Source organism: Peromyscus eremicus, chromosome 19 (genome assembly GCF_949786415.1).
Source record: "Peromyscus eremicus chromosome 19, PerEre_H2_v1, whole genome shotgun sequence".
Taxonomy (NCBI): domain Eukaryota; kingdom Metazoa; phylum Chordata; class Mammalia; order Rodentia; family Cricetidae; genus Peromyscus; species Peromyscus eremicus.
In genome coordinates this window covers 26,058,616-26,202,794 of record NC_081435.1, presented here as the reverse complement: position 1 = coordinate 26,202,794, position 144,179 = coordinate 26,058,616, and the positions used below count along the sequence as shown (strand labels likewise).

Here is a 144,179-nt window from a genome sequence, read left to right as displayed (position 1 = left end):
GCACATATGAATGCACACACACACACACACACACACACACACACACACACACACGTACAATTGTTAAGAATTATAAACCCTAAAACTGGAGGGTCAAATTAAAAAAGGCTTTAAAAAGCTGAGGGGGGGGGCGGGGAGATCTGTAACTATACTTGGAGACTTCCAAACCACTTCTCAGTAACTGATAGGTCAAGCAGGTAGAAAAATTTATAAGTTGGCCTAAATAGCTAGATCAATCAACTGGATCTAATTGAAAATTATTGAACATGTAATTCATAAACACCAGAAAACACAGTCTTCTCAAGTGCACAAGGAACTTTCACTAGATGAACCCTATTCTAAGTGGTTAAAAAATACTTTGGGCCGGGAGGTGGTGGCGCATGCCTTTAATCCTAGCACTCAGGAGGCAGAGCCAGGCGGATCTCTGTGAGTTCGAGGCCAGCCTGGGCTACCAAGTGAGTTCCAGGAAAGGCGCAAAGCTACACAGAGAAACCCTGTCTCGAAAAACCAAAAAAAAAAAAAAAATACTTTGGAAATGAAAAAAAAAAACCCAAAAATCACATAAAGCATGTTCTCCAAACAAATGGAATTAAAGTGAAACTCAGTATTGATGTGAAAACTTCCAAATACTTGGAAACTAAAGAACACATTTCAAAATAACATGAGTAAAGGAAATTTATATAAAAGCACATGAACTAAGTGACAATGAAATAGACTATCACAATTGTTATGGAATATTCCTTTATACTGTGTGAAAATGCATCACTGTGATTGGCTTAATAAAAGTTAAATGGTCAATAACTAAGCAGGAGGTATATGTGAGACTTCTAGACAGAGAGAGCTCTGGGAAAAAGTAAGGTGGAGTCATACAGAGACACAGAGGAAGCAGGAAAGCAGGATGAACAGTACATAGATGAGGTAAATGAGGCTGGGACAGCACACAGATAAAGAGTAATTGGTTAATTTAAGTTATAAGATCTAGCTACAAACAAGCCTAAGCTATTGGCTGAGCTTTCATAATTAATAATAAGTCTCTGTTGTGATTTGAGAACTGGCTGGTGGGACAGAGAAAGAATATCTACATATGTCACCAATGCCTGAGCATATATTTCCACACAAGATCTGAGAAAGCTTTAAAATGGTACCAAACACAAAAACAGAGCCAAATGTGGTTTTCTAGTCCCACAGTCTCATGTGAACAGCAGTACAGAGCTGGGTCTCCTGGCCACAGCCTGCAGACTTGAGCCAGTGCACCATGAGCTAAGTTCCTCAGCAGTTTAAGGTTTTGCTCATGTAGACAGAAAAGGTTACAGATACACAATAAAGTGGGTTCAGATAAAAAAATTTCTAAACAGGTAACAGTGTGTTTAACAATGTGCAAAGGCTTAAGAAAAAAGAAAAAGGGTACAGACAGTCATAAAAGTAGTTTAGAAATAATAAAGTCTTTCAAGACAGAAGTAAAGTAATAAAAAAAGAATAAGCCACATAAGGTAGGAAAATATTATAACATGTGGAGTTTGAACCCTACATGGTGTTTTGTTCATTTTGAATTTTTTGAATACTAATAGACAACTGCTGCTGAGAGACACTGGATTGTGGAAGGGAGTGCTGAATTAAACCAACTTTAGGAATGCCTTAACTTTAAGATGTAAATAAAAAATCTTACATTGGGAAAAAAAGTTATTGTTTTGTTTCCATAGGAAATGAAAGGCTGTGGATTCTTTCCAGGTTAATAGGGATCAAATTTGACAGGGGAGACCTCCTAAGTATATTGGCTACAGACATGTGGGAGGAACCAAGAAAGACTACAGGACACGTGATGTGTATGTAATCTGATTCCTCTGGATGAGAACAGCTCAGAGACATGGTGAATCTTGTTGGTTCCTCATGACTTTTTATTACATGCCATGCTTTTATATTACGTGGATAGAGATTTATATTACAATTTGTTTATGTCGTCCAAATAGACTTATGAAGTTGACAAAATGCCTTTTACCTGCTCAAACATAGAACCAAAAATCATCTTCAACTAACTTGGGCACACTGTACATTCGATACTTGTGTTAATGCAGATATGTATGTTAACTTTGAAAGTTTATGTGTTTTCATAGCAAGGGGACAAGACACTAATGAAAGCAGGTGGCTCAGGTGATCCATCCTCTCAGAGTGCCTTTGTGAAGTTTCCTCAGAGTTCTACATCCAGAACAGCTTCAATGCTGCAGGGTGAGATGGTCTAGCCTCATAGACTACTCCAGCCAAGACTACAGATAAGCCTTGCACTTTCCCATTGCACAGAGACTGGAAAACAAAGATTATGGCTCATTTTTCCAGATTTGACCATTATCTCAACTTTCTCAGGGTTCCCCAAAAATGTCATCACCCCCAGACAGAAGGAAGCAGTCTAGAGAACATGGCACCACCATTCCCAAGAGGTGGGGTGGGTGGTTTTTGGTCATTCAATGGGTTATGGATGTTTGCCATCATTCAGAGGGGTGGGTTACAAGTTGTTGTTGCTCATGGTCAGGAAAAAAAGCTAAACAAAGGAAATCAAATTCAGGGATCTCTTTCTGAAAGGAAAAGGGGAAATATAGCACAGAAAAGATGGGATAAAAGGGTGGATTGTTGGATCTACTTTTGAACAAACACAAGTCTCAAATATTTTATACTGGTATGGAATTTTTTATTTTGATACAAATTTAAGGTTATTTTGGTTATACTGTATATATGTTTCTATTCTTTTTAATGTATTGTGCCTATGCAGCTCACTTTAAAAATGTAAAGTTTTAGTCCTTGAAAGCTATTTAGGATAATAAAAAAATACAGGTTAACAGTCATCTATAAGCAATTAAACTTACAATCATGTTAGGTATGTTTTCAAGGTCATACAGAGGCATATTTTAGATAGATAAGTGATCTTCAAACACTTCAAAGACCTACAGAATATGGCATTTAAAATGTTATAATAACATAAGGCTTTTCATAATGGTGAGACACATCTGTCCTGGCAGCACCAATTTACTTCAAAAAAGGATTATGGGCATTGAAGAACCCCTATATGAAGTTTGCTTTCTTTGTAGCAAAAGCTAGTCATTTGGGCAAGAAACTCCCTTGCCTCAACTGCTGACAACATATTGTACAAACTGGACAAAGAGGACACAAAAAGTGACTGCCAAATTCTGCCAAGATAGGGTAGGGCAGTCCTTCAAAAGTTTCCTGCTTTACAGAAAAGTCTGTCAGACATTCTAGACCTGTAGGCAAGAGTTGGATGCACCCAACATCACAGAAGAACCTTGGATGACTGTCCAGGCAGCCAGTTGTTTCTGGCATTTCTTAGTTTTGAAAGTTGCTTTCTCTGCACTTCTTGTATACTCAGACAATATTATATCCTTCTAGGATCTCTGATGGAGTTGAAGATGAGATAATTGCAGTTACAGTTTTCTTTATCATCAAATTTAAAAAACTCAAAAATGATGTAAACTGTATAAGGGTGAGAGACATAAAAGCTTAAATTTTTATCTAAGAAAATGTTTTGAGGTTTAAAAAGATAGTTTTAAGATGGTAATACAAGTTATGATAAAATGGTTTATGTATAAAACTTTTGACTAAGATAGGATAGATAATGGAATATTTTCTCTAAATTTGCCAAATACAAATGAACTGGACATTGTGAATGTAATCTTTACCTGATAATTGTTCTTATTGTATATAGTTTTAATATTTTAATGTTAAAACCTTTCTTTTTATGTAGACAAAAGGGAAAAATGTTATAGAATATTCCTTTATACTGTGTGAATATGTGTCACTGTGATTGGCTTAATAAAAGCCAGAGGCCAGCCTGGGCTACCAAGTGAGTTCCAGGAAAGGCGCAAAGCTACACAGAGAAACCCTGTCTCGAAAAAAAAAAAAAAAAGCTAGATGTTCAATAGATAGGTAGGAAGTATAGGTAGGACTTCTAGACAGAGATCTGGGAAGAAGAAAGTCAGAGTCTTGAGGAAACATGAAGAAAGCAGGAAAACCAGATGAACAGTACATAGATAAGGTAAATGATCCTGGATCAGCACACAGATAAATAGAAATGGGTTAATTTAAGCTATAAGAGCTAGTTATAAACAAGCCTAAGCTATTAGCCAAGCTTTCATAATTAATAAGTCTCTGTGTTGTTATTTGAGAGCTGGATAGTGAGACAGAGAAAGACTCATTACACATGATTTGCAGGGTGCACAGATAATAGTAATTGGAAGGTTATTTGTAGCTTTATATTTGTATATTGGGAAAAAATCTAAAATGAATAAACTTCTACTTCAGGAAACTATAGATGAAACACAGCAATTTAAGACAAAGTCAAAGAGACAAGCAATAACAAAACCCAGGCCAGTGAATTGGCTCAGTGGGTAAGTCACCTGCCACCAACCTTACAATCTAAATTTAATTCCCAGGACACACACACATACACACACACACACACACACACACACACACACACAAATACATGTAACAAAATTTTTAAAATAAGAAAAGTTTAAAAACAATGAAAATCAATTGAATTGAAAACAGAAAAGTGACAGAAGAAATCATTAAATCCAAGAGCTACTTCTTTGAAAGTATCAATAAATATTTTTATAAACTTCTAGACAAACACAGAGAGGACAAAAATTAATATTTGAAAAGAATAGTCATCAATATTGATAATTTAATAAAAGATAATAAACTAATACTATGAACAATCAATTCCATACCCCAAAGTTTGTAATTTAGTTAAAATAGACCAATTCCAGCCAGGTGGTGGTGGCACACACCTTTAATCCCAGCAGTCAGGAGGCAGATGGAGGTGGATTTTTGTGAGTTTGAGGCCAGTGTGGTCTACAGAGCAAGATCCAGGATAGGCACCAAAACTACACAGAGAAACCCTGTCTCAAAAAAATCCCAAATAAATAAATAAATAAAAATAGACCAATTCCTAGAAAGACACAAATTATTCATACTAAAGTTAACATAAGAATTGGATAATCTGAATATCTTTTAAACTACTTAAGTAATTACATTTAAAAATATTTTTTAAAGCTGGGCAGTGGTGGCGCACGCCTTTAATCCCAGCACTCGGGAGGCAGAGCCAGGCGGATCTCTGTGAGTTCGAGGCCAGCCTGGGCTACCAAGTGAGTTCCAGGAAAGGCGCAAAGCTACACAGAGAAAATCTGTCTCGAAAAACCAAAAAAAAAATATTTTTTAAAGTACCAAGTTGGTTTCACCAGTGAATTCTATCAAACATTTAAGAAAGGATATGCCATGTCTCATAATATCTAATTCAATGAAGCAAACATTGTACTAGTAACAAAATCAGATACAGGTACCACAAAAAAGGAAAATTACAGACTGTCATAAAAAGTTTTGGTAAACTGATGATGTCTCAAAATGTTCAAGATCATGTGAATAAACATAGCAAAAAGAATTTTGTAGACACAGTGTAATTAATGCATTGATCTGAATTGATTATCCTGGATAACTGTGGTAGGCCCAATGTAATCATAAAGCTTCTTATTTTATTTTATTTTGTTTTTACATTTTTTTCTTTTATTAAAAATAAATTTTTTCTTATGTAATGTCATGATTACAGTTTTCCCTCCCTCTACTACTCCTCCCAGTACACACACACACGCACGCACGCACGCACGCACGCACTCACACATGCATGCTCTTCCTCTCCCATGCAAATCCACTCCCTTTCTGTCTCTCATTAGAAAACAAATAGGCTTCTAAGGAATAATAATAAAATAGGCTATAATAAAATAAAACAAAAACTAACACATTGGATAAAATAAACAAACAAAAGGAAAACAAGAGAAGGCACAAGAATCAAAGACCCACTTTTTTGAACACTCAGGAATCCCATAAAAAACATTTAAGTTGAAGCTGTAATATATATACACAAAGAACCTTGTGCAGGCCTATACAGGCCCTGTGTGCACTGCTTCTGTGTTTGTGAGTTCATATGAGCTTTGATCATGTTGATTTGGAGTGTATTGTTTTCTTGGTGCCCTCCATCCCCTCTGGCTCTTACACTCTTTCCCCATCCTCTTCCAGAGTTTCCTGGGCCCTTAGGGGAGGGATTTGATGGAGATATCACATTTAGGGCTGAGTAATCCAAGGTTTATTGTGGGATATTTGTACACTGTGTGAAAATGTGTTGTTGTGACTGGTGTCATAAAAAGCTGAATGGCTAATAGCTAGGCAAGAGGTATAGGCAGAACTTCAGGGCAGAGAGAGAGAACTCTGGGAAGTGAAGGCAGAATCACCAGCCAGACTCAGAGGAAGCAGCATGAGCAGCACAGAGATATGAGGCAATAAGCCACATGACAAAACATAGATTAAAATAAATGAGTTAATTTAAGTTGTAAGAGCTAATGGGACAAGCCCAAGCTAAGGCTGAACTTTTATAATTAATAATAAGTCTCCATCTCATTATTTGGGAGTTGGCTGGTGGGACAGAGAAAGACCGGTTAAAAAGTTCTCTCACTTTCTGCATAGTGTCTGGCTGTGAGTCTGTAATTGTTCCCATCTGGTGAAGGAGGAAGCTTCTCTGATGATGGCTGAGCAAGAAACTGATCTATAACTATAGTAGAATGTCATTAGGAATCATTTTATTGTTTTTTTTTAGTAGTATTTGGTTTTATGCTAGGTACCTGGACAATCTCAGGTTCTTGGGTACCTATGCAATGCTGGATACATGTTCCATCTCATGGAGTGGGCCTTAAATCAAATCAGATATTGATTAATCATTCCCACAAGCTTTGTGACACCATTGCCATAATATATCTTTCAGGCAGAACTCCATTGTAGATGAAAGTGTTTATGGCTGGCTTGGTGTTTACATTTCTCTTTTGGTAGCTTGCAGAGTATCAAAGATGCTAGAACATAAGAGTGAAGACTATGTAGGCACCAGCTTGACTTCTCCATGTTCAATAAGTTGTGTATGTGTTCTCTTCAGTAATGGGGCCTTGCTGTCAGTTTATGGTGAGAAGCCTATAATCTTGGCAACAGCCTGAGTTGTTTGTGGATTCCTATGTGACCCCTTTGGTCAACAACTCAATTAGATGTAACCCAATTCCAGTACTGGAAGCTTCATTTGGTGGCAAGAGATAACCAGCTGGGACTCTGTCTCCCCCATTACTTGTCAATTTCATTTAGATCGCCTTCATATGTTTATATATTTTAGGAAGCTTCTACTGTATTAGGTTTCCATACTAGCCCTCATATGGCCCTTAATTTTAAGCTCTTTATTTTTAAAAAGAGGCATAAGAAACAGTCAGTGGTAGGAGAGGGTACAGTGTATTCAGCAATCAGGTGCTATGAAAGAGAAATTGCAAGCCAAGAAATCACAAATCCAGCAAGTATCTTCCTGGAGCTGAAAAAGACAAGAAGATGGGAATTCTTCCCTAAAGTCTTCAAAAAAACAAAGTCCAACTAACATCATTTTAGACTTTAAATTTCCAGAATTTCAAAGGAAAATTTTTCATAGCCACTAAATTTGTGGTAATGTGTTATAACAATAATGGAAAACTAAAATAAACATGTATGAAAAACTCTTAAAATATTAGCCAAATGAATTAGAGTATTTAAATTACATACTTACATATTATGTGATAAATTGTATTATGTGTTATTTATATATTACATATGTTATATTTATATATGATACATATATACATCTGTATACACACACACATATCACAAACTAATGAGATTTACAGCAAGCATGAAAAGCTGGTTCACAGTTTCAAAATTAATCGAGGTAAACTACCAAAATAAACTTTAAGAAAAGGATCATATGGATTGATGCAGACAAAACATATGATGAGATCCAACACCATTCATTATAAAATATCTGAACAACCCACCCCCATGACCTGCCTGAGGACCACGTGATCTGCCTTATGGCACTCTCTTAAGCTCCCCATTTCAGGTAGAAACCCCTGACTGACATCACCAGCTCCACCTATACTTGCTACAGGATATCTCAATGCTGTCTCTAGGCAGGGTTGCTAAACTTACACAAAAAATTCCACCCACGCTGCTGTGGGCCCTTCAACCCCATCTCTAGACAAGTACCCTTGACCTATGCTATGACCACCATCCATCAATATTCTGTGCTCCCTGGCTCCCCAGCCTCTCATGTTGCTGAATCCTTAGCCTGCCCTTCAGCTACTCATATCTAGATAGACATGCCAGATATGCATTGGCAATTCCACCCACCCCTATGATCTGCTTGATCATATGTCTCCTGTGCCTATATCCCAGGTCCCCTTTTTCAGGAAAGGACCCAAGACTTATGCTGGAAACTCCACCCATCTCAACCAATTCACCTTCTAGCCTGTCTATAGGCAGGAATCCTAGACTCACACAGCCAACTTCAAACACCTTGGTGGCATGAAAGCTGCCCCTTTCCAATAACTGACTTTTATTGCCAACTCAAACTGATCCCCAATTCCTGCACTCTGACTGCCCCTCTCTATTAGGAATCCTAGACTCACATCGCGAGCTACCCTCACTCATACAACCTGCCTGAGGACCATGTGTCCCAAATTTGCCTTGCAAACTCCCTCTGCCTTCTACTCTTCAGCCAAATACCCTAGACTCAACACTGCCAATTCCACCTATTTCCTCAGCCCCCTATTTTGCCACCCAAATACAAGTACAGATCCTAGTCTTACATCACCAATACTACTAACTCTACCAGTACCACTTGCCTGAGAAGTCCTAAGCACCTCCCAATAAATCCCCCTGAAGATTGGCTGTGAAAGTCTTCTAATTCTTTTCCTGGGCTTAGAAACTTAGCCCAAGCTGAGCCAAGACTACTTTTTATACCCTCATTGGAACATCAACAGTAAATTGCCTAAAACCTAACCCTAAGCTTCATACTTCTAGTCTACAATCTGACAAGTCCTTGCCAAATATTCTAACCAAGAAAAACTACCAATGATCTAACTCCAAATACCTAGGTCCCATCACTAAAATACAACAGGTCTCCATGAACAATTTGTTCTCCCATAGCAATGATTTCCCCCAAAATAGTGGCTTAGATGATGTTCAAAACATTTTTTCAAAAGAGCTATAATAAAGATGACCAAGGAACTCAAAGAGGATGCAAATAAATGCCAGACTGAAGACTATGAAAAAACAAAGAACTGAATGAAATAATGAAAAAACTAAAGACATAAAAAATAGAATTTTAATAGAAAGATAAAAACATCTAAATAAAACCAAAATGAAATAAAATGTGATGAAAATTCAGAACCCAAATAAAAATCAGAAGAAAGCCTCACCAATAAATTAAAGAGCAAGCATCATATCTGGAGGACAAGGTAGGGTAACAGATCATTCATTCAAAGAAAACATCCAATTTGAAAAATTAGAACATGTAGCAACTCTGGGGCTCTGTATAAAGACCATAATGGCAGCAGAAACTTGAAGCAGTGGGTCATGTTACATCCACAGTCAGAAGACTTATTAGTGCTCAGCTTGCTTTCTCCATTCAGGCAATTCAGAATCTCCTGGCTATAGAACAGTGCTGCCCATACTGAGCAGGTCTTCCCACCTCAATTAAAAATAATCAAGGTAAGTCCCCTGTGGAATATTCCTTTACACTGTGTAAATATATGTTGCTGTAATTGGATTATTAAAGAAGATTACTGGCTAATAGCTGAACAGGATAAAGTTAGACAACAGAACCAAACTGAGAATGAGGGGAAGAAGAAGGGCAGAGTTGGGAGTAGCAAGCAGATGCAGAGAGAAGCAAGAGGGACATGCTATACTGAGAAAAGGTACCAAGCCATGTGGCAAAGTGTTGATAAGAAATATGTGTTGGCTTTTTGCCTGCTTGCTCTTGCCTTGCTAGCAAGTCTTCTCCTCCACTCGCACTAGAAGCTACTTCTTTTGGATTCCAGTATATACTGAAGACCAACTGAGACAGACAGCCTCCTGGATTGAGAAACTGCTGAATTCTTGGATTTTCTGTTCATGTCAGCCATTAGCAAGACCACAGCCTATCATCAAATACTGAAATATGATAAGAAATGACCTTTGGCCCCAACTATCCCAGCCCCAACAGCTGGTCAGCAGGTAAGATTCCTGTGGAAAGGGCGTTCTACCACCCCTACAATCCATTGGACTCTGTAACCTGCAAGTCCAATCAAACACATGGAACCCATCATCCTTGCCCCCATGGCATCAGAGATCCCTGGAGGTAGAGGCTCCACCTGCACCAACTGGAGGAAGGGTTGAGTGACTGGTCTCTTGGCTGTACAGCCCCACTTTCTAGGCCCTAGGCCCCAAGGCATATCCCAAGACCTTCCCTCACACATTGCAGCCCCAGCAGCCAATCAACAGGTAAGACTCCTGCAGATAGGCTGTGCTACCACTCCTGCAACCCATAGGACCCTGTAACCTACAAGTCCCACTCCACCATCTAAACACATAGAACCCATCATCCTCCTCCCCTGGTCAACCACCCCTCATTGTATCAGTGACCCCTGAAGGCACGGGCACCACCTGCACTGACTGGAGGAAAAATCAACATCTGCACCTACAATTACCCCAACTCAGATGGGTAGACAGCAGTGTAATAATATATTCAACAACATAAAGAGCAATATGGCACCACCAGAACCTAGTGGTTCTACAACAGTAAGACCTGAACATTCCAATGCAAATGAAGCAGAAGAAAACACCCTTTAAAATAACTTTACGAAGATGATAGAGGCCCTTAAAGAGGGAATGAAATTTTCCCTTAAAGAAATGGGGAAAAAGAAAAACAAAAAAGTGGAAGAAATCCATTAATCCATTGAATAAAGCCAAGAAAGCTGAGAAAAAATAAAAAGAAATAGTTCAAGATATGAAAATTGAAATAGAGGCAATAAAGAAAACACAAACCGAGATAATTCCAGAAATGCATAATCTGGGTAAATGAACAAGAACTACAGATGCAAGCATAACCAACAGAATACAAGAGATGGAAGAGAGATTCTCAGGGGTTGAAGAGAAGATAGAGGAAAAGATTCATCTGCCAAAGAAAAGTCCAACACAATCCTTAACACAAAACATTCAAGAAATCTATGACATCATGAAAAGACCAAACCTAAGAATAATAGGGATAGAAGAAGGAGAAGAATTCCACCTCAAAGGCATAGAAAATACATTCAACAAAATCATAGAAAAAAACCTTCCCAACCTAAAGAAAAACATGCCTATGAGGGTACAAGAAGCTTACAGAACACCAAATAGACTGGACCAAAAAAAGTCCCCTCACCACATAATAATCAAAACACAAAACATACAGAATAAAGAAAGATTATTAAAAGCTGCAAAGGAAAAAGTCCAAGTAACAGATCTATCAGAATTATACCCAACTTCTCAATGGAGACTCTGAAAGCCAGAAAGAAGGTCCTGGACAGATGTTTTGCAGACACTAAGAGACCACAGACACCAGCACAGAAAACTATACCCAGCAAAACTTTCAATTACCATAGATGAAGAAAATAAGATATTCCATGACATACCAGATTAAAACAATACCTATCCACAAATCCAGCCATACAAAAAGTACTAGAAGGAAAACTCCAAACCAAGGAAGTAAGCTGCACCCACAAAAATACATGCAATAGATAATATCATACTAGCAAAACCCAAAGATGGGCACACACACACACACACACACACACACACACACACACACACTACCAACAACAATAACAAAACCAAAAATAACAAGAATTAGCAATCATTGGTCAATAACATCTCTTAATATCAATGAACTCAATTCACCTATAAAAAGACACAGGCTAACAGAATGGGTATGAAAACAGGATCTAACCTTCTGCTGCATAAAAGAAACACAGCTCAACTTCAAAGACAGACACTACCTCAGAGTAAAGGGTTAGGAAAAGATTTTCCAATCAAATGGATGTAAGAAACAAGTTGATGTAGCTATCCTAATATCTAACAAAATAGACTCCAAACTAAAATTAGTCAAAAGAAATGGAGAAGGACATTTCATATTCATCACAGGAAAAATCCATCAAGATGAAGTCTAAATTCTGAACATTTATGCCCCAAATACAAGGGCACCCACATTTGTAAAAGAAACATTGCTAAAGCTTAAATCATATATCAAACCCCAGACACTAATAGTGGGAGATTCAACACCCCACTCTCACCAATGGACAAGTCTGCCAGACAAAAACTCACCAGAGAAATAAGGGAACTAATAGATGGTGTGACTCAAATGGACTTGACATCTATAGAACATTTTACCCAAACACAAAAGAATATACCTTTTTCTCAGCACCTCATGGAACCTTCTTTAAATTTGACCACATATCTGGTCACAAAGCAAATCTCAACAGATACAGAAAATTTGGAATAACTCCCTGTATCTTATCAGATGACTATGGCTTAAAGTTAGAATACAACAAAAACACAAATTACAGAAAACCTACAAACTCATAGAAACTGAACAGTGCTCAACTGAATCACCAATGGGTCAAGGGAGAAATAAAGAAATTAAAGACTTCCTAGAATTCAATGAAAGTTAATGCACAACATACCCAAACTTTTGGAACACTATGAAAGAAGTGCTAAGAGGAAAGTTCATAGCACTAAGTGCCCACATAAAGAATTTGGAGAAATCTCAGACTCATGACTTAACAGCACACCTGAAAGCTCTAGAACAAAGAGAAGCAAACTCACCCAAAAGGAGTAGATTACAGGAAATAATCAAATTGAGGGCTGAAATCAATAAAATAGAAACAAAGAGACCAATACAAAGAATCAAAGAGTTGATTCTTTGAGAAAATCAACAAGATAGACAAACCCTTATCCAAACTAACCAAAAGGCAGAGAGAATCTCCAAATTAACAAAATCATAAATGAAAAGGGAGACATAACAACAGACACTGAGAAAAATCCAGAGAATCATTAGGTCATACATTGAAAACATGTACTTCACAAAATTGGAAAATCTAAAACAAATGGAAAACTTTATTGATAGGTACCATGTACTAAAATTAAATCAAGACCAGATAAACAATTTATATAGACCTATAACCCCTAAGGAAATAGAAGCAGTCAGTAAAGGTCTCCCAAACAAAAAAAAAGCCCAGGACCAGATGGTTTCAGTACAGAATTCTACCCGAATTTCAAAGAAGAAATAATACCAATACTCCTCCAATTGTTCCACACAATAGAAGGAGAAGGAACATTGCCAAACTCTTTTTATGAGGCTACAGTTACCCTGATACCCAAAGATGATTTTTTTTAAAAGATGCAACTAAGAAGGAGAATGCAGATCAATCTCCCCCATGAACATTGATGCAAAAACACTCAATAAATTACTGGCAAACCAAATCCAAGAACACTTTAAAAATCATCCACCGTGATCAAGTAGGCTTCATCCCAGGGATGCAAGGAGGATGGCTCAACATATGAAAATCTGTCAATGTAATCCATCATATAAACAAACTGAAAAAAACACATAATCATCTCATTAGATGCTAAAAAGTCTTTGATAAAATCCAACACTCCTTCATGGATTTGGAGAGAATAAGGATACAATGAATATACCTAAACATAATAAAGGCAATATACAGCAAGCCAACAGCCAATATCAAGCTAAATGTAGAGAAAATCAACGTAATTCCACTCAAATCAGGAACAAGATAAGGCTGTCCACTCCCTCCATATATATTCAATACAGTACTCAAAGTTCTAGCTAGAGCAATAAGACAACAAAAGGAGATAAAGTGGATATAAATTTGAAATGAAGAAGTCAAACTTTTGCTATTTGCTATTTGCAAGTGAACTGATAGTATACATACATGACCCCAAAAATTCTACCAGGGAACTCCTACAGCTGATAAACACCTTCAATAATGTAGCAGGATACTAGATTAACTAAAAAATCAGTAGCCCTCTATATACAAATGATAACCAGGCTGAGAAAGAAATTAGAGAATCAACACCCTTTATAATAGCAAATTACATAAAATATCTTGGGGTAACTCTAACCAAACAAGTGAACGACCTATATGACAAGAACTGTAAGCCTCTGAAGAAAGAAATTGAAGATATCAGAAAATGGAAGATCTCTCATGCTCTTGCATAAGTAAGATCAACATAGTAAAAATGGCAATCTTACCAAAAACAATCTACAGATTCAATGCAATCCTTATTCACAGACCTTGAAAGAACAATACTCAACTTCATATGGAAAAACAAAAAGACACAGGATAGCCAAAACAATCCTGTACAATAAAGGAACTTTTGGAGGCATTACCATCCCTGACTTCATGCTCTACTATAGAGCTATAGTAATAAAAACAGGTTGGTGAGTGTGGGGAGGGAACACGTTGGTGGCAGTATCATGGTGTGCCTGCTGTGAGCACTGTGGGGCCTGCCCTTGCTGGAGGTGCCTGGGCAGCTAACTCAGGCTTGCACGGGGTCTGGACATGGAGACTCAGGATCACTTACAAAGTCCAAGCTCTCTATAAGCAAGACTGACTGGCAGAGGAAACTGACCTCCAAGCAGTTCTATGTCACCAGAAAGAAAGGAACTGAAGCACCTTTCAGTAGGATGTACTTGAACACACGGATGTACTTGAACACAGGGATGTACTTGTACATAGGGATGTACCATTGTGTGTGCTGTGATAGCCCACTCTTCAGTTCCGAGAAGTACTGCTCTGGCACTGGCTGGCCTTCATTTTCTGAGGCTCACGGCACAACAGGCTCAGATGAAAGTGGTTCAGGGATCCTGAGATGCCTGGACAGTTCCTTCAGACGTGATGGCATAGAGGTAGTCTGCAAGTATTGTGACCCTCACCTTGGCCATGTGTTTCCTGATGGACCAGAGCCCACTGGCCAAAGGTTTTGCATCAACAGTGTGGCCCTGAAGTTCAAACCAAACAAACACTGACCATCTCTAGAAGGCCCATGCTTTGCCCTCCATCTTGTAGAGCCTTGGTTCTGTAATTCAGATGGATGCCTTGTTTCATTCATGGTACATTTAGGCTAAGGTTATTACTGGCTGCACAGGAGCCACAGATTCTTAGTCACCTGAAATCAACTCAATCCCAACGTCCTCTTGAGCTGTGGAATTTCAAAACAACAAAAAGCAGCCCATTCTTCAACTGGCCTCCAAGATGTTGGGTAGGACCTTTGCAGGATTTGAACAAGATCATGGGCTGACAAGGGTCCCCTAGCACCTGAAGTGACCTGAATTGGTCATTGCAGTTAATTCCTTCATGGATGTCCACAGGTGAGGGTTCACAGAGAAGAAAAAGGAAAGGATGGCAGCACTAAGAAGGAGGATGGGAGTGGCCATGCATGGAAAACAGGTGCAGTGATGGGTGAGATTTGTGGTTTCCTGTCAAGAATTTCACTGACTTAAACATTTGATTTCCAATCTTACAACTCACAAGTTGGACCCATATAAGTTGAGTCAACTTCAAGAAAAAATACTGTCCCTCAACTCTTTGCTACAACACTAAACTTCAAAATGCTCAAATAAAATATTGAGACCGAAATTTTTAAAAAAACAGCTTGTTATTGGCATAAAAACAGACCCATGGATCAATGGAATCAAATTGAAGACCCTGGCATTAATCCATACACCTATGAACACCTGATTTTTGACAAAGAAGCCAAAATTATATGATGGAAAAAAGAAAGCATCTTCAGTAAATGGTGCTGGCATAACTAGATATCAACATGTAGAAGAATGCAAATAGATCCTTATCTATCACCATGCAAAAAACTCAAGTCCAAGTGGATCAAAGACCTCTATATAAATCCAGTTACACTGAACTTGATAGACAAGAAAGTGGGAAGTATCCTTGAACACATTGGCACAGGAGACCACTTCCTAAATATAACACCAGTAGCATAGACACTGAGAGCAACAATTAACAAGGACCTCCTGAAACTGAGAAGCTTCTGTAAGGCAAAGGACGTAGGAGTCTTGCCTGCTGACTGACTGCTGGGGCTGCAATCTAAATAAGATGAAACAGCAGCCTACAGAATGGGAAAAGATCTTCACCAACCCCATATCTGACAGAGGACTGATCTCCAAAATATATAAAGAATTCAAGAAACTAGGCATCAAAATACCACATAATCCAATTTAAAAGTGGGGTACAGAGCTAAACAGAGAATTCTCAGCAGAAGAATCTCAAATGGCTGAAAGACATTTAAAGAATTGCTCAACATTCTTAGCTGTGGTGGTATTTTATTTGTGCTCTAACTAATAAAGCTTGTTGGGGGATCAGAGGACAAAGTGGCCACTATATTAAACATACAGGTCAGGCACAGGTAGCATACACCTTTAATCCTAGCATTTGGGAGGCAGAGATTCATCCAGATCTCTGTGAGTTCAAGGCCACACTGGGAACAGAGCCAGTTGTGGTAGCACATGCCTTTAATCTGAGCACTAGTTAACCATAGAGGTCTGGAGATCTAGATAAACAGACAGGAAATGATAGAGCTTGGTGGAAAGAGGAAGCATTGTAGCTGACCGGAGAGAGGAAGTAAGATGGCAGGGCACAGAAGTAGCTTTCTTGGGCTGAGGATTTCCTAGCGGTAAGAACTTATGAATGGATTGTTCTAATTCTATGATCTTTCTGCTTTCACCCCAAAATCTGGCTGCAGGTTTTTTTATTAATAAGACTTATTAGCAATTCATGTTGCATCTGGTGACCCAATGTTTATGGCATGAATTCACAAAAAAAGCCACTTGCCTGAGGATTAGGCCCAAGCTGCATGTGGCCAAATAAAAAGCTGCTTGCCTGGGGCTCAGGCCCAAGCTGCAAGCAGCTGGAGTCTCCACCCAACATGGGCCAGAGTCTCTTTGGCTTCTTCTCTCCTGTGAGCTCTCACTGGATCCTCATCTTGAACTGCTACCACACTACGTAGCTACCTTGAAACTAACTTGGCTTCTACTGTTCTATGCAGTCAGCAGAGCTGGTGAGTCAATTAAGGTGTCTTAAAGGGAGAAATTAATAAAAAAGAGAACCTTTTGTTCCACATTAAAAAAAAATGGAGCCGGGCGGTGGTGGTGCATGTCTTTAATCCCAGCACTCAGGAGGCAGAGCCAGGCGGATCTCTGTGAGTTCGAGGTCAGCCTGGGCTACCAAGTGAGTTCCAGGAAAGGCGCAAAGCTACACAGAAAAACCCTGTCTCGAAAAACCAAAAAAAAAAAAAAATGGAAAACATTTTTACAATGGAGGGAATTTGGTCTCTGTTTGGTAACACATTAGGCAGTCTGAAAATGGAACAATTGAATGAGAGGATAATTAATGTTGATGGGATTTACATAACACCAATTATTATTATTATTTGTTTGATCATTAAAAAGGTTGGTTAGCCAGGCGGTGGTGGTGCATGCCTTTAATCCCAGCACTCGGGAGGCAGAAGCAGGCGGATCTCTGTGAGTTCAAGGCCAGCCTGGGCTACCAAGTGAGTTCCAGGAAAGGCGCAAAGCTACACAGAGAAACCTTGTCTTGAAAAACCAAAAAAAAAAAAGTTGGTTAATATGAGTGCCCAGATAAAAGTTTTAGAAAAACTTGTTAAAACAGATTACAGAGATATTCAGACCCAGACAGAAGAATTTAAAGGTGAACCTACCTCAGTGTTGCATTGTAAGTGGTGGAGAAACAGCCTAAGGCTTTCAAACAGCCAACCTTAATCTATCTGGTAACCTTACAGGAACTGCCAGATGCTCAAGGCTGTGTACAAGTTGATTTGACTACTTTGCAAATGTTAGATTTGAGGAGATGCAAGGAAGCTATAGTCTCATATGGCATGCATTCTCCATTTGTAAAGCAGATGTTAAACTCATGGTCAGCTTGTAATAGAATTTTCCCTCAAGACTGGAAAGATTTGGTGTCAGTTGTTTTAGAGGCTGGAACCCAGTTACAATAGAGGACTTAGTGGAAAGAGGAGGTTAAGACTATAGAACAATGATGTAGGGCTAGAGGTATGGAAATTTCCCAAGATCGACTTCTTAGAGAAGGTAATTATGCTGATATACAAAGAAAATCTTTATATGATGACCACACCCTATTTTATGCCAAATGGCAGCCTTGAATGCTTTGGACAGAATTGAAGTAGAAAAGAAAATTGAGTGATTTACAAAAGTTATACAGAGCCCAAAAGAAACATTCACAATTTCTTACAAAGGATGTCTTCAGCAGTAAATAGAATGATACAAAATTCAGAAGCTAGACAGATAATAATTGAATCAGTTGAATCTCTGGCTTTTGAAAATGCTAGTGCACAATGCAAAAGGGTAATTAGACCATTAAAGGCATGATCTGCACCCTTGGAGAAATGGATCCAAGATACAATTAATATTGAATCTCATGACCATGATGATACTTGGATAGGTGAGGTGATTTCCAGAGGCTTGAAAAAATAATAATGTCAGATGCTTTAATTACGGTAAACAAGGTCGCCTAAAAAGGGACTGTAAATGGCATTCCTAGAAACAATGCTTTTTCAAGGAACAGTGGCAACAGAACTCTCCTCCCTTCTGGATTATGCAGAAGGTATGGTAAAGGCAAACACTGGACTAACAAATGTAGATCAACAAGGGACAGACAAGGTAATCCTTTGCCTTTGCCATTGGAAAACATCCTGAGGAAGCCTCTTGCAGTCTCCCATGGCAAATTCAGTTCAATCCTTTCCTGCCATTATAGAAGAAACCCCTTTTCAGAGCAATTAAAAAACCTAATGCTTATTGTACAATACCATATTGCTTGGGGTAATAGAACAGCTATAGCAGAGAGAACAAAAAATTCAGGAGAAACCATAAAGCAAATATTTTGGCAAACTTCTATAAATGAACAAAGACAAAAATTAAAAACATGAATAAATGACATTCTCATTGAAGGTCTTGTAGACACAGGTGCAGACATAACAATAGTACACCAGAATCTTGGCATCTAAATTGGTCTTTTCAGGAGGTAAATGTTCAGCTGTTAGGGATTGGAACATTATCTCAGGTAAAACAGAGCACAAGAGGGATGGAATGTATAGGGCCAGAAGGGCAGAGAGGAAAATTAAAGCCATATGTGGATAATAAAGCTATGAATCAATGGGGATGTAATTTATTACAACAATAGAATACTCAGATTAACATTCTTCCAACCTCAGAAACAAACCATAAACTAACATATGTTTCTGAGAAAAATATTAGAAGGTAATAAAAAGAACAGTCACCAACCATCCAGATTGTACAAGAGCAGGGCACAACAGCTGCTGATCTTTTAAAGACACCAACAGCACTACCTTTCAAATGGTTAACAGACAAGCCTGTATGGGTTAAGCAATGACCTTTAACAACAGAGAAACTACAGGCCCGAAAGGTACAAATTAGGAGAGATTAATTATGGACTCTTAATGACTTGCAAAAATTATTTGGAGACATTTTCTATCTATGGACCACTGTTGGGGTAAAAAATGATAATCTGAGTAATTTGTTCAAAATCTTAGAGGGAGACAAGACTTTAATAGTCCAAGAGAATTATCAGCTGAAGCTGAAAGAGAATTGGCTTTGGTGGAAAAGAAAATACAGGATGCATATAAGAATTGTGTGGATCCAAAACTTGATTGCATTCTGATTATTTTACCCTCAAAGTATTCTCCTACAGGAATTTTAATGCAGAGGGAAGATATTATAATGGAATGGATATTTATACCAAATAGACAGAGTAAAAAATTAAAAAGTTATGTGGAAAAGATCTCTGAGTTTATTTTAAAAGAAACATTGAGACTTTGTCAATTAGCAGGAATAAACTAAGCAGAAATTGTAGTACCTTTAACTAATGACGACATTGACAAATTATGGGCAGAAAGTGAACCTTGGCAAAGAGCTTGCAGTATTTTTCTGGGAGAGATTAACAGCAAATATCCCAAAAGTGATAGACTTCAACGTATAAAGAAAGCTGATTGGATTCTGCCTCATATTGTATGGGAAACACCCATATCTGGAGCCCTTACATTTTATACAGACACAAACAAACAAACAAACAAAAAGGCAAGTTACAAATAAGAAAATTCAAGTAAAGTGGTTCAAAGTCCTTATAATTTGGTTCAAAAATAAGAATTATATGCTATTCTGATGTTATTAATGGATTTTTTGGAACCTCTCAACATAGTTACTGATTCTCAGTATGCTGAAAGAGTGGTCTTACGTATTGAGACTACAGAGTTTATCACTGATGAGTTAGAATTAACTTTGTCATTTATTCAGTTACAGGATATAATCAGGAATAGGAATCATCCCTTATATATAACTCATATCCAATCCCATACAGGTCTGCCAGGCCCTCTAGCATAAGGAAATGACGAGATGAATCAACTATTGACAGGAAATGTGCTGGAGGCCTCAGAATTTCATAAAAAAAAACATTATGTCAATAGTAAGTATTTTAAAAAGGATTTTTTCATAATCTGGCAACAAGCCAAGGAAATTATAAGAAAATATCCTACATGTTCTTTTGACAATCAAACTCCACTACCAGCAGGATGTAACCCAAAGGACACTCAGAGGAATGAAATCTGGAAGATGGATGTGTTTCATTTTGTAGAATTTGGAAAACTGAAATATGTACACCACACCATTAATACCTATTCAGGATTTCAATGGGCAACTGCTCTGAGTTCAGAGAAGGCTGATTCTGTAATCATACATTTACTAGAAGTTATGGCCATTATGGGTATACCTGTACAAATTAAAACTGACAATGCTCCAGCATTTGTCTCTGGTAAAATGAAACAGTTTTTTTGCTTATTACAATATAAAGCATATTACAGGTATACCACACAATCCTACAGGATAAGCAGTCATAGAAAGATGAAATTGAACTCTAAAAAATATGATAATAAATAGAAAGCGGTAACAAAAAAAACAGAAATAGATTGCATAATGCTTTATTAACTCTGAATTTTCTCCACGCTAATGAGAAAGGAACAAAGGCTATAGAGAAACACTGAATAATAGAAAAAAAACTACAGAATTAAATCAGCCTGTATACTTTAAAGATGTGCCGACTTCAGAATGGAAATCAGAATATGTATTACATTGGGGATGAGGTTTTGCTTTTGTTTTTACAAAAGAAGAAAAGCTATGGATACCATCAAAATTGATAAAGGCTCAATTTGAACAAGAGAGACCTCTTAATTAGAAAAGGTGATGGTTCATCACCAATATGAACATCCAATTTAAATTAACTTATACCACTAACAAATGTTTTTTATTTAATCAGATATAAATTACCAAAAGGAAACCTCCCCCAAAGTTAGGGTTGGGGAAGGGTTTTTGTTTTTGTCTTTCAGGAGAATGAAGGCTAAGGAATCTGAAGAACACAGGACAAATGAGACATATGAAGAAAAATGACAAATCATTCAGAAAAAATGTTGCAAGAAAAACAATAAATTGCCCTTTGGTATATCATATATAAAATTTCATAAGTCTTCCTAAATGTTTGTTTCTGCTCTTCTCTACAGACATATAATGTAAAGGGTCTTTATGAATTCCCAGTTCAATTAAAAATTAAATCTGGCTTTGGAGTTGGAGTAGGGCTCACTCCTCTAAACCCAAGCATGTAAGAAAATACAAAATCTCTGTATCATGTCAGAAGGGCCACCTGACATGGGACAGAAGAAAAACCAAAATTGAGGGACTATTCTATTGCCACTAATCTCATAATTCTTTGGCTTTATTTTGACTCTTTAAAACTTGTCTTAAGGTATGAATTTATATCAAAATTTATAAGATTTACATATATATTAAACTTTTGTCTGATATTAATGGTCATATAGACTACTAACTAATCCTAGAAAAAAGGCTTCATCTAACTTCCTGTACATGATTTCGGGTTTGAGTTTCTATTAGTTTTCTACAGGGAACCATGACTGCTCCTAACAGCAACTTTGAAGTCTTAAAAAAAAGATGATGCAGCCCCACAACAATGATTCCACCAGGACAATGATAGTGCCACCAAGCTGTCAAACATGACCCAAAGATCAGCTTTGGACTACAAACTGCTCAGGACAATTTTGAGATGGGTTGCTGAGATGATCTCGCCTCACAGACTACTTGAGCAAGGACTTGAGACAAGCCCTGCATTTTCACATTATACAGAGACTGGACAACAAATGATACTGCTAACTCTCCAATGATTTGACAATTAACCCAAAAATTTTCTCTTCAGGATCCCCTAAAGATGCCTTTGCCCCCAATCAGCAGGAAGTAATTTTAAGAACACAACACCCACATTCCCAAGAGGTGGGCTGGGTGGTTTTTGGTCTTTCAATGGGTTATGGATAACTGTCATTGTTTAGGATGGTTGGTTAAAAGTTGTTATTATTAATGGTCAGGAAAAAAACTAAACAAAGGAGATTAGATTTAAGGTTCTTGTTTGAAAAAAAGAAAAAAAAGAAGATATAGATAAGAAGTAGGTTATTGAATCTACTGTAAAAAAAGATGTAGAAATAATAGAAGAAAGGGTAGATTATTGAATCTACTCTGAAAAGAAAAAAGAGAGAATATTGATACGATAAGATAAAAAGGTAGATTATTGAATCTACTTTTAAAAGGCAACTCCTAGTTTTAAATATTTTACATTGGATTGGATTTTTGTATATTGTATACAAATTTTGTATATTGATACAAAGTTGAGATTGATTTTGTTAGAAAATACTGTACATATATTTCTAACCTTGTTCAAGGTATTGTACCTATACAGTTCTTTTAACAATGTAATGCAAATTGCTAGTCCTTGAAAGTTATCATTACCAACTAATTAGCATATAAGAAATGCAAATTAACAGTCATTACAATGAAACTTGTAGTCATGTATGTTTTCAAGATCAAACAGAGATATATTTTAGATAGACTGGTCATCTTCAAACACTTCAGAGATTTGCAGAATATGGTGTTTACGATGTTTTAATAACATAGATTTTTTTTTCTTTTTTTCTTTTTTTATGACAATGAAATATGTCTGCTCCTGGCAGCACCAATCCACTTCAGATTAAGATGATGGGCATTGAAGAAACTCCTTATGGAGTTTACTTTCTTTGTGTCAAAAGTTAGCCACTGGGCAAGATAGTGCACTTACATTGACTGCTGACAGTATACTGCCCAAAATGGACAAGCAGGACACACACAAAAAAAGGACTGCCGATCCTTGCCAAGACAAGAAAGGAAGGCTCTTTAGAAAATCCTGCTTCACAGATGAGTCTGTCAGATATGCTAGGCCTGTAGACCAAAGATGATGTCCCAATGTTGCAGAGAAACCTCAGGTGACTGTCCAGGCAGCCAGATGTTTTTGTCATTTCTCACATTTTTTGGAAGTCTTTTGTTTGCACTTCTTCCTTACTCAGTTAATATTATTTCTTTCTTGTGTCTCTGAGAGAGTTGAAGATTAGATGGTTATAGTTATAATTTTCCTTGTTAACAAATTCAGAACAGAAACTCACTAAAGAAGTGTTAAGTGCATAAGTTTGAAAGACATCAAAAGATAATTTTTGGTCGGTAATACAAATTAGGATAAAAAGTGAATTAGGTACATTTTGAACTCACCAAAATAGGATAGATAATGGAATATTTTCACTGAATTTGTCTAATGCAAATGGACTAAACATTGTCGATGTATTTATTGCCTGTATATATTGTATATAGTTACTGTACTTATTGTATATAGTTTGTATTGTATTAGTTATAACTTTTTTAGACAAAAAAAAGGAAATGTGGTGACATTTTATTTGTGCTGTAACAAATAAAGTTTGCCTGGGGATCAGAGGACAAAGCCAGCCACTATATTAAATATAGAGGTCAGGCAGTGGTAGCATACAACTTTAGTCCTAGCATTAGGGAAGCAGAAATTCATCTGGATCTCTGTGGGTTCAAGGCCACACTGGTAACAGAGCTAGACATGGTGGCACATGTCTTTAATATGAGCACTAGTTTACCATAGAGGTCTGGAGGTCTGTACAGACAGACAGGAAGTGATAGAGCTTGGTGGAAAGAGGAAGTGATATAGCTGGGTGGACAGATGAAGTAAGACAGCAGAGAACTGAAAGGTATATTAGGTGTGAGTATACAGGAAGTAGCTCTATTGGGCTGAAGATTTCCTAGTGGTAAGAACTTGTGGCTGGCTTGTTCTATTCCTCTGATCTTTCAGCTCTCACCCCAATATCTGGCTTTGGGTTTTTATTAATAATTTATTTATTTAGCAATTCATGTTATACTTAGCCATCAGGGAAATGCAAATAAAATGACTCTAAGATATCATCTTACATCAAATGGTGAAGATAAAAAACACTGATGACAGCTTATGTTGGAGAGGATATGGAGCAAAGGGAACACTCTTCTACTGCTGGTGGGAGTATAAACTTGTACAGGCACGTTGGAAATCAGTATGGTGTGGTGATATTGTGTTCCCCAAAATATTGTGCATCCTAATAAACTTATCTGGGGTCAGAGGACAGAACAGCCACTAGATAGACATAGAGACCAGAAGATAGTGGCACACACAGCTTTAATCCTAGCATTCCAGAGGCAGAGATCCATCTGGATCTCTATGAGTTCAAAGCCACACTGGAAACAGCCAGGCATGGTGACTCATGCCTTTAATCCCAGGAAGTGAGTCTTTAATCCCAGGAAGTGATGGCAGAAAGCAGAAAGGTATATAAGGTGTGAGGACCAGGAACTAGAGATGGTTAAGTTTTTAGGCTTTAGAGCAGCAGTTCAGCTGAGATTCATTCTGAATAAGAATACAGAGGCTTCTAGTCTGAGGAAACAGGATCAGCTGAGGAATTGGCGAGGTGAGGAAGCTGTGGCTTGTTCTGCTTCTCTGATCTTTCAGCATTCACCCCAATACCTGGCTTCAGGTTTGATTTTATTAATAAGACCTGGTAAGATTCATGCTACAGTATAGTGGTTTCTCAGAAAATTGGGACTCAGTCTAACTCAAGACCCAGCAATACCACTCTTGGGCATATATCCAAAGGATTCTCTATCACACCACAAGGACACTTGCTCAGTTATGTTCATAGCAGCATTATTCATAATAGCCAGAACCTGGAAACAACCTAGATGCCCCTCAATTGAAAAATGGATAAAGAAAATGTGGTACCTTTATACAATGGAGTATTACTCAGCAGAAAAAAAACAATGACATCATGAAATTTGCAGGCAAATAGATGGAACTAGAAAAAAATTATCTTGAGGTAACCCAGACCCAGAAAGACAAATACAGTATTACTCACTCATAAGTAGATATTAGATGTAAAACACAGATAACCAGACTACAGTCCAGAACCCCAAAGAAGCTAGGTAACAAGTAGGATCCTTAGAGGGACATGCATGGATCTCCCTGGGAGGGGGAAATAGATAAGATCTCCTGGGTAAACTGGGAGGGGGAAATGGGGAGGGAATGGGGGATGAGAACATGAAGGAATGGGATGGTCAAGTAGTGGGAGGGATGGAGAGGGAGAGCAATGAAAGAGATATCTTGATAGAGGGAGTCATTATGGGGTTAGGAAGAAATCTGGTGCTAGGGAAATTCCCAGGAATCCACAAGGATGACCCCAGCTAAGACTCCTAGCAATAGTGGAGAGGGTGCCTATACTGGCCTTCTTGTATAATCAGATTGATGACTACCCTAATTGTCATCATAGAGCCTTCATCCAGTGACTGATGGAAGCAGATGAAGAGATACACTGCTAGGCACTGGGACAAGCTCCTGGAGTCCATTCAAAGAGAGGGATGGGGGATTATATGAGCACAGAAGGTCAAGATCATGATGGGGAAACCCACAGACTCCTACTGCTGACCTGAGCTAGTGGGAGCTCATGGACTCTGGACTGATAGCTGATAAACCTGCATGGAACCAAACTAAGCCCTCTGCATGTGGGTGACACTTGTGTAACATGGTCTGTTTGTTGGGCCCCTGGTAGTGTGATCAGGATTTATCCCTGGTGCATGAGCTGGCTTTTGGAGCCCATTCCCTATGGTGGGACACCTTGCTCAGCCTTGATGCAGGGGAGAGTGGCTTGGTCTTGCCTCACCTTGATGTGCCAAACTTTGTTGACTCCCCATGGGTAGCCTTACCCTCTCTGAGAAGTGGATAGGGGTTGGGTGGGGGGCAAGTGAGGGGGAGTGGTAGGAGAGGAGAGAGGGAGAACTGTGGTTGGTATTTAAAATGAAAAAATTTAAAATAATAAACAAAAAAGAAATATGGATTAACATAAATGTAAGAGTTAACTAGTAACAAGCCTAAGCTATTGGCCGAGCATTTATAATTAATATTAAGTCTCTGTGTCAGTTATTTGGGAACAGGCAGGCAGGAAAGAAAATCCATTTATACTCCCCCATAGACATCTTCACTGATCTTATCTCAATAACCCCTCATTGAAAAAAAGTCCCTTATTTCCAAACCAGGCCCAGAAAAACAGACAAGAAATATTCCCTCTCATCTACAGTTCCTAGCTCCAAATCTTCAGATATGAGTATATCACCCTGGAGTAACTGCAGAAACCAGGAAAGTAAAAAGTGACTGTGGTGAGAGGAAAATATCAGGGTATAAGTTATGTGAAGGGAGAAGTGGGGGAGGGAGGGGCTGTGGGATGTCAGTCTGTATGCTGTGAATATGTGTTGCTCTGATTGCTCAATAGATAAAATACTGATTGGCTAGTAGCCAGGCAGGAAGTATAGGCAGGGTAAGCAGACAAGGAGAATGCTAGGAAGAGGAAGAGCTGAGTCAGGAGTCACTAGCCAGACACAGAGGAAGTAAGATGTCAAGGCAGAACAGAGGAAAGATACCAAGCCATGTGGCTAAACATGGATGAGAATTATGAAGAAAGAAAGAAGAAAGAATTATGGGTTAATTTAAATGTAAGAGCTAGTCAGTAATAAGCCTGAGCAAATGGCCAAGCAGTTATAATTAATATAAGCCTCTGTGTGTTTACTTAGAGGACATGAGTGGGAGAGATTTGTCCTGACTGCCAGCCAACCAGGAAACAGGAAAACTTCCAACTGCAGGGAGGGGCTTTAATTAGGGAGAGATAAGGAGATTAATGGAGAAGGAGGAAGGAGGAGGGTAAAATAATAGTAAGGGTGTCTGAAAAGGGCATAAGGAATCATATTATTCTCTATCTTCCTAAAATTACATCTAAAACATATAAGCCTGTATAAAAATACACAAATACAATTTAAATTACATTTTCTCATCTTGGAAATTACATTTCCCCCAACAGCCATAGACTATCTAATAAAACCCCCAATATCAGGCATGAGATGTCCCATTTTAAATTGTTGGTTAAGGTTGTCCAAAAGACTCTCAAAACATAGACTATTGCTGCTGCCCTTGGTTGCCTCCCAAAGGTTAAAAGTAAGCCCCTGTTGCTGAAGATGCCATGTATTTTGGATACAGGACTTGGAGGATCTGAGCTGGTTCTGACTTGAAAGCCTCATCCCCAGGTTCTAGCTTTCATGGTACCAGAAGGTGCCATGCAAGCTTCCAAGGTGGGAAGGAACCAATAGTCCTTACCCAGATATGATGCCTGTGAATTAAAACAATGACCATCATGGTGCAATATCCCTAAGGCTGCAAAGGTAGCATACATACTTGGCAGTAACCAACTACTTTCTAATTGGAATTAAGGCTCATTCAACAAGAGAGAAACTATGCCTGGTACCTAGTGAAATCATGGCACTTGGAGTAGAATCTACAACTGCCACTTCACTAAACCAGCATAATTCATAACTGCATTCTATTTATATTCATACCCACAGACAAGGTATATAGATCTTAACCCTCATCAAAGAAATGGCTTCTTTAAACAGATATAGAACATTACAGGAAACCACAACCAATCAAAATGCAGACAACTAGTGACCATGTGGTGCCCAGCTCCAACTAATAAAAGTAATACACAACTCCTGTATCTAAGGCTCAGAGATCCTACCTGAAGAAGGGGCAGAAAGATTGTTAAAGCCAGAGGAACAGGAGTTTGCTGTAGGATTTTGAGTCCTAGAAACATCAGAGAAGTTACACCCATGAAGTCTTATCAACACAGCTGCCTAAACAAGACTTGAACAAGAACAACACCAAAAAAAAAGAAGAGGGAAATCTTATGGGGCCTCAAACCTAGACAAAGAATTATAGTCAATTAAGGAGTGGGAAAAATAATTTCTCCAAAATTAGTTATCCAAAGCCAAATGGTCAGTCCTGAAAGCATACACATAGAGATAACATACAAATTGAGCAGGTTTTATTATATTGGGAATATATGTGTGTTTGTGCGTGTGTGTTACACACATATAATAACAATTAAAGAAATAGAGGCCATGAATTTGAAAGAGAGCAAGGCAATACATGGGAAGGGCTAGAGGTAGGAAAAGGGAAGGGGAAAATGATGTAATTATATTTTAATTTCAAAAAATGTTTAAAAACAAAGAAAATCCCTTCTTTACAGGTGGTTCTAGATTCACATCAAGTTGACAATTAAAACCAACTATCACAATAACCTACAGCCCAGCAATTTCAATCTTACATTTATAGCTGGAGAAATATGTGCAAATTGGATTAACAGATTCAGAAGAATGTCCATAGAACCCATAATCAAAAAAGTCAAGATGTCAAAAATACTTCTAGTATTTTTGATTGAATCAAATCATCAAAACCAGGAATGTTAGAAAAGGGAATAACAAAGTAAAATAGTGAGTAAGCATTGAATAAAATGGGAACATGTGATCAAGCATATTGGGCATTGTACTAAATATAAGCGATATAAATTTTACATTAAAATAAAACTATTATCTCATTAAGCTTAAAAATAATATTTACTCACATGTTTTTACTAAGAATTATACTTCATGTAATGAATAAACATTGAAAGTATAGACATAGACAAACAAATATCCTAACAGATTCTGATTTTAAGACAAGTTTGTCTTTAATAGGAAGTTCTTTGGAATTCAGTTAAAGAAATAAATAAGGTAGAGAGATATTATGCAATGATATATAACAGTTTATGAATTTGTTAGTTAACCCATGATAAATAATAAGAAAATTATAAAGATAGCTTAGAGGAAAAAGAAAAAATAAATGAGGTGAGTCCTAGAATTGCCCTCATCTCACCATCTTGAAGTAATTTCTATGATGACACATAGGAAGAAGAAAAATAACAGAGCCCAGGGGCCTCACTGCACAGGAGATGCACAAGTCAGAGTACAAAGACCCAGGAAAATAGAATTTGCAGAGAAGAGTACAGGACTAAGAAATTCATAGAAATGATCTCTGGGCATCAGCAGTAGGGTCTTATGTAATCTTTGGTTAAATATTATTATGTATGTGTGTTGGGTGAAACTCCACAAAGCCGTCAAAACAATAACTAAAAATGTTTAAGTAAAATAATTTAGAGAACTCACACAGACTAGAAATATTCAAACTCCTACCAGTCATGGAAGAAGACATCTTAAGACACAGAGCACTGGGTAATGTTTTCAGGAGAAAGGTGCATTAATAAAGCACCAAGTCCAATGCTCTTTAAGCGGCATGACTGATACTTTGAGACTGTAATTCTTTGTTGTGAATACCTGTGCTGTGGTTTGAAGAATGTTTTGTGCCAATTATAAGATGCACAGTGGCATGCCTGTCCTATGTTTCAAGCTGCCACTATATTTGGAATCCCAGCAACACAGGCAGGTTATACAAAGAAGAAAATAAAATTCACTCAGGAAGAAAAACAGCAGAAGCAGCAAACCAAGTAATGACAAAGTTTTCAAATCAGCAGACAATAGTGTTAAAGCTTCAGGGCAGAGTGGCACAAACTTCAAATCCCAGCACTCAGAAGACAGAGGTGGGTGGATTTCTAATGTCAAGGCCAGCCTGGTCTACAGAGTGAGTTCCAGGGCAGCCAGGGATATACAGAGAAACCTTGTCTCAAAAGAGTGTTAAACATCTACTATGAATACACACATATGGCTTGGTGGGTAAGGGCACTTTTGATGCAACTCTGGCAACATGAGTTTGATCCCCATAACCCACATAAAGATTGGAAGGGATGCCAGGTGACAGTGGTGCACACCTTTAATCTCATCACTCTGATATATAGAAGATATTTTCCTATAAATGAAGTGGTAATAAAGATTTTTCTCAGAAGAATCTGAGTGAATTTGTTGGCAGAGTAGAAGCACTACAATAAATATTAAAGAAAACCTTCAGGCACAGGGAAAATGACACCAAATGCACATTTGGATTTACACAAAACAACAAACTTCACTAAAAAATTGCTAACATCTAGAGTGTGGTTGGCAAATAGAACACTGAATAAGTGTTTAATTAGTGAATTGTTGTATTTTTTCTGGCACTGATGATAGGATACAGAGCATGTCATACACTACATAGAGCTCATCTGCTGAGCCACATCTAAACCAAGTGAATTTCTGTATAATGTTTAAGAACCTTTTTAATTGAACCTACAGACCTTGTAGTCCATAAAAGAAAAAAAGAGATATATTTTAATATATAAATTTTTAATGCTTATATTTCAAAACAAGTCAATTCGTAGAAATTAGAGGTAAATGTGTTATATAGTTAGCAATAATACTTATACAGAGAAGTTTATCAAAATTAAAACACACAAAGGAATTCAAATTTAAAAAAAAACCAGAGTGCTGGAGAGATGACTCAGTGGTTAAGAACACTGTCTGCTCTTCCAGAGGACCTGAGTTCAGTTCCCAGCACCTACATGGTGGCTCACAACCACCTCTAACTCCAGTTCCAGGGGTTCTGATGCCCTCTTTTGGCTACTTCAGACATAAAATGCATGGGGGCCATAGACACATTCTGGGGGGAAAAAACATACACATAAAATAATTTTTAGAAACACAAGAAATTGTGGGGTTTTTTTTCAGAGTGTGACACTTTAGTACAGTTTCTGACAATATTTCATTAGTGAATGACCGATCCAAAGTCAGTAATGAAATTAAGGACAGCAAGGATGAGAAAATTTTTAATTAGACTAAAGATTGAGAGGGAAAAATCCTAAATGTGCAAATGTTAGAAAGGTTAAAAATAGGCCAGGCAGTGGTGGCCCACGCCTTTAATTCCAGCACTCAGGAGGCAGAGGCAGGAGGATCTCTATAAGTTCAAGGTCAGCCTGGTCTACAAAGAGAGTTCCAGGACAGCAGGGTCTACATAGTAAAACCCTGCCTCAAAAAAAGAAAAAGTAAAAGAAAGAAAGAGAAAAAGAAAAGGAAAGGAAGGTTAAAATAACTGAAAACAATGCTTTATATTATGAACTTACCTCTTTCAAATGTTCTACATGCCTTTCTTTCTGGGACGTCTCCTCTACAGAGCCTAGCACGGGAGGGAGACTGGGGCTGAAGGCCATGAGGTCGGTCTTGGGCGGACCCTCTCCAGAGCACACCCTCTGCCGCCTCTGCTGAGAGTATGACCAGGTCCCCACCTCGCTGGAGCACACCAGCACGGGCTTCCCCGGCCCACATGCGCCCCCAGTGGGTGTCGCCGAGCATCGCAGCGCGGTGTACAGCAGCAGAGTGAGCACCAACAGGCTGGACACCGCGCAGATGGCGATGATCAGGTAGATGTTGACAGTCACCAGCGTTGCCTCAGAAGATGCAGTGCTCTCAGAAGCTAGGGAAGAGATCTTGGGTGCCTGGCCATTCTCCACCAGAGACACCAGCACTGTGGCTGTGGAGGTCAACGCAGGTTCACCATGGTCCTTAACCAGGACCAACAGACGCTGGCGCGGTACATCAGCTTCATCCAGGGTGCGAGTCGTGCTGATCTCACCCGTGTACAGACCCACGCGGAACGGACTGCGCATGCCCCCTGCCGCCGACTGCAGCTCATAAGACAGCCACGCGTTGTAACCAGAATCCGCATCCACTGCTCGCACCTTCGCCACTACGTGCCCTGAACCCACTGACCTAGACACAAGCTCGCTCACTGACCCGCCGGCTCCCACAGCTGGGTGGGGCAGCAGCGAAGGTGCATTGTCGTTCTCATCCAGCACAAACACCTGCAGAGTCACATTGCTGCCCAGGGAAGGCACACCAGCATCCCGCGCGCTCACCTGGAACTGCAGCAGCTCCAGCTCCTCATGGTCCAGAGGCTGCAGCGCGAACACCTTGCCGCTCTCAGCGTGCACAGACACATAGCTAGACAGCAAGCGCTCGCCCACCCTCCTCTCCACCAGCGAGTAGGACACCAGCGCATTCTCCTGCGCGTCCGCGTCCATGGCCGACACCGTGAAGATGTGCGCGCCAGGCGGGTTGTTCTCCTTCACGAACACCGTGTATTCGGGCTGCGCGAACGCGGGCGCGTTGTCGTTCACGTCAGCCACCTCCACGGACACGCTGGCTGTGGCCCACAGCGAGGGCGAGCCCCCGTCCCGGGCTGTCACCACCACCTTATAGTCAGCGGTGGTTTCTCGGTCCAGGGCGCTGTCCAGCACAAGCGAATAGTAATTCTTGAAGGTGGACACCAGCTTGAAGGGGACGTGAGGGGTCAGGGAGCAGGTCACCTGCCCGTTGTCACCGGAGTCATGGTCGGACACACTGACCAGAGCTATGACAGTGCTTGGCTGGGCATCTTCTTTAACTGGGAGTGACAGGGAAGTAATTGTTATCTCTGGTGCGTTATCGTTTACATCTAGTACATCCACCAGAAGGGTACAATGGCCTGTCATTGGGACATTCCCTTTGTCCACTGCCTCCACGGGTATCTCATATAATTTATTTTCTTCGAAGTCCAGTTGGCCTTTCGTTCTAACTTCCCCGCTATTGGTATCTATACTAAATACAAGTCCCACCGCAGGGGATACAGGCCGCCTGAAGGAGTAGATTATATCTCCATTTGTACCTTCATCGGGATCTGTGGCATTTAAGTTAATCACCAAAGTTCCATTACGTGCGTTCTCTAACACTCTGACTTTATAAATGAGCCGATCAAACTGCGGAGCGTTGTCGTTCACATCGAGGACAGTGATCAGTAGCTGAACTGTACCAGTCAGCTCCGGTTTGCCTCCGTCACTAGCTGTTAGTAATAAAGTATGTTCCTGAATTTCTTCTCTGTCTAATGATTTCTTTAACACAAGTGATAACGAAGAAGTTCGCTCATGGTTGTTTTGCGTGCCCAAAGCGAAATAATCACTAGGATCCAATCGGTAGGTCAAAGCGGAATTGACTCCGATATCTGCATCGGATGCGCCATCTAGTGGAAATCTAGTTTCTGGAGGTCTCAATTCGGCAATCATTATGCTTTTCTTGGTTTCAGGGAACACGGGCGGGTTGTCGTTAATGTCCCTCACCTCCACCTCCACGTGAAAAACCTGCAGCGGCCGGTCCACGATCACCTCCAGGTGGATGCTACACTCCGCGCTCCGCCCGCACAGCGCCTCCCGGTCGATCCGAGAATTCACAAACAAAATGCCATTCTGCAGATTTACCTCCAGAAGGTCCCCTCGGTCCTTGGACGCCACCCTGAACAGGCGGGGCACCAGCTCCGCCAGCTCCAGCCCCAGGTCCTGAGCGATGCGGCCCACGAAGGTGCCGTGTTTGGCCTCCTCGGGGACGGAGTAGTGGAGCTGGCCGCTCCCTGCCTGCCAGGCTGCGGGGAGCAGAAGCCAGAGCAGGAGGCACCGGGATCCTGGGCGACTTTGCCAGGATAACAACATGGCACACGCAGAAAGATGCGGTGATAGCTTCAGTATACGGAATATCTTACCTGAAACCGCCTCTCGAAAACTGGTTGGACGGCGTCCTAGTACTGGAGAATTCACAACGAGTTCTCTGAAGGAAGTGACTTTCTTTGCCCAAAAAGAAAGTTCTCAGTGAAGAGCGACATCATGAGGCATAAATGTGTAAGTGCAGTGATCCCTGGGTCTTCACGGTTTCCATTGATAATAAGCCTTTACTCCTTGCACTTTCTGAATTTTTTCATTGCAAGTACATATTTAGGAGGTAAATATTTGTCCTTCTAGGAACGGTAAATGGTTACTCTATCAGCATCAGATGTTATTTAACAAGTGGTATATGTCTGGCACTGTTCCACAAACTTTCGTGTGTGTGTGTGTGTGTGTGTGTGTGTGTGTGTGTGTGTGTGTGTGTGTAGGTGCACGTGTGCGTAAATTTTCAAATCAGAGAACATTATACATTTGGCTTTGGTGTAACAGGTCTCCAGTTCTCGTAGTCATGCAGGTTTTGTTGACAATTTTCTTTTCCTGTAATAGTTTTGAGACCTTCTCCCATTAACAGTCATTAATTCCAAATGGAAACGTAACGACCAAATAAAACACATGAGGTGGAAGATGGGCAGTTACATACTAGATTTCAAATAATACACCTTGTTCATAAGTTCCAAGGGTGGATGAAATGTTTGTACTTTAAAGAATGTGTCTACATGTAGTATATTTGTGTGTGTACACAAATATACAACAATCTCTCTAAAATAATGTTTTGATATTTTCAGTTCACCTTGTAGAAAGCATACCAAAAACTAAGATCCTATTATTTAGTATGATTTAAGCTACTACCATTAGGATAAACTTGCTTTTTTCCCTACCACATCTGAATTTCATCAGCAGTAGAAGAACCCCTGGTATTGTTTAACTCTGATTTTTCCAAGTACTTGAAAGTAGCTGGACAAAGATGCTAATACATCGTCAACAAAAGAATATTACTGTTACCTGTTATTATAGCCACTAAGGCATAAAGTTCCTTGTCAAACAGTACAATGAAACATATATTTTATATGTTGTAAGTGTAGAGGTTTGAGAGATGGCTCAGCAGTTAAGAGCACTGGCTGCTCTTCTAGAGGTCCTGAATTCAATTCCTGACAACCACATATTGGCTTACAACCATCTATAATGGAATCTGATGCCCTCTTCTGGTGTGCAGGCATACATGCAGACAGAGCACCCATATACATAAAATACACAAATAAATCTTAAAAATAAAAGTAAATTATATATGGCTCCAATTTTATATTATGAGTTATATATTCAAGTATTATATTGCCTAGTCTGTGAACAATGCTATAGGAAATGACAATTGGGTTCATTTCTGCATCTCTATTCACCTCTGAAAATCCATTTGGAGTATTGTATTCTCTTGCTCACACAACCCTCTCCTGTTCCATTATTTCCACTATGTACTTTACTCTTGTCATGCGAATAGTCCCTTGATTCTTCCTGACCGTGCATGTCTACCAGGCTGTACACATAGCACATCACTTACCTCTCCACATAAATCAACCATTTGCAGTATGCCCTTTAGACACCCTAGAATCAGTCTTCTGTCTATTGTGGTGATGTATTGTACACCTTAATAAAATTTGCCTGAAGATCAGAGAGACAAAGGAACAAGCCACAGCCACCACCTCTTACCTCACCAACACCTCAACCTAAAAAACCCTCTAGTTCCTGTCTCCTCATACCTTATATACATTTCTCCACCCAGCCTTCACTTCCTGGGATTTAAAGGCATGTGTGCTTCCCAAGCAAAGGCATGAGATCTCAAGTGCTGGAATTAAAGGCGTGTGACTCACAAGTATTGGGATTAAAGGTGTGTGCCACCACTGCCTGACTGTTTCTTTCCTAGACTGAGTCAATCTCATGTAGTCTAGAGTAGCTTTGAACTCACAGAGATCCAGACAGATCTCTGTCTCCAGATTCTAAGATTGAAGGTGTGTGCCACTACTGCCTGGCCTCTATGTTTAATCTAGTGGTTTGTCCTGTTCTCTGATCTTCAGCCAAAGTTTATTAGGGTACACAATATATCACCACATTTGTCTTACTTCTCAAACATTTCCTTCAGTTTCCAACACAGTTAAGTATTCTTCCTATTGATCTTCAGTATAAAGCTGTTTATTATCCATGGTGACTCTAGATATTGGCATTCCCCTTTACCTCACTTGGACACTCAAATATATGTATTCCTCTTTCTTAAAGACATTTTTTTTTCATATTTCCTTTCATTTATCAATTTCTCAACTTCATTCCTACCATGTGACTTGATGGTTTTTCCATTAAAATAAATCATCAAGCATGAAATCAAGGGCTTTCTTCATATGGCAACATTTATTTATACTATCTATTCTTTTATCAATTTTTTATTTTATGTATATATTTTGTCTTCATGCACGCATGTGCACATGTGCATGCCTAGTGCCCATGGAGGCCAGAAGAGGGCGTTCAATTCCCTGGATGGTTGTCAACCACTTATAGACGCTCTATGAGAGTAACAAGTGCTCTTAACCACTCTACCATCTGCCCCTCAGTGTAGGCCAACCCTATGCTCTGATTAAAATATTTTTTATTTTCCTGTTTAGTCTTATTATCTCCATCTTCATTTCCCTGCTGCTTGCCTTATCTCTTTTGTCTCCTTCCCTTGCTTCTTTTCTTCACACAACTAGGATGCTCAAATGTGGGAGCCCATTCTCAGGTTCCTCGTGGCTTTACCCAGCAGGTCTGCATTGACAGAATGATTGGACCATGGGCCTGAGTGCAGGTGTCTGAGATGGTCTGCACTTGGCTGTGCTGGGGGTGGGGGTGGGGGATGGGTCTTTTGCTCCACCCCTTGGTGTTTCTATAAATGCCTTAGGGCAGAGACAGTCAGGGCCTGCTGGAATAGGTTCCAGGCTCTCTCAAGGCTATCCTGTATTTTCTATCTGTTTATCTCTACACTCTAAATCCTTCTATCTAATATTTCCTGCTACTTGCACTCAAGAAAATTCTGGGGAACTGTGGAGTTGGGGGGGTAAACGCCCCACACTCAAACACCTTTAACATGCAGAAAAAAATATTCTCTTCATCCTCTTTTCTTCACTTCTAACTCCTAACGTTCACTTGATACATCACACTCTGAGTTCTGACCTTGGTTACCTTGCAGAGAGCAGCTGAAGTCCTGGGTGTGCACTCTTGACAAGAGCAAAGCTGTGTCTACATGTCTCACAGCTAAGGGAATGGCACATCCTCGCCCATGGCCAAGACTAGGATGTTTGCCAAGCAGGATGCTTGTGTAACAGTTGACCTTTTCACTATGGAAGCAGCCATGAAGGAGGCTCTACCAACAGTTCCCTTGCTCCAGAAGACTGCATGTACACCACCCTCCATGAGATTCCCTTCTAAGATTAGCTGGCCACTCCCTTCTTTTCCCAGCATATAATAAAAGTGCTGAGTATTGGGAAGGGGGCTGCCACGTCTCCATCCAAGCATACAGCCCACTTGACCCCATCTTGGATCCTATTTTGCTTCTGTTTTTCTTAATCTCACATTACCCCCAGTCAGATTTCCAAGACCCAGCCTTGAGAGCAGAAGCATTACCTACTTTCTATCTTTCTAAGCCTACCATAGAAGATTGAATAGTGGTACCTCAAAAGATATACCCACATCTTAAGATTCATGGATATAACTTTACATAGTAACTAATGTAATTAAGAATAATTTATCTTGAAGAATCCAAGTCAACCATCATTGCCATTATATATGTCCTTGTTAAACAAAAACACAGATAGGAAGACATGAAGAAGAGACAGCAATGTGACTCTAAAGACAGAAAAGTGATGTGTAGTCACAAGCCAAAGGATATCAACAGCCACCAGAAACCAACAGAAGCAAAGAATAAATTTTTTTCTCTCCTGCTCTATTATTTCTAACATGCTTTATTCTTCTAATGGATGCAGTTCCTTGATTCCTACAAATGCTTTATGTCTTCACTTTGGACTTTTGGCCTCAAAAACTGTGAGACAAATGTCTCATCCCAATGATCTGTGATCGTTTGTTACAGCGTGTTAGGAATTAATACGGTTGCTTACCTAAATCCCTTTCTTCACTATTACTTTCCATTTTTCCACCTGTCTCTTGGTGATTTCTGTCTTTTCATGGACTTACATTTTTTCTGGAAGGAATTATTCCTCAATGTGTGTTCTGGGTTCTAGAACTATCTTTTGAATCACCATGCTATTCCAGTACAAAGGTTCTTAAGTTAGGAACAGATTCTTAAGTGCTCCTCTCAACTCCTACCTGCTCAAACACATACAAGCCATTTCCCCCAGCACACCAAACTAAAAATATAGATGCCACTACATTTTCATTGGGGAAATCTTTCTGGCCTAAGCATCCCCACGCCAATGACAGGAGATGTCACTAGTGGCAAAAGCCAGGATAGTTCCTGAAAGGCCTTGGTCACGGTTCCAGTTTGCAGTCTCATTTTATACTCTACACCCACAAGGTAGGGCAAACAAGTGAGTGAGATTTTACAGAAGCATAAGTGGCAATCAGCAGATTATTAAGAGAAATAACCCATTGTTTCAGCTATTTCTTCAGGTCATTCTGTTCCAAGTAGCAAATGATTGGCAAATATGCGGTACAGTGCTTTAAGTAAATCACTAGATAAATCAATAAATCCATGTGTAATAATTGGGCTTTCCTGAACCTTATTCTACTTCATTTATCTTTCTCTTGTTTTTTTTTTTTTTCTTGAGACCGGGTCTCTCTATATAGTTCATGCTGTCCTAGAGCTCATTGTATAGACCAGACTGACCTCAAACTCGAAGAGATCCTCCTGCCTTTGCCTCCAGAGTCCTGGGGATTAAAGGTGTGTTCCACTATGACTGGCTTTATCATTTATATTGAGTCAGTCATCATCCGGATGCTTCTCTTTGCTAGTCTGGATTAGCATATGGTTCCCTCAATCCATTTCTATCACAGTTATTTAAATCTCCATTGCTCAGCCAGGTGTGGTGGTGCATGCCTTTAATCCCAGCACTCAGAGGCAGAGGCAGGCAGATCTCTGAGTTCAAGGCCAGCCTGGGCTAGAGAGCAAGTTCCATGACAGCCAGAGCTACACAGACAAACCCTGTCCTGGGGGGATCTCTATTTGCTTGATACCTAAGTATTTATGTAAGATCCTCTATGAGCTTTCCCACCTTTGTTCTCTTCCCACTGCTGATCTTTCAAGTTCACATTCTCAAGAGAACACTTATATTCCATCTGTGAAAACTTACTGTCAAAATATTATCTACCCTTTAAGACATTCCTGAAGAAAATGTTGCCCGAACTCTAGTGTTCAGCCCCTCTTTTAAATGGAAGAGACTGTCCGGACAATACACTTCAATATCATACAATAATCAAATATTAGTGATTGAACATGTACTAAAATACATGTTCCTGGTCCTAAAATAAAGTATGTGAAGGAGTAGAGAAAAGCCTGGAAATTTTAATGCCTTTAACGTAAGGTTGAACGATGGGAAGTTTTGCTTTCTGATCAAAGACAAGTTCTATGTATTTTTGTGGAAGGAAATTACAAAGTGTAAGTTTTAGTTCAGAAAATCCAGCAAATAATGAGCACATGATCAATATGCCACAATGAGTTTGGATCCTCCAAAAATAGATTTAAATAGGTCACACGACCTCTGTGACTTCAGTTTCAGGTTTCTCGTCTGTAAGATGTAATTGATGGTTGTTGTATCTGCACCGCAGGACTTATCTGATAATTAAGATAATTTCAACTAAAGATGCTATCAGAGGGGCTTGACTAGAGAGTAAGGTTTATACTTATACTTTATAAGATTGAAAAAAGAGTCATTAATCAAGTAAGGTGGTACGCTTCTGTTAGTCTACCTACTCAGGAAGCTGAAGGAAGAGAATCACAAATTTGAGGCCAGACTGGGTGGTGACCACATTTCAGCACAAATGAACAAAAGAAAACTATGCCATTAATGCTGGGAATGTAGCTCAGTGGTAAAGCGCTTGCTCAGCATGTGCAAGGCCCTGGTTTAGATCCCCACCTCTGTAAGATAACGACTCCATTATTCACATGCCACCATAAAAAGAAAATAACCAAATGTACTATTACAAGACAGATCTTCATTTGGGTGATGTTTGTCTTTAAATTCACAAATAATTTTTATTCTATGTGCCCAAGGACAGACAACTTCCTGGAATGCTGGGGGCTGTTCCTATAAGATAACAAGACACATGTTTTCTCTTTAGTAAACAAGTTTGGTTGTCCCAACTGCTCAAGATGTGCTCGATCACACATAAGTGGGAGATAGGTAGACAGGATTTATGTAAGGACATATGCTTGCCCCTGATTGGACTAAGGCAGGAAGTGTGTAGCCTTGTGGGGTTTGCCTTTATAAGCCCCTGTCTAATGTAGTTTGGTACAATTCTGTGGGAATCCCAGGTATGGACCTAGCCAGTGTCCATCATCCTGGCCAGTATTTAATAAAGCTTGCTTTAAATTTGGCTCAAAAATTGTGATAGTGGTCTTATTCTTGCCAGGTGAGATTAACAATATAATAATTAATTGTCACTCCACTTGAAAAATGACAAAATTATTCCTCTTACAATCAAATATGCATCATATACTTACAATTGCTACTATTATACTTGCAATATATTTTAACATCTGGGTTGTATAAAATTAGTATGGTTATTGATGAGGCTATTTTCCTAACACTGGGTGATCAACTAAGGAATACACACACACACACACACACACACACACACACACACACACACACACACATATATATATATATATATATATATATATATATATATATATATATATATATATATATGGCTGTCACACAACCTTATAGTCAGCTGTGGTCTCAAGTCTGAGGCGCTGCCCAGAATTATCAAATAGTAATTCTTGAAGGGGGACACCCGCTTGAAGAGACATGAGAATCGAGAGCAATTGACTTGTCCCTTGGCACCTGAGTCGAAGTCAGACACACTGATTAGGGTGATTACTGTTCTCACCTGAGCATCTTCTAGCACAGGGAATGGCAAGGAAGCAAAACTGTTATCTCTGGGACACTGTCTTTACGTCCAGAACTTTGACTCAGACCATGCTGCGACCTACCGTGGAAGGAACTCCTTTATCAATTGCGTTGATCTGAATCTCATTTGCCTTGTTCTCTTCTAAATCCAGTTTCCCATTGGTTCTAATTTCACCTGTGTCTAGATTTATTTAAAACTTGAAGTTCTTGGGCTGGAGAGATGGCTCAGAGGTTAAGAGCACCGACTGCTCTTCCAGAGGTCCTGAGTTCAATTCCCAGCAACCACATGGTGGCTCACAACCATCTGTAATGAGATCTGGCACCCTCTTCTGTATACATAATAAATAAATAAATCTTTAAAAAAAAAACCTTGAAGTTCTCACTAGCAGACTGAATCATTGAGAACCCATAGGAAATTTCTCTGTTCTGGCCTTCATCTAGATCAGAAGCAGTTAGTTGAATCACTCAGGTGTCATTTTTTCATTTCAAGAGTTTATCAAACTCGGGCAGGTTCTCATTCATATCCAGGATGGTTTGTTGTTTTTGACTTTTGATTTGTTTATTTTGTCTTTTGTTTGTTTGGGGTTTTTTGTTTGTTTGGTTGGTTTGGTTTGATTTTTCGAGACAGGGTTTCTCTGTGTAGCCCTGGCTGCCTAGAAACTCGATCTGTAGATCAGGCTAGCCTTGAACTCAGAGATCCATCTGTCTCTGTTTGTGGAGAAATGTGATGTAAGGTGTGCACCATTACCGCCAGCTCAGGATGATTATTTTGATCTGAATATATCCTGTTAGCCCCGTTTTACCACCATCAATGACTGTTAACAAAAGAGGGAGTTCTGATCTTTCTCTGTATCCAACAACTTCCAAAGAATCAGTACTGGTGGTATTCTTTTATCTTTTTGTTAATCATTATTTTAAGTGCAAAATGCTCGTTCAAACTTAAAATATAGGTAAGACAAGGTACGTCAGTATCAGCTTCAGAAGCTCCCTCTAGAGGAAATTGAGTGTCCAGAGGTTCAGATTCAGAAATAAGCGGCTCTTAGGGGATAGAGAGATGGCTCAGCAGTAAAGAGCACAAGCCGCTTTTCCTGAGGACCCACATGACAGCTCATAACTGTCTGTTAACTCCAGTTCCAGGGGATCTGGTACCCTCACACAGACATACATGCAGGCAAAACACTACTGTACATAAAATAAAAATATATAAATCATTTTTTAAATTTTTAAGAGAAAAGAAATAGGCGCCTTTTGTTCTCTTCCTCTACGCATGGACGAATTATTATTGACATCCTTGACGACCTCCATCTCCACAGGGACAACCTGCAGTGGCCGGTCCACGATCACCTCCAGGTGGACACTACACTCAGCGCCCCACCTGCACAGCGCCTCCAGGTTTATCTGAGAATTCACAAACAAAATGCCATTCTGCAGGTTTACCTCCAGAAGGTCCCCGCTGTCATTGGACACTACCCTGAACAAGCCGAGCACTAGCTCCGCCGCCCCAGCCCCAGGTCATGCGCCATGTTGCCCAGACGGTATCGCGTTTGGCCTCCACGATGATGAGGTAGCTAGAGCTGGCCGCTCCCTGCCTCCCAGGCTGCGAGGAGCAGGAGAGAGAGAGAGAGCGGCAGACGCTGAAATCTCAGGCCTCTTCATCAAGAAAACAGCATCGCAGATACTGGGGACCTTTTGGTGAGAACCGTTGGCTTTAAGGAAGCATTCATGAGATATTTTATGAACAGTCTCCCTTTTCCGTATTTATTTAATAAGTTTCACAGAGTATTCCGGTTTCTGTGTAGTTGAGTCTGTTGTGTGAATGGGTGGAATCTGGGCTCGGGAATCAAAATATTCTTCTCTCTGACCAGATAGAGACATCACGTGACTGATTGTGCAAGTACAAGAAAGATCATTGGGGTCTTGGTTTGGATCACCGTATCCTGGGCCACTCTAATTCAATTTTTGAATATTCCCATAGATGATTTATGAATGCTATTTAATTGATGTATGTGTGGTTATTTTATGATTTTAAAATATTTTATTTTTCAAAGTTTATCAGAAAATCCTCTTTGAGATAAGGCGTGACGAAACTACTCTAAAGTATTCTTTTCATGGAGAAGGATACATCATATTTGTACCCCTGACCTTTCATGGCTTATTACTATCCACAGTGTAATTTGTTCTTCACAGCACCTTCTTGGAAACTTCTAGAGAAAGTCAAGGATTCCATCATTTCATAAAAAAGAAAACTAGGATGGTTTAGTGAACTAGACAATGCTCTATGTAAAAATTATTTTATTCATAATTCTAGAGAACATTAGAATTCATCATAAATGTTAGAGGCATCACTTCTTGCTATTTATTGCTTAAATGTGGTGGCTTTTCATGCAGCTGCTATGATTCTTACACTTCAAAGCAAAGCACATGAACAGACTAATGGCAAGAATAAAACAGTTTCCTTTAAGATGCTGAGTCAAGCTGGATTTGGTGGTGCATGCCTTTAATCCCAGCTCTGGGGAGGCAGAGGCAGGTGGATTTCTGTGAGATCAAGGCCAGCTTGGTCTACAGAATGACCAGCCAGGGCTCTGATACAGAGAGAAACCTTGTCTCAAAAACCAAAACCAAAACAAAACAGAACTAAAATGCTGAATCAAAGCCTCTAAATTCCACAATATTTTAAGATGACAATAGAATGCTAATATGCAAAAGTCTATCTGGGAGTGTTTCACTGTATCCTAATCTTACTGACTAAAGGAAAAGTGTGAATTTGATACTGACATTCAAGGTTGCCTTATACATAAACACAATGAAAAGCCTATAGATCACTGTCAACATAGTAAGCATGGACTTTATAATTTCATCAACCTCCAGATCAAACTCTTTAATCCAGTTACTTACTGCCAGTACTTTTCCATAGTAGTAAATCTCCTAAACCTACACAGTGGAAGAAAAGAATGGACTCCTACAAATGTCCCCCACATGCTGTGACATGTGCACACACAAATAAATGAACAAATGTAATACTTTTAAAATAAAATAAAACCTCTTAACACAAGGGCCAACAATGGTCTTCAATATAAATTCCTCCAGAATATTGTGCCAACTGGTATTTTGTACAATTTTAGGAGAATGTGCTTTGAATGATCCCCAAATTCATGACTGACTCCCCACTTCTGCACTTGTCTAAGAGTCACAGAGCTAGAAGACTCATAGAGACATAAATGGTCTTTACTAGGCTCTTTAGATGTTATTAGAGAAATGAAAAAATTTAAGACATTAGTGATAAGTGTTTACAAAGGATTTAAAAGGTGAAGATGATGAAATGATAATTATTAGTATCAATAGATTTAATTTTTCTTTCTAGAAAAAAAAATAAAATTTAGGAAAGGATGTAAATGAACAGCTATTATAAGATGACAACTAACAAGTGTGAATGATTTGATTGAACAATTTTATTTGCCTAGTTTGTTTTGGAGGCACAGGTCAGCCTTCTTTGAATACATAGTACTTAATAAATCTCTTGCCCTTTCCTGGAAAACTCAGGAATAGATGATTTGTTCAATAGGAGCATCGTATTAGAATACAGGACTGGAGTTTTTCTCACAGTAATTTGAAGATGAGTTTTACTGTGGTGGTAGAGGATATTTAATAGCTGGGAAGGGGGTAGTGAATCAATTCAGAGCTAGTGACGAGGGATCCATTGTTGATACAAACATATTTTAAAGCAACTGATTGAAGAATATGAAAATATCAAAGCAAAGGACTGCCGATAGACAAACATGAGCATATCTAAGTAACCTGCTCTGATTATCCACTCACTGAGAATTAGAAATGAAGTGATATGACTTAGCCGAGGTAAAACAATGATTATTTCAGGTGAAGTCATCCTGGGAACTTCTAATATTTTATAGCCAAATCTTGAAACAAATGAGGCACTTCCCACCTGCAGAACCCTGAGTATATGCACATCTGGTGTTTTACTAACAAAGGCTGTTCCTTGAAACAGCACTCAAAATGTAGAGTATTTGTTTTAAATTTTTCCGTTAAAACTGAATTCTAAATTTTATATGCATTTACCGGAAAGGTGGGATTTGTCAAAAACTCACCTGTCCGGGGTGATTTGATTCTGACTCCTGTCTTTCCCTTTCATCTCTATCCAGGTTGGGGGGTAGGCTGGGGCTGAAGGCCATGAGGTCGGTCTTGGGCGGACCCTCTCCAGAGCACACCCTCTGCCGCCTCTGCTGCGAGTATGACCAGGTCCCCACCGCGCTGGAGCACACCAGCACGGGCTTCCCCGGCCCACACGTGCCCTCCGTGGGCGTCGCCGAGCAGCGCAGCGCGGTGTACAGCAGCAGGGTGAGCACCAACAGGCTGGACACCGCGCAGATGGCGATGATCAGGTACACGTTGACATCCACCAGCGAGGTCTCCGGGACTGAAGCGCGCCCTGAAGTCTGTGAAAAGGTCTTCGGCGCCTGGCCGCTTTCCACTAGAGACACTAACAGAGTTGCAGTGGCTGTCAGTGCAGGCTCTCCGTGGTCCTTCACCAGCACCAATAGAGTCTGTCGAGGCGCATCCGCCTCATCCAGAGGACGCGTTGTGCTGATCTCACCCGTGTACAGACCCACGCGGAACGGACTGCGCATGCCCCCTGCCGCCGACTGCAGCTCATAAGACAGCCACGCGTTGTAACCAGAATCTGCATCCACTGCTCGCACCTTCGCCACTACGTGCCCTGAACCCACTGACCTAGACACAAGCTCGCTCACAGATCCACCGGCTCTGACCGCTCCGTGGGGCAGCAGCGTGGGCGCATTGTCGTTCTCGTCCAACACAAACACCTGCAGAGTCACATTGCTGCCCAGGGAAGGCACACCAGCATCCCGCGCGCTCACCTGGAACTGCAGCAGCTCCAGCTCCTCATGGTCCAGAGGCTGCAGCGCGAACACCTTGCCGCTCTCCGCGTGCACAGACACATAGCTAGACAGCAAGCGCTCGCCCACCCTCCTCTCCACCAGCGAGTAGGACACCAGCGCGTTCTCCTGCGCGTCCGCGTCCATGGCCGACACCGTGAAGATGTGCGCGCCAGGCGGGTTGTTCTCCTTCACGAACACCGTGTATTCGGGCTGTGCGAACGTGGGCGCGTTGTCGTTCACGTCAGCCACCTCCACGGACACGCTGGCTGTGGCCCACAGCGAGGGCGAGCCGCCGTCCCGGGCGGTCACCACCAAATGATAGGTTGGCACCCTCTCGCGGTCCAGACTGCTATCCAATACCAGGGAATAATAGTTTTTAAAAGTGGATACGATCTTGAAGGGGACGTTGGGCGTGAGAGAGCAGGTCACTTGGCCATTGACACCAGAATCAGGGTCAGATACGCTAATTAAAGCAATGACTGTGTTTGGCTGGGCGTCCTCTCTTACTGGGAGGGACAGGGAAGTCAGTGTCAGTTCGGGGGCGTTGTCATTGGCGTCTAAGATTTCTACAGAGACTGTACAGTGGCCTACCATTGGGGGGTTCCCCTTATCCGTGGCCAGCACTTCAATTTCATAAAACTTGTTTTCTTCATAATCCAAAGTTCCATTGACCCTCAATTCCCCGCTGTTTTCATCTAGTGTAAATAAAGACCTTCCACTGGGCTTGATTGACCTCAAAGAGTACTCCAACTGCCCGTTCACACCTTCGTCTCGATCTGTAGCGTTTAACTTTATGACAAGAGTTTCTTTAGCGGCATTTTCCATTATTCTTACCTTATATTCTAAATGATCAAACTCCGGGTCATTGTCATTAACATCTAAAACACGAACCCAAAGCTGAACGGTGCCGGTGAGTTCCGGCTTTCCCCCATCTGAGGCTGTCAGTAGCAAATTAAGTTCCGGGGTTGTCTCTCGATCCAGGGTCTTCTTTAATATAAGCGACGGTCTTTTAGTCTGCTTGCTATTTGTTAGTGATTCTAAAGAAAAATACTCGTTTTGACTTAATCTGTAGATCAACACAGCATTCTCCCCTATGTCCGCATCTGACGCTCCCTCTAGCGGAAAACGCGAGTCTGGTTGCTTGGATTCATAAATCAGCAGCCTTTGTTCTCTAAGAGGAAACACTGGCGGGTTGTCATTAATGTCCCTCACCTCCACCTCCACGTGAAAAACCTGCAGCGGCCGGTCCACGATCACCTCCAGGTGGATGCTACACTCTGCGCTCCGCCCGCACAGAGCCTCCCGGTCGATCCGAGAATTCACAAACAAAATGCCATTTTGCAGATTTACCTCCAGAAGGTCCCCGCGGTCCTTGGACACCACCCTGAACAGGCGGGGCACCAGCTCCGCCAGCTCCAGCCCCAGGTCCTGCGCGATGCGGCCCACGAAGGTGCCGTGTTTGGCCTCCTCTGGGACGGAGTAGTGGAGCTGGCCGCTCCCTGCCTCCCAGGCTGCGAGGAGCAGAAGCCAGAGCAGAGGTCGCAGAGTGCAGGATCCACTTCTCTGAAAACCTACCATTGCATATGAAATCGGCCTCCAAAATGTCTCCTTTCACTGACTCTCAGTTACTTGTCTTCGGATCCAAATCTCGCTGGATTCTTGAGAAATTTTAAGGGATCCTTTTAACAGCAGCACTCAGCGTGATGGAGTCGGTTTTGTACGTGGAGTGCGGAGACTCTTCGGACCACTTTATGAATGAAGTCTTTCCACCGAGTAAAGAGCGACACCTTGTGCCTGAAAATGTGAGTACTTGTGCATATCCACCACTGGAGAATTTCACGTTTTGTTTATTTGGCCCAAAATAATTCCAAAGTGCACATTTATTGAACATTCTAATTTTAAGTCACATTGAAGCAGAGCGTATCTGAAGGTGGTACTTTTTATTGACTAGAATCAAATTAAACATTGTTGTTTCTCTTATCTAAACAAAGTTGTTCTCTTATCTAAACACTTGAAGAATAAAAAAGGTTCGCCTCGTTAGGTAAACTGGAAACACTAGAGCTAAACATTTTCTTAACATCTTGTCTATCATATAAAAATATTATCAGATTTGAAATGTTCTAATTACCGTCTCCCTTATTACTTAGGCTGCCAGGAAACTCAATGGAAAAGACATATCTTTTCCAGTGGTTGGCTGTAGTCTGTTGTTGCTATTTGTGGTGTGGAATTTTGTTTGAGACTGCAGAATCCAGGGACTGTTGATGCTGGGCAAATCTCAGCCTCTGAAGTTCCATAATAACAATGTTCTGTACACTTCATCCTTAGCTGTGTAGATTTATTTTCTCTTATATTTTTTTTAAAAGTTAAATCTGCTTGAACAGATTTATGAGGTGCAAGCAATGTTTTGATGGTGTAATGATCAAATCAGACTTAATACATCCAACACTTTCAGCATTTACCATTTCTCTATGGTGAAACTTTCAAAGTTCTCTCTTCTACTTTCAAAGTTCTACTTCTTCTACTATTAATACTATGTATTAATATATACATCCCTTTATCAACAATATTATTCCTATTTTCTTCAGTTCTGATCCTTTATTTTTTTAACATTTCATTGTTTTCTTGTAACAAATTACTGACTTTATGTCCATTACAGAATAAGAAAACAAATATTTTCAAGCTTTATAATTTGATACAGAATTCACAAAGGAAAAGTCTGTTGATATAGATGAATTTTGCATTTGACACATATGATTTCTCAAGTAAGTCCTATTGTCAGTAGGGAGATAGAAATATTTTACTTATGTAATCACCAATAATATGACAAAGGCAGCTTTTTAAATCACAGAATGAATTATCATTCCATGAAATAAAACTACCAGGAAAATCTGTACATCAGTTTGGCATTTCCATGTAACCAATATGAGTTTCCTTAACACAATAAAAATACATCCATGGAAAATAATTACAGTGCAGAATTTGGAGTTTGTGATTATAAGCCATTAAAAAGGTAAATGAATTTTATGATCTCTCCTTAAGTACATGAGATTGTGATTAAAATATAGAAAATACTCAAACAGTTGAACTAAATGGAAATGAAAATAATAACAATGAATAAGACTGAATCCATAAAGACCTGCACATATCTGAAGATTTTCAAAGGAAACCAACTCATCTGAAGAAGTTAATGAAGTATACAATGTTGCTCAATGTTCCCAAATCTTTTGGCTATATTTAGAATCCCCAAATCATCATTATCACTACTTATACTTGCCTAAAACACCATTATTATTCACACACAAAAAGAGTGAGGCCATTTTTATATATGATATTTAACTTGGTTATTTACAGTATTCTGTTGCTCTGTAAGAATATTGTGAGCCAAAGTCCAGATTTTTCTCATGTTTTAAATAATTCCTATCTACATCATTTCCAAACAATGGATCCATAGTTCTTATATAGTATCTCTTGATTACTGCACACAGAATAGATGTCTATCTCAATGTGATATTGATTAAAATAAGTTATTTTAAATCATGAACACAACTAAGAAAAATATCACTGAATATGGAAAAGCATGACTCCAATCTCAATATGGCATTTATGAAAAATTGATGATTAATATAAGCATGAAGAATTGTTGTAATCAAGGCAAAAAAAGACTCATCTGTACACAGCTCATGTTTTACTTTTATACTCAACTTATGCTTGAACAGAAAAGAGGTTTACTGAAGAAGATTCTACATTGTGGCGGCATAAGTGGCTGTAGATTCCAAAAATTTGTATTTAGTATCACCACTAGACAAGACAGATACCTTAGATTTTCTTATCCCAGCTTTAAAATTCAGATAGTCAGAGCCTATAATAGTCATTATTATACATAGTATGAAGAAAGAATTATTAAATAATATTCATGATGACATGAATGAAAGACAATCAAGATTGCTAGATTTCCAGCGTGTTTTAAATGAGTTATCTCAAGAGGGACAAAATAAATAAATTTAATAACTTTGTAAATTATTGTAAGGATTAAATGAAATAATGTATCAAAGCCCTCATAGCATGTCTAACACATAGAGATAACACATACAGTGTGGTTTAACATACACTAAACAATATTTGCTCATACTCTATAGTCTATACAAGTAGACACTGTGGCAGGGCATGGTGGTGAACACCTTTGATCCCACTGAGGATGCAGAGACAAGCAGATCTCTGCGATTTCCACATCAGGATGGTCTACACTGTGAGTTCTAGGCCAGACAGGACTATACAATGATACCTTGTCTCAAAGAAAATAGACATTGGGCAACATGAAATAGAGCATAAATCTTGGTTATCTCTTTTTGTATGATTTTCCCAATATTTATTTTCATGAAAATCCTTCCAAAATTCATCATTCAAGGGAGACATAACTGCTAACACCTTCTCAGGATTTCTATTACCTTTACTCTATCTATAGCATGGTTTTCTTTCTGTATATAAATATACTGTATATGATTTATTTCTTCAATCGGATTAAAGGGTATGTTATTTGTCATTAGAACCCAAACAAACAAAAACTCTTTCATATTGCCTAATGCATATTCTATTATTTCTAAATACAATGTTTGACTCCCTTTAAAAAAATCTATATGAACAGGATGTTGAAACAAAATTACATTTTATGTTAAATATGTGAAGTATATACTATGTTTTGTTTTGAGGTGGTTGTCAGGGGTGCCTTTATTGACATTCCATGGTTCTTTTGCACAAACTGTTGTGGAATAATCTTTTTGTACACTGTAAGGATGTATCTTTGCCAGGGCACCTTCTGATTGGCTTAATAAAGAGCTGAATGGCCAATAGCTAGGCAAGAAGAGGTCAGACAGGACTTCCAGGCAGAAAGAGAGAGAAGAAGAAGAGATGAATCTAGGCATGGCAGAGATGCCATGGAACACTGAGAGGAAACAGGAGATGCAAGATGGAAGAGAGGTAAAAAGCTACAAGGCAACATATAGATTAATAGAAATGGGTTAAAGTCATAAGAACTAGTTAGCAACAAGCCTAAGCTAAGGCCAATCTTTCATAATTAGTAATAAGGCTCCATGTCATTTTTTGTGAGCTAGCAGCCCAGAGAAAAAGCCTGCTACAATGAAGTACTTAAAGCAATGTCTATTTGAAGATAATGCACTTTGGCCAGCACAGGCAATGGTGTTGGACTTCACCATAAATGACTAGACTCTCAAACTCAAAGCACAAAGAAGTGAGAATTTCCCTAGCCTAAAGTACTTCCACATAGCTTCATGACAAGGCCAAGAATTGAAGAAAAATAATTCTGATTCACAGTGGAAGAAATTTCTCAAGTAAGTAGAAGAGCTCAATAAGTTAAACTTTAAGAGAAAGCAGCAGTGAGTTTGGCAGGTGGTTAAGCAGAACTAACATCATGTTAGGAAGGAGCTAAAATGTTGTCTATCCAAAGCAGTTGAGGACTTTGAAGGAATTGTCCTTGAGAATGTAGCAAGGCTAATGACAGAGTAGTGAGATCTCCTCCAAAGGCAACACTAAAACTCTACCCACTCCAACTCTCAGCTCACAAAACATGTTATTGAATATAAAAACTGCATAGAAAATAGGGTACTTCAAGCATGCCCATCTCCACCAGTGACAGATAATTTCATAGTTTAGAATACGTTAAGAATTCCAATCAAATTCAAAAATTAAATAACACTATAATACTTTCAAATACACAAACACAATAAAGAGCAAAGGGCACCTGTTAGAATAAGAACAATAAACTACTACAGGGCTGAAAAATAGATTTGAGCCCTGCCTAGGCCCTGTATTTCTCATTATGGTCCCTGACTTCTTCCTGGCACACTTGCTTAATGTAAAGAAAACATTGGCTCTATTTCATTTTTACTAGTATTGCTACTACTACTATTGTTATTATACATAGCATGAAGAATGAAATACTAAACAATATCTATGATGACAAGAGTGACGGGCAATGAAGATGGCTAGATCTCCAGTATTCATTCAATGAGATGCCTTGAGAGGCAAAACAAATAAATTTCATGCTGAAGATAGAATCGTAAATTGACAGACCACATCAGTGACATCACCAGGCATGGAATGTAATCCAGGATTTTGGTACTTACATTCTCAAAGATCTCCTGTTGGACTCCACTATCTCCAGAACCCAAACCAGGAGGAACACTGGGGCTGAAGGCCATGAGGTCTGTCTTTGGTAGTCCTTCTCCAGAACACACCCTCTGCCTCCTTTGCTGAGAGTAAGACCAGCTCCCCACCGCGCTGGAGCACACCAGCACCGGCTTCCCAGATCCACATGCGCCCTCAGCGGGCAGCGCGGAGCACCGGAGCGCTGTGTATAACACCAGTGTGAGCACCAACAGGCTGGACACCGCACAGATGGCAATGATCAAATACACGTTGACATCCACTATGGATGGTTCAGAGGCTGCTGTGCCCGCCAACGCCCGTGAAGAGGCCTTTGGTGCTGGGTTGCTCTCAACCAGAGAAACCAACACTGTGGCCGTGGCAGTCAATGCAGGCTCGCCATGGTCCTTCACCAACACCAACAGGCGCTGGCGCGGTGTGTCCGCTTCATCCAGGGCGCGCGTGACGCTGATCTCACCCGTGTACAGACCCACACGAAACGGACTGCGCACACCACCAGCTCCAAACTGCAGCTCATAAGACAGCCACGCATTGTAACCCGAGTCTGCATCTACAGCTCGTACCTTCGCCACTACGTGCCCTGAACCCACTGACCTAGATACAATCTCGCTCATAGACCCGCCGGCTCCCACGGCTCCGTGGGGCAGCAGCGTGGGCGCATTGTCGTTCTCATCCAGCACAAACACCTGCAGAGTCACATTGCTGCCCAGGGAAGGCACACCAGCATCCCGCGCGCTCACCTGGAACTGCAGCAGCTCCAGCTCCTCATGGTCCAGAGGCTGCAGCGCGAACACCTTGCCGCTCTCAGCGTGCACAGACACATAGCTAGACAGCAAGCGCTCGCCCACCCTCCTCTCCACCAGCGAGTAGGACACCAGCGCGTTCTCCTGCGCGTCCGCGTCCATGGCCGACACCGTGAAGATGTGCGCGCCAGGCGGGTTGTTCTCCTTCACGAACACCGTGTATTCGGGCTGCGCGAACGCGGGCGCGTTGTCGTTCACATCAGCCACCTCCACGGACACGCTGGCTGTGGCCCACAGCGAGGGCGAGCCGCCGTCCCGGGCTGTCACCACCACTTTGTAGTCAGCGGTGGTTTCTCGGTCCAGGGCGCTGTCTAGCACAAGCGAATAGTAATTCTTGAAGGTGGACACCAACTTGAAGGGGACATGAGGGTTCAGGGAGCAGGTCACCTGCCCGTTGACAGTTGAGTCTGGGTCTGTCACGCTGATTAGGGCGATAACTGTCCCCAGTGGGGCATCCTCTCGCACAGGGAGTGATAATGATGTTATTATTAACTCGGGAGCATTATCATTGACGTCCAGGACTTCAACTAAGATTGTGCAGTGACCGAACATTGGAGGACTGCCTTTGTCAACTGCTTCTACTTGAATCTTCCATAAATTAGTTTCTTCAAAATCTATTTTCCCACTGACTTTAATTTCTCCACCTACTGAATCGATATGAAAAGTGGCTTCTGTCTTAGGGGAAACATCGGTTGCAAAGGAATAAAGAATTTGACTGTTTGAACCTTCGTCCAAATCCGAGGCATTTAGTCTGATCACCAGGGTACCATTTCTTGCATTTTCTACCAGCTTTGCCCGATAGATTGCTCTGTCAAACACTGGAGCATTGTCATTTACATCCAGCACTGTGATGTGTAGTTCCAAGGTGCCTGTGAGCTCGGGTTTGCCCCCATCCGTTGCTTTAACCACTAAGTGAAGCTCAGAAGATCGTTCTCTGTCTAAAGGTTTTTTTAATACTAGTTCCAGTGGTTTAACCTGCTCATCTGTGGTTGGTACTTCCAGGGAGAAATACTCATTGGGACTCAGTCTGTAAGTCAGCAAAGCATTGGTTCCGATATCTGCATCTGAAGCGCCCTCTAGTGAAAAACGAGAGTCTAGAGCTCTTGTTTCCGAAACAAAGAAATTCTTTTGTGTGGTTGGGAACACGGGCGGGTTGTCATTAATGTCCCTCACCTCCACCTCCACGTGGAAAACCTGCAGCGGCCGGTCCACGATCACCTCCAGGTGGATGCTACACTCCGCGCTCCGCCCGCACAGCGCCTCCCGGTCGATCCGAGAATTCACAAACAAAATGCCATTCTGCAGATTTACCTCCAAAAAGTCCCCGCGGTCCTTGGACGCCACCCTGAACAGGCGGGGCACCAGCTCCGCCAGCTCCAGCCCCAGGTCCTGAGCGATGCGGCCCACGAAGGTGCCGTGTTTGGCCTCCTCGGGGACGGAGTAGTGGAGCTGGCCGCTCCCTGCCTGCCAGATTGTAAACAGCAGAAGCCAGAGTAGCAGGCACCAGGATCCCTGGCAGTATATCATGGCGACAAAGGACATATTCTCTTTTAGATTTTTTTTATTATTATTAGTAGTAGTAGTAGTAGTAGTAGTAGTAGTAGTATTCTTGCTCCAGGACAGTCGCAACAATGTGGGTGCTGTTTATAGTCTTTAAAGCTCAGGACCAGCTTCTTTCCGGTCTGCAGATGGTCTGATTTTCTTCCGTTAGCGCTCTTGTTGGAGAACAACAGCATCCTGTGGCTCAAAGTGTAAGTGCAATTGCGCTCTGCGATCTTCTTCGCTTACCTGGCTTCGGAATGCCTTCACATTTGTGTTTTTCTTTGTAGGCTTCTAACTAGTTCACATTTCAGTAGCCGGTAGCTAATTCAAGGTTGCCTTATCTTAGACTTATAGTTCCTAGAGTAGTTTCGTCTTCTATATAGACATCTAAGAACAAACTACTGCACGAACTATATTAACGTACAAAAGAAGGCGGACAAGTTACATTTGTACTGGCGATATGGCTTTTAAGAGATTTTTTTTTAAAAGTGCAACATGTAAAATGCCTCGTATCCAACCTAAGACTTTGTAATTGTGTTTTGCTGAATCTTTTTAAATGCTATATTATTCTGATTATTTGACTTAGCTCTATAGAGAATAATTCAAGATGCAGATTTTTCTGTTACCACCACAACACAATGGGATTTCAACTCAATACTAATAAGTTACTTACTATTTTATCTAAATAATTCTCTATTTGATGTTGATGAATTTACTCAGCACTGATTGCGGGAATTTAGAGCGTATTTGTAAGGTTATCTCGTTTTAAAGCTTTTGTTCAGTCACTATCTCTGTTCAGGGTAAATGTTATTTCCATCATATTGGACAACTTCAATGTGAATTATACTTGTTACTTACTTGGAAAAATTAATTAATTTTCATCCAAAAATAATGTCAGAAGTTCTAATTATATTTATCTGTTTATACTTATTTTCTTAGAAAATTATGTGAAGAGTCTAGAATATAAAAGTTGTCCTAAGTCTCATTCACTCAATTTTATTATCGCATTTTAATCTGAGAACAAAAAATACATTGGAATTCACACAGAAGACTTACAGATGACAATGAAGTTTATCAGTATTGCATTAAAGAAGAAAATGTTTTAATCATTCTCAAGACTGCATGGAACCAAGTAATCAGCATCAGAATCTTGCCAGTAATATTAAGTCATTGAAAAAACTCAAATATTCCTCCCATTAAAAAGTGATTGTAGATGGATACACAAGATAATCAAGTTTGTTTTCTTTATGTGAACTTCATTTTATTTGAACACACAAATATTGACCTAATGACTATGAATTTATACCAAAGATATTTAGTTCCAATTACCTGTCATTGTTTTTAAGATTTAAGCCATAAATCCTAAACTAATATATTGCATTGTTAAAAAGAGAAAGAAAAAATTTAGCCTATTGAGTTGACTAAAGTTAGAAAAAGAAAATCATGAAGAAAAATTTTAATCTCTAGTTTACTGATTAAAATGACCCAATGTCTTTTGGAATGACTCCATGCTAAAATGAAGGTCCATTACTATTTTGGATTGATGGACTATGTCACCAATAAAGTACATATAAATTGTAATATTTAAATTTGTGTGCATGAAGGTTTGCAAAACTAGTTAGGGGACCATGAGAGAGGTAGAAACGTTCTTAAGAGAGGTGAGAAATAGAGAAGGTACCGTAATGCAGGTAACCAGAAAACAGAAAGGCAGACAAACTAGGGACAGAGAGGCCACTAGCCAGATAGAGAGAGGGATAAGAGGAAGGGAATGTATGACAAAGAAGTATAATGATGAATGTGTGAAGATGCCATTAGAAAGCCCCTTACTTTAAATGCTAACCTAAACGCTTAATTTAAAAAATTAAAAATGCAATTTGTAATGTCCTGGAGTTACCAAGTTTTCATGAATCTAGCAATTATAGTATAACAGTAAATCTATGTGTTAGTAACATGTCTTAAATATGATCAAGCCACGTGTGATGGTGCATGTCCCTGATCCCTGCATTCAACAGGCAAAAGGACTGAGAAATTCAGGGTTTATATCAAGATGATGTGAGAGGAGAGTGGGGAAAGAAGAGAGAAAATGAAAGAGAGAAATAATTAAAAGACACAACTTGAGTTTCTTAGGGGGGAATCCTAATTGGTACTTAAGAGAAAAGGGAAAGACTTAGCTTAATATTTGTTTTAACTAAGCTGTTGGCTGTATTTCTTTGGGTTGTATACTCTAGATATTGTTTGAGTTTAGTCACAGATGGTCTTGTAAAAAATTGATAACATGCCGGGGGGTGGTGGCGCACGCCTTTAATCCCAGCACTTGGGAGGCAGAGCCAGGCGGATCTCTGTGAGTTCAAGGCCAGCCTGGTCTCCAAAGCGAGTTCCAGGAAAGGTGCAAAGCTACACAGAGAAACCCTGTCTTGAAAAGCCAAAAAAAAAATTGATAACATGAAAAAAGATGAATGAAAATAATAATAAAGTCACCAACCTGAAAAATACACAATAACTCAGTATGTTTACATCTAGAAATGTCAAATAAACATAAAAGCAAAGATATCTACTATTATACATATATACACATGCATGCGCAAGGAAAGAAAGAGATAAGAGACACAGAAGAGACAGGGAGAGACAGAGACAGAGAGGTTCTCTTTCTAAAGCTGGCAGCCAAGCCAGGTGTAATGAATAGGTCATGCCTCTACTCCTGTCACCTGAGAGGCTGAGGCAGGAAGCTTGTTCTGACTTTGAGGCCAGCCTGGACTACATAGTGATTCTAGGCCAGCCTGGGCTATTGTGAAACTCTGTCTCAAAAACATAAAATAAAATTAAAAATTGGAGATCAAACCAGAATATCTTCACTATGATGGTTAAGATATCTCTTAAATTTTATATTACAGTACTTGAATTATATTAGTTTAAATTAGTATATTTGGAGACATGCACAACTGAGACATTATGATTAATATGAGCTCTGACTAAGGGAAACACAGGAAATTTTGATATGATTTCAAGTCTAAGGCATATATTTCATAAATGTATTTGATAGAGTGGCCAATAAATTTTTAACTTAACATGCATTTGTCATCAATAATCTCTAAAATTTGGCATTCAGACCAGCCATGGAAAGCTGGCAATTGAAGCTTGCATTTTTGCATTTTTGCCCTGATTTTTGTGTTGTCAAACTTGCCTAATGATGTCAACTTTTGTTGGAATATATTTTTGAAACACAGACTGAATAACAAATTCATAGTTAATGGGAAAGAGCAAGAAATTGCTAAGGACCAGAACTGAAATGGTGAATATTAGGTGTTTTGGTGATGTTGGAATTAATTTGAAAACTGAAACCATGAATTAGCAGATAACCACTAGTTTCAGTAAAGCATAATTGATAGGGTATTTTTGTCACTGTGTCTATTAGTCGGGGTTCTCTGAAGGAACAGAACTTATAGAACATTTATTAGAATGGCTTGTAGACTGTGGTCCAGCTAGTTCAACATGATTGTCTACCAATGGAAGGTTCAAGAATCCAGTAGTTGTTCAGTCCATGAGGCTGGATGTCTCAGCTGGTCTTTAGTATACTTCAGAATCCTGAAGAAGTAGGTTCTAATACCAGGGAAGGAATGGACTTGCCAGTGAAAAGAACAAGCAGGCAAAGAGAGCAAGCTTCCTTCTTTCATATCTTTTATATAGGCTGCCACCAGAAGGTGTGTCCTAGACTAAAGATGGATCTTCCCACCTTAAAAGATCTGGATTAAAGGTATACAGTCCCACCTCAAAAGATGCAGACTAAAATTGGGTTTTCCCCCTTTAAATGATTTCACAAAGAAAAAAATTTCTCACAAGTGTACCAAATTGATGGAATTTTAGGTAATTCCAGATATAGTCAAGTCGACAACCAAGAACAGCCATCACACCATGTAACTTAACTATCTTGTATATCTATGTATAACCCAACACCACTCTGTTTAAGACGGCAAGAGAAGTTTTTAAACTAAAACCACACACCAGAGTAATAGAGACTATTCTGAGTATAATTTAATTTACTTTTCCCATTTTAATACTAATTTAGACTAAAACAACAATTTCTAATTTCTTTAAACAAAAAGAATGAATGCATGTAGAAGATACTTTGTTTGAAGTCATATCACAAGAAGATAAAGCTTTTGTGTTGTAGGATATTTTGATTGTATTCTGACACTCCCAAGACTGCCAATAAGTTGAACCTTAAATCAAAGGGTGGAGTCAACATCCAGCTGGCCAGAATAAACCATAGAGTTTTTGGTGGACCAGGATTAGGATAGAGAGACTCGGGAAAGGCTTAGAAAGATTCATCCACTTTTCAATCTGGAAAGGTGAAGAGGCAGGATCAACTGGTCATGCCTCCATTGCTCTTTGGATCTAGCAGGTTTTTACCCCACTATTTGACTCCTGGGTTTTATTTAATAATAGAACAATATAAATAATCACTTCACTTTTGTTGGTGGTGCTGTTCTCCATTTTTAAAGGTTTATTCATTTTATTTTTCATATATTAGTATTTTGCCTTCTTATGTTACATGCATCATATGCATGCCTAGCATCCATAGAGGCCAGAAGAGAGCATCAGATCCCCTGTAACTGAAGTTACAGATAGTTGTGAGCAACCATGTGGATGCTGAGAATCAAACCTGGATCCTCTTCAAGAGCAGCAAATGCTGCTGAACCATCTCTCCATCCTTAAGAGAGATAGGTTTTTTTTGTTTTTTGTTTTTGTTTTTAGAAAGGATCTCATTATTTGCTCTGGCTGTCCTGAAATTTACTATGTAGACCAGGATGGCCTCAAACTCACAGAAACCTGCTTGCTTCTGTCTCCTGAGTGCTGGGATTAACGATGTGTACCACCAAAGTCTGTGAGATAAAGTTTTTAATAATTTCAGAGGGTTCCCACTCCCATCACAACACCTTCCTCAAATTGAATGAGCTAATACTTGAATATCACAAGTTGCTTGGGATTTTCTAGTGAAGGAGACGATTGTGAAGGGTTCTTGAATAAGATTATGTCAGTTGCTACAAATACCCTAATTCTAAAATAAAAGTGAATAATACATACTGGAACAGGAACCAATACTACAGAAACAAAAAAAAATCATCAAATAAGAAAATGTTAGCACTCAACTGACACTCTACCTTACTGCAATACAGACAAACGTGCAGTTGCTGAATATAAAGTAATGTTCTATGACATACATAAGGAGCAAAATAAAATGCTAAACATTCTCACTAAAAAGGGGGGAAAGATATGAATCCTATGATCAGTGTAGTATTTTCTTAATGCAACTGTATCAAACCAAAATTTAACTGGAGCTGGGTGTGGTGGCACACACCTTTAATCCCAGCACTTGGGAGGCTGAGGTAGGAGGATCTCTGAGTTCCAGGACAGCCTGGTCTACAAAGTGAGTTCCAGGACAATCAGGACTTCGAAGAGAAACTCTGTCTTGAAAAACTGGAGAAAAAAATTACTGAGCTTACACACATGAAAAGATATATGGTGGCTGGAGAGATGGCTCAGAGGTTAAGAGCACTGGCTGCTCTTCCAGAGGTCCTGAGTTCAATTCCCAGCAACCACATGATGGCTTATAACCATCTGAAATGAGATCTGGCACCCTCTTCTGGCCTGCAGGCATACATGCAGACAGAATACTGTGTACATAATAAATAAATAAATCTAAAAAAAAAGGAGAGATATGTGAAGAGAGCATATGAAAATAAAAATTACTGCATCCTAAACACAAGAGTTCTACTGAAGAAAGTTTATGTGTTCATAATAGTTATGTTAAAATTACACATTTCAAGCAGAGGATTGTACACTGCATAGATGGACATCATAAAAATACTTCTAAAATAAAATATATTTGAAAGCATTACTAGAAATAGTGCATGATGGTACTCAAAGAAAATATAATCTGGGACATATTTGTCACAGAATAAACTGACAGAGAAAATTTATTTCATCAAGCAAAATATGAAAATAAAAAGTAATAGCCCACCTTCCCGGAAGTGTCTCCTCCAGCCGAATGAGTTTCCACTCCCACATCGGCCACTGGGCAGGGTGTAAGACTGGGACTGAAGGCCATGAGGTCGGTCTTGGGCGGACCCTCTCCAGAGCACACACGCTGCTGTCTCTGCTGTGAGTATGACCAGGTCCCCACCGTGCTGGAGCACACCAGCACGGGCTTTCCAAGTCCACACCCGCCCTGCATAGGCACTGTGGAGCAGCGCAGCGCGGTGTACAGCAGCAGGGTGATCACCAACAGGCTGGACACGGCGCAGATGGCGATGATCAGGTACACGTTGACATCCATCAGCGATGCTTCCTTATCTGAGGACTTGGACAACCCCTGGGAAGAAGCTTTTGGCACCTGGCCGCTCTCCACCAATGACACCAGAACGGTGGCAGTGGCGGTCAATGCGGGTTCGCCATGGTCCTTCACCAACACCAATAGGCGCTGGCGCGGCGCATCAGCTTCATCCAGGGCGCGTGTCGTGCTGATCTCACCCGTGTACAGACCCACACGGAAAGGACTGCGTGTGCCCACAGCGAGCTGCAGGTCATAAGACAGCCACGCATTGTAACCAGAGTCTGCATCCACCGCGCGCACCTTTGACACCACGTGTCCAGCACCCACTGACCGCGACACAAGTTGGCTAAATTCGCCAGCAGGTCCAACTGTCTGAGGCCCTAGCAGCGCGGGCGCATTGTCATTCTCATCCAGCACAAACACCTGCAGAGTCACATTGCTGCCCAGGGAAGGCACACCAGCATCCCGCGCGCTCACCTGGAACTGCAGCAGCTCCAGCTCCTCATGGTCCAGAGGCTGCAGCGCGAACACCTTGCCGCTCTCAGCGTGCACAGACACATAGCTAGACAGCAAGCGCTCGCCCACCCTCCTCTCCACCAGCGAGTAGGACACCAGCGCGTTCTCCTGCGCGTCAGCGTCCATGGCCGACACCGTGAAGATGTGCGCGCCAGGCGGGTTGTTCTCCTTCACGAACACCGTGTATTCGGGCTGCGCGAACGCGGGTGCGTTGTCGTTCACATCAGCCACCTCCACAGACACGCTGGCTGTGGTCCACAGCGAGGGCGAGCCGCAGTCCCGGGCTGTCACAACCACGTCATAGTTAGCTACAGTCTCTCGGTCCACAGCTCTGTCCAGCACAAGCGAATAGTAATTCTTGAAGGTGGACACCAGCTTGAAGGGGACGTGAGGGGTCAGGGAGCAGGTCACCTGCCCGTTGACTCCAGAGTCTTGGTCTGACACGCTGATCAGGGCGATTACAGTACCCAAAAGAGCGTCTTCTTTCACCGGGAGAGACAAAGAAGTAAGGACTATTTCTGGTGCGTTATCATTTTCATCCAGGATTTCCACGAGTACAGTGCAGTGAGCAACCATAGGTGGATGTCCTTTATCGGTAGCATCCACATGAATTTCATAATTGTTCCTATCCTCAAAGTCAATAGCACCATTTACTGTTATCTCTCCAGTTTTTTCGTTTATTAGAAATTTCTTTCTTATGCTAGATGAGGTCAAAGAGCTAAATGAATACTCCACTTCCTTGTTCATTCCTTCATCTGAGTCAGTAGCATTCAGCCATATCACTAACGTTTGATTCTCTTGATTCTCAGACATCTTAACTTCATAAACAGATCTGTCAAACACAGGAGCGTTATCGTTAGCATCCAAGACTTGGATCAACAGAGAAACTGATCCCGTAAGCTCGGGTTTGCCTCCATCCGTTGCTGTCAGTGACAACTTCAGCTGAGGAATTTCCTCCCGATCTATCAGTTTTCGAAGAACAAGCACTGGGAACTCGCCTTTGCCTTTTTTGTTTACAATATCAAGGATAAAAAATTCGTTTGAACTGAGTTTGTAAGTAAGCACCGCGTTCTCGCCGACATCTGCATCAGATGCGCCTTCTAGTGGAAATCGAGAATCAAGCAGTCTAGATTCAGGTACCAAGATCTTTTGTTCTGCTACAGAGAACATCGGAGGGTTGTCGTTAATGTCCCTCACCTCCACCTCCACGTGGAAAACCTGCAGCGGCCGGTCTACTATCACCTCCAGGTGGATGCTACACTCCGCGCTCCGCCCGCACAGCTCCTCCCGGTCGATCCGAGAATTCACAAACAAAATGCCATTCTGCAGATTTACCTCCAGAAGGTCCCTGCGGTCCTTGGACGCCACCCTGAACAGGCGGGGCACCAGCTCCGCCAGCTCCAGCCCCAGGTCCTGAGCGATGCGGCCCACGAAGGTGCCGTGTTTGGCCTCCTCGGGGACGGAGTAGTGGAGCTGGCCGCTCCCTGCCTCCCAGGCTGCGAGGAGAAGAAGCCAGAGCAGCAGGCGCCAAGCTCCATGGCTCAGGCATCTGGACATCACCACAGATCCATTCTCTTGTCTTAAAACTCCATGAATATGCCACCTGGGATGCACACACGTTCTAATATCTTCTGGTCGATTTCCTAGTCTCATTGTTTTTTAATCGAAACGCTGAGATCTCCGAATGTAACTACTTCCTAATCCTGGAGAAACAGTGAACTATGCCTTTGTTCTAAAAAGCTACATATTTTGTGGACGGCAGCGACATCCAGTGGCTAAATGTGTAAGTATACTTCTATGCGTGCAATTTTTCTTTAATTCATATCTTTGACTTGTTTCTGTGGATTATTATCTCTATATACACGTAGTACCTCATATTACATCCCTTAACACGTGTTAATATTTAATGCGGATCCATAGTGAAACTTTTTCTTCAATGTGAGACCACAAGAGGTGATTCCTTTCTTGATTGGGTGATAATCATATGGGTTTCTTGTTTGTTTGTTTGTTTGTTTTTGGTTTTTCAAGACAAGGTTTCTCTGTGTAGCTTTGCGCCTTCCTGGAACTCACTCTGTAGCCCAGGCTGGCCTTGAACTCATGGAGATCTGCCTGGCTCTGCCTCCCGAGTGCTGGGATTAAAGATGTGTGCCACCACCATCCGGCCCATTTACATTCTTATATGTGTTCCTAGTAACCATGCAACTTTGTCTTCCCATCCATTAAACTCTCCATGTGCCGTTTCCCACCTTCATAATATTGTCTCAATAGTGAGAAGACATTGTGTAAATTATAACACATTAAAGCCTGGGGTGCTCCTTTGGGAGAATGAGTACTTCATAAGTACAAACTACTCTCAGACCCCAGTTTGGACACATTTGTTTGTGCGATGTTTATGACCAAATCTGGCTCCTCAGAAAAGTATTTCCTTTGGAAAATTGTTACTCTCCAGGAGCTAACCTCTGGCTAGTATGTGGGCTGAAAAGGAGAGTTCTTGTATTTAAGAAAATGGAAATGGGTTACATGGGAAGAAATTTTATTTTATTACATTTTACGTTGACTAAAGAATCTCATTTTTAATAAAGTAATTGACAAATTCATGACTACCACTTTGAAAGTTTACTACAAGAAATGTGTTGTTTCTATCTTTTCAAACTTTTGAGTAGTCTTTGAGTTCCTGTGGTCAAAGGTATGCCCATCAACACCACTTACCTTGAATTCAGACTTTTAATTTTAAATGCTTCTGTTTGAAGTTGTTTTTTCACATTTCTTGCACCATTTGAGCTTGGGTTCAAGTATTTGCTTTTTGTTTTGTTTGGTTTGTTTTCTTGGGGGAAGAGTTGAGGCAGGGTCTCTTTACATAGCCCTGGCTATCCTCGAACTCACTTTGTAGACCAGGCTCACCTCAAACTCACCCAGATCTGCCTGCCTCTGCCTGCAGAGTGCTGAGATTAAAGACATGGGCCTCACCACTCCCAAAGGTTCAATTGTTTTAATACATAGTATAGACTGAGGGGAGCTACCATTGTCATTTGCATCCAAGACAATTCTGTCTTTTAGAGCTAATACTTTGCTCTTGGTGACAATAAAATGCATTCCTCTTCATTCATGTCTACATTGATGTAATTGGCAAGTTAGCCTTTTTACAGCAATCCACATTATCTCCCAGCTCATAGGCTGCCATCATGTACAAATTTCAGAACTTGTGAAATACTTTTGAGATTAATTTATCTTTGGGTACATGAGAAAGCATAAGGTAAGTAAGACTGAATAAAGGCTGAGAAATTAAAAATAGAATGGTGATAAGACACACATTGTTGTTTTGCTGACAGTGTGGGACTCTATAGCAACTTCACTCAATCTAAGATGGAATTATGAAACCAAAACTGAAGTGTCTGTTACTCCAGTTCTTCCTGAATTTTAGTTTGTCAAGTGCAAATGAGAAAATTTAAAAAAAAGCTTGGGCTACATGTACAGTTATAGAACCTCCAATGTGAAAATCACAAATTATAGTTTCAAAATATTAAGTATAGCATGTAAGGACATTGAAGATATGTTCAGATTCTTGACTTGTAGAATAATGAATTTTTTAAACTTTAGACTATTAATTACAGGAGAATTTACATCCCAAATTTTTAATCACTAAACTAAAACCAGTTAATTTTAAAAAATCACTTTCTGAAAAAAGAAACTATTAACTACTGGAAGAGAGTGATTTCTCAAATATCACAAGAGAAATAGTTCAGAATTGTATACATTATAGAAATCATTGTTGGTAAACATTTCCTTATAATTTATATTATAAGAAATTTAGGGGTTTTTTTACATTCATTTTTTACATTCATTGAAATGATAGTCATAAATCTTTGATAGAATTATATTTCTGGTTTGGGGGACGGTGTTTGGTTTGGTTTTGGTTTTTTCCTTTTTTTGATTCAGGGTCTCTCTATGTATCCCTGACTGTCCTGGAACTCACTGTGTAAACCAGGCTGGTCTCAAACTCACAAAGATTGCACCTGCCCCTGCCTCTTTGCTAGGATTAAAGAGGTACACCACCATGCCCAGCCTAGATTTTGGTTTCTAAGTAGAGAAGAGGTTTTTCTATGACTCATGGTTGTTATGTGTCTCCATCCAGAGAACAGCTGAAATGTTATATCCATGTTAAATGAACAACTGCTAAGCCATTGTGGGTTGTTTTGTTATTGTTGGTTAGTTGGTTGGTTGGTTGGGTTTTTTGGTTGTTTTTTTTTTTTTTGGTTTTGGTTTTCACAACAAATAGTTTTCAAGTGTTATAGAAGCTCAGCATTAGCAATTTGATTCACACATTATGGATTTTAAATAAAATGATGTCAACAGTTAATTGATGTGCAGCTAATAAAGTGCAAATACAAGTCTTGTCCTAATTTAGATATCTGCAATTTTAAAATCTCTAGTAGAATTGTAGAGAAGGGAAAACAGTATTTAAATATACTAAGGAAGTAAGAAATTCTTCCATAAAGAAATAACTACATGAATAAATGCAATTCTACAACAACTCACCTTCTCATAAGAGTCCAAAGAAACAGATGGTTCTCCAGATCCATCTGCAGATCCAGGACATGGAGGTAGACCCGGGCTGAAGGCCATGAGGTCGGTCTTGGGCGGACCCTCTCCAGAGCACACCCTCTGCCGCCTCTGCTGAGAGTATGACCAGGTCCCCACCGCGCTGGAGCACACCAGCACGGGCTTCCCCGTCCCACAAGCGCCCCCCATGGGCGCAGTCGAGCAGCGCAGCGCGGTGTACAGCAGCAGAGTGAGCACCAACAGGCTGGACACGGCGCAGATGGCGATGATCAGATACACGTTAACATCCACTAACGACGATTCTGGCACTATAGCACCTACAGAGGACCGTGACGAGACCTTTGGTGCCTGGCCATTTTCCACTAGAGACACCAGCACGGTGACTGTGGCAGTCAGCTGAGGCTCACCATGGTCCTTCACCAGCACCAGCAGGCGCTGTCTAGTCCCATCTGCCTCCTCCAGGGCCCTAGTGGTGCTGATCTCTCCAGTGTATAGGCCTACACGGAATGGGCTGCGTGTACTGCCGGGCCACGACTGCAGCTCATAAGACAGCCAAGCATTGTAACCAGAGTCCAGGTCTATAGCGCGCACCTTTGCCACCACGTGACCAGGATCCACAGACCTGGGCAACAACTGATTGAACACTCCATCTGCACTGCTTGTCCCAGACCCAAGCAACACCGGAGCATTGTCGTTCTCATCCAGCACAAACACCTGCAGAGTCACATTGCTGCCCAGGGAAGGCACACCAGCATCCCGCGCGCTCACCTGGAACTGCAGCAGCTCCAGCTCCTCATGGTCCAGAGGCTGCAGCGCGAACACTTTGCCGCTCTCAGCGTGCACAGACACATAGCTAGACAGCAAGCGCTCGCCCACCCTCCTCTCCACCAGCGAGTAGGACACCAGCGCGTTCTCCTGCGCGTCCACGTCCATGGCCGACACCGTGAAGATGTGCGCGCCAGGCGGGTTGTTCTCCTTCACGAACACCGTGTATTCGGGCTGCGAGAACGTGGGCGCGTTGTCGTTCACGTCAGCCACCTCCACGGACACAGTGGCTGTGGCCCACAGCGAAGGCGAGCCGCCGTCCCGGGCTGTCACCACCACCGTATAGTCAGCTGTGGTCTCTCGGTCCAGGGCGTTATCCAACACAAGCGAATAGTAATTCTTGAAGGTGGACACCAGCTTAAAAGGGACGTGAGGGGTCAGGGAGCAGGTCACCTGCCCGTTGACACCTGCGTCTAGATCAGTCACGCCGATCAAGGCGATAACTTTCCCCAGCTGTGCGTCTTCTTTAACAGGGAGCCAGAGCGTTTTGACATTCAGCTGTGGAGCATTGTCGTTAGCATCTACAACTTCCACGAGAACTGTACAGTGACCAATCAGTGGTGGGGAGCCTTTATCACGTGCCTCTAATGGAATCTTGTAAGCTTTACTTTCTTCGAAATCAATAACTCCTATAACTGTAATTTCTCCACTCACAGCATCCACGTGAAACTTGGATTTTATATCTGGAGAAACATCATTAGAAAATGAGTATATAACGTCACCATTCACGCCTTCATCTAAATCTGAGGCATTGACTTTGATTACCAACGTCCTGTTTGGAACGTTCTCTGGTAACTTCACGGTATAGAGAGATCTGTCAAAAACTGGAGCATTATCATTGACATCCAGCACTGTGATGAGTAACTGAACGGTGCCTGTCAGCTCCGGTTTGCCTCCGTCGGTGGCCGTGAGCAATAAGCGCATCTCCGCAGCTTCTTCTCTGTCTAATGGTTTCCGCAAAACAAGCCCAAGGGGTTTCACCTGTTCGTGGTTGGGTGGTACATCCAGAGAGAAATGTTCATTGGTGCTCAGTCTGTAAGTCAGCAGAGCATTGGAACCGACATCTGCGTCTGACGCGCCCTCTAGTGGAAACCGCGAGTCAGGCAGTCTGGACTCCGGGATAAACAGAGTCTTTTGTGTGGTTGGGAACAGGGGCGGGTTGTCATTAATGTCCCTCACCTCCACCTCCACGTGGAAAACCTGCAGCGGCCGGTCCACGATCACCTCCAGGTGGATGCTACACTCCGCGCTCCGCCCGCACAGCTCCTCCCGGTCGATCCGAGAATTCACAAACAAAATGCCATTCTGCAGGTTTACCTCCAGAAGGTCCCCAAAGCCCTTGGAATCCAACTGAAACAGACCAGGCACCAACTCCGGCAGCTGCAGTTCAAGATCCTGGGCGATGCGGCCCACAAAGGTGCCGTGTTTGGCCTCCTCGGGGACGGAGTAGTGGAGCTGGCCGCTCCCCACCTCCCAAACTGTGAGGAACAGTAGCGAAAGCACTGGATGCCAGCCCTCCGGGATTACTCCGCCTAAATACAGCATTTCAGGAGCTTGATATTTCCGATTCGCTTAAATTGCCTCCGAAAGAAGAGAAGCCATCTGATTCTCAATTCCACCCTCCCGTGTTCACCATTGCTCACCGGAGTAAAAAAGAATGGAGCGTCCTTTCTCCTGGGAAAGGGATGGCTGTACTTGTCTTGAATCAGAACGAATAAGAAAGCCAAGAGCGACATCAGGCGGCCCAAAGAGTAAGTACATATCCGGCGAATAGACATTGAACCATTGACTTGCAAAATCTTACTTTACTCTCTGAATTTTATCATTGTTGAAATAGAAAACTACCTTTCTCTTCCTGGAGGTACTATTAGAGGACTGAGCTCTGAAACTACGAAATGCCATAATTATAGTTCTCTTGTGCCTGAGAAAACTGTCCACATAACTTTAAAATACTGATAAAAATGGAGTGACAATTAAAAGTGATCAGTTACACAATCACAAATATTAAATTCGAAAATCATTTTGTTCTGTAACTCAGGATCATCCATATTCCTAAATTTCAGATCCTGATGTTACAGACTGCTGTGCATCACTATGCCTAGGGAAGCTAGATGCCCAGAAATTTACTGATCAAAAATAAACTTTTTCATGCTGGATGAAAGAAATCAGTAAATATATTTATGAAGTAGTTTCCTTAAGTGTTTTCATGAATTGTAAATGTGTAAAGTATTTCTAAAATAGAATTTAGTTGAATATCCCTCATGGGGAGAAAATATATATAAATATATGTATTTCTCTTTATTAATATTTATATAACCTGTTCCCACCATCATGATTTATTTCTATACCTACATACTATGGTTTTCAACCATTATCATATGCAAATAGCAATCTCTGTCTTCTTCATCTCTTGTACAGCTTGTATTATATTGTCCCATAATGCATTGCAATGTCAGTATCATTCATTCAGGGTTTAGGGAGAGTTCTGCTTTTGAAATTATGCTTAGGATTCTTTTCTACCTAGGCTCTACTTAAGAAAAGCTCTTTTGAGTTTTAGTCTCTCATTCAAACATGTAAATTGCTTAATGAAATCTATTGTTCATCCTTTTGGGGTCTAAAAGCAAAATCATGGACATTATTGATAGTGATCGAAGTGATTAGTTGCCAAATACAGTGTTAGATGATATAAAGGATCTCAAGTGCCAATTATAATTCGTAAAACCAATTAAAATTTAGAAGATATGACAAAGTCACATCTGAGAGTCAGGTAGATGTCAACACAATAGGAAGTGTAAAATAATTTCCACAAAGAAAAGGCTGCACAGTCTATTCAAATAGTGAAATAAACATACATGTACAGAAATCCAAAAGTCCTTAAAACCAAGAGCTAAAGTAGAGCATTTTATGTAGAGCATTTTGATAGAGAAATAAGATGATAGAATAGACAAGAATTATGAAAAATGTAAAACCAACCACAAAAAGAAACTTGCTTTCTGATACTTTCATTTGGGGAAGAAGGATAAAATCTAGTCATAACTGATTACACAGTGTCATTATGTCTCTAACAGGCTATAAGAATCCAGAGTCCCAGAAATCTCTAATTCACTTCCATTAAGTCTAACTATTCTCTTCTGAGGAATGTGCTCAATATCTAGTTAGTATGTGATGATGTCAAGGCAAATGAAACAGATACAAGATGCAAAGAGAGAGAAAAGTTATAGAATTTAAACACTGAAAGGCAAAAAAATCTTAGACTTTTCAAAGATTGTCTTCCAAAAAGCAAAATATGTCTACATGAACTAAAGAATCCTCATTATTTTGAGTATTTTATAGTGAAGATTTATATATTATATATCTGTCTACAACAATGGGATTGGAATTGGAATTAATGCACACAGTATTCTTGACATTTAATTTTTTGTTAAATCATATTAAATATAAACTCAATGTAGATTTTTGTGAGGAGGGGCTAGGATTTGAACCTGAGCCCTTGAACATGTCATGAAACATTTTTTTTATGAAATACACCAACTCATACACAAAAGATTAACACAATTTTACTGTTTCACCAATTCAAGTTCAGCCGATGTTCATCAGAATAAGAGCAACTACTGACCAGTCAAAGATGTTCAAATATATTAAATTATTGAAAATACTGTAAAACTACTGTACCAGTAAACTAAATTAATTAAACATGAAATGGTGAAAATTGCCATATCACAGCACTCAGAGGACTGAGACAGAAGGATTATGAGGTTTAGGTAAATTGGAGATACATGGTTGACACCATTCTAAAAAAAGAAAACAAGAAAAGTAAAAAGAAAATCAAAGTTAATAAATTTAGGGTGTATTGAAAGCAGCCTCACACGTTTGTCTTCTCACCATTTTGCTTTTGGCTTATAAAAATGAGGGGGAAAGTGAGAGCTAAACATTGGAAAGGAAATTATTCTGCACTTTATGACTAAAAGGTTCAAAACAGGAATAAATACAACATCTTGAAGCTAAATGGACTAAAATGAAAAAAATATGATGAACTAAAACCATGAAATTATTAATATAAGTGTAAACAAAAGATAATATTTAAAATATACCTTTCCAGTAATACTGCAGAATATATTTAAAGCTCAGAACATAATCATGAAATTTAAATGTTTAGAGGAATGCATTTCCATGGACCTCACTAAAGTTCTGTTCTAGAATATTAAAATCATATGTAGGCTAAAATCAGCATTCCACACAATAAGAAATTGTGACAACTTGAAACAACAGAGACTCTGGAGTACAGATAATTGGCGTGTGACATGTCAGTTGAACTCAAAAGTATCAGGCCAACATAAAAAAGTAAAATCTCAGATATTAAAAAAAAAAAAGAAAAAGAAGTACACAACAAAAAATAGTAAGCCAGAGCCTGTTGGCGGCAGTGGCAGCTCAGGTCTTTAATCCCAGCACTTGGGAGGCAGAGCTAGGTGAATCTCTGTGAGTTCAAAGCCAGCCTGGTCTACAGAGTGAGTTCCAGGACAGCCAGGACTGTTACACCGAGAAACCCTGTCTCAGAAAGCCAACAACAATAGTAAACCAGGTAAAAATAATTTTAAACTAAAAGAACGTTGAATTTTGCCAATAACGCGCAAATGTGAAATACCATGAATGTAATTACAAAGTTTCTACAAATTAAATACTTCTAAACATAAATGGACTTACTTGAAAGCCGTGATCAACATTTAAATCTCGCCCTTCCCCAATGACCTCTGATCCTGGACGCGGTGGAAGACTGGGGCTGAAGGCCATGAGGTCGGTCTTGGGCGGACCCTCTCCAGAGCACACCCTCTGCCGCCTCTGCTGCGAGTATGACCAGGTCCCCACCTCGCTGGAGCACACCAGCACGGGCTTCCCCGGCCCGCACGTGCCCTCCGTGGGCGTCGCCGAGCATCGCAGCGCGGTATACAGCAGCAGGGTGAGCACCAACAGGCTGGACACGGCGCAGATGGCGATGATCAGGTACACGTTGACATCCACTAGTGACGCCTCTGAGACTGAAGCGCGTCCAGAAGCCTGAGAAGATGCCTTTGGCGCCTGGCTACTCTCAACCAATGACACTAGAACAGTAGCTGTGGAAGTTAGAGCTGGCTCACCGTGGTCTTTCACCAATACTAACAGGCGCTGTCTGGGTGGATCCAACTCCTCAAGGGCACGAGTAGTACTGATCTCACCCGTGTACAGCCCAACACGGAATGGGCTGCGAGAGCCCACTGAGGGTTGCAGCTCATAGGACAACCATGCATTGTAGCCAGAGTCTGAGTCCACCGCCCGTACTTTTGCGACCACCTGACCCGCGCTCACAGACCTAAGTATCGTGTCGGTTGCCACACTACCCAAGCCTTCGGTACCAGCCAAAAGCAAAGCAGGAGCATTGTCGTTCTCATCCAGCACAAACACCTGCAGAGTCACATTGCTGCCCAGGGAAGGCACACCAGCATCCCGCGCGCTCACCTGGAACTGCAGCAGCTCCAGCTCCTCATGGTCCAGAGGCTGCAGCGCGAACACCTTGCCGCTCTCAGCGTGCACAGACACATAGCTAGACAGCAAGCGCTCGCCCACCCTCCTCTCCACCAGCGAGTAGGACACCAGCGCATTCTCCTGCGCGTCCGCGTCCATGGCCGACACCGTGAAGATGTGCGCGCCAGGCGGATTGTTCTCCTTCACGAACACCGTGTATTCGGGCTGCGCGAACGTGGGCGCGTTGTCGTTCACATCAGCCACCTCCACGGACACGCTGGCTGTGGCCCACAGAGAGGGCGAGCCGCCATCCCGGGCTGTCACCACCACGTGGTAGTTAGTGATGGTCTCACGGTCCAGGGCGCTGTCCAGCACAAGCGAATAGTAATTCTTGAACGTGGACACCAGCTTGAAGGGGACTTGAGGAGTCAGGGAGCAGGTCACCTGCCCGTTGACACCTGAGTCCAGGTCCGAAATGCTAACCAGAGCAATGACAGTACCCAGTGCAGCGTCCTCTCGAACAGGCAGCGATAAGGAAGTCAATGTGATCTCAGGCACATTGTCATTTTCATCCAGCACCTTCACTAGAACAGTGCAATGACCTGCCATCGGAGGATGTCCTTTGTCTGTCGCATCTACGCGGATTTTGTAGACATTGACTTGCTCAAAATCCAAGTTCCCTTGAATTACGATTTCTCCTGTATCTGTATCTATGCTAAACTTCTCAAGAACCATGGGTGGGACCAGCCTATTAAAAGAGTAAGAAATTGCTGAATTTGTCCCTTCGTCCCTGTCCGAAGCATTTAGTCTAACAACCGTCGTTCCGTTGTCTGAGTTTTCCAATATTCTCACTTCATACTCAGACTGCTGGAAAGTAGGGGCGTTATCGTTCACATCCAGCACAGTGACCAGCAGCTGAACAGAGCCTGTGAGCTCAGGTTTGCCTCCATCCGTGGCTGTCAGCAGCAGCTTATGCTCAGGAGCATCCTCTCTGTCCAAGGATTTTCTTAATATTAGCTCAACCTGTTTATTTTCATCGTTCTTTGAACTCACAATTAGCGTGAAGTAATCATTAGAGTCAAGTCTATAGGTTACAATTGAATTGGCTCCAATATCTGCATCGGATGCGCCCTCTAGCAGAAACCGAGAGTCTAACATTCTGGATTCCGAAATACGTAGCTTTTGTTCTTTTACCGGGAACGCAGGCTGGTTGTCGTTAATGTCCCTCACCTCCACCTCCACGTGGAAAACCTGCAGCGGCCGGTCCACGATCACCTCCAGGTGGATGCTACACTCCGCGCTCCGCCCGCACAGAGCCTCCCGGTCGATCCGAGAATTCACAAACAAAATGCCATTCTGCAGATTTACCTCCAGAAGGTCCCCGCGGTCCTTGGACGCCACCCTGAACAGGCGGGGCACCAGCTCCGCCAGCTCCAGCCCCAGGTCCTGAGCGATGCGGCCCACGAAGGTTCCGTGTTTGGCCTCCTCGGGGACGGAGTAGTGGAGCTGGCCGCTCCCAGCTGCCCAGATTTTGAACAGCAGAAGGGAGAGCAGCAGCCGCCGGGAATCCGGACCTCCTCGCCAAGAAAACACCATGTCAAGTATTCGTTTTGTTCTTTTGAGAAAATCCGGTTTTGATATAAAGATCAACTGTTGTGCGTTAGGAATTCTTTAATCCAGTCGATCTGCAACTGCCATTGTTCAGCTTTTAGGAGACATACTGCTGCTGGAACGTCTTGGGATCTTGGCTAGTCAGAACTTGATAGACAGCGACATCATGCGGCTCCAAAGGGTAATGATTCCAAAGATTTAACTTAACCTGGGCAATAATTGGGTTCTTTCATAACATATTTTCTTTTCATTTTTAATTCTTGAATAGTAGATCTTTAGCGGTACAAGTGAATGTAAGTTTATCTTCTGTCTCTTTACAGAAATTTAACTTAATCTGGCAATAGTTGGGTTCTTTCATAACATAAATATTTTCTTTTCATTTTTCATTCTTGAATAGTAGATCCTTAGCGTTACAAGTGAAAGTACGATCTTCTGTCTCTTTACAGAAATTTAGTTTCAGTGAGGTCTTTCATAAGGAAAAAGGTTTCTTCTCAATATTTTAAATACTGGTTTAGCAGTAACATGTTAACATTACTCTGTAATATGTATTTTGACCTGGGAATGATTTGGATATCACAGATATAAACCGCCTTCCACACATGTTTGTGAAGAAATTTATTCAATGGTAGCTGATCTTTTGAATACATTATTCTATATTAGCATATGATTCCAATTTTTCTTAAGTTCACATGTGTTCTTGTGAATTCTTATTAAATTTCTACTTGATTTATTCAGTGAACATAAAATTTTTTAAACTATTTTGCTTACTATTTCTTGGAAAATGAAAACATGTATTTTTTTCAACCACTCATTCAATATATGAGTAATGTGCCAAATAGGCCCTCACAACATTTTTCTTTGTAGGTTTCTCAGTCATTATAAATCCTGATAGTTTTCAACTACTGGTCTTTGCTGTATTTGGATCTTCCTACTGCTCCAAAATATGAATATTTTCCACAATCATGACTTTATCCACTTCGTAGTTCTTGCTCTTAATGTGATTCTTGTCTGTTTCAATGTCTTTAGACTAGTTTATCTTTTGAAGCATGTTTAAATCTGTAACTATGAAGCCAGGCATGCTGATGGATGCCTTGTATCTCAGCACTAGGGAGGCAGAGGTGGGAGGATTGTTGTAAATTCAAGGACAGCCTGGTCTGCATAGTTAATTCCAGAACAGCTAGGGCTACACGGTGAGACCCTGTCTCAAAAATTCAAAATAAATTTCAATACTTACCCCAAATATAAACATTTGAACATCTCAATTTCCATACTTTATTTATTCTCCAAACTTATATGTATTTGCAAACTATTTATTACTGGTTTTCCCTTGTATAAAATATTTCAAGTTTTTCTAGACCCTTCCCATTTTATATATCAGAACTGTTGTACTTATGAATACAATGTCTACTGAGACCTCAGGCACATTTAATTTCTCTTTAGCAAGTATGAAGACCTCAGACTCACATCAAAGACATTGTGGCCAATCTTCTTCATATTGTCTCTGACTGCTTTCCAGCGTGAGTCATATTTTATAGAAAAGGCACCATCTCTTTCTAAATACCTTCTGTCCAAGTTTTCTTCTACTACATTTCTATCCATGAAAATGTTACGCTCTAAGTTTACATCAAAATCAGTTCTCCAAGAATTCACTGTATTGCTTTACATTGCATTCAATCAGATGTATATTGATTGGAATTCCTCCAGTGGCCTTATCGCTAAATCTCTGATCATTTCCAAGAAATCTGTTGTTGTTTTATAGATTCCTAGTCATGCACTCTGTGAAGTACCCACAAAAGATTCATTGCATTGGAGTTTTCTAGTGGTTATTCTTTGTAAATGTAGTTCTAATTGAAGCATTTCAATTTCTAAAATTAAGGAAAGCATAACATACAGCTTTTTAGCTAACTTCTTAAAATCGGGATGTTTGGGGACATAATAAGCATGTAATTATGGGATGTTTTAATTGCCTCTTAGCCCTTGGAATAAGAATACTTCACTAGCTTCAGATGATAAGTGTACTGAAAATGCACAGACAAGAAATTAAAACAGAAAAAAGGGATAGTGGAATTTTCTATACAACTATTAAATTTATCATTTTACTTACAAAAAGGCTATCTTTAGCTCTATAAATAAAATTAAAGTTTTTAGAAAGAAATTGAACTTATAGAATCTCTTAGAACTTTTACAAACAATAAATATATCCCATAGCCAGAAAAGAAAAACCTGAAAGTTTGTGTCTCTCCAAAGTGATTTCCCAACAAAAAACCATGGTAGCTCATGATAGAGATGGCAGTAAGAAGGACCCCTGTCTGTGTCTACTGCATCCAAAGATGAATTGATTTTCATTTTTATTAAGTAATCAGACAAGGCTTTAAAATGGCATATGCATGTAATATAAAACAAATATTTAAAAAGCAATAAAATAATTACAATTACCATCTCTAAAACTCTATAGTAATCATAAGTATTCTTCAAAATGGAGTATTCTTTAAACAGGAGCAGAATTTGGTATGCTTGTGGTAGTGCTCTATGAAAAGTCTCCTGTGAGAGCTACTCGTAAATTGAACACCCTTATTTTTATTTATATTGAAAACAAGAACAGGATATTCTAAAATAATGTCATAGCTTATATTAGAATTTGGAAAACTTTGACAGTTGACTGTCAGAGCTAACTAAACAAATACTTGAAAATTTAAAAACAACATGAGTTGTTTTGTTTTGTTTTGTTTTGTTTTCAGGGACAGTATTTCTCTATGTATCCCTGCCTATCCTAGAACTCACTCTGTAGACCAAGCTGGCCTCAAACTCAGAGATCCACTTGTCTTTGCCTCCCGAGTGCTGTGATTAAAGGCGTGTGCCCCCACTGCCCAGCAAAGGGGTGTTATGTTTTGTTTTGTTTTTCATACAACATGAGTTTTAGAATCAACACCGTGCTGCATGGATGTGCACAATAGACTACTTAACTAATAAATCTTGATAAATCTGAGAGATGAAATAAGATGCAGATGCTTTACATGAGGAGGAAACAAAAGATGATGTATGACTTGCAAGAGAAGAATTGCAAAAATGTGTTATTATTTTTCTAAAACAGAAAGGCACCTTGTATATGTAATTCCATAGTTTTAGAATATACAGCAGAAACCAAAACCTCCCAGAATTTAGAGAGGTAAATACTTTAGTGTAAGAACTGAAGAACTTTCACTGTACGCTAGAGTCGGTTTCTCTATATTTTGAATGTGAATATACTCCCTATACACACAAGGAGCCAAATAAAAATACTACATAAGTACTGATAAGACTATATTTTAAAATAATATTAATTATCGCAAACACATCAAATACACGCCTACAAGTAAGGTTTTTAAAAGTGCTACACAAATATGACTGTAGACTATAAATTGTTGCACTAAGAAATAGAGATAATTCAACTTGTAAAGAAATTAAACCAACAATGTTGAACCATGTTGTGGTAGAATATGCACAATACAGAGAATGAGTAACAGGTCAACATGTATATTTAAATTACTTTACTGTAGGATTTATAAAGATGAAATAGGGTAGAATCCATTAAGAGTGCTTGCCTAGCATGCTATGGGAACCGGGGTTTATTTAAAGAGGTCTGGGCATTGAATAATGCACTGGGTATGCAAACTCTTGATTTTGGAAATCTGCTATGTAAAGAAGGTGAAGACATTATTCATATTAGAAAATTATTTATGAAAACTACAGGTAAACATAAATTACCAACTTAATAAACGAGAATCCCAAGGTGGCCTGAAACTCCCTTTCTAAGTCAGACTAGACTCAAAATCAAGTATCTTCCTGCCTCAGTCTCCCTGGTGCTGGAATTAATAGGATGCATCATGAAAAACAGCTAAACGTTTTTCTTCAAGCCTGGAGAGGAAAAGTAAAATTTAAGACTCACGTTGTCTGTAGAGCTGGGGCCCTGAGGTAGGCTGGGGCTGAAGGCCATGAGGTCGGTCTTGGGCGGACCCTCTCCAGAGCACACCCTCTGCCGCCTCTGCTGCGAGTATGACCAGGTCCCCACCGCGCTGGAGCACACCAGCACGGGCTTCCCCGGAGCACAGGCTCCATCGGTGGGCGTCGCCGAGCAGCGCAGCGCGGTGTACAGCAGCAGAGTGAGCACCAACAGGCTGGACACGGCGCATATGGCGATGATCAGATACACGTTAACGTTCACTAGCCCCTGATCCAGGCTGGAGGCTCCAGCCGACACCTTAGCTGATACCTTCTGTGTTTGGCCGCCGCCGTCTACCAGAGAAAGCAACACCGTGGCTGTGGCGGTCAGCGAAGGTTCCCCGTGGTCCTTCACCAACACTAACAAGCGCTGTCGCAATGCATCTGTCTCCTCTAGGGCGCGTGTGGTGCTAATTTCGCCCGTATACAGGCCAACACGGAAAGGACTGCGAACTCCACCCGCAGCTGCCTGAAGTTCATAGGACAGCCATGCATTGTAGCCAGAGTCCGCGTCTACTGCACGCACTTTCGCCACAACCTGACCAGGCACTAAAGCCCGAGTTACCACTTCGTTCACTGTGCTACCAGCCCCATTTGTCAAAGGTCCCAGCAACGCTGGCGCATTGTCGTTCTCATCCAGCACAAACACCTGCAGAGTCACATTGCTGCCCAGGGAAGGCACACCAGCATCCCGCGCGCTCACCTGGAACTGCAGCAGCTCCAGCTCCTCATGGTCCAGAGGCTGCAGCGCGAACACCTTGCCGCTCTCAGCGTGCACAGACACATAGCTAGACAGCAAGCGCTCGCCCACCCTCCTCTCCACCAGCGAGTAGGACACCAGCGCGTTCTCCTGCGCGTCCACGTCCATCGCTGACACCGTGAAGATGTGCGCGCCAGGCGGGTTGTTCTCCTTCACGAACACCGTGTATTCGGGCTGCGCGAACGTGGGCGCGTTGTCGTTCACGTCAGCCACCTCCACGGACACGCTGGCTGTGGCCCACAGCGAGGGCGAGCCCCCGTCCCGGGCAGTCACAACCACGTGGTAGTTAGCGATGGTCTCACGGTCCAGGGTGCTGTCCAGCACAAGTGAATAGTAATTCTTGAAAGTGGACACCAGCTTGAAGGGGACTTGAGGAGTCAGGGAGCAAGTCACCTGCCCGTTGGCTCCAGAATCACGGTCAGATACGCTAATTAAGACGACGACTCTTCCAGGGTGGCTGTCCTCAGATATAGGAATAGACAGGGAACTGACAGTCAGCTGTGGAGCATTGTCGTTAGCATCTACAACTTCCACAAGGACTGTACAGTGACCAATCAGTGGTGGGGAGCCTTTATCACGTGCCTCTAATGGAATCTTGTAAGCTTTACTTTCTTCGAAATCAATAACTCCTATAACTGTAATTTCTCCACTCACAGCATCCATATGAAACTTGGATTTTATATCTGGAGAAACATCACTAGAAAATGAGTACATGACGTCCCCATTCACGCCTTCGTCTAAATCTGAGGCATTGACCTTGATTACCAACGTCCCGTTTGGAACATTTTCTGGTAACTTCACCGTATAGCGAGACCTGTCAAAAACTGGAGCATTATCATTGACATCCAGCACTGTGATGAGTAACTGAACGGTGCCGGTCAGCTCCGGTTTGCCTCCGTCGGTAGCTGTGAGCAATAAGCGCATCTCCGCAGCTTCTTCTCTGTCTAATGGTTTCCGCAAAACAAGCCCAAGACGTTTCACCTGTTCGTGGTCGGGTGGTACATCCAGAGAGAAATGTTCATTGGTGCTCAGTCTGTAAGTCAGCAGAGCATTGGAACCGACATCTGCGTCTGACGCGCCCTCTAGTGGAAACCGCGAGTCAGGCAGTCTGGACTCCGGGATAAACAGAGTCTTTTGTGTGGTTGGGAACAGGGGCGGGTTGTCGTTAATGTCCCTCACCTCCACCTCCACGTGGAAAACCTGCAGCGGCCGGTCCACGATCACCTCCAGGTGGATGCTACACTCCGCGCTCCGCCCGCACAGCTCCTCCCGGTCGATCCGAGAATTCACAAACAAAATGCCATTCTGCAGATTTACCTCCAGAAGGTCCCCGCGGTCCTTGGACGCCACCCTGAACAGGCGGGGCACCAGCTCCGCCAGCTCCAGCCCCAGGTCCTGAGCGATGCGGCCCACGAAGGTGCCGTGTTTGGCCTCCTCGGGGACGGAGTAGTGGAGCTGGCCGCTCCCTGCCTGCCAGGCTGCCAGAATTATCAGGAACAGGAGTAATTTTCGGCTCTTCCAGTTGTGTCCTCTCAGGTTTACCATTTCAAATTACTGACGTTTTATTCTCATTAGCAACAGTTACCACAAATTTTGGAGATTTCTTTTGTATTTCTTCATTCCAATCCCGAGATGCTGGCCATTGTTGAGCAGCCGAAGAGTGAAACCCAGTGGAGTCTTTCTAATGGAAAACGAATGGCTTCGCCTTGTGACCATTTAGTGGTTGAGAGCGACATCATGTGGCCCAAGTAGTAAGTAGAATTTACAAAATTTCACTTTACAGTTAGGCAATGAAAACTGTATTTTAAATTGAAAAATTTCTTCTTTGTTTTCAACATGTAGAGCAACGTTTCGCATGCGTCTTCATGGGGTGCTTGGGTGGTTAACGACATTTGAGTGTGTACTTTTGACCATAATTTTCGCTTGTTATTAGAAAAGCTTTTGCCCCCACACAGTTTTGACACACAGATAAACCTAAGTGGATCTCTTTAATTTAAAACAAACTTAGAAAACCTTTTTAACGTCAAGAAGGCAAGTTGATAAATAACTTTTATATTCCTTTATTGGAAAGAAATATAGAAAGTTTGGGCATCTTTGGGACAAGATTTTGTACTAAAGTAGCTTCTTATGAAACAAGTATTGTGAAATTCCCTTTACAGGATTTAAATATTCCTTTGTAGGAGTTCATAGTTCTAGTGTTTATTTACTCTTTCCACATCTTGTTTTTATGAGTGCACACCTGTTTTCAGTCTCCAATATCATGGAGGTTATGTCTTCACAATATAAACCTAAATATTAGCTAAATATTGGTGCTGACCCATATTATTTTCCACAATTTTTAAATAAAGTCTTTGAATATTTTATGTTTTGGGGGTTTGTTTAAAAAATGTCATTTTCTTAAATGTTTTACCCAATGTTCCCAGATGCAAGTAAAAAATTATATACGTGTTTTAATGCTTCCCAAGTTTGATATTGACCCACACCAGTTTTTTTTAATGATCGGCACTCTGCTTGACTATCGCAGAAGCTTCTTATTACATTGCATTCATTCCTTAGTTAAGCCTTCTGGTCAACTTCATGAACACCTCTGTTACCATTGCTCCAAATGTTTGGTGCTTTTCAAATGACTTTACAGATGAGAAAAATCTATTATAATAGTTACCCAAGAAATTCTCTTTATAATACTTTTCCTCATACTCCCTCCTATGAAAACCATGCACTTCAACCCAAATGGACTGTTCCCTGATTTCAGATTCAATTGGGATTTTGCTACACATTCATTTACTTAAAAGCATTTCTTCCCTCCAAAATACTGGTTATTGTCAATATTCTCCCAATGGAACTTCTCTATTTTATAACTACCAAATTTATCATTAATCTGGAAATTTCCTTCAACTAGTGAGATAGGTAGACAGTTGTATTCAGCCACACTATGATTTTTTTTTTGCCTTTCTTGTGACTCATAACATTCTGCTTTCTATGATCATTACATTATATAGTATATTTTTATATGAAATTCTTGCAGATTGGACTTTGTCTCAGTGGTTCTGGCAGATATTGGTCTATGAAGTCCTCTTATACATTTTTTAATGCTTTACTTGGTGGATATAGTCATAGATGTTTTTCTACTTCCTAAAACAGTGAGCTGTGTTCAGGTTGCTAAACATAATTATCCATACAATTTGTCTTCCTCCTCCGTCTTCTCCTCCTTATCTTCTTCCTTCTCTTCCTCTCCTTCCTCTTCCTCTTCCTCTTCCTCTTCTTCTTCTTCTTCTTCTTCTTCTTCTTCTTCTTCTTCTTCTATTTCTTCTTCTTCTCTTTCTTCTTCTCTTTCTTCTTCTTCTCCTTCTTCTTCTCCTTCTTCTTCGTCTTCTCTTTCTTCTTCTTCTTCTTCTTCTTCTTCTTCTTCTTCTTCTCTTTCTTCTTCTCTTTCTTCTTCTCTTTCTTCTTCTTCTTCTCTTTCTTCTTCTTCTTCTTCTATTTCTTCTTCTCTTTTTTCTTCTTCTCCTCCTCCTTCCTCTTCCTCTTCTTCTTCTTCTTCTATTTCTTCTTCTTCTCTTTCTTCTTCTTCTCCTTCTTCTCCTTCTTCTTCTTCTCTTTCTTCTTCTTCTTCTATTTCTTCTTCTCTTTCTTCTTCTCCTCCTCCTCCTTCCTCTTCCTCTTCTTCTTCTTCTTTTTCTTCTATTTCTTCTTCTTCTCTTTCTTCTTCTTCTCCTTCTTCTTCTTCTTCTTCTTCTTCTTCTTCTTCTTCTTCTTCTTCTTCTTCGTTTTTCGCTTTGTAGCCATGGCCATCCTGGAACTTACTCTGTTGCCTAGGTTGTCCTCAAACTCAGTGCTAGGATTAAAGGTGTGTGCCATCATCAACTGGCACAAATTGTGTTCTTAATTGATTAGGATCTCCAGAAGTAAATTTGTTATTTTTAAGCATATAGAAGATCTATTTTCTAGTGAAAATACCCAATACACAAGCTAAAACTATCTCAAGGAGTCACTTCTATGTCTTCAATGTCTTTTGAAACAAAAATCTTTTATATTGTTGAAGTCTTTATTGAACAGTTAACACTGAAAAACAATTATCTTCAAAGTAGTACATGGCACTAAAATGCTAGTGGTATCTCAGAATAGTTTGGTAATGCTGGCCTTCCCAAATAACAATACAAATAACAACACAAATAACTTTATATAAAATAATAATTACGTGAAATTCATAATAACTTAGCAGCTACTCCTTAGCAAACACTATTATAAGCACATTAGAAGTAATAATTTAAGCCGGGCGGTGGTGGCGCATGCCTTTAATCCCAGCACTCAAGAGGCAGAGCGGATCTCTGTGAGTTTGAGGCCAGCCTGAACTACCAAGTGAGTTCCAGGAAAGGCGCAAATCTACACAGAGAAACCCTGTCTCAAAAAAAAGAAAAAAAGTGCCAACTTATAAATTTTTTAAATTTTTTACGTATGACAGATGTTATTATTTATATTCTAAATTTTGTAGATTTGAAACAGAGAACTAACTGGATATAAAACCTATGCAATGCTTCAAAAATAAAAAGCAGAGGTCGAATTTGGCAAGAGAGAATGTCCTGAAGACTCACAACTGAGACACTAGAGTATTGTAGAGAAATGGTCAATAGTGCAAATAATTACACAGAGAAGGAAAGAAAGAAAGAAAAGCTTGGACTCCATAAGGAGACCCATTAAATGAAATTCAAAGACAAGAGAATTTCAACATCACAGAAGTGCATTGACCTTTATGATTGTTTCTTTGTGGTTTTCTCTCCAGTGAATAGAACGTAGGGCCTTGTACCTGTTAGACAAGGGAACAGCCACTGAGCCCAACACTGGAATATTGACTTTATGTGAGTTTACTGGATTAAAGTCTGAGTTCCCTCCAACTACTGTTTCTATAGCATCCGGACCACTAATAAACTGGGTAATAACTACGGATGGAACAAGTTTATGAAAGACTATGAAATCTCCTTCACCAGAATCACTCAACCTAGACATTGTTCTGTATCCCTAAATGGGTTCAAAGTTAAATATTGTTATATAGATCATTCATAGAGTGCTTGTCTGGCATGTCTTTGGTTTCATCTCAAACACACACACACACACACACACACACACACACACACACACCAAGAAAACAAAAAAGCAAAGAGAAAAGAATGTGTGTCCCAATTATGTTATGATTTCAATGTTCCATGAAAAAAAAAATATTCAAAATAATTCTTCCCAGTGTTAAAATACAGAAAACATGAATACCCTATGTATCTACTCAGAAGAATATTAACACTGACCTAAACAATGTGGTGGAAAAGGGCGAGTGTAACAACATTTTGAGTTTGCTTTTTAAAACCATATAGCACAGAATGTGCATAATAATGTTTAATTCTATTTACATGTGAGATCAAAAACAAACGAAGATTACAAGTAAAATAATAAAATAAAAATACTTAGTCCAGTGAAATGAATAGAAATTTAAAGAATGAGAAAATATGAAACTAACTACAGAAAAACAATGCAAAATTTAAGTCACCATGACAATTACAAATTTTGGACTTACTCTTGAAGAATGATCTTCGTTTAAATCCTGATGCTCGCCCACAACCGGACAAGGAGGAAGACTCGGGCTGAAGGCCATGAGGTCGGTTTTGGGTGGTCCCTCTCCAGAATACACTTTCTGTCTCCTCTGCTGTGAATATGACCAGCTCCCCACGGCACTGGAGCATACAAGCACAGGCTTCCCAGATCTGCACATGCCTTCTGTGGGTGGCACTGAACACCGAAGTGCGGTGTATATCATGAGGGTTAGAACTAACAGGCTGGACACCGCACAGATGGCAATGATCAGGTACACATTGACATTTACTAATGAAACTTCCTGGCCGGTGGTGCCTGACGCCCGTGAAGAGGCTTTTGGAGTTTGGCTGTTCTCAACCAGAGACACTAACACGGTGGCAGTGGCCATCAGCGCCGGTTCCCCGTGGTCCTTCACCAGCACTAATAGGCGGTGGCGCGGTGCATCCGCCTCCTCCAGGGCGCGTGTAGTACTGATCTCGCCTGTATACAGACCAACCCGGAACAGGCTCCGCGTTCCACCAGTTAAAGGATGCAGTTCATAAGATAGCCATGCATTGTAGCCAGAATCCGCATCTACCGCGCGCACCTTAGTGACAACTTGGCCCGCACCCATGGAGGGGGACACAAGCTCGCTCACTACACCGCCAGATCCTTGTGTCCAAGGTCCTAGCAGAGAGGGCGCATTGTCATTCTCGTCCAACACAAACACCTGCAGAGTCACATTGCTGCCCAGGGAAGGCACACCAGCATCCCGCGCGCTCACCTGGAACTGCAGCAGCTCCAGCTCCTCATGGTCCAGAGGCTGCAGCGCGAACACCTTGCCACTCTCAGCGTGCACAGACACATAGCTAGACAGCAAGCGCTCGCCCACCCTCCTCTCCACCAGCGAGTAGGACACCAGCGCGTTCTCCTGCGCATCCACGTCCATCGCTGACACCGTGAAGATGTGCGCGCCAGGCGGGTTGTTCTCCTTCACGAACACCGTGTATTCGGGCTGCGCAAACGTGGGCACGTTGTCGTTCACATCAGCCACCTCCACGGACACGCTGGCTGTGGCCCACAGAGAGGGCGAGCCGCCGTCCCGGGCTGTCACAACCACGTGGTAGTTAGTGATGGTCTCTCGGTCCAGGGCGCTGTCTAGCACAAGCGAATAGTAATTCTTGAAGGTGGACACCAGCTTGAAGGGGACTTGAGGAGTCAGGGAGCAGGTCACCTGCCCGTTGACACCTGAGTCCAGGTCTGAAACGCTAACCAGAGCAATGACAGTACCCAGTGCAGCGTCCTCTCGAACAGGCAGCGATAAGGAAGTCAATGTGATCTCAGGCACATTGTCATTTTCATCCAGCACCTTCACTAGAACAGTGCAATGACCCGCCATCGGAGGATGTCCTTTGTCTGTCGCGTCTACGCGGATTTTGTAGACATTGACTTGCTCAAAATCCAAGTTCCCTTGAATTACGATTTCTCCTGTATCTGTATCTATGCCAAACTTCTCAAGAACCATGGGTGGGACCAGCCTATTAAAAGAGTAAGAAATTGCTGAATTCGTCCCTTCGTCCCTGTCCGAAGCATTCAGTCTAATAACCGTCGTTCCGTTGTCTGAGTTTTCCAATATTCTCACTTCATACTCAGACTGCTGGAAAGTAGGAGCGTTATCATTCACATCCAGCACAGTGACCAGCAGCTGAACAGAGCCTGTGAGCTCAGGTTTGCCTCCATCCGTGGCAGTCAGCAGCAGCTTATGCTCAGGAGCATCCTCTCTGTCCAAGGATTTTTTCAACAAGAGTCCGATTTGTTTGTTGCCATCACTGTTTGTTTTCACATCTAGCCCAAAGTATTCGCTGGGACTGAGTTTATAGGTTAAGATAGAGTTTGATCCAACATCAGCGTCTGATGCGCCCTCTAGTGGAAACAAAGAATCCGGCAGTCTAGATTCGTAAATTAACATTCTTTGCTCCTTTACCGAGAACACAGGCAGGTTGTCATTAATGTCCCTCACCTCCACCTCCACGTGGAAAACCTGCAGCGGCCGGTCCACGATCACCTCCAGGTGGATGCTACACTCCGCGCTCCGCCCGCACAGCTCCTCCCGGTCGATCCGAGAATTCACAAACAAAATGCCATTCTGCAGATTTACCTCCAGAAGGTCCCCGCGGTCCTTGGACGCCACCCTGAACAGGCGGGGCACCAGCTCCGCCAGCTCCAGCCCCAGGTCCTGAGCGATGCGGCCCACGAAGGTGCCGTGTTTGGCCTCCTCTGGGACGGAGTAGTGGAGCTGGCCGCTCCCTGCCTCCCAGGCTGCGAGGAGCAGGAGTGAGAGCAGCAGACACCGTGTTCCCAGTCTGCCTTCAGTGGTAAAATCCATGTCAAATGCTTCTTGCTTTATTTCCATTAGAAGACTATTTTCTCTGCATAGAATTCTGTATGTCTCAAAGTCTATCAATTCAGTCCTTCTGCATTCGCCATCATTCAGCAGTCATGGAAAGATTCAGCAACCAGAAGAAAGGGCTTTGTGTGCTGGTTAGATGTAACTCCGTGGTAGACAGCGACACCATGCGGCTTCAAAGGGTAAGAGACGAATTTGTATAACTTCACTTACCTTGATAGTAAATCCCTCCAGCTGTTTATAATTTTCAGAGCCAATTCTTCTCGTATGATTTTTTTTTGTAATTTAGAGTGAGCATGCTCTTTAATTATTCACGGAGAAACAACATTCTTAACAATATTTTAAACTTTTTCGTCACCCAATTTAGAAATATTAAGTGTGGGAAAATCTAATCTTGGAAGTTAGAAGGTGAGCAATTCTCCATAACTTGGGTATATAATTAATTTATCCATATATTTCTTTCATGCCAAATATATACATTTCCTTAATTGAAAAGAATTTTTAATTGTCTAAATTTTTAAATCTTAAAAAAGTGTTGATGTTATTGTTACTTTGATCACAAATATCACACAGGCTTATGGTTCCTTCATGTGATATTGAGCAGTTTTAATGCATAGTGTGTGCAACATTTTAAATTTATATGTGTCCTCACTGAAGATCAGGTTCACCTTAAACTGTGCAGCCCAGGATGACCTCAAGCTCAAAAGATTTGCATCTCGCAACTGAGATTAGTGAGTAGGATACAGGAATGTGCCACTGAACCTATCTCCACAGCATTTCTCCATCGATGTTCAGTTTATATTGATAATTTTTCTATGTATATCTCACCACATTAATATCTGCTGGAAATGATTCCTGTTGTGTTTTGTTGCTCTCTTCTGTTGTTCCTAAAGACTTTATCTTTTTCTCTAAACCTCTACTTCATACTATACTCTTTTTTTTTTAATTTTTCAAGACAGTGTTTCTCTGTGTAACAGTTCTAGTTGTCCTGGAACTCGATTTGTAGACCAGGCTGGCCTCAAACTCACAGAGATCCACCTGCCTCTGCCTCACAAGTGCTAGAATTAAAGGTGTGCACCACCACTACCCGGCTTTATATTATTTACCTTTACAGGGCCTCATCTTCTCCCACATCTCAAGTGATATCTTTCTGAACATTCCCAACCCACATCCGCATCTCCCTTTCTATGTTTATGTCAATGTCATTAATATATGCTGATTCCTAGAAAGCAATTTGTGTAACATAAAAGCATTGCTAGTAATTATTAGCAAATTAGTAAATTCAAGGCTTGAAAATTAACATTTTGTTTTAATGACAAACATTCTCTATATCACCTATAGTAATTTTTTATTTTTATTTCTGTCTCCTCACTGATCTTATTCAAAGTCAGTCCATAGTTTCTCTATCTTTCACATATACCATGTTTATCTTTATGAGTATAAATTTCATTAAATTCTAAAACTAGAAATTTAATATTAGAATTACTTCTAGGTGACTTAGAGCTTGATCATAAGCCAACTTCTCATTTTAACTGTAACAACATTTCTGTTTCTCAAAAGTTTGTCCTTGTTAACAAATACTTTTACTATTTTGTAAGGAATGTATTTTATACAGCACCTTCAGTATGTGGTTAGTTTCTAGGAATACATTGCTGATGATAAATGCATAAGCCAAATAATTATTTTCAATTATTCTTCAATATGGATCATATTTTGTAGATAATATAGGATATTTGCAATCTCTTCCTAAAAATGGTCTTTGCTTAAACTTGTTTTTTCTTGGCTGTGGATTGAACTCACGGCCTTGAGTTAGTGCTCTACCACTGTGAAGGACCCTCAGCCTAAGGTGGGCTTTTCATATTTTCATCTTTTCCTGTAAAAATATTATCATCATACATTAAAGACAGGCCAAATACAAACTTTACCATTACTCCATCCTTAGTGTCACCAGCTGGAGATGATTGAACTTCTTTTCAAACGTAAGCGCAATTCACCAGTTAAGACTTTTCAAATGAGGCATAATGTCCCACCTTCTTCCACTATTCTGACATACATTAACTCTCACAATGATGATACAAAGCTCTCCCTTTTGTGAGATGCTATCTTCAAATAATTAACCCAGATCTATTTGACATTTTCCCCCACAGACTTTCCATTACAGTAATTTTTGTGAACAAAAATGCCATTTGCTAACCAATAATAAATCCCTAGAAGGAGAAGTTCTTTACTTAGAATAATAAAAGCCTCACATAAAATACATATTGATCTAGTCTTTTTGGCAAAGGTTTTCTGCAGTAACTAATACATGTATATTAGTCTAAGGAAAGTGTACTTCCTACAGGAAACTTTGACTGGTAAAAATTAAACACTAAACATCATATTTACTTTTCACTGTAATTCTTCAAAGTTTCCTGAAGTTTAGTTATACAACCCAACTGGAATTGTTGTAATAATCTTATTGGGTCCAGGTTTTAAAAAATTATAAAACATTATTGAAATCCTTTACATAAAATAAATTTATATGGAAAGGGAAAATGTTGCTCTTTTGCTGACAAACGGCTTACAGCATCTCAATTTTATTTATTCAAATAGTTTATTCAAGTATTCAAGTTGAAGGGGATGATTATATGAAAAGATGATTAGTTGATCTCTTTATAAACAAATAGCTCCCTCCTCCACCAAGAAAATTTTATATAAATTGTATAAATCCATAAGTTTATGTTTCAAAATTAAATCAACCAGATTTTTTAAAGTTGGTAGGTGTTTGCAATAAACTAATGCTGTAGCAAAAGCTATTCTCAATTCTAAGACCTCCCTAAAGCTGATCACTATATTATAAATATCCAAATAGCAAGCTAGAAGGGGTAAATAAAGTAAATGCAAATGTGAACTTTAAAAATCAGCAATGCAAGAAAGGGGTTCTAACATTTCCTATATTAGGTATGTAGTGGTTATTACCTGTTAAGCCCACATGCTTGCCCAAAACACAAAAAAAAAAAAAAAGAGGAGCAAGACAGTTTTTATTTTTCAATGGCAAAGACACTCATCTATGGTAGACTACAATGTTTGAAAACAATGAACAGAAGAAAAGAGTTTTTATAATAGTAAATTTATGTTATTTCCTAAGCTGAAAATGTAAAGCAATAAACAGTATGTCCCTGACCAAATATGTTGGGATTTTCAGAGCTAAAGTACTTCTTGGTACAAATAATTTCAAGTGAAACAGTACCCAAGTTTCTGAGAAATTACATCCTTGATCCTCCAAATTCCAATGTTATACTTTGGGGGGAAATGAATTATTCTATATCCACACAATACTCTGTTATTGGAATGAAAAGAAAATTTTTAACTGTACTCCTTTGTGTTACAAGAATTCTAAACCATAGTTATGTATATTCAAGTGAAAACACTACTAAAATGAAAATTTTAACAATAAAGTTTTTAACTATAAAAGCATAGGTGTGAAAATCTATCTAGAAAAATATTTAATTATTTAGTACAGAAATATGACTGAAAAAGAAATTAAACTTTTATATAAAAATAAAAGAGTTGTATCAGAGACTATGTGGGTCCAGTCCCCCGATAGTCCCCTCCCAGGATCTGGGAAGAATCTACAACCAGCTGATAATTAATCTTTGATGAAAAGAAATAAATCTATGTACATGAAACTCCTTAGTCCATACACTTTATTATTCTGTGTGAGTTCTCTCTCTCTACAAGCTTCTATTCTGCTCTCATGCCTAGCTCCTTGCCTGATTTCTCTCTATGCTTATCTACTGCTCCCTCTAGGTTCTATCTTAATTCTCTTGTCTTAATTCTGCCTCATCTGGGTCCTTTTCATCTCGTTCTTACCCAGCTAGTACTTCCCCATCTGACTCTTCCTCATCTTCCATCTCATCTACACGTTCTCTCTGGTCAAAATCCTCCTTGTCCCTCTCTGTTCTCCATCTCTCCATTCCCCCTAAGTCTCTCTGGAGTCCAGTTATAAACCCAAGCAATAGCAATCCTCTGGCCTAGCAAAGTCACCAGGCTAGAATTCTACAAGGTCATAAAGGCAAATAAGAATTTTCCTCAGGCAATGACCACAGGCTTTCTTTTACAGTCCAAAATGGGAGTGGTAAAAGAGGAGGTCAACTGAGTGCTACTGACCGGTTAGTATATGAAAAAGGGGGTCTATGTGCTCAGTCTACATTCCGAGAAGTGGTTAGGTAAGAAGTTAGGGGGCTATTAGTAAGGTTGTATAAGAAAGGATGATCTGACCCTAAATTGCACAAGAAGCATAAAGCTATCCGCCTGACCTAGGAGACAGGTGTTGTTTCGTTTGGCTTTGGATGCTTGATAGGCATTTTAGATAAATACACTGTTAGGAGTTCTTGGAGCACACAAGAAAATCATTTTAGGAACCAGCTAATTTATATATATATATACTAAAATATCACCAAGATTTCTTGAGCCATAGCTTGACCTTTGGAGAAGTCCTTGACTTTCCAAGTAGCAGCTTTTGTGATAGTAGCTGAATTCCACTACATTTTCCTGCGGCTTGCAGTGCAATTGCAATTCAACAGAAAGAGAAAAGTATAGTTGATGGGCAGTTGTAAAAATACTAATGTATAGTCACAAGATAGTTTATAAAGAATAAATAATGTAACCCAGGCTTAGGGGCTCACACCTTTAATCTCAGCTCTAGGGAGGCAGAGGCAGGTAGATACCTGTGAGTTCCAGTCCAGCTGGTTTACATAAACAGTCCCAAGCCCACCAGGACTACGCAGTAAGACCCTGTCTCAAAACTGACAGAAAGAAACAGTTTAAAACATGTCTTACAATTTGTTCTAGATGTGCCCTAGATTAAGTGTGAGTGTACTTATATGACAAGATATGATGAAAACATTTTACAAGCAGAGTGTGGTCTTTCGTGCCTGTAAACCAGCACTGGGGAGCCTGAGACAGCAGGATTCAGAGTTTACGGGCAGCCTAGGAATCTAGCGATATCAAGACTAGCCTGGGTTATGTAGCTCAGCTCAGTCTCAGAAAAATAAACGAACAAACAAATAAATATGAAAAATGGCTTAAGAGAAAGAATTCTTGCTATGCAAGTATAAGGACCTCTGTTCAAATCCCAAGAACCCATGAGCCTTGTATGGTCCTGAATATCTGGAGCCCCAACATGTGCAGGCGTAATAACAGGGATTGCTGGGTTTTGCTCCCTGCTAGCCTAGCTCCAAGCTCAGTGACAGAACCTATTTTTTTTTTGTTTTTTGTTTGTTTGCTTTTTGATTTTGTTAGTTTCTATGTGGAACAGCTCTGGCTGTCCTCGAACTCTCTCTGTAGACCAGGCTGGCCTTGAAATCACAGAGATCCGTCTGCCTCTGCCTCCCAAGTGCTGGGATTAAAGGCATGTGCCACCATCGTCTGGCAACAGAACCTTAAGGGAATAAGGCAGAGAGGGATAGAGCCTCCATGAACAGGGCCTCATCCTCCCCTGGCCCCCACCACACACTACATGTCCACAAACACTTTAAAGTGTCTTAGGTTAAGAAAGAAGATTGTTGCGTGTATTAATAAAACCTGTTATGGAATAACAGTGACTGCAAGCCCATATTCAATGCAAAGATATGTCCAAAAATATTGCTTTAAATATTTTATGTGTATGAATGTTTTGCCTGCATGATATATGTATATATGTATGTATGTATGTATGTATGTATACCATGTGCCCATGAAAGTCAGAAGGTGTTGGCTCCCCTGGAACTGAAGTTACAAATGGTTATGAGCCATCATGTAGATAGAGGGAATTGAACTCAGACCCTCTGCAAGAACAGCCAGTGCTCTTAACCACTTAAGTCAGATGGGTTAAGCCTGAGGTCTTTCCAGTCCCCAAAATACAGCTTAAAAAACAAACAAACAAACAAACAAACAAAAACAAAAAAACAAAACAAAAAAAAAACACTGACTATATTTTAAGAATTGGAAATGATACAGCTAAAAATCGACTGTAAATTTGCTAGGCTAATTGTATGTGTAACGTTGGATTCTTAAAGCTAAAATAATCACTGAGAAAGCTTTCAAATATTCAACGTTAAAGAGTTAAGAGAAAAATTACAGTAAGATTACGAAACTCACATTCTCTGTAGAGCTGGGGCCCTGAGGTAGGCTGGGGCTGAAGGCCATGAGGTCGGTCTTGGGCGGACCCTCTCCAGAGCCCACCCTCTGCCGCCTCTGCTGTGAGTATGACCAGGTCCCCACCGCGCTGGAGCACACCAGCACGGGCTTCCCCGGCCCGCACGTGCCCTCCGTGGGCGTCGCCGAGCAGCGCAGCGCGGTGTACAGCAGCAGGGTGAGCACCAACAGGCTGGACACCGCGCAGATGGCGATGATCAGATACACGTTGACATCCATTAGCTTGGAGTCTGAGCCAGAGGTTCCAACCAACACCCTAGAGGAGACCTTCGGTGTCTGGCTGTTCTCTACTAGAGACACCAGGAAGGTGGCCGTGGCCGTCAGTGCTGGCTCCCCGTGATCCTTCACCAGCACCAACAAGCGCTGACGCGGCGTGTCTGCTTCATCCAGAACACGTGTTGTACTGATCTCACCAGTGTATAACCCCACGCGGAACGGGCTGCGCGCAGCACCCGCGGCCGGCTGTAACTCATAGGACAACCACGCGTTGTAGCCAGAGTCAGCGTCCACTGCTCGCACCTTCGCAACCACGTGGCCTGAACCCACTGACCGGGATAACAATTCAATAGTCCCTCCGCCACCCTGAGGCCCCAGAAGTGCGGGCGCATTGTCATTCTCATCCAGCACAAACACCTGCAGAGTCACATTGCTGCCCAGGGAAGGCACACCAGCATCCCGCGCGCTCACCTGGAACTGCAGCAGCTCCAGCTCCTCATGGTCCAGAGGCTGCAGCGCGAACACCTTGCCGCTCTCAGCGTGCACAGACACATAGCTAGACAGCAAGCGCTCGCCCACCCTCCTCTCCACCAGCGAGTAGGACACCAGCGCGTTCTCCTGCGCGTCCGCATCCATGGCCGACACCGTGAAGATGTGCGCGCCAGGCGGGTTGTTCTCCTTCACGAACACCGTGTATTCGGGCTGCGCGAACGCGGGCGCGTTGTCGTTCACATCAGCCACCTCCACGGACACGCTGGCTGTGGCCCACAGCGAGGGCGAGCCGCCGTCCCGGGCGGTCACAACCACGTGGTAGTTAGCGATGGTCTCACGGTCCAGGGTGCTGTCCAGCACAAGTGAATAGTAATTCTTGAAGGTGGACACCAGCTTGAAGGGGACCTGAGGGGTCAGAGAGCAGGTCACCTGCCCATTAGCTCCTGAGTCGCGATCAAATACACTAATCAGGGCGATGACAGTGCCCAGTGGAGCGTCCTCTTTGATAGGCAAAAAGAGGGAAGTTATGGCCATCTCGGGCACGTTATCATTTACATCCACGAGTTTCACTATAACTTTACAGTGTCCTGCTAGTGGGAATGTACTTCTGTCCACGGCGTCAATATTAATTTCATATAATTTACGGTCTTCATAATCCAGCCCCCCCTTAACTTTTATTTCTCCGCTGGTAGAATCTATTGTAAATTTAGATTTCACATCATCAAGAACAAGATTACTGAAGAAATACAGTATTTCTTTATTAATTCCCTCATCCGCGTCTGAAGCGTTGAGTTTAATTACTAATGTCTTGTTGGGTGTATTTTCTAACAATCTAACATTATAAATAGATTTATCAAACTTCGGAGCGTTATCATTTGCATCCAATACGTCAATCAGTAACTGAGCTGTACCTGTTAGTTCAGGTTTCCCTCCATCCATTGCCATCAGTAACAAACGATGCTCTTGAGTTTCTTCTCTATCTAGGGGCTTCTTCAAAACCAGCTCTAAAACGTTTGTTTCTTCTTCGTTTCTTTTAAGATCCAAGTCAAAATATTCATTAGGATTTAACTTATAGCTCAAGGCTGCGTTGGCTCCTATATCCATATCAGATGCGCCCTCTACCGGAAACCGCGAGTCTGGCATTCTTGACTCTAAAATAAGCAATCTTTGTTCTGGTCGGGAGAATCTAGGCGGGTTGTCGTTAATGTCCCTCACCTCCACCTCCACGTGAAAAACCTGCAGCGGCCGGTCCACGATCACCTCCAGATGGATGCTACACTCCGCGCTCCGCCCGCACAGCTCCTCCCGGTCGATCCGAGAATTCACAAACAAAATGCCATTCTGCAGATTTACCTCCAGAAGGTCCCCGCGGTCCTTGGACGCCACCCTGAACAAGCGGGGCACCAGCTCCGCCAGCTCCAGCCCCAGGTCCTGAGCGATGCGGCCCACGAAGGTGCCGTGTTTGGCCTCCTCGGGGACGGAGTAGTGGAGCTGGCCGCTCCCTGCCTCCCAGGCTGTGAGGAGCACAAAGGAGATCAGCAGGCGCCGGGATCCCGGACTTCCTCGCTGGGAATATAGCATCGCAATCTTGTTCCACTTCTCCAGTCTCTATTGCAGCACCACAGAAAGTCCGTTGAGAACTTAATTCCAATTTACTATAGACTTGATTTCCTCGCTTTCTTGTGAGCTTCTGTAGCAGAGTCTAAAATGGAAGGTCCTTTTCCTAAGTAAAACGTATTCTCTATATCCTTTTGGCGTTGGAAGAGAAAAAATGTGGTGTCTAGCGACATCATGTGAATAAAAGGGTAAGTACTTTACTTTGTTCTGTTTTATTCACTTACCTTTTATTAGTGAAATATTTCCCAATATTACTCAATTTCAATTACATGTTTTCTATGCCTCTGTATATCTCTGTTCTCTATTTAAATATCGCTTTATAACCAAGTTCTTTCTGTATTAGTTGCATTACTTCCCAATCCCCCAGATAATCTGCTGATGGTCTTCCAATTGGATTTGACTTTATAAATACAATCTAAAGCAAAACATCAATATGAGTATACTACTGCATAGCGATACATCTTCCATAAGGACACCCCAAATAATTTGTGTTATCTATTTTGTTTATAGAGGAGTTTATACTCAAACTAATAAAATAACTTTCAATAGTTATTATTCTCAATAACTATTGAAAGTTACTGTTACTGTTGTTCAATAGTGTCCTTTCTGTATTTGTCTAACACCTAATTTTTTTTAGTTTTAATGTATCAACTTAATGGACATAGACTCCCTCAGTATTACTTGAACAGAATATTCTAAATTTCAATGTTTAATACTGGAGATTTATTGACGCTATCTTCAAAAATGATTAAGACAGTTTAAGTTAAGTTGGGTTCCCTTTTTGAAATCTATCCAAATTAATGAGTATTTAGTCCTTTAATTTTTTTTCAGCACCTAACAATTTTTATGTTATATTACTGTAAAGTGGAGATTTTAAATTGTCCCGCTATCAAACAACGTTAGTAAGAAACTTGACACTATTGTCAAGATACAATCTAAGTAGCAATTATTTGCACTGAAATTACTATGTAAATTGTATAATCACATATCTTACATTTATTCAACAAGTCAGAATCCTAATATTGATTGAAGAGCAGTGTGCCACAGAAATATTTAGGATCCAGTGGAAGTAATGGTATACTCAGTGGAGAAAAGGCATTCTTAATATGGAAAAGTAGTCCACATTTTTATACAGTATGTGGAAGACAAAGTCTCTTAACATTTGACTCATCTTTGTAGCTGTTGGAATTAGGTCCTGTGTTTGTCATTCCGTAGTTGATTCTTAATTTGAGGATTTCTTTCCCAGTCATTACATTCTAAATGCCACAGAAGACACATGAGAAAATACCTTCAAATCTTCTAAGCCATTCTTTCAGTCACATATTAAAGAGTACTTTCTTGGCTGGTCCAACTCACTGTTCTCTTTCCTAGGAAGTTTTAGTTATAGCCAAGAATAGTGGCGCATGCCTTTAACCGCAGAACTCTATAATTCACTTTAATTTATGTTACCCTATAAAGTATAATAAAAGTAATGAATAGGGAATACAAAGCTTTAGTGTTCAGAACACTTATCATTACAGATAGCACAGGAGTGAAAAAATAAAAGAAATTAATATCGCCGGGCGGTGGTGGCGCACGCCTTTAATCCCAGCACTCGGGAGGCAGAGCCAGGTGGATCACTGTGAGTTCGAGGCCAGCCTGGGCTACCAAGTGAGTTCCAGGAAAGGCGCAAAGCTACACAGAGAAACCCTGTCTCGAAAAAAAAAAAAAAAAAAAAAAAAAAAAAAAAAAAAAAAGAAATTAATATCTATTGCAATTCAATTTTTCTCATTAATGAAATGTATATTTCCTAAATGCACATCAAGCAGATGTTTAAGTAGGTTATCCTTCTCTGAAAGAAAGTATCATTCAGGACAACTGCAGCTTTTTATGTGCAGTGCCTAGAATTCAATTCAGTATTATCAGACTTAATAAGAAGAAGGCTATTCAAAGAAAAATATGGGCTGACAGATGATTCAATGACCTGAAAGATCACAAACAACTATAATTATTGTGTTAATTACATTCACAAAAAGTAGATCATTTCAAAAAAATCCTCTAATTTTAAAAAAAAGTAAAGCAAGTTTCTAAAACTGAAAAGGCATTGACAGAAGTTAAAATGATGTGTGTGGTAGCCCAGACTAATAAGAAAAGAGCCAGGCATGTGGTGCATGCCTTTAATCCCAATACTCCAGAGGCAGAGGCAGGCAGATCTCAGAGTTTGAGCCTAGCCTGGTTTATAGAGCAAGTTTCTGGACAGCCAGGGCTACATAGAAAAACTCTGTCTCAAAAGAAGAAGAAGAAGAAGAAGAAGAAGAAGAAGAAGAAGAAGAAGAAGAAGAAGAAGAGGAGGAGGAGGAGGAGGAGGAGGAGGAGGAGGAGGAGGAGGAGGAGGAGGAGGAGGAAAAGGAGAAGGAGCGAAAAAATTACTAAGTAAGGGAAAAGTTGCAATAACACAAGCATCGTGCAGCAAAGAGCATAAATGACTTAAAAGCACAAATTGGATATGAAATCTATAAAGATTTATCATATATACACTGTAATTCTCAGGACAGTAATGTAAGGTAGAAGCAATATCTGAAGGTATACTAATAAATTTTATTTTAAATTGATAAAGTATCAACTCACAGATATAAAATGTGGTAATAACTTCAAGGAAGATTTTAAAAGTAAATCAAAGCTGATCAGGTAATGTAAGTTTGTTGACAATTTTAAAACAAAGAAAGAATTTTAAAAGGAGCTAAAAAAGTCACAATATATCAATAATAAGTTTGGTAGCCATATTCTTGAGAAAGAATTATAAGAAGTTATCTTGAACATTATGGGAAAAAATAACTTTCACCTCAGCATTAAATACCTAACAAAACTATTTCTCAAAGGCAGTATTGAAATACTGCATCTGAATATACAGAAACATGGGGATTGCTTCACTATCAGACCATAGGAAAGGAAATGTTCAAGAACTTTTTCAGAAGAAAAATAAACTCAGGAAGAACCACAAACATAAATGGTATTAATGGTACAAAAGGGATAGTTGTACATCTAGGATCTCTGTCTAATTCAAAAGCATGAGTGTAACATGAAGTGGGGAGCAGATACACAGAGTGATTTCCCAAGGTCCTAACATTCTCTCAAAATTACAATACATTACAAGTATTGGTTTATGCTTTAACAAATCAGCAGTGTGCATTAAAATCTCCAGGAAATTGAGGAGAAAATAAAAAGAAAATATGACTTTAAGACACATGTCATTGCTACAAACATCACCAAGAAGGCTGAAGTCCCAGACCCTTCTTTCTCTAAAATACACACTTTTTGTCAAGACTGCACAGCCCTGCTCCAATCATGAGAAACCTAAATATGAAGCAAGAAGCTTCTGCCCTCCAGACAAGCTCAAAATTCCCATTCCAAAGCAGGTGAGAAATGCAAGGAACTTCTCGTAGTATTATTTTCTCCCAGCATGGTGCCACTCACTCAGGGAGAAGCAACAGCTTCTGCCTTCTCTCCAAGGAGTGATGAAGAGTGGAATGTTCATTCTACATCCTACAATTCAGGGGGCAGAGCACTACCCAAAGGCTTGGTGTCTGTCTCACAACAAATGGAAGCCAGCATGTTGCAGGATGAGTGAGGACAACTAGCATCAGTTGAAGGTGATGCTCCACAGGACCTGCAATTCAGCAAATGGGGCTGTGCCACCCTAGCAACCTCATGAGGAAAAGAGAAGAGTGGAGCTGGGACCCAATTTTATGGCTTTTCAGTGAACCAATCAAGAAATTCTTTTTTTGTCTCACCTGAATCACACTGATAGGGCACAGAAGATTCTAGATGCCCGAAAATGGCTCAGAACAACAGCAACAAAAGGTTGCATCTGGGTCTGGGTGCACATCTTTAATCCCATCCCCTGGGGACAGGGTAGAAGGGTTTCTGTGATTTCCAGGCCAGCCTGGCCTACTTAATGAGTTCCAGGCAGCCAGGCTTTCTAGTGAGATCTTGTGTGGGAAAGAGGAAGGAGGTAAGCAGACACTGCCACACAGGGTAGCTGCAGTGCAATGAACAGACACCAATGAGAGAAGAGTTTATGAGCCCCTGAGGAAAAGCAATCAATGCATCGCCCCTGTTGGACTTTGTGCATAAAACTACAGAGAATATACATCTGTCCAAATGGCTTGATGGAGCCCCAGGTTCTCAGACAACTGACAAGTGAGGGTCTCTCCCTGAACAAAGGTAGGCCAGAAAGATTGGGAGAGGTGGCTGTTGTACACATAAGGGAATGTCAAGATCATATAACAACAGGGAAAAAACCAAGAGAACACAGCATGAAATAATTTCTGCTATCTACAAAAAGCAAATGTAAATACATAGAGGCAAATGAATTTTGACAATGTTTCAAGTAACCAACACAAAATGCCCAATGAGCTCAAGAAAATAAAACATTAACAGAGGGAGAATTTCAACAGAGATGGAGTTTTTAGCCAACTACAAAGAAATTTTGGGATTGAAGAATCCAACAACGGACTGAAAACTCCACTAGTGCTATCCAACAGCATACATGACCAGGCAAAAGAAACAGTAGCCTCAAGGTGGAATGTTTGAATTTACTCAGGAAGAGAGTCAAAACTCAGACAGAACTTTAAATACTGAAGAAAGACTAAGATACTTAGGGGATTAAAAAAAAGCGAACCAAATATGTGCATTGTTATTCTCAGAGAGAGAAGAGAAAAACAAGAAGAAATCTTAAAGAAATTGTGGCTTGATCTCTCAGAATCTGGGGGTGAAATGGATAGAGCCAAGAACTTTAACATAGATAGGATGAAACCGACTACAGCCACATCTACAAGCTAATTGTAAAGAGTCAACAATGAGGAGAGAATTTTGACAGCAGCAAGGAAAAAGTGACGCATCATATACAAGGGAACACTGAGAAAGCTCATCAGCAGATTGCTCAGCAGAAAATCTGCGTGCTAGAAGATATATGCAAGCTTCTGAAGGAAAACGATCACCAAGCAAGAATTCCATACCCAGCAATAAATAAAATTGTGAAGAAAGTGATAAACCACATGAAAATTCAAATTAAAGACAATAGTAAAACTAACCTTTCCAGAGGACTCCCCTGTGGACTGCAATTGATCCTCTCTGTCCCTGGAATCAGATAAACTGGGGCTGAAGGCCATGAGGTCAGTCTTAGGTGGGTACTCCCCAGAGCATACCCTTTGCCTCCTTTGCTGAGAGTATGACCAGCTCCCCACTGCGCTGGAGCACACCATTACTGGTTTTCCAGGTCCGCACATGCTCTCATTGGGCACAGAGGAGCAGCGCAGCGCGGTGTACAGCAGCAGGGTGAGCACCAACAGGCTGGACACCGCACAAATGGCGATGATCAGATACACGTTGACATCTACCAGTGATGCCTCCGAGTTCATGACGCTCGTGGACACTCGCGATGGAGCCTTTGGTACCTGGCCATTCTCTACCAGCGACACCAACACCGTGGCGGTAACCGTCATTGCTGGATCACCATGGTCCTTTACCAGCACCAGAAGGTTCTGCCGCAGTGAATCTGCCTCATCCAGGGCGCGCGTGGTACTGATCTCGCCCGTGTACAGGCCAACACGGAACGGACTACGGGAACTGCCAGCCGAAGACTGCAGCTCATAAGAGAGCCATGCATTATAGCCAGAATCTGCATCCACCGCGCGCACCTTGGCCACCACATGGCCTGCACCCACTGACCGTGACACCAGCCGGCTCACCACTCCGCCAGATACTCCCGCCTCAGGTTCCAGCAGCTGCGGAGCATTGTCGTTCTCGTCCAGCACAAACACCTGCAGAGTCACATTGCTGCCCAGGGAAGGCACACCAGCATCCCGCGCGCTCACCTGGAACTGCAGCAGCTCCAGCTCCTCATGGTCCAGAGGCTGCAGCGCGAACACCTTGCCACTCTCAGCGTGCACAGACACATAGCTAGACAGCAAGCGCTCGCCCACCCTCCTCTCCACCAGCGAGTAGGACACCAGCGCGTTCTCCTGCGCGTCCGCGTCCATGGCCGACACCGTGAAGATGTGCGCGCCAGGCGGGTTGTTCTCCTTCACGAATACCGTGTACTCGGGCTGTGCGAACGCGGGCGCGTTGTCGTTCACATCAGCCACCTCCACGGACACGCTGGCTGTGGCCCACAGCGAGGGCGAGCCGCCGTCCCGGGCTGTCACCACCACCTTATAGTCAGCTGTAGTCTCTCGGTCCAGGGTACTATCCAACATGAGCGAATAGTAATTCTTGAATGTGGACATCAATCTGAAGGGGACCTGAGGAGTCAAGGAGCAGGTCACCTGCCCGTTGACACCTGAGTCTCGATCAGACACGCTGATGAGTGCGATGACCGTGCCCACTGGAGCATTCTCTCTGATTGGAAGTGATAGAGATTTGAATTCCAACTCTGGGACATTATCATTGATGTCTTCGACTTCTACAATAACTTTACAGTGTCCGGAAAGCGGGAGTTGTCCCTTGTCAATGCCCTCTATGAGAATTTCATAGGATTTGCATTCTTCAAAGTCAATGTATCCCCTTACAGTAATCTGTCCTGTAACTGGGTCTATGTGGAATTTGTGTTTCACATTTGGTGAAATATCCGTAGAAAATGAGTACATAATATCCCCATTCATGCCTTCGTCCAAATCTGAGGCATTGACTTGGACTACCAATGTCCCATTTGGGACGTTTTCTCTTAATTTCACGGTATAGAGGGATCTGTCAAAAACTGGAGAATTATCATTGGCATCCAACACTGTGATGTGTATCTGAACAGTGCCAGTCAGCTCCGGTTTGCCTCCGTCGGTGGCTGTGAGCACTAAAAAAATCTCCGAAGTTTCCTCTCGGTCTAAAGATTTCCGTAATACAAGCCCAAGACCTTTTACCCGTTCATCGTTGGACGGTTTTTCCAAAGTAAAATAGTCACTGGGACTCAGCCTATAAGTCAGCATTGCATTGATTCCGATATCTGCATCTGATGCGCCCTCTAGTGGAAACCAAGTGTCAAGAGGCCTTGATTCTGCAATGAACAGATTCTTTTGTGTCACTGGGAATGTGGGAGAATTGTCGTTAATGTCCCTCACCTCCACCTCCACGTGGAAAACCTGCAGCGGCCGGTCCACGATCACCTCCAGGTGGATGCTACACTCCGCGCTCCGCCCGCACAGCTCCTCCCGGTCGATCCGAGAATTCACAAACAAAATGCCATTCTGCAGATTTACCTCCAGAAGGTCCCCGCGGTCCTTGGACGCCACCCTGAACAGGCGGGGCACCAGCTCCGCCAGCTCCAGCCCCAGGTCCTGAGCGATGCGGCCCACGAAGGTGCCGTGTTTGGCCTCCTCTGGGACGGAGTAGTGGAGCTGGCCGCTCCCTGCCTCCCAGATTGCAAGAAGCAGAAAAGAGAGAAGCAGGCGCCGTGATTCCTGGCCACTTCCCCAGAAAAATTCCATCTCAAGTGCACAGTGCTTCGTTCCGATTAGGGATCCTCTCTCAGAGATAGGGGAATTCTTCTAATCCATCAGTCTATCGCCACTGCATCCTCCATTGTTCAGATTCGAGATGGTGGATACAGCTTTCTGGGAAGAATAGAAATGATGTTTCCTTTGGTCTGTCTTCTGTCGGATTTATTTTATGGTAAAGAGCGACATCATGTGGTTCCAAACTGTAAGTATGGATTCCGGAAATCCACACCACTGAAAACTGTCTTGTTTATTCCCCCAGCCTCTCAAATAGGTTTCTCGCTTTGCAAAATAGAGTTGTATTCTGTAGGTACGCGTTACCAGTGATTAATTGTGTGTGATCTTTCGTTTTACCAGAACATCAACTTCTAATACAGTGGAAATTCTTTTTCGTGTAGGATTTAAACATTTGCAGAGACCCAGCTGTCGTTATTATAAACTTTGTAAATGTGGAGTAGTGAGGTGTAGATTAGGAAAATTGATGACAGATTCCTTGTGCGCCATCAAATGTTGGGTTGCGATTGCTAATGATGCTCTCTTCATTCTTGAGTTTTTAGTATTGGTTCTGAATCTTGAGAGAAACGACATTTAGGGAACCACTGATTCTAAGAACAAACCATTGAAAGGGATGTTTGCACATATTGTTTTAAGAAATCAAAGTCTGTTAACATTCAATGGACTGTCTTCCTGGAATCACAGAAGGGCTGGGTGTGCATGAGAGATTTAACCTGGAATTTGAAATGTAGGGAATAGCTTTTGTGGAAGAACATTCCACATAATTTTATTCTCAGTAACTTCACTTTCCCATGAGCAAGTGTGGTATTCTCATTTTTGCTCTCACAATTTATAAATTTCAGGTGCTTTCTGGTGTTCAAAATGCCTAGATTTCTATTTTCTTATATTTTTCTCATGTATTTTAGTCAAACACAATAGTTTTCTACCTCTGAAAAAACAGACACACTCCTTTTGTCACTTAAGTAATGGGTTTAGAAAATAAGAGTCTCTATGTAATTTATTTCCATAAGATATTAAAATAAATAAATGTTTTAAGTTGACTTGCAGGCCAGTCTTAAATGAAATGGTAGGATCTGGAGTTGCATAGAGAAAGGTAAAGAAATTTTTCTAAACTCTTTACAAACCAATTTCACATACTTTGTAGCAACTTTAAAAGCTCCCCCAAATTATGAGGCATTTCATGACTAAAGCAATTGGGTAGTTGTTTTACCCTCTTTGATAATCAGCAACACCAAGACTGCATTGTTTGGTTCATTTGTTACTTTAATTTCTTCTTTACAACCTTTTAAGCATGTGTGCCCTCTTTTGAAATAATACTTTTAAAGACAAATACTGTATATTAATATTAGTACTTCAGAGGTATTCAAATAGTGTCTGCAGGATATTTACCCAACACAACTGGTGTCTTTTTCTTTTCATTTTCATTTTTGAGACAGGGTTTTATTTAGCCCAGGCTATCCTTGAACTCACAATGTAGCCATAGTTGACCTGAAATGTCTGGTTCCTCTGTCGCACATGCTGTATTACAGCAATGCATCACCAAAAGTTTCACGGGTTACTGGGTATAGAACTCAGAGCTGCTTGTATACTAGACAAGCACTCTAGCAACTGGACTACATCCCCAGCCCAGATCCATTTCTTTAATTTCTTAACAAAATATGTTAATTTAAGGTTAAAGTATGATTTCTCAACACTTTAATTTTCTAGAGATACAAGGATCTATATCAGACATTGAGCTACACGGGATATATTTCACTGTAGCAAGCCTGGGTTTAACATTAATTTTCATGCCACATTTTGCCATGCGTGATCTTTGATTCATCCAGGGTCTTAATGGACAATGGAGAGTTCCCAAGAAATAAATTAATTTTTTCTACAACCTTAAAAAGGGGGGAGATGGTAGAGGTGGCCCTCTGTAGACTCCTACAGAACCTTAAAACAAAGGAGATGGCAGAGGTCGCCCTCTGAAGACTATTTTTGCATCTTAAATTCATGTTTCTTTCTTCTATGTTTGTTTAGAGCAAAGAAAAATCAAATAATCAAAAGATAATTTTAAGCTCCTTCTCTCTCTTTTCCTCTCACACAAAAGCTAATTTCTGAATCAAAACAGAAATAAGCATACTCTCACTGAGTAGGCAAAGGGTTTTTTTTTTTTTCAAATTATCAAAGGTGTAAAACACACTGGAGGAAGCCACAAGAAGTACCTTTTCTTTGTTTTATTTACAGAGCCTGTAGATGCATATGTTGGGGGTGCAATGGAATGGGAATGGATATTTGTGACAGTGATCTTCACTGTTAACTTGATTTCCAACAACCCTGATGGCAACAAACCTGTGGGTGTTTCCATGGGGGATGTTCTGGATTACATTAATTGAGGTGAGAAGAATAATCCTGATTGTGGGCAACACCATTCCACAGCTGGAGTCTTGCTTTGAATCTAAAGCAGAAAGCCGCTGAGCACCAGTGTTCACACTCTCTGCTTCCTGACTGCAAGCACAAGCTGACCTGCTGCCAAGTCTTCCCCGCCACGATGGACTGTACCCCAGAGTCACGAGCCAAAGCAAACCCTTCCTTTCTTAAGTTGATTTTATCAGGAGTTTGTCACAGGTGCAAGAGAAATAATTAGTATAATATTCCATTGAAATAAATACATGTTAAATAAATAAATATTCATTTTTCAGCCAGTGAGATGGATTGGTGGGTAAAAAGCAGTTGCCATGCAAACCTGGCAGTCAAGTTTGATCCCCAGAACACATGGAGGAAGAATAATGTCAATTTCCACAATTTGCCCTCTGATCTCTGTATGTGTGACACACACACACACACACATTAATTAATTATTCACTTTTATAGCACAAATACATATCTAAGGAGAAAAAGAAAACCCTTCACACTCTTCAAATCATCTTCACTGAAGTTCAAGACCAACTGGACTGTTTGAGACCCTATCTCAAAATTTTCAAAAATACATTTTGAAAGTTTTTCTAATCAAGAATTTCAAGAAAAGCTGGACCATAAGACTAAAGTCTTATATCTGAGGAACAAGAACTCTGATTGACCCTGTAAGCTACAACAGGATGATGACAGACTGATAAAATAAGTATTGAATTGAGGTTGGATGTGCTGAAGCAAATACTTGGTGAATGAAGAAACAGAGAAGGACAATTCTGGGAAATAAAATGGAAATGAGAAAGAGAAAAGATAAAGAAAACGTATTTCATATCTTGGAATAACCACATGCATGAATTGTTAATCGGGTTGTACATGGATTAGTTAGTTCTCTCTGGAAACAAGGAACATTGGATGGGAGTCCAAGTATTTTGTAAGAGAAAAGGACATGTACATTGCAAAAATAACTGGAGACCAGCCTCACCTAAATTTTATTTGATATCCGTTATCTAAAGGTTTCTACTTGTTGCAAGGCAGATAGGTATTCACGGAGCCAAACTGAAAATAATTCTTCACAAGATATAACATGTTTTTCAATTGGGGAAAAAGAATGAGGACAACATAGTGTTTTGAGAGCCTTTTTTGCTTTGATTTCTCATAATTTTTAATGTAATATTTAAGTTATCACTGTGGATGGGGCTGAAGAGATAGCTGGTGGTTAAGAGCACACATGTGTATGTACCAAACACATACATAATTTAAAATCTTTAGTTAAAATCACTGTAGAATAAAAATTTAATACTCCCACAATATATGTAAGTGTTTTTAAAATAATATTTTTAATCTAATGATAAATTATTTTCCACTCAGGCAATTGGTTGAAAATAAGTCTGTATATAATTTTTAAACTACCATTCCAGTAAAACTTCTTCATTGTTAACCTCTTTTTTTTTCCAAGACAGGGTTTCTCTGTGTAGCTTTGCGCCTTTCCTGGAACTCACTCTGTATCCCAGGCTGGCCTTGAACTCACAGAGATTGGCCTGGCTCTGCCTCCCAAGTGCTGGGATTAAAGGCGTGCGCCACCACCGCGCAGCTGTTAACCTCTTTTATATAGTTGTAAGGATGCTAATGTCCTATAAGTGATAAGTCAAAGAAAGTTCTTACTGGTGACCATCCCTGAATACCAATTGTGATTAGCCATTCAGTAAGTGGGCCAGTGACAATTCTCCTAGCACTTCTTAGAAATCCTCAATAAGAAGCAAAAGACACTGAAGCCTCGCACAGGGATTAGTGAGGACGACGAGCTGGAGTCAGAAGCTCTAAATGATATCATTCACACAAGAAGAAAAGGGTTCCCATTTGTTCACAGACTGCGGTCAACAACCCTATCACTGTATTTATCAACAAACACATTTTAAGTGTGGACCTCACCAGTTGTCGATTCAGTACACAATTTAGTCATGAGAACTCAATTTCAACGACAAAATCCATGAGTGTAAAGTGCTCAACAGAAAGAACAAAAATATAATACTTAAGTTTAACACATTAGAAAGAAAAACTACTCACCTTAACGGAGAAATCAACTTCTGCAATCAGTTTGTCCTCTTTCTCCTGATTAACTGGACAGGGTGTAAGACTTGGGCTGAAGGCCATGAGGTCGGTTTTGGGCGGGACCTCTCCAGAACACACTCTCTGTCTCCTCTGCTGCGAGTATGACCAGCTCCCCACCGCGCTGGAGCACACCAGCACGGGCTTCCCCGGCCCACATACGCCCTCCGTGGGCGTTGCTGAGCACCTGAGTGCAAGGTACAGCAGCAGCGTGAGCACCAACAGGCTGGACACCGCGCAGATGGCGATGATCAGGTACACGTTGACATCCACCAGCGATGCCTCCCTGCCCGCAGAATCCACCAAAGCCCGCGATGGGGCATTTGGCGTGTGTCCACTCTCCACCAGAGACACCAGCAGGGTGGCTGTGGCGGTCAGCATCGGCTCGCCGTGGTCCTTCACCAGCACCAATAGGCGCTGTCTTGGCGCATCTGCCTCATCTAGGACACGGGTGGTGCTGATCTCACCGGTATACAGACCCACCCGGAACGGGAGGCGTCCACTGCCCACCGCGGACTGCAGCTCATAAGAGAGCCACGCGTTGTAGCCAGAGTCCGCATCCACCGCGCGAATCTTTGTCACCACATGTCCCGCACCCACTGACCTGGACACCAGTTCGCTCACTGCGCTGCCCGCCTGAGGTCCCAGCAGCGCGGGCGCATTGTCATTCTCATCCAGCACAAACACCTGCAGAGTCACATTGCTGCCCAGGGAAGGCACACCAGCATCCCGCGCGCTCACCTGGAACTGCAGCAGCTCCAGCTCCTCATGGTCCAGAGGCTGCAGCGCGAACACCTTGCCGCTCTCAGCGTGCACAGACACATAGCTAGACAGCAAGCGCTCGCCCACCCTCCTCTCCACCAGCGAGTAGGACACCAGCGCGTTCTCCTGCGCGTCCGCATCCATGGCCGACACCGTGAAGATGTGCGCGCCAGGCGGGTTGTTCTCCTTCACGAACACCGTGTATTCAGGCTGCGCGAACGCGGGCGCGTTGTCGTTCACGTCAGCCACCTCCACGGACACGCTGGCTGTGGCCCACAGCGAGGGCGAGCCCCCGTCCCGGACTGTCACCACCACCTTATAGTCAGCTGTGGTTTCTCTGTCCAAGGTGCTGTCCAGCACAAGCGAATAGTAATTCTTGAAGGTGGACACCAGCTTGAAGGGGACCTGAGGGGTCAGAGAGCAGGTCACCTGCCCATTGGCTCCAGAGTCACGGTCGGACACACTGATCAGTGCGATAACGGTGCCAGGTGCAGAATTTTCTAACACAGGAATTGATAATGACTTGATGACCAGTTCAGGCATGTTATCATTGACATCCACAATTTCAACTAGGACAGTGCAGTGATCTGTCATTGGGGGGGTTCCCTTGTCTGCTGCCTCTACCTGGATTTCAAAAGACTTAGTTTCCTCAAAATCTATGTTGTCTTTCACAGTGATGTATCCATTAATCGGGTCTAAGTGGAATTTCGACAGGATCTCAGCTGACGTATCCGTGTGGAAAGAATAAACAATGTCCTTATTTACACCTTCATCCAAATCAGAGGCGTTAACATCCACCACTACAGTACCATTCGGTGCATTTTCGGATAATCTGACTTTGTAGAGCGTCCTCTCAAATGCAGGGGCATTGTCGTTCACATCCAGGACAGTGATCTTCACTTGAGTGGTTCCAGTTAGCTCAGGTTTCCCGCCATCAACTGCCGTTATCAGTAAATGATGTTCAGGAATGTCCTCTCGATTTAAAAGTTTTTTCAACACGAGTCCCAGAGATTTAATTTCCTCATCTTTTCTTTTGACATCCAAAGTAAAGTACTCACTGGAGTTAAGACTGTAAGTCAACAACGAATTTGTTCCTATATCTGCATCTGATGCGCCCTCTAGCGAAAACCGAGAGCCAAGAGGTCGAGATTCATAGATAAACAGATTCTTTGTGGCCATTGGAAATACGGGCGGGTTGTCGTTAATGTCCCTCACCTCTACCTCCACATGGAAAACCTGCAGCGGCCGGTCCACGATCACCTCCAGGTGGATGCTACACTCCGCGCTCCGCCCGCACAGCTCCTCCCGGTCGATCCGAGAATTCACAAACAAAATGCCATTCTGCAGATTTACCTCCAGAAGGTCCCCGCGGTCCTTGGACGCCACCCTGAACAGGCGGGGCACCAGCTCCGCCAGCTCCAGCCCCAGGTCCTGAGCGATGCGGCCCACGAAGGTGCCGTGTTTGGCCTCCTCTGGGACGGAGTAGTGGAGCTGGCCGCTCCCTGCCTGCCAGGCTGCGAGGAGAAGAAGCCAGAACAGCAGACGCTGATCTTCTCTCCAAGAAAACACCATCGCAAGCCCCTTCCAAATGTTTGGTAGCTCTCACACCGATCCAATTTTTCTTAAATATTTTCAGCTTCTTAATCTTTACATCTTAAACACCTTGCCGTTACCATTTTGTCTGAGACTGCGACGAAAAGGATCTGAACGTGTAATACCCGCTGCGTTTCTTTTGTGAAGGGAACTTGTGGTGGACAGCGACACCAAGTGGCTAAATGTGTAAGTATTTAACGTGTTTATTTTCTTACATGCCTAATTTGAACTGTCCCAAAATTTGTATTTTAGCCTGTGATTTCCTGCAAGTTGTCATCAAAGTGTTTGTTTTTACCAAAACATAACCTTACATTTTCATACAACCTCTCCAACTCATGGCTTCATTACTAATAATGAACTTCTTGTATCATCGGCACATTGTTCTGTTTCTCTTAATGGAGTCTTCCCACTAAATTTTCACAGCAATCTTCTAAGATGAGTTTTAATATGATTCATTGATTAGAGGTACATACAGACTAAACAAATTAAAAGGGGCTTTAACTGATGGTGTCTGAATGAAATCCCCATTCAAGATGCCAGACCCAAGTACATTTTTATAGAAAGATAAGTCTCTATTTGTGACAATGAAGGTATAAGGTATAAAAATAAATGATAAATTCATGCATATTTATTAAGATATGTTTTGTATAATTTTGGCATTACAAACTTACTTGAAAATAGGATCATTCACATTTATTAATTTAGAACATTTTCGAATCACCCCCAGGTCCTTTATTCAAGCATGGTATCCTTGTTAACCATCTTAACTGGTATTTATATAAAGATGTCAGGTCTTATTCATTCATTTTCTTACTTACTGGGGATTGAAGCCAGTGTCTCAAGTACCTAAGCAAGAGCTCTGTCACTGAGCTGCATCCCCAGCCCAGAGTCAGTCCTTCACAGTGAAGTTCTTTTGTAAATGTATTTCCTGTCTCAGGACAACACTGTGTGGTTTGGATACTTGTTATACTCACATTGCACCAAGTAAGAACATTGTTTTTAAATTTCCACACTGCTTATGCATCACAATTTACATGTATATTGAAAAATGATCATAAAATGAAATGATTATGGCTTTAGGGATCTCCTCTCTGGATGAATTTCTGTATCAAGAAACTTTAAAAGGTTTCATTAGGTAAGTACTGTGATGCACACCCATCATCCTAGGACTTAGGAGGCTGAGGCAGGGAGATCATGAGTTGAAGGTCAGCCTAAAATCAGGACCCAGGCCCAAAACAAACAGGACCCGAGAGATGGCTCACTGGGTAAAATCACATGCTGTCAAGCCTGCCGACATGATTTCAATCCCTGCGAAGCAATGACTCCTGAAAACTGTCTTCTAACTTGCACACTCATATCATGCATGAATGTACCCTCACACATGTACATCCACACAAAATAAATACATGTTAAAGAGAAGAAGAAAGAAAGGTTGAACACATTGTCAATTTAAAAAATTACAAAGAGAACATGAGTCACTAGGCAACATGTATAAAGCTAGTTAATGAAATGTTCTTTTTAAATGTATTTTATGTCTATGAGTGCTCTACTTGCATGTATGCCTGCATGACAGAAGAGGGCATCAGATCTCATTACGGATTGTTGTGAGCCACCATGTGGTTGCTGGGAATTGAACTCAGGACCTTTGGAAGAACAGCCAATGCTCTTAACTGCTAAGCCATCTTTGCAGCCCCCAGTAATGAAATACTCTAAAGGTCTCTGTGAATTCACTAATAAACATGAGGTATGAGTCTTCTAATCATTTTAAAGTTGGGCCAGAATATTCATGGAAAGGGAAAATTTAGATATTCATGCAGAAAAAGAAACTGTCCAGACTTTTATTTATAGGCATAATACATTAAAGAGATATCTAGCCCATAATTTAAGTGTTAGAAGTAAAGGTTTTCATACAAGGTTCAGTTTCCTGTGTTTCATTGAATAAAATCCAGTATTCAATTAACTCATATTTTATCATTTATGTTTAAAATAAAATAAATTATAAATATTATACTGAATAAATAAATGAATATTTTAAATTATCTTTTCAAGTAAGGATGAATGAAAGGTTACATTAATGATATTTGTTAACAATAAACAGATAATTTCTAATAGACTCTACTGTGACAGCTCATAAAGAATTAGATATTTTGTTTATTCTTTTCAGTTCTGGTGATTGAACCTAGGGCCTCTCATCCATTATAGGGCTTTTATTGTTGTTTTTTTGTTTTGACATAGGGCCTCATTGTATAGCACTGGCTGAAATTCACTATGTAGACCTGGCTGGCCTCAAACTCATAGAGATCTACCTGCCTCTGCCTCCTGAGTGCTGGGATTAAAGGCATGACCCACAATGCCTGACCTCATCTATTATAGGGCATGTGCTCTCCCATGAGTTATCCCCCTAATCTAAAGTTATTTCTTTTTAAAAATATTTTTTTTATTTTATGGGTATGAGTGCTTTGTCTGCATGTATGTATGTGCACCACGTGCATGCCTGGTGCCTGAAGGGGCCAAGTGGAGTTACAGATGGTTGTGAACCACCATGTGGCTGATGGGAAACAAACTCAGATCCTCTGGAAGAGCAGCAAATGATCTTAACTGCTAACCATCTAGGCATTAAATTATTTCTGAACAGTATGTTTCTAAGAATCAATCATAGACATCATGATGTCTACTAGCACTCTGATGATCATATTTTAGAAGGTAAATTTGAAATACAAATTTTAAAACATTGTGGATTGAAACTTGTGAGATCCTTTTGAAGACCTATGGTATGTTTGTATTCAAGGAGTATACCATTGAGAAATGGGATATTACATATGAATTGATAACAGCTGGACTCTGGTACTGATTATTTGCAAATAAAGGTAACACTGAAGGAATACTGAGTTTAAAAGATTGAGCCTGTGTGTAGATGAACATCAGTGAATATGTTCTACTATCACTTAGGCAAGAAAAATGTACATCAGACCAAGAAACCCATAAGAATCTATCAGGGAACAGATTATGGTTCTTGGAAATCTGGGAACATTTAATAAAATTTTAAAGCTCATCATTTAGCAATAGTAGAAACACAGTGGCCAGGTTTTGAGTAGGGCAGACTCTACCTGACTGTTCAGACATTCTGCACACCAGCCTTAATGGTGGTAAGTAGCTATGTACTCTAAATGGGATAGTCTTTTCCAAAGAAAGACAATATTCCTCATTTTCAAGCCATTTTTTCTGTAAAGCCTCAGATGAGTTTTTCTCATTTTCAGGAAATAAGTACTTTGCATTTTAAGACTTATGAACTCTGAGAAGATGATAGGTTTGCTGTAGGAGTGGAGTCTCCTTAAAGTTCAAGTACACCCATCAAACTGCCAATTCCAATGAAAGCAGATCCCAGATTGAAATGGATAGTCTAAGCAATTGCTAAGGTGATGATCACTTAGTGGAAGAATGTATTTAGTTCATCGATATGCACTTGAATCCACTGGAAAATAATTAGTATTATTGAATCCACAGTAAATAGATGCCAGAAAACTGTTTTAGACAGTTAACTCACCCAAACACATTTTCTTTTGGCTGGGGAAAAAAACTAAAGCCAAAAAGTCCTTCACAAGTGAAGCATTTACTGGCCAAGCCCAGTGTTTTAAATATCCCCTCAGGAGTTTCCAGTGGAAATGCAGCCATGCAAGCCAGGCCTTGCATTCTGGGAAAACTCCAGTTCCCTGAGGAACATGCTCACAAACCAGATAAAAGGGTAAGCTCAGCGTGATGGAAAGTGTAACCAGGCATAGAGTGAGAAGTGGTCAGCATCTTCACAGAAGGAAACCTTCATGAATTGATCTCACGATGTCCACACTGGGATGAAAACCATTGAGCGCTAGCACAAAGACCAGGACACAATACTCTCCACTTGTACAAAGAAAAGGAAAAGATCTGGATGCTTGGCTAACTCAATTCGTCTTCACACAAAGCCTAACTATTCAGTCCTGTTGGCATGGAATCTGCTATGTATGTCAGGCTAGGCTGGAATTCACAGTGATCCACCTGCCTCTGCCTCTCAAATGCTATGATTAAAGGCATTCACCACCACACCTAGCCCAATGTAACCTTTTTTTCTTTTTCTTTTTTTTAATTTTTTATTTCATTATTTTTATTTATTTGTTTGTTTGTTTGTTTGTTTGTTTGAGACAGGGTTTCTAAGTGTAGCCCTAGCTGTCCCGGAACTCACTCTGTAGACCATGCTGACCTTGAACTCACAGTGATCTGCCTGTCTCCCTCCCGATTAAAGGCTGGGATTAAAGAAGTGTACCACCACACCCAGCCATATAACATTTAAATGTTAAAACTTGAAAGGTTCTTTCCTTAGTGAACTCTTTTGCCTGAAAACCCAAGAATTTTAAATCTTTATCCCCCAATTTCGGTCGTTATCCTAATCAAAGACAAAGAGATTACCCAGCATTCCTAAGGGTTGTCATGTACTGTAATGGCCAGTGATAGATACTTTTAGAGGTCTGGCATTAAAGGTTCAAAAGCAAATCTGGAAAATGTCCCAAGTAAAGATTATATTACTCTGAACAGACTCTGATAAGATAGGTAGAAATCTATATTTAGTGATGTCCTAAATTTTAAAAATCCTTCAAGTTTTCTGATTTTGGCTTTTAAGTTTTTGAAAGGAAAACATTCAGGAGTAATATTGAATTATTAAGCTTTGGTGCCAGGGAGATGATTCAGGAGGCTGTGGATTTGGAAGGCTAGTGACCCATCTTAGATCCCTGCGACCCAAATAAAGGTAGGGAGAACCAACTACACAAACGGTCCCTTGAGGTACACACACACTATAGGAATACAACCACACACCAGCATCGTCAACACCCACAATAATGCATAAACAAATATTTAAATATCAGGTTTTTCAGGATGTTTGGGGTTTTTTCCCAATTATTCAAGGTCTGATTACTCACACAGAGATTTCGTTACGAACCTAACTATGAAAGTAAGAATATTTAAGAGAATTGTTCTACGGGCAGGAATTTGATACCTAATTCACAAGTATCTCATGACAGCGCAAGGATATAAAATAAAGGCAGACCTTTAGGTCTAAATAATTAACAGGATTCATAAACAATTACAGAAATAGTGACGTTCTTGGCAAGAAAAAATTTAAAGCCTACCTTTGCTAAGAATTCAGGCTCTAAGGGCGGCTGTCTCTCCTCTGCTGATTCCGGACCTTGGGATAGGCTGGGGCTGAAGGCCATGAGGTCAGTCTTGGGCGGACCCTCTCCAGAACACACCCTCTGCCGCCTCTGCTGCGAGTATGACCAGGTCCCCACCGCGCTGGAGCACACTAGCATAGGCTTCCCAGGAGCACAGGCTCCATCAGTGGGCGTCGCCGAGCAGCGCAGCGCGGTGTACAGCAGCAGAGTGAGCACCAACAGGCTGGACACGGCGCATATGGCGATGATCAGGTACACATTGACATCCACTAGTGACGTCTCTCGGCCAATGGCATCTACCAACGCTTTTGATGATGCTTTTGGAGCTTGGCTATTCTCAACCAGAGAAACTAGCACTGTGGCTGTGGCAGTCAGCGCAGGTTCACCATGGTCCCTCACCAGCACCAGCAGGCGCTGGTGCGGCGCATCCGCTTCATCCAGTGTGCGTGTAATGCTGATCTCGCCCGTGTACAGACCCACGCGGAACAGGCTACGAGAATTGCCTGTGGACGACTGCAGCTCGTAAGAGAGCCAAGCATTGTAACCAGAGTCGGCATCCACTGAACGCACCTTGGTGACCACGTGTCCCGAACCCACTGACCTAGGAATAAACTCACTCACAGCGCCTCCCGTTCCCACAGCTCCATGAGGCAGCAGCGCGGGTGCATTATCGTTCTCATCTAGCACAAACATCTGCAGAGTCACATTGCTGCCCAGGGAAGGCACACCAGCATCCCGCGCGCTCACCTGGAACTGCAGCAGCTCCAGCTTCTCATGGTCCAGAGGCTGCAGCGCGAACACCTTGCCGCTCTCCGCGTGCACAGACACATAGCTAGACAGCAAGCGCTCGCCCACCCTCCTCTCCACCAGCGAGTAGGACACCAGCGCGTTCTCCTGCGCGTCTGCGTCCATGGCCGACACCGTGAAGATGTGCGCGCCAGGCGGGTTGTTCTCCTTCACGAACACCGTGTATTCGGGCTGCGCGAACGTGGGCGCGTTGTCGTTGACGTCAGCCACCTCCACAGACACGCTGGCTGTGGCCCACAGCGAGGGCGAGCCCCCGTCCCGGGCTGTCACCACCACCTTGTAGTCAGCTGTGGTTTCTCGGTCCAGAGCGCTGTCTAGCACGAGTGAATAGTAATTCTTAAAGGTGGACACCAACTTGAAGGGGACATGAGGGGTCAGGGAGCAGGTCACCTGCCCGTTGACACCCGAGTCTCGATCAGACACGCTGATGAGTGCGATGACAGTGCCCACTGGAGCATTCTCTTGGACAGGTAGTGAGAGAGACGTTATCGAGACTTCTGGTCTATTGTCATTGATATCCACAAGTTTTACTGAAATTTTACAATGTCCTGACATTGATGGGGTTCCCTTGTCAGACGCAATGACCTGAATTTCATAGGATGTCCTTTCTTCATAATCTAATTCCCCTTTAGTTCTGATTTCTCCTGAGGTGGGGTCTATTTGGAACTTTGTCCGTGTGGTAGAGGATACATCACTACTGAGGGAATACACAATCTCACTGTTTGATCCTTCATCTGCATCAGAAGCATTTAATTTAACCACCACGGTTCCGTTTGCAGTGTTCTCGAACAACTGTACTTTGTAAACCGGTTGGGGGAAAGTAGGTTCGTTGTCATTCACATCCAACACCTTAATGAGTATTTGAACAGTACCCGTGAGTTCAGGCTTGCCTCCATCGGTAGCTACCAGTAACAATTTCATCTCAGCATTTTCCTCTCTGTCCAGAGATTTCCGTAGCACAAGAAACAGCGATTGGCTTAGATCGTCATTCGTTTGTACATCTAGAAAGAAAAACTCACTGGGGCTGAGCTTGTAGGACAGAAGAGCGTTTACTCCTATATCTGCATCTGATGCTCCCTCTAAAGGAAATCGCGAGTCAAGCAACTTCGATTCGTAAAATTGGATCTTTTTTTCTGTCGTTGGAAATAGAGGCGGGTTGTCGTTAATGTCCCTCACCTCCACCTCCACGTGGAAAACCTGCAGCGGCCGGTCCACGATCACCTCCAGGTGGATGCTACACTCCGCGCTCCGCCCGCACAGCTCCTCCCGGTCGATCCGAGAATTCACAAACAAAATGCCATTCTGCAGATTTACCTCCAGAAGGTCCCCGCGGTCCTTGGACGCCACCCTGAACAGGCGGGGCACCAGCTCCGCCAGGTCCAGCCCCAGGTCCTGCGCGATGCGGCCCACGAAGGTGCCGTGTTTGGCCTCCTCGGGGACGGAGTAGTGGAGCTGGCCGCTCCCTGCCTCCCAGGCTGCGAGGAAAGGAAGCAAGAGCAGCAGACACTGCCTGACCTCTGAGCCCCCTCTCAAAGAAGGCATCACTTCTAGTGCTCCGTGAGTTGGTCAAATTAAATGATCATGTTTAAAAACAATTAAATAGCCTAACACCTGCTCAAATCCTGCTGCTTCTCTTGCCGTTTTATCTGGAGTAACAAAGAAGCTCTGGGTATTTTGCCTTCCTAGAGAATATTCTCTGGTGGACAGCGACACCCTGTGGCTGAGCAGGTTCGAACTTTACCGTATTAACTGTAAATGAGAAGTTTACCGTATTAACTTCAAGGGTAAACTTCAGTAGTGCTAAGTATATTCACATTGTTGAAAAACTTCCCTTTCTCTTGGAAAGCTGAAAATGGATATCCATTAGACAGCAATTCCAGTTTCCCCGTCCTTGACCATGGTAATCACCATTCATTCTACTTCTGGTTTCTGTTAAGTTTTACTACCGTGTAAGTGAAATCATACAGGATTTGTTAGGATTTGTTGCTCTGGGGTTGGTTTCTTTGTTTTGCTTTGTTTTGAATCTGGCTTTTTCAACTTATCATAATGTTCTGAACACTCATCAGTGCTGTAACATATTACAGGATTTCTTCTCTTCTTAATGGTGACTGATTCCGTTGCGTATACACACCGCATCTTGTGCGTCCATTCAACCATCCACTGGCATTTGGATTCCTCTGGCTCTTGGTTCGTGTAAATACTGCTGATACCAATGCAGATGTACAAACACCTCTTGAAGACCCTGTTTTCAATTCTTTTGTATTTTTTTTTTTACCGCTTCTTCTAAACAAGCACACCATAATCAAAGGGTACTTTTGTTCATTGAAAATATGTTTGAATACACTCCTGTTATTTATAATTTTGAGTTTTGAATTGTTTGCAGGTTACATTAACTTCTCCTATGAGAAGTAGATTTTATTTTAGGATTATTCTCTTTTCTATTATATTCGAATTTTCATGCAGGAAGAATGAGCTGATTTCTTTTCAGTATTAGTTACATGAGAGTATCCTTTATTAATTCTTAGCTGGCCCCTTCACGTGCAAAAATATTAAACTTAAAGATGGTGTAGGGATTATTTGAAATGAATGAGGGAATGTGTCAGTTAGCAAAGTGCATATCAAGTTACACACTTGTTGCTTTATGTATGTTAAAAATTGCTTTTATCTTTCTTAGAGAAAAAGAAAGTTAACTGCAAAATTTATAATTATTGTTAAAAACAACAATGAGAAATAGATTTTCCTGGAGTTAGAATCATTAATATCTTTTCCCTAGCCAGGTGTGTTGGTGAATGCTTCTAATCCCAGCACTTGGAGGCAGATGCAGGTGGATCTTTGAGTTTGAGACCAGCCTGTTCTACAAAGAGAGTTCCAGGACAGCCAAGACTAAACAGAGAAATCCTACCTTGAAAAACAAATTATTAATAATAATTATTAATAATTTTTCCTTGAGTCCAATGTCTTAAAGTTATTTCACTTATTCACTTTTACGGTAAAATGAATGCAACTAGAAATAACTACAGAAAAAATATATTCAGAAAGAAAAATATCTCATATGTTCTTTCAGTCACAGTTCCTAGATTTTACATAGATAGATGAAATTGGCAATGAATACACACATATGTATAATATACATAGCATACATTATATATATATATGATGAAAGTAAAAGAAATCTGTCTAGAGGAACAAAGGGGACTAGTGAGGAAGAACGGCGAGAAAGAGAGAAAGGGAGTATGGAGGATATGCTCAATGTGCAGTATATACTTGTATAAAATGCCCTTAAACAAAACAGCACTAGGTACAATGAATATACAAAATGAAAGTTAGGGTGGGGAAATGAAATGAATAAGAGGTGAAATAATGCATTTCATTAAAGTGTTGTGAAAGAAGGAAAAAAACTATTGAAATATTCTGAGTGGATTAGGAACATCAGCTATCGATGGAAATTCTATTCATGTTAAATATTAAATCACACTACTCCATGTTTACATTTTTCCTTCATTCTATAATAGCATCCCATAAATGACAGTGCTTTTAAACTTTGTAATCCTAAACCCATGCCTTTTTATAATAGTGACTAATATTTGAGATTCACCCCAAGTTAACAGAATTAGCTATTCCACAAAACTTTTAAGTTTTATAAGAATCATTATAACACAGAAAGAATAGCCCCCCGATCTTATATCTACAATGTAATCATCTTAAACTTTGTGATCACAATGTAGTTGTATGAAGCCATATCCAAACACATTAAGGTCAAGTTTGGTTGGTTTGGGGTTTCTTATTGTTATTAATAGGTTTTCTGCCCCCTGATAATAAGTTTCTCCACTGATGCAGTAAGCCAGATAGAGCTAATTGAAAAAGTACACCAACAAGCTTATTTGAGCAAAGCAACTTCCAGGCAGTTTCTCCAGTCCCAGAGATTGAGGCCAGAGAAGCTGCACTCACAAACAAAAGCAGGGAGACTTTATAGGTTGTAGGTGAGGGGCGGTGATGTGTCTGTCACAAGCTGGGTTTTTGCCCAAGTATGGTCAAAAGCTGAGAGCTTCAGGAGGGGACTTGGGTGGTTGGCAACTTCAGGGGAGGAGCTGCAGTAGCCCCCAAGAATGCAGAACTGGGCTTTTTGATGCCTTCCCTTTGTTCAGAGACTCTCTGAGCAGGCAGGGTTTGGAAAAAGAAACAGGAATGGAGCTTTCCAGATCTTGCAGAGGTGATCTGGAGGTTCCAACCAAACAGTTATTATTGGTTTTTGTTTCTTCATTTGGTTGTTAAGGCAGTGTCACTTGTAGCTCAGGCTAGCCTCTAACTTGTTCTATAACAGAAGATGGCCTTTAAATTTGGATTCTCATCCAACTACTGAGGGATCTGGATGCAGAGATCCATGACTAGGCCCCAGGTGGATCTCTGGGAGTCCAATTAGCGAGAATGAGGAGGGTTTATATGAGCGAGAATTGTTGAGACCATGGTCGGATTAAGCACAGAGACAAATAGCCGAACGAACGGAAACACATGAAATATGAACCAATGGCTGAGGGGTCACCAACTGGATCAGGCCCTCTGAGTGGGTGAGACAGTTGATTGGCCTGATCTGTTTGGGAGGCATCCAGGCAGTGGCACCGGGTCCTGTGCTCATTGCATGAGTCGGCTGGTTGAAACCTGGGGCCTATGCAGGGTTCCTTGGCCCAGCCTGGGAGGAGGGGACTGGACCTACCTGGACTGAATCCACCAGGTTGATCTCAGTCTGTGGGGAAGGCTTTGCCCTGGAGGAGATTGGAATGGGGGCGGGCTGGGGGGGGAAGGTGAGGGAGGCGGGAGGGGGGAGAACAAGGGAATCTGTGGCTGATATGTAGAACTGAATTGTATTGCAAAATAAAAATAAAAAAAAAAAAAAAAATTTGGATTCTCTTGCCCTCACTACCCAAGGACAAGTACGTGCCACAAGGCTGGGCTCTTCCAGACAAATTTAAATGGCTATTGGTATTAAAAGGCTGTTGGGTTCTATTCATAATTTTATTATTAATATTTCCGTGAAGTACTCTGAGATAACTACATTTTCAATCTATACTAATTCCTTTATTTAATTTTATTTTACATGTATAGGCATTTTGCCTATATGTATATTTGTGCACCACATGCATGCCTGGTGACCACAATCCAGAAGATGGCATCAGAGGCTCTGGAACTAGAGTTACAAATTATTTTGAACCACCATGTAGGTGCTGGGACTCAAACCTGGGTCTTCTGGAAGAGCAGCAAACTCTTAACCACTGAGCCACCTTCCAGCCCACAATCTATATAAACTTATTAATAGAATTAATTATGTCACTGTAGCCTAAAATGTCAACCAATTCAAGCTTTTCTGACCTAAATAAAAAATAATATTGTTTATCTTCTATTTATAATTTTTCAGTTTAACCTCAAAAAAAAAATCTCTCTATCCCTCCCAATTTTTAACTTTTTTTGAGACAGAGTTTTTCTGTGTAGCCCTGGCTGTCCTGGAACTTGCTCTGGAGACCAGGGTGGCCTCCAACTCAGAGATCCTCTGCCTCCCGAGTGCTGGGATTAAAGGTGTGCACCACATCTGGCTGGTTTGGTTTTTTTTTTTTTTTTTGCTTGTTTGTCTGTTTTGTTTTGTTGTTTTTTGAGACAGCATTTCTTTATGTAGCCCTGGCCATCCTGGAATTTTAGACCAGGCTGGCTTCGATTTATAGTTCCACCTGCCTCAGCCTCCTGACTGCTGAGATTAAAGGCATGTACCAACACGGCTTGACTGTTTTATCCTTTTAATTGCCCTTTTTAGGGAATTTTCCGTGGACTTGCTTTAGTTTCACTCTTTAGCTGCTGTCATGAGAACCACAGTTTTCTAAGAATGACTTGCATAAAGAAGGAATGGTCCCCTTTGTAGTTTTGTTTCTAGAAGATTTGTTAAGCACAGTCAGCATTGCATTCCTTTTTTTTTTTTTTTTTTTTTTTTTTTTTTTTTTTTTTTTTTTTTTTTGGTTTTTCGAGACAGGGTTTCTCTGTGTAGCTTTGTGCCTTTCCTGGAACTCACTGTGTAGCCCAGGCTGGCCTTGAACTCACAGAGATCCGCCTGCCTCTGCCTCCTGAGTGCTGGGATTAAAGGCGTGAGCCACCACCACCTGACTCTTTTTTTTTTTTAAGTCACATACAGGATGATATTTTCTTTCATGGATGTGATGGTTTGACAAAATTGAAAGGGTACACTGCACCAGATTCAACACATTTTATAACTCAATTGTTACTGTAAACACAGTAAAAATAAAACATCCTCTTGAAGCCAGGGACCTTGCTCTACTGTCGGTGTTGCTGTGTGCTTAGGGTTCTAATGCAGCACTTTTCAAATGCTAGGCTGTCAACATGTGCTTGTTGAGTGAATGATGATAAATACTGAATGTCTTTCTAAAGACAATGTTCATGTATCTAGTGAATATAGCTACATAATAATGTAAGTCAGGAAGAAAATTTTATTTATGATTTCTGAATCTATTCTTTCAAATTGTGTAATCCTGCAAGGTTTATCTCACATATAGAGAAAATTGGAAGGGTTTTTTTTAGCATTATTATTCCAAAATTAGTTTTTTGGTTATTCTTACCCAAAGACTGGATATAACAATATTAATATTTGGAAAGTTGCAGAAACACGCTTTGGCCTATGTCTTACAATGCTCTAAACCTATCACCCCAGTCTCAGGAAGCTTAGCTATCAGCTCATTTTGATTTTTTGTGGAATGATTTACAATGTTTTTTTGAAATTTTTATATAATTACATTATTTCCCTCTGCCCCTTCCTCCTTCCAAACCCTACTATGTACGCGCCCTCGTTTTTTTTTTTTTTTTAATTTATGGCTTCTTTTTCTTTAATTGCTTAAACACACATGCACAAGTGTGTGTGTGTGTGTGTGTGTGTGTGTTCCAAAATACATCCTTCTCAGTCTGTACAATGTTTCTTGTACGTATGTTTTTAGGGTTGAGCATTTGGTATTGCATAACCAGTTGGTGTTCTCTTCCCTGAGGAAGACTGAATCTCCTGTTCTCAGCATTCCTTGGTTGTCTGTAGTTCTTTCTCTAGGGCTGAGACCTCCTGAGGTTTCTTCCTTTCAAGTTAGCACGTTTATTGGTGTTGTCCTTTTACAAGGGGAATTTTAAGGGACTTTTCTGTATGTTTATTTGAATTTTTGGCCAATGAGGTGCATTCACTTAATACTTGTGTAACATCAGAATTGAATGTAAGAAATAAAATGTTGTATTAGATGCTGTGGAGATGGTTCAGTGGGTAAAGTGTTTGCTGTGCAAGCACGAGGACCTGAGTTCAGATCCTGAGCATCCACATGCCCAGCCAGTCTAGCCAAAACAATGAGCAACTTGACTCAAAAAAAAAAATAAGGTAGAGTAATTGAGGAAGATACCTAACATTAACTACTGACTTCCACATCTGCATGCACAGGTGAGCATAACCACACATTCACATATACCCACACACACACACACACACACACACACACACACAGATTTAACAAGCTCTTGAATAAATGGTTAAATGATTCAGAGAGACCTAAATCGAAAGTGTATCCACTGGTTGTTAAAACTGCTATAAAACATACTGCCTAATATGTTACTCATTATTGGTCAACATAATGGTTATAAATCAAACTTTGAAGAGATCATTATTCCTCTTCTGAACAACTGGTGTAAAGAATTTTCTTTTCTTTTTCTTTTTTGTATTTCTACATTTATTTCTAGAAAGACAAGCATTAGGGATTTGTATATAGTGCAATTTTGTTTGGAAAAATTACTCCATCTTTCTCTTGCCCTTTTATCTTGAATTTCAAATAGTATTTAAATTTTAATACCTTCAAAATTCTTCCATTGAAAACAACTTTAAATATTTAATCAAATGCAATGGACTGTAATAGAACAAACAAATTTTTTTGGAAAAAAATGGTAATTATCATAAACTTAGTTTTTCTTGGCCTCAACAATTTCATCTGTAAAGGGTAAAAGGTTTCACCTAATAAAATATCAGAAGGATTAAAAGAAAAGAAAATAAAGGGTTTGGGGACACTGACAAATAAATGTGAAATGCTCACTAAGTATCTCTTGACTGGATCGTTTAAGACACAAGTTCATATAACAATTAGTCTTTTAAACCAGGGATCAGCACCAGGAACTTGTTGGATATTTTAATGTGGAAATTAAAGTCCCATCAACAAATATATTTTAAATCTCGGTGACTAAAATTATCTTTTACCGCCCAACTTGGAAATTTTGGAACGTAGAAAGAAAGCAGACGGTTTCTGTAACTTTGTCTACCATTATTTGTGCAGAGCAAGACACGTCATAAGAATTGAGAGCCCACGTTAAAGGTGACCAGCACTGTGCTTGCCTAGCGCTTATGAGGTCCTCAGCCCCATCCCTAACACCACCACTACCCAAACTTAACACTAACAGTACCGAAATGCTTTTAAAGCATTCTACCATGTAAATAAAAGAATACAAGAATTTGCATGTATATTGCTTGTTTCCTAGCGCCATTCATTACGCAACTGCAAATACTAGAGTATTTGCAAAGGTATGGTTTGTTAAATGTCATTGAACACCCTGAATACATTTTAAATGTCATTTAAATAATACTTTAAAAATGAAGTTAAGTCTAAAAAGAGGTTGAAACCATAGCTCAAATTTGGACTTACGTTACCAGAAGGATCCGAATTTACTTCTGGCTGTTCACTTCTTTCCGATATGTTCAAACCTGGAGATAGGCCGGGGCTGAAGGCCATGAGGTCGGTCTTGGGCGGACCCTCTCCAGAGCACACCCTCTGCCGCCTCTGCTGTGAGTATGACCAGCTTCCCACTGCACTGGAGCACACCAGAATGGGCTTCCCGGAAGCACAGGCTCCATTGGCCGGCGTCGCTGAGCATCGAAGCGCGGTGTACAGCAGCAGCGTGAGCACCAACAGGCTGGACACCGCGCAGATGGCGATGATCAGGTACACGTTGACATCCACCAGCGATGCCTGAGAGCCCACTGCACCGGTTAATGTGGGCAAGGAGGCTTTCTGAATCTGCCCACTTTCCACCAGAGATACCAACACGGTAGCGGTGGCGGTCAGCACCGGCTCGCCATGGTCCTTCACCAGCACCAACAGACGCTGTCGTGGAGCGTCAGTCTCTTCTAGGGCGCGTGTCGTACTGATCTCTCCCGTGTACAGACCCACGCGGAACGGGCTGCGTGAGCCACCCGTCGAAGGTTGCAGTTCATAAGACAGCCACGCGTTGTAGCCAGAGTCTGCGTCTACTGCACGTACCTTTGTCACCACGTGTCCCGCACCCACTGACCTGGACACCAGTTCGCTCACTGCGCTGCCCGCCTGAGGTCCCAGCAGCGCGGGCGCATTGTCATTCTCATCCAGCACAAACACCTGCAGAGTCACCTTGCTGCCCAGGGAAGGCACACCAGCATCCCGCGCGCTCACCTGGAACTGCAGCAGCTCCAGCTCCTCATGGTCCAGAGGCTGCAGTGCGAACACCTTGCCGCTCTCAGCGTGCACAGACACATAGCTAGACAGCAAGCGCTCGCCCACCCTCCTCTCCACCAGCGAGTAGGACACCAGCGCGTTCTCCTGCGCGTCCGCGTCCATGGCCGACACCGTGAAGATGTGCGCGCCAGGCGGGTTGTTCTCCTTCACGAACACCGTGTATTCGGGCTGCGCGAACGTGGGCGCGTTGTCGTTGACGTCAGCCACCTCCACGGACACGCTGGCTGTGGCCCACAGCGAGGGCGAGCCGCCATCCCGGGCTGTTACCACCACCTTGTAGTCAGCTGTGGTCTCACGGTCCAGGACGCTGTCCAGCACGAGTGAATAGTAATTTCTGAAGGTGGACACCAGCTTGAAGGGGACGTGAGGAGTCAGAGAGCAGGTCACCTGCCCGTTGACACCTGAGTCGAGATCGGACACTTTGATGAGAGCGATGACAGTGCTAAGTGGAGCGTCTTCTTTGATGGGTAAAGATAAGGAAGTGATCTCCAGCTCCGGAACGTTATCATTTATATCCAGCACTTTCACCAAAACTTTGCAGTGATTTGACATCGTGGGAGTCCCTTTATCAGCTGCTTTTACTTGGATTTCATAGGATTTTGTTTTTTCATAATCCAGGTCACCAATCACTCTAATTTCTCCTGAAATAGAATCCACTTTGAATTTTTCTTGAATGTCAGGAGAAACGTCATTGCCAAAGGAAAACACAACTTCACCGTTTACACCTTCATCAGCGTCAGAGGCATTTAACGTGGTCACTAATGTTCCATTTGCTGTAGATTCTACTAACTGGGCTCTGTAGACCGCCTGGTCAAACAGTGGGGCATTATCATTGACGTCGAGCACAGTAATCTGCAGCCGAACTGTCCCCTCCAGCTCTGGCTTGCCCCCGTCAGTGGCTGTCAGTAATAACTGAAGTTCTGGTGTTTCTTCTCTATCCAGAGATTTTCTCAACTCAAGTGAAAGGGATTTGCTGAGTTCGTCAGTCGTCTCTACCTTCAAAGAAAAGTAATCAGTGGGGCTCAGCGTGTAAGTTATCAGAGAATTGGCACCAATGTCTGCGTCCGCAGCGCCCTCTAGTGGAAACCGCGAATCTACTTGTCTATTTTCAGGAATAAATATCCTTTGTGCTGAGCCTTTGAAAACCGGTGGGTTATCATTTATATCTTTAATCTTGACCTCCACGTGGAAAACCTGCAGCGGCCCGTCCACGATCACCTCCAAATGGATGCTACACTCCGCGCTCCGCCCGCACAGCTCCTCCCGGTCGATCCGAGAATTCACAAACAAAATGCCATTCTGCAGATTTACCTCCAGAAGGTCCCCGCGGTCCTTGGACGCCACCCTGAACAGGCGGGGCACCAGCTCCGCCAGCTCCAGCCCCAGGTCCTGAGCGATGCGGCCCACGAAGGTGCCGTGTTTGGCCTCCTCGGGGACGGAATAGTGGAGCTGGCCGCTCCCTGTCTGCCAGTCAGTGAGGAGCAGAAGCAAGAGCAACAGCAGGCGCCGGGCTCTCAGGCCTCGGAGCCTGTAAAACAGCATCGCAAAAGCACTGCACCTTTTGTACTGCTGTCACTCCAAGATCATACTTTGTAACTCCATGTTTTCGGTCATTTGTCTCCTCACCATTTTTGTCTTTCTTCGGCTGATGACGAAATGAAGCTTCCTCCCTTCGGTTTTATAAGTACCTCATTTCCAGCTTCAAGACTTTATGGTATACAGCGACACCATGTGGCTAATGTGGATTTTACATCCATCCGTTGGTCTTTGGAATTAGTTTCTGTATTTATTTGCAATGTACTCAATACAATCGTTTATAAATTTTGTAATTTGAAGATTCAAGACAGTTTGAATATCATTTGCGAGTATGTAATTTAATGTTTTCATTGAACTATAATCGCAAAGGTATTACAATTGAGTTTGAGAAAAGTAAAGATAAGCTTAAATAGTCTCTCTTTGTATCATTGTATTTTACATGATTTAGTGGGTGGAGCATGGGTGCATTCCTTTAATCCCAGCTCTCGGCACGAAGGCAGATGCAGGTGGATCTCTATGGTCTACATAGCAAGTTCCAGAACAGCCAGAGCTACATAGTGAAATCCTGTCTAAAAAAGAAAAAACAAAAGGAAGAAAGACTTATTGGCTCACATATTTTAATTACTAGATATTTATAGTTGTATCTGAAGTTTTAACCTAAATTCATTTTGACCACTAAGGTCTACTTCACTCTAAGAAAGTCTGGGGATTTATTTGTAAACTATATGATCATTTATAGGCAGATTTACAATAGTATAGTTACCAAATACATATTTATGACAATTTTAGAGGATTTCCAGAAATGTACTTAACATTTCTTCTGTGTGTATGAACAACTTTGCATTCTAATACTGTAAATGTTCAAATGAAGATATTTGAGGATTTATCTTTGCTGTTTTTTACAGCATAATGACCTGTGTGTTTTGTTTTTTAGTTTTTGTTTGATTGTTTAGTTTTTGAGGCAGGGTCTCAGTGTGTGTAGCCCTTGCTGCCTAAGAACTCAATCTGTAGACCAGGCTGTGTGAGCTTGAGTCCAGCCTGATCTATTTAGTGAGTCCCAGGCTAGCCAGGGGTGCATATGCGAGATCCTGTCTCAAAAAATGGGAGGGGTTATATGAGATAATAGAACCTTCAGAGTTCTCTGATAGAGGTTTCTGAGGCTTTCTATTTCATTATCATGGCTATTTCTTTTTGTTATTCCCAGCATATCTGAAATTGCAATAGAATGATTCATCAATGAAATAGAAAGTCTTAGCAAATAAATACTGATAAAAGTAACAGAAGAAATTTTTAGAATAGGAAATACAATAACCATCATTGTTTCATATTTTCATATAGTTTTGTTTACTGCAAATTGTCACCACACTGTAACCATTACATGCATGCATCAAATGGGTCTGCAGTCCTTTAGAGTCACAGTATCCATGGAGCATTTATTCCAGGACACATCCCTCTCCCTTAAGTTGATACCATCTATAGATGCTCAAGTCCTTTGTATAAAATGGTATAGAACGTGTATATGACTTATACATGTCCTCTGAATCACTTTATATAACCTCTGAATGCTTACGATATCTAAACATTTTTATGTATCTAAGGATATATAGAAATGTATACAGCTGTTTACATTTGTTAGAAAGCAAATCCTTCCCATGTTCATCACAGATATAATTTTTTCAAACTTTCCTGTCTACATTTGATTATATTCATGAATGTGGAACCCACTGGTACAGAGGATTGCATATATATAATATAATATAATATAATATAATATAATATAATATAATATAATATAATATAATATAATATAACAATACAATACAATATAATATAATATAATATAATATAATATAATATAATATAATATAATATAATATAATATAATATAGTAATAAACTCCAGTTAATTATTGAAAGAGTTTCAAATGGGACAAACAGAATGGAACCAACAGGCACATGACAGGAATAGTCCTGAAAGTTTTGGGGGAAAGTAAGAAATGCTCTTAGTCTCTGGTAGTTGAATCTATGAATTTGACCATGCTTAAGAAGTACTCTACAGGGCTGCAGAGATAACTCAGCAATTAAGAGAACTGGCTCTCTTCCAGAGGGCCTGGGTTCAATTCCCAGCACCCACATGGCAGCTCACAACTGTCAGCAACTCCATTTCCAGGGGATCTGTCTCCCTCACAAAGACATATATGCAGGCGAAACACCAATGCAATTAAAACATTATAATAATAAATAATAATAAATAAAAACATTAAAATAAAAATAAATAATTTTAAAAAATACAACTGAACTGCATTCTTAGCCTCACAAAAGAGGAAATTCTGTGATAAGAGGCAGAGAACAGAACTTGTATGCTTAAAAGTGAAACTTTTTATACCTTAAATGGGAACACAAATAAGACTAACAACCACTTCCAGAAAAAGCAATATAGACTAGAAGGCAATGTAATAACATTCTCTGTTTGTGGAAAAGAAATGTCAACACAATATTGAGCTTAACTGTATTTCAAAATAAAGTAAAAGGAAGATACATCCATATGAAAAAAAAAGAAAAATACAATAGCTAAAATAAAATCCCAGTAGAAGAATAGTATTTTTCAAAAAAGAAACTAACTAAACTAAAAAATAGAAAGAAATTGCATGAGAACAAACAGCCTAAAAGAAATACAAAATAGAACCATATAGACACTAAAAACCATAACAAAACATCTGGAATTTGTCACTCTGTCCTGAGGGGAGAGAAGAAGAGGAGGTTGATAAAGTATTCAAATAAATAATGAGTAAAATTAATCCCACTCTAGTAAACAAAATAGGGAAGTAAGCAAACACCAAATATGATTAACCCAAACAGTCAAAGCCAACACACACAGCAGCATACGTCTGAAAACAAGGGACAAAGGCATCATACATACATGTCAGGAAAACAACTGTAACTTCAATGAATTCCCAGGAGAAATAGAAACAAGAAGCATTACAATTTTTAATTGTTTAATGAAAAGAGCTATCAAATCAGAAGTCCAGATACATATACCAAGAGAATCATTCCTAAATGAAAAGAAAATGGAGACATTTTTATGTGACTGAAAATTATGGAAAGTTGTTATCAGTACACCTATGTTTAAACAACCATGAAAGAGTCTCTAAGTAGAAAGGAAAACATGAAAAAGTTATCTTGAAAGATCAAAAAAGATAAAAAGCTGGGTGTGGTGGTGTATGCCTTTAATCTCAGCACTAGGGAGGCAGAGACAGGCAGATCTCTGAGTTTGAGACCAGCCTGGTCTACAGGGCAAGCTCTAGGACAGCTAGAACTACACAGAGAAACCCTGTCTCAAAAAAAGAAAAAGAAAGAAAGAAGAAAGACTACAGTACACAGAAATAAGTATCTGTATAATACAATAAACTTTACTTGGCTTTCAAACTATGTTTGATAGTCTTAAAACTTGGATGAAATTTTAAATTAATGTGGAGGAAATACTCAAGGCAATGATAGTATTGAAATGTAGAGGAATACAAAGGAGATACATATTTTGAATTTCATGTAACTGACAAAATAATGACACATTTCATCACAATTTTATTAATAAACTGATAAGATGTATATATGATATAAATATATAGAGAAACCAATGAAATCTATACAAAAATGAAACAACAAAATACTAGAAGTAAATAAAAATGTAATTCAAAGATATGATCAACAGGGCTAGGGAGATAGCTCAATGATAGTGTTTGCCATGCAAGTTTGAGGACCTGAATTCAAATCCCCAGAACCCATGTACAAAGCCAGATGTAGTATCACAATACAACCTAATCTTCCATATGCAGTGTAGCTAGAGTTTTCCTGCCTGGCCCACAGTCAGGACAAATCTCTGACACCTGCCAGTCCCACAGCCATTCAGACCCTACCAAGTAAACACAGAGACTTATATTGGTTACAAACTGTATGGCCATGGCAGGCTTCTTGCTAACTGTTCTTACAGCTTAAATTAATCTATTTCCATTAATCTATACCTTGCCACATGGCTCGTGGCTTACTGGCATCTTCACATGCTGTTTCTCATCATGGCAGCTGGCAGTGTCTCCCTCACCCAGCTTCCTGTTCTCTCAATTCTCCTCTCTGTTAGTCCCGCCTATACTTCCTGCCTGGCCACTGGCCAATCAGTGATTTATTTATTGACCAATCAGCAACACATTTGACATACAGACCATCCCACAGCAATGCAGTAATGAACAAGGTATAAGGTGGACTGTAAAACTGACACCCAAGTTTGTTCTCTGACCTCCACACAAGTGCATGCCCATACTCATATACACAAGCATATGCACATAGAACACACACACACACACACACACACACACACACACACACACCCCTACCAAAAAGGTATCAAGACTATGTTTTATTGGTGAATGGGTAGATATAGATCAATTGAAAAATAATCTAACATAGACCAAGAAATTCTGACAAAGGTGCAAAAGCAATCAACTGCACGAAATACAACCTTTCAGTAAATAGTATTGGATAGGGGAGTGGAAGGGGAAGTTTGGGATAAGTATGATCAAGATACACTGTACACATGTATGAAATTGTTAAAGAATGAATAAACAATTATCAAAAGAAGAAATATTGTTAAAGCAATTGGATACCCAGAGGCAAAAAACAACCCCATGAAACAAACTAATACGGCACTGGATAGATGGCTCAGTGTTAAGAGCAGTGGCTACTATTTCAGAATGCCTAGGTTCAACGCACATGGTGGGTTACAACTAACTGTAACTCCCCTTCCAGGGGATCCAATACCCTTTTCTAGCCTGCTAGGGCAGCAGATACACACAAGAGACACACAGATACACATTCAGGCAAAATATCTACACACATAAAACTAAAGTAACTTTGAAATTTTTAAATGGTCAAAACAAACAAAACTCATCCTAAGCCTCATATATTGTACTAAGGTTAATTCCAAATGGGTGACAAACTTAAAAGTACATAAAATTCTTATGAATAAAAATATATAAGACAATGTCTAGGTTCTGAAGCTATGTAGAGGTTCTCTGACTTGACACCAAAAGTCTAATTATAAAAGGAAATACTAATGAACTAGACTTTAGAGTGAGTTTTTTACATTTTACTCTGGATGGGAGCAGAACTAAAATTTTAGAAACAATGTTTGGAGGTACACATCCAACAAAGCACTTGTAATAATATAGAATATATAATATATATAATACAATATAATATAAGTACATGTATATGTATATATTTATATGTAGATATATATATAATCACTCAAATTCAACACACACACTCTTACTTCTTTTAGGTGAAGAAGTAAGAAGTCTTGGCCAGAGCAGTAAGACAAAGAAAATCATAAAAGACACAGGGATCAATTTTGAAGAGGGCAGAAAGAGTGTAGAAGTCTGAAAATGTGGATCGCTACAAGGAAAAAGCGTATTCTAGAAACATCAGGGGAGCTGCACATGAACTCACAGTGTTTACAGCAGCATGTACAATACTTGTGTAAGCACAAGACAAACTAAATCCCAGCATGGAGAAAGAAGTCAGGTACATGACCCACCCCAAGGCATAGAGCTGTTCGCAAATATTAGCTGCTGGGAGAGGAAAAAGGAGTTGTCTCTTGGAATGTAGCTCCTGGGAAGTCGACCACTCTCAAGTGGAAGATCACACATCCCAGAATATTTGGGCAGCACAAATCAGTCTTGAAAGATTTTTTAAGTGAAAACACAAACTTGGATGGGTAAAAAAGAGGGAGGTGAATGGGGGAAGATGGATATAATCAAAACATGTTGTATGAAACTGTCAAAGAACTAATAAAAAAGAAAATTTTAAAAGGGATAAAATTAGACAAGGAAAAAGTCAAACTATCCATTTTACTTGTGACATGATTCTATACTTTAAAGACATTATAAATTCACTCTACCAGAAAATTCTTAGCTACAATAAATACTTTCAGTAAAATTGCAGTTTGCAAAATCAAAATGCAAACATCAGTTGCCTGGTGCTAGAGGGATGACTCAGTGGCTAAGAGTCTTCTTCCAGAAGACCCAGGTTCAATTCCCAGTACCCAAATGACAGCTCACAATCATATATAACTCCCAGTTCCAGAGGATCTGATGCCCTCCTCTGGCCTTCTCAGATACCATGTGATGCACTGATGTATAATCAGACAAAACACTCATACAGATAAAATAAAAATAAATAAATCAAGCTGAGTGTGGTGACACATGCTTTTAATCCCAGCATTTGGGAGGCAAAAGCAGAAGGACATCAGTGAGTTTGAAGCCAGCCTGATCTACATAGTGAGTTCCAGGACAACGCTGTCTCAAAAATAATAATATATATTAATATATATTATATTTTAATAATATTAAATTCAATAGCCTTCACTTGTACCAACATTGAATTTAAATATAAAAATTAGGAAAATATCACATTCATAATAGTATCAAAAATAATAAAGTATCTAGGGATAACCTTAACCAAGGAAGCGAAGGACTTCTACACTGAAAACTTGAAGACATCAAAAAAGAAAACAACAAAAATACTAAATGATGCAGAGATCTTCCATGCTCATAGATTGGTTAAATTAGCAACATGAAAATTTCTATATTATTAAAAGTAATCAACACATTCAGTGAAATTTCCATTAAAAATATTGATGTCATTCTTCATAGATACGGGGGTGGGGAATCCAGCAATTTATATGGAACAGCAAAAGGTGCCAAATCACCAAAGCAGTCCTAAGGACAAAGAACACAGCTGGAGGTACAATGATACCTGGCCTCAAATTACACTACAGGGTTATAGTGACAAAAACAGCTGGATACCAGCATAAAAACAGACAGGTAGGCCAAAATAGAAAAGAACAGAAGATCCAAAAATAATCTGGCAAAGCTGTGGCCACCAAACTTTTTACAAAGATGTCAAAACCATACAGTAGCAAAAACAAAGACTGTCCAGCAAACAATGCCACCAAACTGGATATCCACCTGCAGAAGAATGAGATTACATTCTTGTATTTCATCCCATACAAAATTAACTCAAAGTGGATCAAAGACCTTCATTTCAAATATGAAAAACTGAAACCACTAAAGTAAAATATAGAGAAAATATGACTGGTTATAGGTATAGAACTCCAACAGCTCAAGAAATAGCACAAAAAAAATCAGTATATGGGGCTACCTGAAATTAAAAGTTCTCTATACAACAAAAGAAATTATCAGCAGAGCAAGAAGACAGTATAAAGAATGAATAATCTCTCAGATCCACTCAGACAGTGTCTAATAACAAGAATTTGTCAACAACTGAAAAAATTAAACACCAAAAAACTGCCAGTTGACAAATGGGCTAATGAAATTTACAGATAATTCTTAAGAAGCACAAATGGTTAATAAATGCCTTTAAGTATGTCCAATATCCCTAGCCATAAAGGAAATACAAATTATAACTACTTTGAGATATCACCTCACCTCTGTCAGAATGTCTATTGCCAAGAAATCTTACAACTAATGCTGGTGATGATATGAACCTTTGTTCACTGTGGGTGGCAGTACAAAGTAGTACAACCATTGGGATAACAATATAGCAACTTCTCAAAAAATAAAAAATGGAATTATGATATGACCAAGTTCTATCACTCCTGAGTATATACCCAAACGAATCTATATGTTAACACAGACATATTTACACATTAATGTTTATTGATTGCTGCACTATTTACAGTAGCTAGGAAACAGAATCAGCCTAGATGCCTGTCAACTGAATGAATGGACACTAAAAATGAAGAGCATGCCCACTGTGGGATTTTACTCAGCTGTAAAGAAGAGCAAAATTAGAAAATCTTCAGGAAATAGATGGATCTGGAAAGCTTGATGTTAAGGAAAGTGACCCAAACTCAGAAAGACAAAAACTACATGTTCTCTTTCATATGCAGATCCTAGCTTGTCATTTATGGATATAAATGGGTATAAATGTGGGTACAGCCCAAAAAACTAGAGAAGAGAAGAAGAAAATGTAAAAATGATGCCAAGAGAAGGAAGGGATGGCAGACATACATGTGTTATGAGAGCAGAAAGGAGTATGGAGGAGGTTGCAAAAACGAGGTTGAAGGGGTGAGACATAGGCGGGAGGATAATCTACTGAAACACTTTGTTCAAATGCTAAGGTGAGATCCAACACCTTGTTACTAGTTAAAACTAAGCAAACTTAAAAATTCAATGGTAACAAACGAGCTTAGGAAAATGACAGGAAGGGATATGCTACCAAAGAAAATATGAGTATTGCAAAGATACATGAAAATATTATCAGTGTAAGTAGCTACCAGGAATACAAATTAGAATCAAAAGGAAATATCAAATGGATCTATCAAAATAGTGGAAGAAAAATAATGAAAATGCAAAATATTAGTGAAAAGTGAGAAAAACTAGATGTGCTGGTTAGTTTATTTGTTTGTTTTGTTTTTTGTCAGCTTGACACAAACTAGGGTCATCTGAGAAGAAGAAATTTTAATTGAAAAAAATGCCTCCATCAGAGTGGCCTGTAGGCAAGCTTGTGGACTGTTTTCTTGATTGATGTGGGAGAGCCCAGCCCACTATTGGCAGTACTACCCCTTGGCAAGTGGTCCTGGGTTATAGAAAAAAACAGGTTGAGCAAGCCATGTGGAGAAATCCAGTAAGTAGTGTATCACCATGGCCTCGGCTTCAGTTTCCGCCTCCGGGTTCCTGCCTTGAGTTCCTACCTGACTTCTCTTCATGATGGACTGTAAGCTGTAGGATGAAATAAACCCTTTCTTCCACAAGTTGCTTTTGGTCATGGTGTTTTTGACAGCCCTAGAAACCTAGCTAGAACACTAGAATACTCTTGCATTGCTGATGAGTATGTAAAACACTACAGGCCTTCAGAAGGGAAAAGAAGTGGCATCTTCAGAAGAAAAAAAGAAAAGAAGGGAGAAAGTGATGGGAAAAGTGAGGAAGGAAGGAAGGAAGGAAGGAAGGAAGGAAGGAAGGAAGGAAGGAAGGAAGGAAGGAAGGAAGGAGGTGAGTGCACCAGGAAATAGTTTAATCACTAGAGTGCTTACTCCACAAACAAGAAGATGTTAATTTGGATCTCCAGAACTGGTGTAAAAACCTGGCATGCAATGATAACGCCAGTACTGAGAGGCAGTAGTGGGAATAGTAGAGACAGGCAGATTACTGGAGCTTGCTAGCCAGCCTGTGAGAGATCCTGTCTAAAAAATAAATATAAATAAATAAACAGACAGATAGATAAGGTGGTGTGCTACTGAAAAAGGTGCTAGACCTCAGCCTCTGGCCTCCACATACACCCACACACATGCACCTACCCACATGAATACCTACATATATTACACAAACACACAAAAAAGAGATAAAAGAAAAAGAAAAAATTAAGTATGGTGATGCATACCTCTCAATCCCAGCACTTAACATGGATAAGCAAGAGGATAAGAAGTTAAAGTTCAGGCTGGCAGTGGTGGCGGATGCCTTAAATCCCAGCACTGGGGAGGCAGAGCCAGGTGGATCTCTGTGAGTTCAAGGCCAGCCTGGTCTACAAAGTGAGATCCAGGACAGGCTCCAAAGTTAAACAGAGAAAGCCTGTCTCAAAAAATCAAAAGAAGAAGAAGAAGAAGAAGAAAGAAGAAGAAGAAGAAGAAGAAGAAGAAGAAGAAGAAGAAGAAGAAGAAGAAGAAGAAAAGGAGGAGGAGGAGGAGGAGGAAGAGGAGGAGGAGGAGGAGGAGGAGGAGGAGGAGGAGGAGGAGAGAGAAGAAGAAGAAGAAGAAGAAGAAGAAGAAGAAGAAGAAGAAGAAGAAGAAGAAGAAGAAGAAGAAGAAGAAGTAGTAGTAGTAGTTAAAGTTCATCTTCAACAATATAGTGAATTCAAGGCTGGCTGGGATATGTGGAAACCATGACTCCGCAAGGAAGGAATGAAGGAATGAAGGAATGAAGGGAGGGAGAAAGTCAAAACACTGCCATATGACCCTGGTAACTGTACTCCAGAATTTTCACCCAAAAGAAATGTAAAATTTTTGTTACATAAAAACTTTACCCAGGGCCAGGTGGTGGTGGCACACACCTTTAATCCCAACACTTGAGAGGCAAAGGCAGGAAAATCGGAGTTCAAGGCCAACCTGGTCTACAGCATGAGTTACAGGATAGCCAGAGCTACATAGAGAAACTCTGTCTTGAAAAAAAAATTTACCCAGATGTTGACAGAAGTTTATTCATGGTATCCAACTTTGAAAACATTCCAACCACCGTTTTTTTGGTGTTTTGAGTGTAGCTTGGAGCCTGTCCTGTAACTCGCTTTGTACACCAGGCTGGTCTTGAACTTACAGAGATCCACCTGCTTCTGCCTCCTGAGTGCTGGGACTAAAAGTGTGCACCACCACTGCCCAGCCCAACTACATTTTAATAAGTGAATGATAAAACATAAGTGTGAAATGTTTGTGCCATGAAATCAAATTCTATAATAAGCAGAAATGAAATACTGATATACAATAAGGTGGATATATTTGCAGACAATTAAGCAGACCAGAGAAACTAATTTCAAAATGCCACATGCCATATGATTACATTATATGTCATCCTTAAGATGACATTATTTCAGAAATAGACAATAGATTCATGGATGCAGTGATTGGGGAAGAACTGAACTTAGGAGGGAGCTTTGGGAATAAGAGAGCATATGAAAAACCTTTGGAGATGAGAGAATGTTCTATATTTGTGGGTACATCAAAGTCTATATCATAAATGTGATATTGTGTTGTAGTTGGACAAGATGTTACCATAAGTGGAGATTAGATAAGAGATATAGGGGGTTATGGTGTCTTATAAGTGTATATAAATCAATATTATATCAAATAAAATGTCATTGTAGGGGCTGGAGAAACTCATCAGTTAATAGCATGTCCTTTTACAGAGGACCAGAGTTCAGGTTTCAGCACCAACATAAGGTGTCTCAAAATGCTTCTAATTCCATCTCCATGGGATCTGATGTCCTTTTCTGGACTCCATGGATACTTGCACTCATATCTATACATTCCTACACCCACACACATACACACACAACAAAAAACAACACAGAAACAGCCTGAAAATTTCTTATAGAAGTCTGAAGAAATAAAGGATTTCAACAGCCAAAAAATGGTATTTCAACTAAAACATATCTTAAATATTTTCACCCATATAGAAATAATAAGTGTTTGAGAGGACAAATATGTTTAACATAATTTAAACAATACATGCATTATGATTTGAGTATGAAATTTTTTCCATAGGATCACATTGTTGAAGGCTTGGTCCCAAGCTAATGGTGCTATTTTAGGAGGTGGTAAAAACTGTTAGGAGGCAGGGGCCTGGCTGGAGGAGGTAGGTCACTACATCTCCTCTCCCCACCCCATTCTTGCTGCCTTAATGTTAACACCTTTCTTCTGCATGCCCTTCCTCCATGATGATTCCATCTGACTGTGGGCCTAACAGCAATGGAATAGCTGATGATGGCTAGAAACTGATGCAACTATGAGCCAAATTGAATTATTTGTGTCAGGGATTTTGGCATAGTAATGGAAAGTCTAACACAGAATTATGAAAACATTATGCATAAACTCCATAATATGCACAATTTTGTATTTTATGTACTTGTTAAAAATAAATTTTAAAAAACACCTTCACTGAGAAAGTTCTTCAGTGTTTTATTTGTCCTAACCCAACCCCTTCTCTGCTTTGTAAAGCATCACACTTAGTCTTGAATAGGTGACAGCACAGTCTCCTCTCTTGAACCAGGAGCAAAGAACTTAATCACAGTTTCTGCTTGTTCTAGCTTGTCTAGGAGACATCTGAAGAACTAAATCTAGGTACCTATTTGTTTTTAAGTCTTTAAGTCCAGATGGAAGAAGTGTTAGACGCTGCTCCTGAAGGCTACTAGGTGACTTACAAACCCACAAATGTCTGGAAAAATAGACTCTGTCTTAGTCAGTGTTCCATTGCTGTGAAGAGACCACCATGACCAAGGCAACTATTGTGGGAGAAATAGTTTCACTGGGGACTTGCTTACAATTTCAGAGGTTTAGTCCATTATCATCAAGGTGAGGAGCATGGAGGTATGGAGGAAGACACTGGAGCAGTAGCTGAGATCTACAACCTGATCCATAAGCAGAGAGGGAGAGAGACTCTAGGACTAACATGATCTTTTTAAATCTCAAAGCCCACCCCCAATGACATACTTTCTCCAATAAGAATATACTTCTGAATCATTCTAATCCTTTTAAATAGTGCCACTCCCTGGTGACTAAACATTCAAAGACATGAGCCTATGGGGTCTATTATTTAAATCACCACACTCTGTGTGGATATATACAACACTAAGCTAAGATATAGTGAACCTATTTGGGAAATTAGGACATTCAAAATTAGCCATATATATATATGCTGAAACTCAAAGATCAACATAAAAGCCCTGAAAAGGGACCGGACAATGGGACACCAAGATGGCCCAGCAAGGAAAGACATTGTCACATAAGTCTGGCAACATGAATTTCATCCAAATAACCCACACAAAGGTAGAAAGAGAGAGCCAACTCCACAACGTTGTCCTCTGATTTCTACATGCAAGCTATGGCGTATGTGCCTCCATAATAATGATAATGAATACACACAACCAATCTTTAACATTGGGATAATCTCTGAATATATATAAAACAGCTTATACACAGTTATGCAAACATATGGTTGTGATTTAGCTCCTAGATTCCTGATGAAGAATTGCCACCTCACATTCCTGACATTAGGACCAAGACACCCAGCAACAAATTCTTCCCCAGTATTGTTGATTGCATCCCTTGAAACTATGAAACAAAATAAGTCTATCTGCTTTTAAATTACTCTATCAAGTAGGTCACAACAAGAAAAGTAATTAATATAGTTGATAATCTGATTTTCATAGTTACTACATAGTAACCAAATGTAGAATTTTCAACAAAAACACACACAAAACATAAAAAAGAAAAATATTGGTAATTCAAAGCACTAAAATTAATAAATGAACATGAATCATCCCTGATGATCTCTAGTCATCAGCCTTAATGTTTAAAGACTTTAAAATATAATAGGCATGGTGATGTGCATCTTTAATCCCAGAACTCAGGAGGTAGAGGTAGGCAGATCTCTGTAAGTTTGAGGCTAGTCTGATCTACATTGTGAGTTTCAGGCTAGTGAGGGCCACACAATGAAACCCTTTCTTAAAAAGGTAAAATGAAGTAATTATTGTAAATACTTTCAAATCAGAGCTGGAAAACATGAACAAGAAAATAAAGCAAATAAAGGCAATGATAATGAAGAAAATGAGAATGTAGCAAATAAATAAAAATGATATAGAAGAACCAAACTAGAGTAAAAAATTACAATCTCTAAAATAAAAAAATGCATTAGTTTTATTGCACAACAGATGTGAATAAGCAAAAAAATCAGTAAAGCTGAAGATAAATAACTGGCATTATTAAGTCTAAGGAACATAAAAGATAGAGGAAGGAAGTGAATACAATTATGATGGTTAGTTTTAATGACCAGGTTGACACAATCTAGAATCACCCAAGCAGAGAGTCTCAATGAGGCACTGCTTGGATTTGTTTGGTCTATGGGAAAGCCTGAGAGATTTTTTTTTTCTTAACTGAATTAATTGAGAATGAAAGATCAACCCTGAATGTGGGCAGTACCATTGCTAGGACTGTGAAAGTGTAAATATGGAAACATAAGCCAAATAAACTCTTTTCTCCCCAACTTACTTTTTTTTATTTTTTATTTTGCATTACAGTTCAGTTCTACATATCAGCCACGGATTCCCTTGTTCTCCCCCCCCTCCCGCTCCCCTCACTTTCCCCCTATCCCACCCCCCCATTCCCACCTCCTCCAGGGCAAAGCCTCCCCCGCAGACTGAGATCAACCTGGTAGACTCAGTCCAGGCAGGTCCAGTCCCCTCCTCGCGACCCTGCATAGGCCCCAGGTTTCAAACAGCCAACTCATGCAATGAGCACAGGACCTGGTCCCACTGCCTGGATGCCTCCCAAACAGATCAAGCCAATCAACTGTCTCACCCATTCAGAGGGCCTGATCCAGTTGGGGGCCCCTCAGCCATTGGTTCATAGTTCATGTGTTTCCATTTATTTGGCTATCTGTCCCTGTGCTTTATCTAACCTTGGTCTCAACAATTCTCACTCATATAAACCCTCCTCTTTCTCTCTAATTGGACTCCCGGAGCTCCACCTAGCCGTGGATCTCTGCATCCAGGTCCCTCAGTCATTGGATGTTCTCCCCAACTTACTTTTAGGCATGGTGCTTCATCACAGCAATAGCAACCATAACTAAGATAGTGGGTAATTCATATGCAAATGAAATTCACATGGCTCTTGGTTCTGGAGCCTGAAAAGTCCAGTACCAAGTTGCTAGCATTTTGTGAGGATGTTTGTGCATCATCTTATGACAGATAATAGAATTTACCAAGTTTGTGTTTAGCAGATTCTTGCAATAACCAGTCCATTTCCATGATAATAATATTAATATTAATAACTAATTATATGAAAGTCTTTGTGGATGAATTTCTTATTACCAACATTGTTACATAGTGAATTAAGTTTGCAACATAAACATTAAGGAATACATTCACAACATGTGAGATGTTTCATGTCAACCTCACTGTATTCACAAAGATAATATATATACATTTAACAAAAAAAGACAATGAGAACAGGATTAAAACAAATGGTTTGAAGGCTGGAGAGCTGTCTCAGTCAATAAGCCATGCAAGCAAAAGGCTAGCAACCACACAAATTCAAGGATGGTAGCATGAGATTGGATCTCATACAGAGGAGGCAAAGACAAGAGGCTCCCTCAAACTCATGAGTCTGTCAGCCTCGCTGAATGGGTGACTGCAGTTCAATGAGAGACCCTTACACAAAAAATAAGGTAAAAGTTATCTTAGTGATAAACTGATAAAAACACCATGAACAAGGCAAATTATAGAGGAAAGCTTTATTTGGGCTTACTGTTCTGTAGGGATAAGAGTCCATCACAGTCATGATGGAGAAAGTATGGCAGCAGGCAGGGTTGTTACTGGAGAAGCAAGCTAAGAGCTCAGATTTTTCTTAAAAAAATATTTTACTTTATGTGTGTGAGTATTTTGCCTGTGTTTTTTTTGTGTGTGTGGTATTCCAGTTGGTCAGAAAAGGGCATAGGATCTGTTGTAGGATAATCTTTTTGTACACTGTAAAGATGTGTCTCTGCCTAAGGTGCCTTATGATTGGTTTAATAAAAAGCTTTATGGCCAATATCTAGGCAGGAGAAAATAGGTAAGATTTCCAAGGTGAAAGAGGACACTGGGAAAGATAGAGGCAGAGATACCAGCAAGACACAGAGCAAGTCGGACACACAAAATGGAAGAGAGGTAAAAAGCCACATGGCAGAATGCAGATTAATAGAAGCAGGTTAATTTAAGTTATAAGAGCTAGTTGAGAACAAGCCTAAAATAAAGGCCAAGTTTTCATAATTAATAATAAGTCTCCATGTCATTATTTGGGGGCTGGCAGGCCAAGAAAGCTCAAATACAAGGGTATCCTTTAATTCAAGTTGCAGATGTTTGTAAGCAACCATGTGGATTCTGGTAACTGAAACTGGGTCCTTTGTAAGAACAGAGACAGTAGGAGCTGTGCCTAAGGAGGAAAGTTCATCCAGCAAAGGCTTCAGGTTGTAAAAATACAAACTTATTTGAAAAGAGAGCACCTGAACTGAGAATGTAGCTGATTGGACTTATTCCTTGAAATTAAGTGCCTAGAAAAGTGTTCCACCTAAAGTCATCACACAGGAGTGGATATAGTTGTAGCTCAAGATAGCCAAGCTACATCTTATGCCAGAAGCAAAAGTTGTGGCAGCCATCCACATGGTATCAGTTCACAGGCATTAAAAGAAGCAAGACTGAGAGGATATTAGGGTCTTGCTCCTGAGAGGTCATTGTGTAAAGCTATGAAGGCAAAGCCAACATTGAAGTGGAGATGACAGGAAGTTGAAGATGGCAGACTATGGGATGTCTGCCAGAGAAAGCTGAAGATATGGAGTCGACCCTGACCAAATTAAAGGCTATGTGTACTACAGAAACCACAGCTGGATAGGTGAGAATATCCAAGCCTTTGAAGCTCAAATGACTCTAACATAAACCCTAGATGCTAAGCATAAAGCTGAAAGATTTGGTGTTTGCTGTGTGGGGTTTTCTGTATCGCTTTTGTCCTATTTTCCTTGTTATGGCCCAATTGTAGTTACTGGTTTTTTGGTTTTTTTGATCTTTTTTTTGTTTTTTTGAGACAGGGTTTCTCTGTGTAGTTTTGGTGCCTGTCCTGGATCTCACTCTGTAGACCAGGTTGGCCCCGAACTCACAAAGATCCACCTGGCTCTGACTCTTGGGTGCTGGGATTAAAGGCATGCACCACCACCACCCAGCATAGTTACTGTTTTTATACAGGGTTTCTCTGTGTAGTCTGGATGTCCTGGAACTCATTTTGTATAACAGGCTAGCCTTGAATTTAGAGATCACCTGCTTCTGTCTCCCAAGTACTGAGATTAAAGGCATGTGTCATCACACCCATCCTGTAACTTGTTTTTTGATGTTATAAAGACTTTAATTTAAGGGATTGCTTTAAATCTGAGAAGAGACGTTAAGACTTTTAAAGTATTGGGACTGTCAAAAACTACAGGGATTTTGGAAATTAGACTAAATGTATGTTTGCATTATGAGATGGCTTTGACTCTAAGGGGGGAAAGGAGAGGAAGGTTATATTTTAAGTATGATGTGTTTGTATGGCATATTAACAATAATTAGAATTGTGATGATTAATATTGTGAACTTGACACAATCTAAAATCAACCATTCAACAAGCCTCTGAGCACACTTGAAATGAATTTTCTAGATCACTTGAGACTGTGGACATGCCTGTGAGAGATTTTCTTGATTAAACTAATTTAAGTGGGAAAAATCCACCACAAATATGGGCAGCAACATACCATGGGCTTGAGTAGCAAACCATACAAAATAGAGAAAATTTGCTGAACATGAGCATTCACATGACCCTGTTATAACTTTGGATGAAGTTATGAAGGTGATGAATATTTCAAGATTCATTATGTGGTAGAGAATTCATACTGATAAGAAGACTCATGTATATAAGTAATATGGTAAAGTTTTAATGAAGTGAGGGCACTTTTTAAAACATAATATTCACACATTTGAGAAATTCCATGATTGTAAGCAATACAAGACAGTGTTTATACATCAGCTACCTCTGTTGCATGACTTCTCTGACATGATGGGCTTAATTTTAAACTGTGAACCAAAATAAGCCACTTCTTTCTGTCAGGATATTTTATCATAGCAATGAGAAAAGCAACTAATAGGATGTCAAACATACTCCACAGTGACCTCTGTGATTCCAAATTGTACCTGGTAAAACTATGTCACTTGGAGAGATATGCCCTTAAGGTAGCATGAAAAGACTATATTTTCTCCAAATTGTCTTGAGGATAGATAGTATGATATTCTACAAATACAAATTTAAAAAATAAATGCAGGCTAGGCATGAAAGTGAACAACTTTAATCTCAGCACATGGGAGGCAAAGACAGGTGGATCTCTGTGTTTGAGGCCAGTCTGGTCTAAGTATAAGGTTCCAGATCAGCCAAGGCTACATAGTGAGATCTTTTCTCAAAAAATGAATTCATCACTAGTTTAAAAATCACATGGCACAGACTATATAACTATTGGATTTTCATCAGTATGAGTTCTCATTTGTATGTTAAGATTTTTTTCT

At 40.8% G+C, this 144,179-nt stretch overlaps 13 protein-coding genes and 2 pseudogenes across 13 annotated transcripts; 1 reads left to right on the top strand and 14 right to left on the bottom strand.

Annotated features, from left to right (window-relative positions):
• The first annotated feature begins 14,410 nt into the window (after window positions 1-14,410).
• LOC131895934 (methionine-R-sulfoxide reductase B2, mitochondrial-like) lies at window positions 14,411-14,962 on the top strand (annotated as a pseudogene).
• A 16,391-nt stretch (window positions 14,963-31,353) lies between these two features.
• On the bottom strand, window positions 31,354-33,759 carry LOC131896147 (protocadherin alpha-13-like). The gene has a single exon (XM_059246727.1). It carries the CDS (start codon window positions 33,757-33,759, stop codon window positions 31,354-31,356), a length of 2,406 nt encoding a protein of 801 aa, XP_059102710.1.
• Window positions 33,760-42,089: 8,330 nt separating this feature from the next.
• On the bottom strand, window positions 42,090-43,786 carry LOC131896146 (protocadherin alpha-12-like; annotated as a pseudogene).
• A 1,179-nt stretch (window positions 43,787-44,965) lies between these two features.
• On the bottom strand, window positions 44,966-47,365 carry LOC131895933 (protocadherin alpha-11-like). The gene has a single exon (XM_059246486.1). It carries the CDS (start codon window positions 47,363-47,365, stop codon window positions 44,966-44,968), a length of 2,400 nt encoding a protein of 799 aa, XP_059102469.1.
• Window positions 47,366-51,801: 4,436 nt separating this feature from the next.
• Window positions 51,802-54,312, bottom strand: LOC131896145 (protocadherin alpha-10). Its single transcript, XM_059246726.1, has one exon. It carries the CDS (start codon window positions 54,310-54,312, stop codon window positions 51,802-51,804), a length of 2,511 nt encoding a protein of 836 aa, XP_059102709.1.
• Window positions 54,313-60,295: 5,983 nt separating this feature from the next.
• LOC131896144 (protocadherin alpha-9-like) lies at window positions 60,296-62,697 on the bottom strand. The gene is given in 2 exon segments (XM_059246725.1): window positions 60,296-62,640; window positions 62,643-62,697. Coding segments are annotated over 2 exon segments (2,400 nt in total).
• A 1,811-nt stretch (window positions 62,698-64,508) lies between these two features.
• On the bottom strand, window positions 64,509-71,189 carry LOC131896143 (protocadherin alpha-7-like). Its single transcript, XM_059246724.1, has 4 exons — window positions 71,163-71,189; window positions 69,611-69,641; window positions 65,696-68,022; window positions 64,509-64,517 (listed from the first exon to the last, which is right to left on the bottom strand). Exons 1-4 carry the CDS (start codon window positions 71,187-71,189, stop codon window positions 64,509-64,511), a joined length of 2,394 nt encoding a protein of 797 aa, XP_059102707.1.
• Window positions 71,190-71,215: 26 nt separating this feature from the next.
• Window positions 71,216-73,636, bottom strand: LOC131896142 (protocadherin alpha-8-like). Its single transcript, XM_059246723.1, has one exon. It carries the CDS (start codon window positions 73,634-73,636, stop codon window positions 71,216-71,218), a length of 2,421 nt encoding a protein of 806 aa, XP_059102706.1.
• A 3,889-nt stretch (window positions 73,637-77,525) lies between these two features.
• Window positions 77,526-79,961, bottom strand: LOC131896141 (protocadherin alpha-7-like). The gene is given in 1 exon segment (XM_059246722.1): window positions 77,526-79,961. A coding segment is annotated over 1 exon segment (2,436 nt).
• Window positions 79,962-82,070: 2,109 nt separating this feature from the next.
• On the bottom strand, window positions 82,071-86,379 carry LOC131896140 (protocadherin alpha-6-like). Its single transcript, XM_059246720.1, has 2 exons — window positions 83,926-86,379; window positions 82,071-82,163 (listed from the first exon to the last, which is right to left on the bottom strand). The coding sequence occupies exons 1-2, from the start codon at window positions 86,359-86,361 to the stop codon at window positions 82,071-82,073; spliced, it is 2,529 nt and encodes an 842-aa protein (XP_059102703.1). The 5' UTR covers window positions 86,362-86,379.
• A 6,072-nt stretch (window positions 86,380-92,451) lies between these two features.
• LOC131896139 (protocadherin alpha-5-like) lies at window positions 92,452-94,935 on the bottom strand. Its single transcript, XM_059246719.1, has one exon. The coding sequence runs from the start codon at window positions 94,819-94,821 to the stop codon at window positions 92,452-92,454; it is 2,370 nt and encodes a 789-aa protein (XP_059102702.1). The 5' UTR covers window positions 94,822-94,935.
• A 4,862-nt stretch (window positions 94,936-99,797) lies between these two features.
• Window positions 99,798-102,314, bottom strand: LOC131896138 (protocadherin alpha-4). Its single transcript, XM_059246718.1, has one exon. It carries the CDS (start codon window positions 102,312-102,314, stop codon window positions 99,798-99,800), a length of 2,517 nt encoding a protein of 838 aa, XP_059102701.1.
• Window positions 102,315-106,772: 4,458 nt separating this feature from the next.
• Window positions 106,773-109,169, bottom strand: LOC131896136 (protocadherin alpha-3-like). Its single transcript, XM_059246717.1, has one exon. The coding sequence runs from the start codon at window positions 109,167-109,169 to the stop codon at window positions 106,773-106,775; it is 2,397 nt and encodes a 798-aa protein (XP_059102700.1).
• Window positions 109,170-114,283: 5,114 nt separating this feature from the next.
• On the bottom strand, window positions 114,284-116,740 carry LOC131896135 (protocadherin alpha-2-like). Its single transcript, XM_059246716.1, has one exon. The coding sequence runs from the start codon at window positions 116,738-116,740 to the stop codon at window positions 114,284-114,286; it is 2,457 nt and encodes an 818-aa protein (XP_059102699.1).
• Window positions 116,741-123,175: 6,435 nt separating this feature from the next.
• On the bottom strand, window positions 123,176-126,297 carry LOC131896134 (protocadherin alpha-1-like). The gene is made up of 2 exons (XM_059246715.1): window positions 123,906-126,297; window positions 123,176-123,204 (listed from the first exon to the last, which is right to left on the bottom strand). The coding sequence occupies exons 1-2, from the start codon at window positions 126,295-126,297 to the stop codon at window positions 123,176-123,178; spliced, it is 2,421 nt and encodes an 806-aa protein (XP_059102698.1).
• Between the last annotated feature and the right edge of the window lie 17,882 nt (window positions 126,298-144,179).

Excerpts from the sequence above, each read along its gene's own strand:
- LOC131896138 (XM_059246718.1), bottom strand. The coding sequence starts at position 102,314 with ATGGAATTTTTCTGGGGAAGTGGCCAGGAATCACGGCGCCTGCTTCTC.
- LOC131896142 (XM_059246723.1), bottom strand. The coding sequence starts at position 73,636 with ATGGTGTTTTCTTGGCGAGGAGGTCCGGATTCCCGGCGGCTGCTGCTC.
- LOC131896140 (XM_059246720.1), bottom strand. The coding sequence starts at position 86,361 with ATGGAAATAAAGCAAGAAGCATTTGACATGGATTTTACCACTGAAGGC. Across the intron at positions 82,164-83,925 it reads CAAAATTTGTAATTGTCATG|CGAAAAACGAAGAAGAAGAA; the intron begins GTGACTTAAATT and ends ATGGCTACAAAG.
- LOC131896147 (XM_059246727.1), bottom strand. The coding sequence starts at position 33,759 with ATGTTGTTATCCTGGCAAAGTCGCCCAGGATCCCGGTGCCTCCTGCTC.
- LOC131895933 (XM_059246486.1), bottom strand. The coding sequence starts at position 47,365 with ATGGTAGGTTTTCAGAGAAGTGGATCCTGCACTCTGCGACCTCTGCTC.
- LOC131896135 (XM_059246716.1), bottom strand. The coding sequence starts at position 116,740 with ATGCCTTCTTTGAGAGGGGGCTCAGAGGTCAGGCAGTGTCTGCTGCTC.
- LOC131896145 (XM_059246726.1), bottom strand. The coding sequence starts at position 54,312 with ATGTCCTTTGTCGCCATGATATACTGCCAGGGATCCTGGTGCCTGCTA.
- LOC131896136 (XM_059246717.1), bottom strand. The coding sequence starts at position 109,169 with ATGGTGTTTTCTTGGAGAGAAGATCAGCGTCTGCTGTTCTGGCTTCTT.
- LOC131896134 (XM_059246715.1), bottom strand. The coding sequence starts at position 126,297 with ATGCTGTTTTACAGGCTCCGAGGCCTGAGAGCCCGGCGCCTGCTGTTG. Across the intron at positions 123,205-123,905 it reads GGATCCTTCTGGTAACGTAA|ATGAAATTGTTGAGGCCAAG; the intron begins GTCCAAATTTGA and ends TACCCTTTACAG.
- LOC131896139 (XM_059246719.1), bottom strand. The coding sequence starts at position 94,821 with ATGCTATATTCCCAGCGAGGAAGTCCGGGATCCCGGCGCCTGCTGATC.
- LOC131896143 (XM_059246724.1), bottom strand. The coding sequence starts at position 71,189 with ATGGTATTTCACATTTGCGCGTTATTG. Across the intron at positions 69,642-71,162 it reads TTCACATTTGCGCGTTATTG|AGATTTCTGGGACTCTGGAT; the intron begins GCAAAATTCAAC and ends GAAGTGAATTAG. Across the intron at positions 68,023-69,610 it reads ACTCTGGATTCTTATAGCCT|TTTGGGAGGTGGGGAGCGGC; the intron begins GTTAGAGACATA and ends TGTTCCTCACAG.